This window comes from Sinohyriopsis cumingii, chromosome 3 (genome assembly GCF_028554795.1).
Source record: "Sinohyriopsis cumingii isolate HCF-2022 chromosome 3, ASM2855479v2, whole genome shotgun sequence".
Taxonomy (NCBI): Eukaryota; Metazoa; Mollusca; class Bivalvia; order Unionida; family Unionidae; genus Sinohyriopsis; species Sinohyriopsis cumingii.
Window position 1 is genome coordinate 113,451,210 of NC_142963.1, and position 127,871 is coordinate 113,579,080.

The following is a 127,871-nucleotide window of genomic DNA, read 5'->3' on the forward strand; positions in this document are numbered from 1 at the left end:
CTTTACACCATTAAATGAGGCAAAAGTAAAGTAAATATATATACTTTAAAAAAATACAAAATAGATATTTAAAAAAGCCATATTTTCATACTTTAAATCTGACACCCCGCTCCCTTCTAAACTGCCTGCCTAATGGGACCTCCGCCACTGGCCTAACTGACTGATATATACTACTTGTGTTGTAGAACATATACCTTACACACCCAATAACGCTGACCAATGTCAATAAATTTGGTTCATTACTAGAATCCCCGAGTGGCCGAGTGGTCTAAAGCGCTCTCCGTTACGGATCACTGCCATCTCACCTCTGTCTGCGTGGGCTCGAGTCTCCGATTTGGCCAATGTGGGTATGTGAGAAAGCTTGCCAGTAGCTTATCGTGGGTCGGTGGTTCTTTCCGGGATTTCCCCGGGTTCGTTCTCCACCATTAATACTGGCCGCCATGTATAGCCTATCGTGTGCTGAAAAATGGCGTTAAAACCCAACAACAAACAAACAAGAATATTTCTGATTTAATCTGAATTTCTCAACTGTTTACATTACTAAAAGTACACACACTCTGTCTTAAAGTTGTACCCACTACCTGCAAACTGAATGACTTCAAAAATTACTTGCATGAATTCATACACTGACATACAAAATATTATGACGACGATTAGACATTCCGACTGACACTATAACAGTACTCAGTTCGAAAAGTAATTGATCCGTTTGAAGACTTTTTACGTTTTTCTTCAGACGACCCATGGAGGTGCAATATGTTAAAATACCCGCCGAAATGTAGTGCCCACTGATATAAAACGAACTGATAAGCCTACGTGTGGTTCCACCCATCTACTTTTAAAAACCATTGACCTAATTAAAGTACTTAGTACCTTTGACTCAGTTAAAGTACTATTTACTTTCATGAAAGGAAGGGAGAAAAACAATATATACACCTTAACTTTAAAAAAAACTTTTACCTCCCACCAGTTGTGACTTTTACGGCCACCAATTAACATTCACCATGACTGACATTGCAGTTAAACCTGTAAAACACGGTCACATATGAATAGTGAGAACAGTTATCTTTGAGTAATTGAGGTCCATCTCAACATTGTTATGGCGGTGAAACTTGAAAGAAATGGTTGTCAGACAGGAAGCATAGTATACGAATAATCGGTAAGGATGGCTGGACTTCATTTGAAAACAACATACTGTTTGTAAAATTTGAACAGCATTTTCAAGCAATAATGAAGAAAATATGTCCTTCATTTCTGATGAATGGAATATTTATCTTTAGATAAAAGTGACATTTATATACAGAAACCGTTCTACACTAGGGGTTAACGAAAAGAAATAAAAAACATCATCGACAACAGAAACAATGTCCACACAGATAACCTCATTTCTGGTACAATCGAATATTTTTCTTTTGCTTGTATATTGTGATATCTATTGTATTACGACTCTGTAGTCTTAAACGAAGCAATAGAAAAGAGCGAAAACCATCAAATTTTGTCAAATTCAAGAAATAATTCATTTCCCTAGAATACAAAGTAAACACTAATATTGTGAGTATTGGGAAAGGATCACGAAGGTGTAATGGGTACTGTGACTGGTTCACAAGAGTATCGTGAGTACGGACCATGCTCACTAGGGTTTCATGATCACTGTACCATGCTCACAAGAATATCATGAGCACAGGGCCAGACTCACATAAGTATTTCCATTACAGGGCTTAGTTAAAAGAATATCAAAAGCACGGGGACTGGTTCACAAGGGAATTGTAGGTACGGGAAAGACTCACAACAGCATAGTGAGTACAGCGCCAGGCTTACAAGTTGAGACTCACAAGAGTATCATTATTATGGAGTCAAATTCGAAAGAGTTCGGGCATACAAGAGTATCTTGAGTGCAACTTAAGACTCACTAGAGTACAGTGAGTACAGGGTCAGGCACACAAGGGTATCGTGAGTATGGTGTCAAACTTACAATAGTATTGTGAGGACAGGGAGTGGCTCTCAAAAAGAGCGACTCGACTACGGTGCCTGGCTCACATGAGTATCATGAATAAAGGACCTGGCTCATAAGAGCGTCGCGATTACGGGGCCTGGCTCACAAGAGTATCGAGAATACAGGGTGTGGATCACAAGAGTATACAGAGTGCGAGTTCAGACACACAAGAGTATCGTGAGATTGGTGTCAGGCTTGCAAGAGTAACGCGACTACAGGGTTTGGTTAACAAGAGTATCGCAACTACGGGGCCTGGCTCACACGGAATCGCGACTGTGTGGATTGGCTCACAAACTTATGATGACAATGGGGGCATGGCAGAAAACTTATTGGTCTTGGTTTACAAGAATATCGCGAGTACAGGGTCTAGCTCACAATAGTATCGTGACTGCATGGATTGACTCAAAAGAATATGGTGACTACGGGGCATGGCTCAAAAGGTTATTGGTCCTGGTTCTCAAGAGTATCGCGACTATGGGGTCTGGCTCACACGAGTATCGTCACCGAGGGGACTGGCTCAAAATATTATAGTGTCTACGGAGCCTGGATACAAAATATTAGTCATGGTTCACAAGAGTATCGCGATTAGGAGACATGTCTCAAAAGAGTTTCGCGATTAGGAGACATGTCTCAAAAGAGTTTCGCGATTAGGAGACATGTCTCAAAAGAGTTTCGCGACTGCGGGGACTGGCACAACAAATTATGGTGACTACGGGGTCTGTCCAATAGAGTATCGTGACTACAGGGACTGGCTTTCACGAGTGTCGCGACTACGGGGACTGGATTAAAAGATTGAAGGTTCTGGTTGACAAGATAGTTCCAACTACTGAACTTGGTGTAAAAGATTATGGTGACTATGGCGCACGGCTCACACAACACTCATAACTCAGTGGAATATAGACCAAGTGTCGGGCTGTCATTGTAATCTTAAACCACAAAGGTGGGCTGACAATGTATTTGTTTCAGGATAAGGGTACGAGTCATTAAATAGGCATTATTTACACATTACGACATGCACTTTCATATTCACTGGCGTTTAGAGACACCATTGTAACGATATCTAAACTGACAGTTTTATCAGATTGAAATATTCAACAAAGTAACACATTTTACGTATCAACAGCTTGTTTGCAGACCACAAGTTAAAAGTTCAAAATACCTGATTGATTTGTATGAACTGTGGTCCATGTTTTAAATTACTTCTTTTATTTTGTAACTGTTATGTATAATCATAGCTAACAGATAACACTTAATCTGCCTAATTCGTCCCTGCAATATAAAAGACTGGTTAGCCTGTGTTTATAGATTTTATTTCAAGATAAGTCTAATATGAAATATGGTATGTGACTCGTCTTTGCCGACAGATACTCCTTATATTATTGCTTTCGTAACTGCACCTATTTTAATGTTTATGAAGTGGAGGAAATTAAATGATATTGTCTTTTCATATATATTAAAAACAATTTATACTAGATAAGCGAGTATTTGCTGTAGGACGGATAAGGCCCATAATTACAAACAGTGTTATGACTGAGTTCCAGCACATTAAAAGGGTTGTCCCACAGCACAGACATTCATAAAACGATAACGTTACAGCGTTGCATTTTTATGGCTTGTTTAGCGATACAGGTTTACGATGTATAATGATTTTGTTGGTCAGGATCATGTGATCGATTATGGAATATCCTGTATATGTTGCCGTTTGAAAATACTACACGATTTTGCTTTAGTCAGTGAGTGAAATACCATGTCTTTAAACAGTTCACGGGCGAAAAATCGTCTGAGAAAATCCATGCTTTAGCGATTTACTTTAACGAAGGGCCTTAGTATTTTGCAAAGGTCATATTTCATCCCTTTTAAAACAACTTTTTCGATCACTGTCTTTTGTTATCTAGAAATTTCATTAGTTTCGTTTAATCACTTATTCAGTTGCTTACTGCACATACATTCTGAACTTTAAACAAATTCAAAATTGTATATGAATAGCTTATGCAAATGTTCAAAAGTACTAACCATATATCTTTGAAGACATAACCCCCAACCTTGTGGTCCTTGAGGTACAAAAATCTGGTTTTTCATTTGAAACTTCGGAGGTCAACGAACCAGAGAATAACGACAATGCCAATTCTACTGGAAGGCGAAACAATTTAAGCTCTAATAACACATCTTTTTTTTAATTATTTTTCTTTTCTTTTCACAAACCAAATGTTCTACAGAGTACAGTCAAGAAAAAGTCGATCATCTCTGAGTAGCCAAGGCAGAAAGGTCTTCTGTCTATACAAAAAAGTTGGAAGCAAAGAGACGTGACTGCAGGGTACACCATAATAAGAGATGTGCAGCAGTAACTATTTGGTTGCACTGACAAATTAATTAGAAAATAAGTTACCAAGTGAAGCCAGGGATAAAACCGTTGATTCAAATAACCTTATGCGTATTTCAACATACCGCTAACGACTTCAGGAATCAAGTACTAATTTAATTCTCTTAATAAACATGTGCAAACACCATGATATAAAATTTTAATAACTTAAAATTTCTTAATACTCATGATCACGCACACACACACTCTCTCTCTCTCTCTCTCTCTCTCTCTCTCTCTCTCTCTCTCTCTCTCTATATATATATATATATATATATATATATATATATATATATATATATATATATATATATATATCAATCAGTATAGACAGATCCTGAATGACAGCTTCTGTGTAGAGAAAGCCATGTGAGCCGCAGCATTTTATGGTGGAGCTACGTGTGTTTGAAACATGTGCTTTCAGTTCCGCATCAAAGAGTAAAGTGCTAATTTCAGTAAGGAATGTTCCAAACTTCAGTCTGTGAAAGGACAGAAATTCTATCAATAAAACGATATCTTTATTTTTTCAGTTTCAACTAGAATAAAGTCTCAAAAGATTGTTTAATATAAAATCCAACTTTCATTATCACCCAGTGCTAGCCAGCCAAACCCATATATACTCTATTTTAATGTCATTCTGGACTGGTTCCCATGTTTCTATATCGTTAGTACCGCGGGTCTTTAAGTATCATCCTCCTACCACTTTCATAGTGAATAGGCCTTGCCTATGGCTATATTTAGTCGATATATTCGATTGTCAATACTTGTACAAATGTTGTTCGCGTTCCAGTCTAATCCCCGCGTAAAAAAGAAAAAACAAATTAATTCAAGTCGCACCATGCTGTTATCAGCATATACTAAAAAGTGTTGACAATGACACTGCATAACTTTGTTCTGCTACACAATCCGAGGTCGTAATCGGACGATCTAAATATCTGATGCCACAAGGAGATAACAAATCTGATATAACACTGCGATATCAAAATTATCTAAACTGCATTGTGTAGTAAATGTTTATTAAACTATGCTGCAAAATCTTATTATGTGACATATTGTTATTACTAGTTAAAACTGAGCTCGAACCTGCTATAAACTGTAACAGTATGACAGGCACATAATAAGGTACCCAAAAGGAGTCGTCTTACCCCCCACCCCAAATAAACAACAACAAAAATAAAATAAAATAAAATAAAATAAAAAAACCCAAACAAATCTTGTACGATATGCATCGGATTCAGTCGTTACTTTTGACGTGAATATGAATACAACTTTTGAATGATCAACTTTAACATTCTGGCTGGAAACCATATCATAGCTTGTCAAACTATTTAGAATCGCATATCACAGAAAAAAATTTGATAAAAAAACTCTTCGAACAACTAATACCAGGATAGTCATTTGCGTTTGACAGTCTTGAAGAACTTGACACTTGGTAAACTCTAGAGCGAAATGACTTCAATTGCCGAAGCTTTAAGAACATTGTCAAACTAACATTCTTCTTGCTAAATGAGTTTTTCAACAACGTCCTGACGAAGTGAGTTGGGAAATGCGAACATGAGTCTCTGATTTCATACTGCCTTGAAAGGGTCGGATTGAAATATCGCCATGATCAAGCATCTGATTGATATCTTCTTTCAGCCTCTATGCACATTAATAGAGCTGTTGGTTCTCTTTTGGGGAGAGAGAATAACAGTATCTTCTATTCCATCTCAATTATGTTATATACAGCGGTGAGTATGTCTTGCCCATAGATAAAGGACTCGTAAATTATTTCCCTGCCAAGACTTAGGGTCAATGAAAAAGAGACCTCATTTTAAAACTTTAAGTTGAAAGTGAAAAGGCGTCAATTGCTATAAACAGCGATGCCAGATAAGGAGTCTCAACATGGAAAGTAGTGGTAATGTTCTGTTTGTAGTGTCTGCTTACTAATTACGAGTGTTTAAGATATTGTTTGACTGGCGTGCTCTTTCAAGAAAGGACGGCAACCAACCATCCATTCTAAAGATAGTCATCAAAAAACCAGAACAGAAACAATGTGTTCTCTTAGGCTTGATAATCACAGCGACCTCATCTTTACGACACGGGGCTGCGCGCGCAGTGTCAACAACTGTAGAATGATTGCAGATATCACACACCTAGAGTCGGCATTCTAACTTTTACATCACCAGCGGAAGACATCTGAACACTATTAATGTATCATGAGCTAATTAGTTCATCCAAGCATTGAAAGATACCATAGAAAACTGACAAGCCCTTTTATTGATATTACCATTCTGGCTAATTTGATAAAGTAAATACGATCAGTTGTTCAATACCCTGCGTTTGAAGCTTAGCTGGCAAAGAGCTGACGTCAGCGTGTCTGAGTGCAAACTCGTCAGTTCAGACAGGGCATATTGATAAGTGATAGCGACTAAAGGTAGCAGTTTACACAATCCTTATCAAGCCATCTCTGATATTTGTGAGATTTAAAGATGTTCTTCGTAAGTTAAGCAATATGAAAGATATATAGTCCGCGTGTCCGGTAGCTGTCAATAAAAATACGATGAACAACTTGACTTGTCGGTAATTTTTTACTGACCTATTATCCATTTCTCTAAATAATATTGATTTCGAAGACGAACATCAGACATACGATTTGTTTACGTGTTCTATTTTGAGTTTCTATGAAAGATAATACAAGACTCGAGCCTGTGTTCGTATTCTTTTTTGCTTGTTCTTTCTTTCTTGGCCAAAACTAAAATTAAAATAAGTTTCCCAGAAAACTACGTTTCGTGCGAAAGACCGACGTATATGTTCCATTTTATAAACGGTATCTCCATCCAAATAATCGGGGCATCCACGCATCCACGAGCATTCTTAAGATGTATAAAACCCTAAACACGCACACACACACACACATTATATATATATATATATATATATATATATATATATATATATATATATATATATATATATATATATATATATATATATATATATATATATGTATGTATGTATGTATGTATGTATGCCAGTCAAAGACTGTTTGGCATTCAGGTACCTGTTGATGTTAAATTGCTCTTAGTAATGTGGTTTTTTTTTACAACAGTTGAGATACTTGGAGGTTATGAGGACTGAAACTAATTTCAAAGTTGCCAAATGATCTCATTTCAATACCATCTTATTAGTACCTGTCTTTATTAGCCACCTCTTGTAGCTGAAAAAAAAACCCCGCTGTTGCCTTGTTATTTCTAAAAGGTTGAGGTTTAAAACATCTTGGAAACAATACCTGTACCAAAAAGGTTAGAGGTTAATATATGTGTAATATATACAGAACCATCAAACAGTCTTAAAGCAGTACATTTGAGCACTTGGTTTCGAAACATGGACTCAAAATATAAAAGAGCAGTTAATTCTCAGTCTTGTCTAAATGCTTTTGTGAACATGTGGACTCATTTCAACTGAATACGAGGCAATATCATTGCATTGCCGTATTGCATTCATTTTTAGCAAAGTGACATTCGCCCATTTTGCTTCTGTCACATCTCTTAAATAATGATAATCTCTTTTGTTCAGCGGCAGACCTGAGATCCCCATATCACTTACCTCTAAATTATGCAATATGTTGATCCTGGCAATACAAAACAAATTCGCCTCCGTTACAACAATGTTTAGCGAGAGATTAAATTGTTTATGTGTGTGTGTGTGTGTGTGTGTGTGTGTGAAAATAGTCCATATAGGCCATGCACAACTTCGACCGTTTCCGTGACTCGAGTCCATGTGACGTCATTGGAGAAGCCCCGCATTGCGAGTCGCCATTGTTCTACCGTTGTCGAATTGAAATGCATCTGGTTTGTGTTCTGGTCGCGTGCATTATTCAGCATGGAATGTATCCGTGTTTTACAAGAAAGAAAGGGTATGTCCTCACCGTTTTACCATCCCCAGAACTACGTAAACGATACAGTATTTTAGATGAGTTTTAATATTCAGCTTAAATTTGAATGATCAAATTCTCTTAATAAAACACGATTCTGCTCATACGTATGCCTTGGTAGACATGGTTCTCTTTACAAGCATGTCTGTCTGAAGCAGACGCAACCATATTAAAGTAGCATTGTTGGTTAAGATGGTTTTAATTACACATACAACACTTTACACTTATATTTAATAAACCGTATACTGAAGTTAAAACATGGAGAGAGAGAGAGAGAGAGAGAGAGAGAGAGAGAGAGAGAGAGAGAGAGAGTAGATTGTTAGCGGTTGCTGAAAAATGATACGAAGGATACATTGTTAAGGTGAAAGTAAATTTCACTTTGCTCTGTTCTTCCACTGATGTCACAAGCTCGCGTGCTGTTTCAGTGGCGGTAGCATTTCAGTAGTAATTAAACAGCCGTATCAACTGCACAGTGAACGAAGGTGCGTCAAGTCTTCGCAGTGCAAATGACACGTCTAACAAATAAAGATTCCCGTTTGTAGTATACAGCATACCGGTCTACACTTAAGGGGGTGGAGGGAGGAACAGAATATTACATGTAATCATGTGTGCGATAGCACACATATACTTTTCTGTTCGTGTTTCTGAGTGGGAATAACGGTTTGCTTCTTAGATGTAATGGTTTGCAACATGACCATTTCCAGTCCCAAGTCGGAACTTCTTTAAAGGCACTAATTTAAAGCACAGAGCAAAGGCCACCAATGAACTCTTTCACATTGGCTTTGGATTTTAACAGATGAATCACTGTTCGAAGGCTTTGTAAAACTTGTGGCGTCTATAGTATTCTCACACCATCCCGATTGTTTGTAACCCCACCCCATACAAGATTTTAAAAACAGAAGGCATTAAGGATATGAAAATGCACAAAACCTACGTCAATTCATTCATTCATTCATTCATTTATATGTCCTAACCTGTTTGTCACCAGGGGGTCCCAAATACTGTCAACTTGTTAGTGTTTCGAATCAAACGGGAGTTTCTTTAGCATCACGGTCGCCATATCTGCTTTGGCCAGTATATTTTTCAAGCCAAAAATGTGACGTGATTGGAAGTCTCAATAATTCGGTAAAGCTGGAATTTACATCTCTTTGAACATGGATACAAAAGTTTATCCTATTTCTATGTTCGATTTGTCTTAAAAATAGTAAAACTTGACATTAAAAATACTGGACGCAGACGACACAGTTTTTACTGAAATAGAGTATTCTAAAAAGGGAAATGGACAGCGAACAGTATGCTTCTTTACATCGGAAGGTTCCATTTGCGTTGAACGACAATAATTGAATAATATTAGAGACACCTTAGCGCCAACCAGGTTCGAAATTACAAATCAATGAATGAAATGACTTTGTTTCGTGCATTTTATAAAAAAAAAGTCCTGGTTGCTTTTCGCTTTAAATCGGGAGGTGGGTGGGTTTACAAGCAAACGAGAGGGTTTGAAAATACTATAACAGCAACGAAATCAGCGTAAATTGGTTCCCCACGAAGTTAATTCATAGTAGTATTCTTTTTAGTGCCTTCTTTTAAGGTTTACATTACAGAAGAAAATTCAACATTCTTAGTAAATATATCAGACATACGATGAGATACAGAAATGGAAGAAAAAAATTATAGTTGATACAGTTGAGGAGTGTGTTTCTTATGAACACTGATATATACGTGAAAATGAAAACTCCCGAAAGTTCGACAATTTGAAGCACTATAGTTTGTTTCGTAACATCCAGTTGCAGGCTATGTGTAGTAACTGTTAAATGCATTCGTCAGTAAAACTGGCAATAGTAACCTACGTTGTAATGCATATAAACACTACCATTTCAACGATCTAAATGATATCAATTTGACGAGTCCCTTGTGGGTCTGATATTGCTCATTTGGCTTAAATACCAGTTGACCATTTCACAAACAAGACTTACGTATAACGGGAAGAACATAAATCTTGTCAACTAGCTTCTAAACTTTACAACATGTTGATTTTACCTACTTTATTTGATACAAATGTGTTCAAAGGATATAATTAATATGCATTCATCTGCTCATTCTCTCTGTCTCCCTATATATATATATATATATATATATATATATATATATATATATATACACACACACGCGAAATTAAAACAAACACAGGTAGAAATTTTGGCGTAAAGAAGGGCAACAGTTTCAGCTAATTAGATGCAAGATCACCTAAATTAATTAGTCAGTTGTGTACACCTTCGAATTTATCCAAGGTCTTGATATAAGCCTTTAGTTTTTTTTATCAAGCTGGATTGTAATCACGTCTTTTAGAGTCGTAGTAGCCCATTCAATCAAATGCAAGATCATTTCATCAATATACTTGACTCTAGCTCATTGTGAAAACTATTAAAGATCTTGATAATATAATCATACATTCCAAGTTTGATCATAATCGGAAGATAAATATGACCTTCAGACCAGTCACAAACTCTGTTAAGCAGATATATAATCACCTTATTAGTATGCGTAAATATCGTTTATTATAAACGCATCCAGGATCTGGAGGACACAAGCCCATATTTCAAATTTGATCAAAACAAGACCAGAAATGTTTCTTCGTGAGTGACACAGATTCCGGCAATTAGATTCAATAGTATATGATTGGTATGCGTAGGTCTCGCTCATTATCGTACTCATGCGAGATCTTAACGATATAAGCAATATTCTGAGTCTAATTAAATTCAGAACATGAATCTCGCTCATTATGGAACTCGTCTGAGATTCTGATGATATAATCCAATGTTCCAAATTTGCTCAACACTGGTCAGAAATATCGACTTAAGTAACAAGCAATTCTTGATGGACGACACAAGATACACGAGGGTCATACAATAATCTCAACTGGCTTCACCTCCAGGTTAGATAAAAATTGTATTGCAATTATGTTATATTCTGATGAAAGAATATTTGCCACGAAAGTACCGTTATGGGGTATGCTTTTTGACTGGTTTAGTTATCGGTACGTGGAAAATGTATAAAAAAAACCAATGCCAAATTAGACTATATTCGAGATACTATATTTGATATGTTTAAATACCACCGACTTTAAAAAAGGAATCATTGTCATATGGAGGGAAAGATGTCAAATTTAACCACAAATTGATACACCATCTCCATTTTGCGTTTAGTATTAATATTTCGTAAGACAACTTGAGAAAAAGGTATAAACACGTCAAGAAGAAATGAATTAAGATTCGATACGTCATGCTCCTGTCAATATAATTGTCTGTCATAAAGGACAAAATTATATCTCAATTCTTTCTATTTAAAAACAAAACCAAAAAAAAACAAAAAACAAAACAAACAAAAAAGAGTTTCTTGAAGGGATTGCCCATCTACTAGCAGAAAAGGTCTTCCAGGAATTCAAGATAACACGATTTCTTCCGTTTGAGTGCTGAGTGTTGAAACCATCCCTGCTATTCTTCAGCAATAACAAGCTTGTCAAATTAGCTGCTGTGGCCTACTTATTGTATGTCGTATCAGTGCCAGTTTCTTTTAGGACCAAAAGACGTCACAAGAAGTTGTCTTATGGCAACTCCATTTTGATATTATTGTTTTGGAGAAATATAACATTTTGAAGATGGCTGAAATGGTGATCACGTTGGATATATGATTAGAACCATTTCTTTTAGTACTGACCAGACATCGTAAGAAGTCTTTTAGTAAGAGCACAATGTCCATCTGACCAGCCATCTAGGAGAAACAGTAATAACAATATTGTCAAGATGGCCAATGTGGCGGCCATATTAGAACTCAGACCAGAACCATTTTCATTCACGACCGACTTAAGATCATAAGAAGTCTTTCTGTGACAACCCCATGCGGGTATGGATATTTATTCAGAAGAAATAGCTATTATAAATTCAAGATGTCCAACGTGTCAAGCATACTGCAAATCTGAACCGCATTTTCTTCGTAAAATACCAATTAAACACCATAACAAGTCGTTTAGTAAAACCCCATCTTGACACGGCCATCCATTCAGGAGGATTCGCAATAGATCATGTTGGATTTCAGGTCAGCACTGTTTTCATGTAGACCAACTAGACAAGATAAGAGGCTGATATGACCGTCTCTTCAGGAGTAACGATACAAATATTTTCAAGATGGTCGCTGTGGGTGTCGTACTTGACATCAGATCGGCCCCATCTTCATTATTACCAACTAGTCATCATGTTAGAGAAAACCTCATTCTGATGTAGCCATTCGTTCAATAGTAGTCATAACAATATTTTCAAGATGGTCGCTCTGGCGACCATATTGGAAATCCGATCGGCGCCATTTATAATTAGGACCAACTAGACATCAAAAGAAGTCTTCTTGTGAAAAGCTCATGTCAATATGACTTTCCGTTCAGAAGAAGTGGCGATACAAATTTTTTGCAAGATGGCTACTTAACAAATCAAACTATTAATCTACGGCGTGAGAGTGGATGTTGATGCTTTAACAATAATTTATGTGATAACGAAACACAATGTACTGTTGTCGCATACGGGAAGAAATAGCTTTAATACATAGTAGCGTGCTTTCCATTAAGAAAAGCAGTTTAAATATACAGTTTTAGAGCGGTGGATAAAACAAGTAGTTTGTTGTGTAATGAAATCGTGGGATTATCGTACTCTTATGTCACTTGTTTAGGGTCGAATAAACAGTAGCACAAGAGTGAAAACAACAAGCTTTTAAATATACAATAATTTATTTCCCTGGAAAAATGAAGAAGAAAAAAAGATATGAACTTACAGTTTTATAGAATCAAATATAATAATGATCCAAATATAATCCGAGAATAAAATTTTATTAGTCCTAATAACAAAATGTTCTACTGATCCTGACGAAGAATCCAAGATGGAAGACGATGACGTAATCTATAGTGTTGAAGTCTACAGTTTCTTGTTGAAATAAGAATTATCGATCAGGTTTCTGATAGCTGAATAAATTTTTATATAAAAAACTGTCCTTGTTCTACAATATTACATGAGCAAACGTATTTTCCAGGAAAATAACAGAATTAATCCTTTTGAATCCAAGTAATTTGAAATAACTCCAAACCAAGTAATTTGAAATAACTCCAAACAGCACAACAAACAACTTACAATTTAACAGCCCAACTTCTACTGAGATTAATTCTCCAAAACATGGATTATATGGGCTTTCTAAAACGAAAACAAGGGTCACATGAACATCTTCTGGAAGTTTATAGAAGCAAGTACTTGTTACAGATCACGTTTACCCAGAGTGACCCTGACGAAAACCAATATCTTTTACTCTAAGAAAAAAGAAATTGTTTACATCTTAAAGACAAAGTCCCATCATGACCTTGGAAACAACCAATCATTTTAAAATAAAATAGAACTGGTTTATGGTTTACGAAGGTTGATACAAATTCTGAAACAATGTCAGGATTTAGATCAACACCTGGTGTTTATAAACTAACAGTCAAGGTCAAACTATTTTCTAAAAAATTTTATCATCTCTAGTGAATAAATTTAAATTACTATATCATGTAATGAAAAATAAAATAAATTAAAACTGACAAACAATTAAATTGAAATAAATATATATTAAATCAGATATAATTAAATCAAATATATAAGAGTACAATGTTACGGTTTGCAAGTATATGTAGTAATATCTCTCTCTTTCCCTCGATCGATCGATCGAAAGGATGAGTCTTCTATATGTTAATTTATATAATAAATTAATATACTCATTCCAAATTCACACATAATGCATGTTTAAAGGAGCACTACTGCATAATAATCAAATCTATAAAATTCCATGTAACTCACAAGGAGTGCTGTCTTTGTAAAATAACAACTCTCTGCCACAGAAAGTAAATGTCAAACATTTTGACTGGCATGGGAAATCTAAGTCAAACTTCCATATTTCAAAAGTGGCGGCGTCGGTTTTGAGATGTGTAAATAGTGCACAAGAATAATGTTACATATTCGAAAAAACTACGGCTGTTACCGTAGAAGCTCGTGACTCCATGTAAACATTAAGATTACTTAAATGTACATCCCTGAAGTTGCTTTACTCAGCACTTCTTTATTGCGAATTGTGTGAATCTTGGTCTCCATGACATCTGGGTGAGAAGCATAGTGTTCACATGTTCAAAACCACTTCATTTTAATATTGTCACACTTTCAAGAAATGTTGAAGAATGACATGTTTTAGCTAATGTTGCTTCGCATGCCTCCATAATATCCAAGCATCTTTGACATCAGCAAGGTATAAACTTGTTTTAATAGTTTTATAATATAATATAATTGCAATTAAAGTCAAACTTTAGAAATAAAGAAATGTCCTTTACATTTTCTATAAATGTTTTCTGTATGGGGAACAAAGCACTGTCAACCAAGCATACAAATCAATTATTTTTTCTGAGAGGAGGGTGACACTGAATTTATTTCAAAGCAGAAATATTTTTTTAATTACCTCAAGATAGTTAATTATGTTCAATTAATATAACTAGATACAAAGTTTTTCCATAAATCAGAGCGATGTTTTTAAAGGCCTTCTGAAGACTTGAAACTTTTGGTGTTAAAATATTCCCCACCCAACCCTTGAAAGCTAAATTGTCAGTCCTCGAGTTTAATGCGCAAAACGAGAAAAACTCTCTAAACCAATTTGAACATGCATATTACTATTTGATTTATTTTACTGTAATTTCAGTGGAGCCTACCGACCCCTACTTGGTTCTTATAAAGTATATTTTGTTGGCCCATTTACAATTTTCTTTATTCTTTTGGAAAGGAGTCAAGAGTTAGACCGATTCAAAGTATTTCTGTTTACAATAGCATGCCATTATTTTGTCGTTCGTTCTGTAGACGGTGTGTCGTTTAGCATATCTGTCCAGCGATTTCGTTTTGTTTAATCTTAAAACTATGAAGGATGTTTAATAACCATTTCAGTCTTGTAGTTAACATTCCAGCCCAGTTGATCTATATTTTGGTGCTCCACAAGGTTCTGTTCTCAGGCCAGTTCTCGTCATTCTGTATACTCAACCGCTATCAAGTGTCATAGAACAACATTCGGTTTCTCACCAATTGTACCCTGATGACACTCGGTTATATAAATCTAACTACCCAAATGAAGCTGAGGCTACAATCCAAGGCGTACAGAGGTGCATTTCCGATGTGAAGTCATGGATGACGTGTAAGAAGCCTCGATTGAATGATGATATAACTGAAGCCATCCTGACAGATGTGCACTAAACAATGTAACTCTACAAGTTCATAAACCCGGAAAGAATGCCAGGGTTAAGCATAGTTAGGCAAATTCAAAATGACATTTTCGTTGCAGGAAGAAAGATACTTTTATCAGAGATTGGGAATTTTTTTTTTTTGGAGAGAGAGAGAGAGAGAGAGAGAGAGAGAGAGGGAGAAGGAAAGCAAAAGTTTTTCAGTTTGTCTGATTTGCAGAGCACTATGCTGTCATATACCCTGTGCGTCAGATACAGTTGAAAGATATCACGTTTTACCTTTTATCTATTATTGTATGTACCTTTTAATATAATTCTAATATCTTTTATTTTTATATTCTATGCTGTTATCCTTAATGTCTGCAATTATTTTGCAAGGTTTGTCTTCTTAAGAGCGTCACTTTCAATTGGTATCATACAACCATTTTTGTGCTGATGTGTCGTTTAATTCTAATACATGCAAACATACAGACTTCAAATACAGGTTGTCGAATGGATGAACGCCAACGCACAACCTGTCCATTTTAATGCACAATATATTTTACAGTCACCTTCATACTGGTTAATGCAGTTCTCTTGCATGATGATACGCAGTGTGACTGATGTGCAGTTAGACACGTTTTATTTTGACATAGTGGAAACTGCTTGTCCCATTGGGCTTATTTCGAGAATTTAAAATATGGAACCAATTTTCAGGTCTAGACAAGGATATATAACAACCACATGTTACTGCCTCAAAATTTATTCCCTTTTGTTGCCAAATATAATGTGCATCGGCCTTGTATTGATAAGAAACGACGTAACTTTATCATGCCACTTGCAACAATGTCAATGTGAACTCAGGTCGCACACAACTAAACGAAATCACCTTTGGAGAAGCCAACCGCTATGGCTGTTTCATCTTCTCAGTGAAATATGTGCGCAAAATCTGGTAATTGTTTGAACAGTTTATCAACATTTTACCCCGAATGCTAAAAACAGTGACCATGACTTTTGTGTTAATATCTCAAGGGCGCTGTTAAAGCTTTTTTTCTTCTTTCTTTTCTGTTTTGGTAATGGCAGCAAACTATCTGCAGCTCGGAATTTCTTATAAAGGCTCAAAATTTCATAATGACAATGATGTGTGTCAAAATTAAGTTAAAACTGATCTATGTTTCTGGTAAGTTGTTGTAGTTGTTGTAGTATTGTTTAACGCCATTTTTCAGCACACGATAGGCTATACATGGCGGCCAGTATTAATGGTGGAGGAAGAACCCGGGAAAATGCCGGAAAGAACCACCGACCCACGAGAAGCTACTGGCAAGCTTTCTAACATACCCACATTGGCTGAATTAGAGACTCGAACCCACGTAGACAGAGGTGAGATGGCAGTGATCCGTAACGGAGAGCGCGTTAGACCACTCAGGGCCCCTTTTCTGGTAAGTAGAATGGATCAAATATTGACGAACAGTGAACATTAAAAGGACGATGGAAGACACGAAATATGCAGCTCCAAACCATGTAAGATAAACATGGAGTGTCATGATGTGTCAAGTATACTGCGCCCCTCCCCCGACAAATACAGCTTTACAGCTTTAGCAACTAATAAGTTATCTGTGTTGTCCGATCTGTTAACAAGATAATCATTTCACAACCTAGATCATAGCATTTACGCACACAAATGTGGGCTAAAGCTACATGTACACAAGCATGTACGCACAATGATATGCAAAATCTCGTGCCAGAGTTGTAATCATTGGACTAGACTGTCTAGAGCACGCACACACAAAAACACAAATTTTTAACTGCATATGTTTTGACAGATACAAGAGATGCTCATATGCAACTGCAATCAATAAGCTAATGATCAGTCAACGAATACAATACTATCAACCGTTCTTAATAAGATCCTCGTTATATGCATGCATTACAAAAAACGAGGATAGGCAGTTCCGCATTACGAAAACGAGGCTAGACAATTATGCATTATAAAAACGAGGCTAGGCAGGTCCGCATTACGAAAACGAGGCTAAGCGGTTATGCATTACGAAAACGAGGCTAGGTTGTTCCGCACAAACCATAAAATTCACTACAATTAAAATCGGACTGTCATGATACCAGTACTCACGCTAACACGAGAAAGGGAGAAGTATAAAGAGACAATGAACACAGTGCTGAACCAGCTAACGTAACGATTACTTATTCCGAGCTTTATAGTCTAATGTATATGCTTATTTGTCCTCATACTCAAATCATTTACATGTTCTTATCTGTGAATTCGCATATAATCTCTAACTGCGTTTTCTTAAATGTTATTTATTATTATTATTATTATTATTATTATTATTATCAGGTAACCTGGTAAGGAAGTGACACCAACGTCAGTAAACAACCAGTACGAAAAGGAGCAAGCTGATCAATATAAATTCATAATATTACATTAATTTTTCACTTATCGCCTAAATTACACAATACTGTTCACTGTTGTGATCCAGGCGTGTTCCGCTGTAATAATCGACGATGTACTTGCTCGGCCCTCGCTTAGCCTCGTTATCGATATAATGATCTGGGGTAATGTAAATACATGAAAATAAAACAGAATGGTCTTAACGTAACAAATAAAACGAAAAAAAAAAAATAGCAACAACAATAAAAACAGAAGTGCACAGATTTTATTATTATTATTTTCAACTAAATAAACAATGCTTTCCTAAAATCTCAGCTACATATTCAACATCTCCTTGGTCCGACTTTGTCATATGATGGTCAATTTCCTGTTCAAGTCTCTGTCGCACGCTCCAGCCAGCTATGCTTTTCTGCAATAAACGAAGTGTTTTGATCAATTTAAAAAGACAAGAATTATCTAAAAAAGACAAGCGTTATCTGGCAGGCTCGCACACTGGTAAATTTGTGATGCTGGAGATAACATACAGACATAAAAAAATAGCATAAGAAATATAAATAATGTAAATCCTCCCTCAGCATATCTACACAATAATACAAGGAACAAGGAACATTCTGACAAAGTTCCATGTAGATATGATTTCTATAACTTCATATCTGACTAGAGGACACACTCTGTATACTGGGTTAACCTGTAACTCACAATTAGTGTAAGAAAAGCAGGTCACAATGACGTAAGTTTCACCTGCCGTGGTTTATCATAAGTTCCGGAAACACAACATACATACTGATGGAGATCTGCATATAAAACGACCGCTCCAGTGGCCTAAATGGTTAGAGAAACAGCCTCGGATGTGTGAGATCGCCAAGTCATACCAGAGGCTTATAAAAATGGTACTAACAGCTGCCTCGCTTGGCGCTCAGCATTAAGAAGCAAAGAGTTCGGAAAATAATGGCGGAAAAGGATTTTCCGTGTTCTCCAGGGCTAACACCAAAATCCCCAATCCCCCCCCCATACCCCAAACCCCACAACAAAACAAAACACTCCCCACAAACCAACAACCCAAGATTTCGGAGAATTCGCATGACGTCACTGGCGTGACAGTCGTTTCAAACCTTTTTGTCTATCAAATCTCATCGAAAATTTTAAATCTGACTAAAATGATGTACCTTGATAACATCTGAATTGCAACATTTGCTTAAAAGAACTAAGTTTCGGTTAATTTTAAATTTCCAGCGTACTTCCTTGCTATTTTTTTATAAGCCGTTTTGTTACATTAGCATTCCTATTGCATATATGAACGCTGAACTTGAAAGTTTTCGCAATCAGTTGCGAATGATAACATTAAAGTGAGAAGCATAGTAGCTAAGAATCCCAATTTTTTACTCACTCGTTTTGGGGGAAAATAAATGTTTTATTGTTGACGATGAGTCATATTTATTCCACGATTATTACTATCAATGCTAACAGATTCTGATGTTTAAGTTGAGCAATTTCAAGTAGAGCGGTAGCGTTACTTTTCAAAATAGTTTGGGAACAACTGACCATATATACATCAACTAGCTGATTGCATAAGGCAAAGAAGTCAGAGATGGTGGGATATCGAAAAATGTTAATCGCTTGTCTCGTTCCTTTGCCAAGTTGCTCACAGACAAGACAAATCCAATGTAACTTGTTCAAAATGCTCTGCAAGTTAATGATATTCTAAAGATAATATTGGAAAAAAGTATACTAGTCGGCATCTTCGCTGGCCAGGGGGTCTTCGACCGACTCAGTTCTACATTTACCCGTGGCAAATACAGCTAGCGGAAATTGTGTTCAATAACCCTCCTGCAAATGAAAGAGTTACAGAGCTAATTGGTCAATAACTAGTTACGTCACCTATCAGATATTCATTGAGGCAATTTCCATTATGTTCACATGTACTGACTCGAATTAACACTTGTGTGAAATGTTTAAATTGCAGAAACTGATACGGACATATGTCATCATCTACTGCGGCCCCCTGTCATTAATTCTATCTCCCTGAGTACATGTAACAAAAGAGATCTGACTGGATCAGTTTCTTTCAGGTATATCAAATTTCTTTTTCAGCTATATCAAATCTGATGGCGGAGCAGTCGATACCGCTTCAGCAGGCTACATATGCCAAGGGCTGATGTGGAACTAAGTGCACGGACCGCCTTAGCTAGCGAACATGGTCAGTATCATTTTTGTCTTTGTTTTCATGGTTTTAATGGCACTTGTAATAATGAAAAATTGTGTAAATTCTCTCGCAGCACATTTTGTCGCGGTCAGCATGACACGTAACAATCAACTTTGACGTATGGGCTAGGCTCGCAATAAACTGCTGCCTAAGAAGAATGGGGTATGCTCTATTTGAGGGCACGATTGAATTTGAATTAGAACCGGCTAGAATAACGGTCCGACATATGTTAGGGTAGAGCCAAGAAGTGGAAACGACAAAGTAGAGACAACTCAGAGGCAACTTTGGCCATTTGAAGTGTCATAAACCATATTTTCCAGACAAACCTAATAATATAGTGGGAACATAAATAATTATTGTAACTTCTATGGGCATACTACATTTTTGGCAGTTAGAGAAACCAATAATGACTGGCTAAGAGACTCGAGGGGTGTGGGGTTTCCCAAACGAAATTCAAGGTTTTAAGTAATCTTACTCGCGAAATCAGTCTTTCTAAGTTTATGTAGAAAGCCAGAATTTAGCTCAAACTGTCCAGGTGATGAAGGCTTGGAAGGTTGAGGGACATGGAAGAAGAGATTCGGCTGCACAGAAAGAGCGAGTCTCAAAAGGGCACAACAATATTGTCTCAATCACATGTAATATACCCATTAATGTAAGTTTGTATTTATTTGTTGAATTTATTTATTTTAAATTCATAAATCAATTTTCCGTGAATTCGGAAGTTAATGGTGTGCAAACATTTGTCTCGAATGTTATATTGCTCATGTATTCCACGAATTTGTTCAAACTGATATGAACTGGTTTAAACTGATATGAACTTGTTCGAATTACTTTGTTCAGATCTAATAGGACTCATGTATCCTACGAATTTCAGGTATTACTCTGATACGAATTGTGAGAATTAATTTGTTTCAAAATTATATGTATCACGTGTGAAAGAACTGATTTTTTTATGCCTATGTTGATTAATCTCTAATTAGCAAGTAATGTAGTTAAGATAAAACGTGAAGTCCATTAATTAATTTGTGTAATTAAGCTGCGAATTCTCTTAACAGAGGAAAATTGGCGTGTGTCTATTGACAATGTTAAGCTAGTAATTTACATCCCACAGTGGAAAGTAAATAGTCTATCTAAGAGGTCTAGTTATGTCATGATTCCAGTCAGGAATGAGAACAACCACTACATACATTAATTTGATGATAATATTTTGTATATCAGTATCAGGTTGCGAACTGGCCACATTAGTTTAGTTCTGTTGAATTACGTGAAGATGATATCTGACGTAAAAAGAGTGGGAATACTTTTCGATGCCTGGAGAAGAAAAATCTAACAGATATTTAAGTTATGTATTACGATTATTTTAAGGAAACCCTAGCTCCATACTTGTGCTACCCTGTGAAAAGGAGTGCAGACTAGAACCATGTTATGACCCGAAGAGGTTTGGAGAGAGAGAGAGAGAGAGAGAGAGAGAGAGGAAATATGACAACGTTAACGTTCAACAGCAGTGATTTGGAAAGGACAGGAAGCAACCATGTTATGCTGACATGCAGGTAATTTATGTTCGATCATTCACTCGGTTCTATGATGAAATTTGTTTAATCGGTATAACATACATTGCATAGACTTTGTAAGTCTATTTCTAAGAGAAAAATGTATCATTCAGATGTCATGTTCAATTTCATTTTGTTAATGTAACTGATTAAACTGTTATATTTTACATACGGGGGATCATTTTTTTTTTCCTACTCTGTATCTCTAGTCAGATCTGTGTTATTCCATGCATTAATTTCACATTTTATTTAATTGTTTGCTCGATCCGGGCAATAACACCGTGGTCGATCATCTAATAGATAATGATAACCAAATGATCATCACACATCCCGCACCTCTGACAAATTTAAATTCAATCATGTAGATGATTAGAGGACACACTTTCGCGTCAAACCATCCTAGATCAAGATATACAAAGCACCATAACAGGTGGGGGATTATCATATCTCTTTCACCATCACAGTACTTTTATCACGTTATTGTACCTTTCCCAGTGGCACACCGAGGCAGCAGACCTGGGCTGACTTAGGCTATTATCGAACCCGCGACAACTGGATTAGGGGTCCAACGCTTTACCAAATGTGAAAGTGTGTGTGTGTGTGTGATTAGGATTTTTAACGTAGCTTTAACAATTTTTCAGTCATATCGCTACGATGTCTGCAGTGTGGCAGTTTATAGTGATGTCTAGCATGATGTCCCACCCAGTCACATTATCCTGACACCAGGCTGACCAGTCCTAACACTAACCTCTTAATGCTGAGCGCCCACGACCTCCCGCTTCCGAGGCGAACGCTCTAACCACTAGGCCACCGGAGCGGTTTTGGAAAGTATTTTACAAAGGCAGAATTTAATCGTTATTAAGTGTAGCATGGAATCAATATTGATGAGATAAAACAACGCTAATCGTGATGCTGGACATCGTACGAGTACTTCCAATGTTCAGTTGTAAGCTTTCATTCCGTATTAGGCTAAAATCTGTTTTGACCATGAGTGACAGCTGCCAGTAATACCATTGCCTGTGAAAAAGTACTCCGGTCTATCAATGTTTTGTAATGCCAGGTGCTAGTCTGGATCAAGCATCAAACGTGACCTTGCATCCAAGATTCGGCTCACTTCAACAAACAATGGGTAGTCAGAGGGAAACGCCTGATGGAGGCATTGCCCAATAGCTTATTAATTCTCTGTAAGTAGGTCTAACTTGTTTGTATCAACATGACAAACCTAATCATATACATAGGTTGATAATCTCATTCCTAAATCTTTGTAGGAATATGTACCTCTAAAAGAGTCAATCATCAAGTGTGAAACTGTCTTGTTCTACGCAGTTAAGATTACACTTAAGTCGGCACCACGATTCTGCAAATTTTACAAAGTAGCCAGAACAAATCCCGAATTTCTATGTTATGACCAGATCGTTAAACTTTCAAATGTCTAAATAGAAATAGATATAATATGTATTATCACTTATACTGATAGCCAAGTGGTCTAAAGCGCTCTCCGTTACGGATCACTGCCATCTCACCTCTGTCTGCGTGGGTTCGAGTCTAGGATTCAGCCAATGTGGGTATGTGAGAAAGCTTGCCAGTAGCTTCTCGTGGGTCGGTGGTTCTTTCTGGGGTTTTCCCGGGTTCCTCCTCCACCATTAATACTGGCCGCCATGTATAGCCTATCGTGTGCTGAAAAATGGCGTTAAACCCTACAACAACAACAACAACAACAACTTACACTGATATATACTGTAATATCTATCCACATAGTCTTTCTGAATCAATATCACGCTCCTGATGTGCTAAAGTTAGGCCTTTTCAAGCAACAGGCATCTATGAATTCAAATGTCAATAGCAAAGTTCTAAAAAATATACACACACATCAATTAAAGAGTACCACATACAAATGTCCTCGTATAACAAGAATCACAATGCATGGGAAGGAAAACTGATATTAACTTAGTACAATTTTATATAAAAATCTTATGTTAATATTTTATACACAAAATTAATGTATTTTACATTTTAAAGATATGTGAAATAACCACTTTATGTCAATGTTGTTAAATAGACTTCAATAATCAGGTTTTATTTTGCACAGTTTGATTTCTTTCTGTAAATAACTTGAAAAAAATAAAAACGCCCCCCCACCCCCAACAAGGTAAGAGCATGCATTTCGAGCATCAAAGCACTACTGTGAAACGTTTGACTTTGACTTCAAGGTCAAAAGACAGAGAAAGCAGAAGCAGAAGCGAAATGAATTGTCTTATCTTCATAATTGTTCATTCTAAGCAAGGAAATAATCATTCAAGGGGCTTAAGAAATATGAGTTAAAACCTTAAGCAAGTTTTATATGAATGACCTCGAATTTTGATCAAGTGGGCAAGCGAACCTGTCGCAGGATAAATTGTTTTCATTTCATAATAATTCATCCTAGATATAAGGAAAATCTATCAAATGGTTTGGGAAATATAGGCAAATGAGAAGAAAAAAAGTTTTGTTAAAATCACAACGTAGTAAATTGTACAACATTCACAGTATGGTCAAAAGAAGAGCAAACGCATCACATAACGAATTGTCTTAACTTTATAATGATGCATACCAAGTGTGAAGAAAATCCATCAAGGGGTTGGGGAAATAAATACAAAAACGTTAATGAAAACCTTAATAAAATCTTGACGCCACCACTGCCGCCAGAACAAAAGATTGCTATATGTCTGGCTTTCCGCTAAAGTGGGCTCGACACAAATACATATTAATCTGACATTACTAGATCATACGAGTATGAGAGTAAATAGCAGACACTGTCAAATCAACTCTAAACTGGAAATGAGAGTCGTTGCAAATATCTGCACATTATTAACAGGGAATAACAGGCTTGTATTTGATAATTTGAGGATATTAATGGTAGTCGCATATTACATTTTACTGACGACGCGTCAGCTGACAGTAAAGCGGATGCATGAAACAATGAACTACCTTGATGTCCCCGTTTCTCAAATACAAGACTAATATCCCCCTTCTAACACAATTTCAAACAATGTCGAAAAAATAGCTGAAAATAGAAATCTCCGATGCACTGCATCATAGCAGAGTCACGACGTCGCAATGACATCAACATTTCCCCCCGTAAACTGCATATTTTACTGCCACAAATTTTGATTTTCGACCGTTCAAATGCAGGTTACATTTGCGGGTGTTTTAATAAACTTTCAAACACTACTCTGGGCACTGTTTCTCAGCTGACCCGATTTATTACAGCTACCCATCCTTGCAAGGGATCAGAACAAAAACACTCAACTTCTCGTAAACGGTACAGAGTTTTGGTTAACAGAACCGACTGAAAGACAACCTGACCCCCCCCCCCAAAAAAAAAACCAAAACAACAACAACAAAGGAGCATACATTTGCACCGACATAAAATACCAAGAACAATATATTTAATAAAGGGCTGATATAATATATTATCCACAATATTGACAGCAGCAAAAAGTAGTTACACTATCTTGTCATCGACCTGATTTATCCTCCCCCCCCCCGAGCTATTTTTGTTAAAGCTTCAGAATAAGAATTTACTCCAAACTTAGAGATACAGTGTGTATAAAAACTACTAGCGATGCCTATTAATTGTCTCCCCTACAATATTTCTGCCAAATTTTAAAGCTTTCACTTTCACTGAACCATGTTTTCTAAACTGACTTTGGGGTTAAAGTCTGTGACTTTTATGTGAAAGGTTTTGTTAATTCAAAGCCTGAACTCATTAGGCTGCATTGACCCCATCTAATTGCCGCATTGTCCTCCTCTTTAGTCTTCCAAATGACAGTAATTTCTTCTGAGGACAGTGCTTCAAAGTCGGCAATGATGGGTTTCACCTAAACAGCTATTATCTGTGCAGGGGATCAGTTTTTCGAATCAATTTAAAGGAATACAATTATCAAAATTTAAAGTAGTGGGCAATTTGATCCTCTTCACACTTTGAAATAAAATCCCAATTATTGTGATACAACCCACTCACACCTGGGTCCTTCGTAATGTTTACTGTAGACACCCTGATGAAAGTAGACCAACAAATATATAAATATGCGTTGGACCTCGGTCAACTAAACAAATTTTGAGAACAGCAGTGTTTTAGTAAAATAAATCGATTATCTTGCTTTTGTGATAAGAATTTGATTAAAAAGTTATTGTTTCTGAAGTTTAGAGCTTTAAAATGACTTATGTACATAATACTTAAACAGTACCGTATTGATAATTTCGACATGACATCATCCCTGGCATTCAACCAATCAAACACCACTATCTGACTCATTCGAGTAGGTGACTGACCAAGTTTATATCATTTTAGACCTTGACTTTAAGAGCGAATAAATTCCTTCAGGCCAGCTATTTAAAAAAACCTAAACTAAATATTTATAACCAATAACACGCTTAAATGTTTTAATAAGATTTTTCAAGATATTTTTAGAAATTCTATGATGACGAAATTAGACACTTGTACGGCAATGTGAAGGATAAGACCTGAGTAAACCAAATTCTTTCCCCTACCGGAACATGCGTCAAGCCTGTTGTAGCTCGTTAATCGAAATTATCAACTGGGGAAAATTCTGTGCGATATGGCATAGTTCCAATAATTTGACCGGCACTGAAACATTGATAAGAATAATCGTTTACAGCCTAGTCCATTTAACAAGTCAATAAAGATGTTAGTTTTTTCTTCTTCGCATGCAATATATGGTATGCCTTGGTATCAAGTTCAGTATATTAACAAGTGTTCATAACACTGGAGTTTATGAAAGCAGCGTTCATAAAGTGTTCACGCAATTCATAGCAGTGTCCATAATTGTTCTTCACAAACGCAATTCAGAGCAGTGTTCACGAGTGTTCATCCCATACAAAACCATAGCAGTGTTCATCATATATGCAATTCATGAAATTATATTACATGCAACAAGCCACTTTCTGCGAGCGTCATATAGTATTAATGAACGAGTTTCCAAAATGTAATGCTTGAAGAATGCTTGTTTATTACTACGTTTATCATATCCTTCAAATTCGTTATTTCTCATTCGTGGCTTAATGAAAAACGGCACCTTCGTTGGTGCTTAATACGTAGAAGGTGGTGTAGGTGGGTTCTATTGTTTCCACAGAAGAAGCACTGTTCACTGAATCATTAAATTCGTGGTTTCTAACAACCGTGAAATCCACGAAAATGTGTACACTTTGAAAAAATTCACAGTAACTGTAAGAGTTTGCATAAATCGAATAAATTTATTCATCTGAGTCATGTCAAAGTGCGATTCAAATTACATCATGTCAGGGATTCATATTACATCATGTCACCACGCTAATAAATAGGAATGCTACTGGATAAACGAGAATTTATCCAAGATATTCACGCATATCATTTCCTCATGTCCTTATCATTTGCATCCCTATCCTAACTGAGACGGTTAGAGCGTCCGTCTCGGATGCGGGATGTCACAGGTTAAACCCCGACCAAGTCAAACCAAAACTTACAGAAATAGTTCCAGCAGGTGCCTCGCTAGGCGTTCAGCATTAAGAGGTCAGTGTTAAGATTGGTCGGCCTGGTGTAAGGATAATGTGACTGGGTGGGACATGACCCTACGTGTCTGCGGCATAATCTCAAATCTTTTTCCTTAAACTGAGACCAGTATCTTTTTGACCTCTTCATTTGCAACAATGGATTCAGCACTGAACATTTTGACTTAACATTTAGCAGGCGTCATCAATCAAAATTCAGCCCCAACATCTTAAGTTATTTAGAAAGGAGTCTCGCTTTATCTCTGATGAAGATTTATGACCTTGCATTAATGTGAGGAATTTCTAGACTCTTTATTTAAAGAATAACAATATTTCAAGGCATACAATTTCAAAACTGTAAATTTATTTTGCATCGTTTGTAGTTCTGTTAGATCTGACTAAAGTTTAAAAATAGTATCAGAATTGTCATAAACAAAATAATATCAAATCTCAATTTGAAGATAATTTTGTTTAGAAATTTAGTGAATACCGCTAAGCTTATAAACTATTTGTTTCGCCTGTATATGCATGGTAAAAAATAGGTATCATTTTTGCGGCGGTGACAACGGTGGCTTAGACAACATTGCTAAAATACTGATTTAAAATTTTGTGTTGCGATGTTTTTGCTAGTTATATACGGTACTATCAACGGAGGAAGTGAAAAATATCGTACCTTACGTAATGTCATATGTTACAATTCGTATTCTAATTCTATCATAACTGGTCTAAAGCGACTGAATAGAAAGAAATGCCATTGGCTTGAAGTTTTTATTTATTTATCCAGACTGGAACTAAATTACATGGGAAAAAGAAAAGTGAATCCCAATTAGGAATTGGGGTTTCTGTTATCACACACAGTACGTAAGCGTCTTTATACGAGTATATAGATCAATTAAGAAACAATACAAAATTTCATTACCGATCACATACATGTAGCTCACCTGTGTGGTAATGAATTTACGGCAGCTACTGTAAAACATTAATTATCGTACAAACAATAAATCCCAACTACAGATTCATCGCCATAAAACAATATTACAATACATTCTTTTTTTTAAAACATCGAAGCACAATCTCGATACAAATGAATGTTTAAAAACAATCATTATTAATACATGGTTTCAGAAGCTACAATCATTATCCAACCTCCGATAAACCAGTGCTGAGTACTGGTATGACCAACAGTATGGGCACATTTATAAGCACGATTCGCTCACAAATCACCTTAATGAGCCCTAACCTGAAATGCGTCCCAGTCCACTGCTGTTCTTTTGCTGTCATTTATGTTCTTATGTCACGTGTTTAGGCTCGAATAAACAGTAACACAAGAAATTGAAAACAACAAGCTTTGAAAAAATACATTAATTTATTTCCCTGGAAAAAAGTCTGTAAAAATGAAAAAATATGAACTTACGGTTTTATAGAATCAAAAATAATCCAATAATAATCCACGAATAAAATTTTAGTAGTCCTAATAACAAAATGTTCAACTGATTTCAAGTTTGAATCCAGATGAAGAATCCAAGATGGAAGACGATGACGTATGGTGAAATATGTAGTGTTTAATTCTATAGTTCCTTGTAGAAACAAGAATTATCACTCGGGTGTTTCTTTGATAAATGAATAAATTTCTTATAAGAACTGTCTTCGATTAAGAATCTCACATGAGCACATGTATGTTCCAGAAAAATAACAAAATTAATCCTTTTGAATCCAAGTAATTTGAAATAACTCCAAACAGCACAGCATACAACTTTTAGTGTAAGAAAAAGCCCAGATACAACTGAGAATAATTCTCCAAAACACAGGTTATATCGTATGCTAAACGTAAACAAAGTGTCACGTGATCATCTTCTAGAAGCTTATAGAAACTACATACTTGTTTAAGGTCAGGTACACCCAGTAAGACTCTGACAAAAACCAATCATTTTACTCTAAGAAATAAAAAAATATTGTTTACATCTTAAGCACGAAGTCCCATCATGACCTCGACAACTACCAATCATTTTAAAATAAAGATATAACTTGTTTACGTGGTTGCCACAAATTCTGAAACAAGGTCAGGATCAACACCTGGTGTTTATAAACTAACAGTCAAGGTCAAATTATTTTCTGCAAAAAAGTATCATCACCGTTGAGTAAATTTACATTACAATATCATGTAATGAATTTTTTAAATTAAAACTGACAAAAAATTAAAATGAAATAAATATATCTTAAATCAGATACAAGTAAATCAAATATACATAACAATGTGTACAAGAAACTGCAAACCTTCGGGGAGTATACTATCACAATAAATTGCGTATCATTCTTAATGATAACAATTTACAGTGAATATCTTTTTTTTTAGCCAGGTCCGCCAAAAAGTACGAACCCATGTTGTCTTTATTTCAAGTGAAATGGGTGGGTCCATTTTCAGGTTTTCTGGGCCCATATAATCATGCAAATGAGCAATTTTTGTTTTCGTTCAGCAAGCTAGAAGTCTCATTTTTACATTCAGTATACTAAGTCCAGTTTTTGGCTGAGGCAGACTAGGAATCTCCCGAAGCGAGAGACCACCACCAGCGCTATTTATCTTTCGTAGCACTATGGGATTGATCTTTAATTCGCATGCAATTTACTGTCTCTTTCTCTAAATCAGCTAATCAAACTTCAAACGAAAGAAAACTCATTCGCCGCAGAGCCTATGATCGCATCTTTTATCAAGCGTTTACAAAAATTGATTTGTTTTCATTTTTCTTCATGAGGGGCCCCGAGTGGCCGAGTGGTCTAAAGCGCTCTCCGTTACGGATCACTGCCATCTCACCTCTGTCTGCGCCGGTTCGAGTCTCGGATTCAGCCAATGTGGGTATGTGAGAAAGCTTGCCAGTAGCTTCTCGTGGGTCGGTGATTCTTTTCGGGTTCTTCCTCCACCATTAATACTGGCCGCCATGTATAGCCTATCGTGTGCTGAAAATGGCGTTAAACCCACAACAACAATTTCTCTTCACGAGCTGCAAAAGAGGAAATACATCAAGCGCGGCGAACCAGCTTGATCGCAGGAAAAGATCAGCACAGAAAACTATCGAATTTATAACTGACATTGTCCGCTAAAATTCAAATGCCGACTGAACCCAGTCGAACAGCTTACGTATTAGACAAATTATTATCGAGGTTTCACCGTACGTACATTATCAGTAGAACCCCCTCCATACGCAAGCGTATGCATTTGGGTTAGCCCCCCTCCCCCTTCCATGCGTACGTACTAAATGGACGGTCATAAAAGAATGCATTTCAAGTGTCTGAGATGTGATCGCACTTGATGTCATTCATGCGGCCTTCTATGTAGACAAGTATACAAATCTGTGGTAATCAGTTGATCAAAAATATTTAACCTCAATCAGTATAAAATAGAAGTCGTTAGCGATCTTTGGTTGTGTGCGTGTGATTTGGAGTTTTTAACGTAGCTTTAGCAATTTTTCAGTCATATCGCAAGCACTGGGGCATCATGCCGCAGACATGTAGCATCACGTCCCACCCAGTCACATTATCCTGACACCAGGCCGACCAGTCCTAACATTGGCTTCTTAATGCTGAGCGCCAAGCGAGGCAGCTGCTACTACCATTTGTGTTAAGTCTTTGCTATTTGACACGGATAGGGTTTAAACCCGCCACCTCCAGCATCCGAGGCGGACGTTCCAACAATTAGGTCACCGGAACGGTGGATCTTTGGTTGAAAAGATGAAGTACTAACTTACATTATTAAGTTTCATAACTCCACAACGTACTTTTTACTACAGCACAAATTCAACTTGTAGGTCACAGACACCTGTTTTCTGGGTGCTAGTGAAGTGAATTAAAGTTAATTATCTCTAAGTTTCATGATAAAGTACGATAGCGTTATTACCCAGAAACAATCTGTGGTTATGAGTAAATGCAAAATTTAGTAAATACCAGTAAAACAAAACAAAAAGCCACAAAGACCTTTGCAAGTCTGGAATACTAGCTCAGAGGCATCCAATATTCAAGTTCTGTCCGAACTAAAAGACAGTGCCTAAATAATGAACTAAAACACAATATTTTTCTACCAAGACACAGGACTGTGAAATACAGACCACATGGACCTCTTTCGGTAACACGGCTACAGTAGCAGTAAAAGAAGGCACTATAGGCAGTGGCCCAAATTGTGCAAAATTCGGAGTGGTAGCACTGCCTATGGTGGCCTACAAAAAAAGCGGGGAAGAGAAAAAAGGCCCATAATGACCCAGAGATGGATTGGAACATACAACAAGCTAAAAACATACATGGTCAATGCAATGTCTAAGTGTCTGAACGTGCTGAAAGGAACCATTAAATTGTGGAAGACAATGAAACTACGGTTTAAATCTTATCGTGATGTCCATCGAAAATTAGTATAAACTGAAAGAAGAAAAAAGAAGAAAGACAATTGCAGCGACCCTAAAGAAAGAAGTGCACATCCAAAGAAAAGGGTTTCTTCCGATGCTTTTGAAAAAAGGAGCCACTCCTATTTTTTGAAGTCTTCAAACTCCTTTTGAACAAAAAGAAAAGTTCATTTACGAATTACGTCAATGATATAACCTTCAACCCAATGGAAAGCCAAAAATAACTTTGGTGCTGTACAAAACTGTATGGAGCTCGACCGATGGGACAAGCTACGGATACAGCACTTGTAACCTAGTCATAATGTCTATGACACAGCTAACTTGCAACAAGCAGCTTTTGACGGATTGATCAGACTTGTCTGAAGATACCGTAAATGGTTTCGAGCAGTCTGCAATAATTCACCTAGGAGAATGGAGAAGATATGGAGGATTCCAAATTTTAAAAATCTGGCAAGACATGAAAGCTTTGTTCAAAACGATTATGTTGGCGCCATCCTCATGAATACGGAAGAAGTTAAGAAATAAGTTTAAAAAAAGGAATGGGCCATCGTTCACTATTATAGCTCGTCGTACACGCAGAGCATCGACAACAAGAAAAGAGCATAGAAAATGACTAACTTAATGAGAATTGACAAACTATGACATGCATTTACTAAAACCCCCCCCCCCATACGCTGCTAGATACAAAGGAATTAAAACCAACCGCATCGTTTTGTGAAAGCAAAACTCGAAATTCGTCACAAAATCGGAAGATATGAATGCAGAAGCCTTTAAAGGAATGTTTTAATCACCCAAGTTACAACAAAAGATTTTTCAGTACTGAGAGCATCATGACCAAAGAACACATTAAGTGGGACAAATGTCTCATCAAAGAGGTAAAAGTTGGTAAGACTCATCCACCCAGTTTAAAAGAAATTGAAAATGTCGTTAGACCATGTGGCACCATGATCAGTTTCATCACTAATACATCTGCAAAAATAAAAGCAACAATAAAAGTGGATGTGATGCCGAGAAAATGTCCAAAACAGGAGGCCAAGTGGGCCTGAGACCTTTCACCTCGCTGCTTTAGGCCAATATTCAAATGCAAGAGGGGTTGGTCAGGAAATCGAAGCCAACTGGATGCTTTCTAAAGACATGTATTATGATGCTGCTGATTTCATATGCTATGAAAATAATTGCTCAAGCTTCTCCAGTATCTGTATACTCATCTGTAGTTAATGTAGCACATTATCATCGTTTGTCCAATACTGCAAGGTCTCTATGACAGAACGCTTTCTGTCATAGATGGCCAAATTTTGTTGGGCGTTTTTATTATAGATAAAACTGTGTAAATTTGGATAAATTCTGTTTAGCACTGTTTCAGAAGTCTTCGCTTTCCATTTCTTAGTAATGCTAGCTCGTGGTTCGAATAGCCACGGTGATTTTTTTCCCCCACAAAAATGTACCCCATTTTATTTATTTATTTACTCACTAATTTTTCAAAGCTTTCTCACGGTTGTAAAATGGTCCCATATTTGACAGCGGAGTGCGTCACCTGTAAAAATCTGAAAGTCGTCTATGCTAGGATGCTTTCTGTCAAATTGGATCAAATTCTACTGAGTGGTTTTTGAGAAGTCATTTCAATAACTTTCTAATCAAAGCCAGTATTCCTGTGCGATAACATTATCAAATTAACAGCCATATTGGATGCAAGATCGGCACTTATTTAATTCAGGACCAACCATACATCATTAGAAGACTTCCGATGAAAATCCTATGTTAATACGACCATCCATTAGGAGGGTGTAACGACAAGATTTTCTAAATGGCCATTATGGCAGTCATATTGGATGTAAGACTGGCAACATTTTCATACTCAACCAATAGGATTTAAAAAAGAAATGTTTTGGTAAAATAACCCTATGACGATATGATCATCAATTCAAGTTGAGTAGTTATTACAAGATTTTAAAGATGTCCGCAATGGTGGTCATACTGAATGTCAGATCGATACCATTATCATTTCGGACCAACCAGACATCATAAAAAGTCTTTTGATGAAAACACATTGTCGACATGATCGTCATCTAAGCGAAGTAGCGATACAAATATGTTCAAAATGGCTGCCATATTGGAGGTCAGAATTGCTCAATTTGTGTTTAATACCAATTAGATATCATAAAAGGTCTTCTGTCAATATCAATTTCCGTTTAATAATGGTAGCAATATAAAGATCTGCAATGGAATCAGCGAGGTGGTCATAATGGATGTCCATGCAGCGTCATTTACATTTAGGACCAACTACACCAAGAGATGAATATGTATAACGTGCCATGGTAATCCTACCAGTAGTCTAGGAGTTGAGATAACAAACTTGTGCTAAAGGAAGGACGACAGACAACAAGCCATTGCGTAAGTTCTTTCGATCTATGAGTATAGATACTAAACTTATTCCAATGGACAAATGGATGCGAGACGAACGACGCTGGATATCGGATGAGGGAGGGACAAAAGGTTATCACAGCTTTTCTATGACGTGAAGTACTAATATGGTTGCAAAATGAGATCACCATGACAAAATGTTTTGCCATAAACACTCTGCCATGAGAATCATTGTACCGATAATAAAATGGTTCAGCTCAGTCAAGTACAACAAGATCAGCATTTCATAATGAGCCAAAAGAAAATGCAGGTGTATTTTCTGGAGGCAGCTTGGACTCTAATACTAGAGAAGAAAATTATGAACAAAGGGTATAAAGACTTGCTACACATATCCTAAACCACATCTGATTCACGACGAGATGGAATGCATGGAACTTTGCTTGCACCAAGGAATGATTCCTTCTCCCTACCATAATTACCAGGTTGTTAAAAAAGGAAAGTTTGAGATCACTACATGTTATTACCTGTGAACTCGGTTGTCTGTACCTCCATTACCTACTCACACAAGTTCATGCCTGGTAACATGAAACTTAGTCGTCTGAACCAAAGATGAAAACCCAAAGATTTATAAGCCTTTGTGATTAACATGGACAACAACCATCAACTAGGAAAATATTGGGTAGCTCTTTACTCTATGAACGAAGACAATAGCCACATTGTGGAATATTCTTATTCATATGCACTACCTCCAATCAAAGAAGAAGAAATACATTTCAATAATGTAAGATTACAAAGATCATATTCGATGGTTCCTTTTTTTATCAATGAAGCATTCCCTCTAGCACACTTACTGACAATTTGGATGCAATTATGCCAGACGAGATGGAAGAATAGAGTTGTCGCTTTTGTCATGGGAACCGGAATCCATATATGTCCAACCAACATTGTCAAAATTAGCAATGCCCATTATTAAAACTTCTAATGTACTTGCACCTCTATTCATTCCCATTCAGGTCTTACCCCCATTTACTCCCATTAAAGTATTATCTCTATTCTTTCTCACTGAGGTCTTATTTCTATTCATTCTCATTCAGGTCTTATTTCTATTAATTCCCATTCAAAATTCCCATTCAGGTCTTATCTTAATTCATTCCTATTCAGGTCTTACCTCATTCATTCCCAATCAGGTCTTACCACCATTTATTCCCATTCAGGTCTTATCTCTATTCATTCTCATTCAGGTCTTATCTCTATTCATTCACACTCAGGCCTTACCTCTATTCATTCCCATTCAGGTCCTACCTCCATTTATTCCCATTTAGGTCTGACCTTTATTCATTTGCATTCAGGTGTAATCTCTATTCAATCCCATTCAGGTTTCACCTCCATTTATTCCCATTCATATCTTACCTCTATTCATTCCCATTCAGGTCTTACCTCTATTCAGTCCCATTCAGGTCTTATCTCTATTCATTCCGATTCAGGTCTAACCTCTATTTTTTCCCATTCATGTCTAACCTTACTCATTCCCATTTAGGTCTTACCTCCATTTATTCCCATTTAGGTCTTACATCTATTCATTCCTATTCAGGTCTTATATCTATTCATTTCCACTCAGGTCTTACTTCCATTCATTTCCATTCAGGTCTTACCTTTAGTCATTTCCATTCAGGTCTTACCTCTGTTCATCCCCATTAAGATTCTACCTATATGCATTCCCATTCAGGTATTACCTCTATTCATTCCCACTCAGGTCTTACCTACATTCATTCCCATTAAGGTCTTACCTCTAATAATTTCCATTCAGGTCTTACCTCTATTCATTCCCATTCAGGTCTTACCTCTGTTCATCACCATTCAGGTCATACCTCCATTCATTCCGATTAAGATCTTACCTCTATTCATTCCCATTCAGGTCTTACCTCCTTTAATTCCCACTCAGGTCTTACCTACATTCATTCCTATTAAGGTCTTACCTCTAATCATTTCCATTCAGGTCTTACCTCCATTCTCATTCAGGTCTTACCTCTATTCATTACCATTCAGGTCTTACCTACATTCATTCACATTCAGGTCTTACCTCCGGTTATTCCCATTCAGGTCTTAGCTAGATTCATTCCTATTCGGGTTTTACCTATATTTATTCCCACTCACGAATTACCTTTATATATTTCCATTTCAGTCTTACCTATATTCATTCACATTCAGGTCTTCCATCCATTCAGTCCCATTCAGATCTTATATCTATTCATCCCCATTCAAGTCTTATCTCTATTCATTCCCATTAAGGTCTTATCTCCATGCATTTCCACTCAGGTCTTACCTCTATACATTTCCATTCAGGACTTGCCTACATTCAGTCCCATTTAGGTCTTTTCTCTATTCATTCACACAGAGCTTACCTATATTCATTCAAATTGAGGTCTTACCTCCATTCATTTCCACTAAGGTCTTGCCTCTATTCATCCTAATTCAGGTCTTATCTCTATTCATTCCCATTCAGGTCTTAACTCCATTTATTCTCATGCATGTCTTACCTCCATTCATGCCCACTCAGATCTTATCTCTATTCATCCCCATTCAAGTCTTATCTCTATTCATTCCCATTAAGGTCTTATCTCCATGCATTCCCACTCAGGTCTTACCTCTATACATTTCCATTCAGAACTTGCCTACATTCAGTCCCATTGAGGTCTTTTCTCTATTCATTCACACAGAGCGTACCTATATTCATTCCAACTGAGATCTTACCTCCATTCATTTCCACTAAGGTCTTGCCTCTATTCATTCTCATTCAGGTCTTATCTCTATTCATTCCCATTCAGGTCTTAACTCCATTTATTCCCATGCATGTCTTACCTCCATTCATGCCCACTCAGGTCTTATCTCTATTCATTTCCATTTAGGTCATACCTATATTCATTACCAATCAGGTTTTACCTCTATTAATTCCCATTCAGGTCTTACTTCTATTCATTCCCATTCAGGCCATACCTCCGTTCATTCCCATTCTGGGAATATCAAATCAGAATAAAAGAAATGGAGCTGGCAAGTGAAAAGCACATTCCAACTTTGGATACAAATTCAAGTTTTGATGTTACTAAGAATATTAGGTTAGTGTTCCCTTTCAGAGAAAAAGTAGACAAATATTTTCCTCGTTTTGAAACAACTGCGGAAAATTTGAAATGGTAAAGCGAGCATTGGACTATATTTTATTACAAAGTGTACTTACTGGTAAAGCTAGTGATATTTACCATTCAATGTCACTAAAGCAAAGTGCTGACTTTGATGTAGTTAAGAAATGCATCTTAATGGGTTATGAGTTAGTCCCTGATGCTTATCAGCAAAAATTCAGAAACTATAAAAAAAGAAGCTGGACAAACTGATGTCAAATTCTCAAGAGAAAAAGAGCAGTCATTTGATAGATGGCGCTTAGCCAAGAAAGTTGATTAAGATTATGAAAGTGTCAAACAACTTGTATGACTTTAAGAGTTTAAGAACTGTATCCATAGTGACATTAAGACTTATCTTGATGAGCATAAGGTTGAAACCTTGGAAAATGCTGCTCGTGCCGCTGACGAGTATTCCATAGCTCATAACGTTCCTTCTGTAGGCAAGTCTTCCACTCAGCAGTCTTCTGGCAGAAAAGTATTTCAGCCTAATACAAGCCCTTCCAAATCTCAATCTAGCACAACTTTTAAAAATCAAGCTTCTGATAAGCTTGGTCAAAAATCCTTGTCTCTTCTTACATGTACCTATTGCAAGAAGAAAAGGCACGTCATTTCTGATTGCTACAAATTAAAAAATAAGCATCAAAATCAAGACAGACCTATTCCAAATGCTCTTATTTCTGAGAGGTCAAGGTCACGATCATATATTGAAAGCAATATATTTGTTGGATCTAATAAACTTAAGTCTGATATTATTATGGAGAAATGACCCATTCACGTCGAAGGGTTCTATAGCACTCTTGGGTGGTTCGGTCAATCCTATCCCTATTAAAATTTTAAGGGACATAGGAGCTTCTCAGAGTCTTTTATTATCAGATAATTTGCCTTTTTCTGAGAAGTCTTCTTCTAATGAGAGTGTTCTTATTCAGGAAGTCGAGTGCGGCTTTGTTAATGTTCCTCTCCATTGCGTAAATTTGTCAGACTTAGTCTCAGGACCTGTGAGAATCCGAACAGTGTCTATTTTACCGGTTGAGGGCATTCATTTATTACTAGGCAACGATCTAGCTGGACTTACACTTGTAACTGACAAGCCTTGTTTGGATCAGAAAGTCGATTCTATTGAGAGAAAAAAAGAATTCCCTGATTTATACCCAGATTGTGCAGTTACTAGAGATATGGCAAAGAAAGCTCATGAGAATGATGTTGATCAGGAAAGCATTCCTTTAGCTGACCCATGTAGTAGTCAGGCTTTTGATGAGGTCACTTTCACTCATTGTTTGGATCAATCAAAAGGTATTGATTACAGTGATCCTCTTTTAACTACTCATTCTCTCTATTCTAATCAGGATGACAAATGCCAATCACTTTTTGTCAAAGTGGAAAAAGATCCTGAGAGCTCCTGTTTGTTTCAAAGGGCCATTAGTGAAACAGAAGCCACTGAAGTACCTGTTATTTCATTAAAAATGGAATTCTTATGAGAAAATGGAGACCTCCCGAGGTACCTGCTGGTGTCGAGTGGTCAGTGAACTATCAAATTGTAGTTCCAAAATCTTATACACAGGAAATACTTAGTCTGGCCCATGAAACTCCTTTAGCTGGTCATTTAGGGATTAATAAAAATTATCACAAGATCCTGACTCATTTCTATGGGCCAAAAATTAAAAGGGATGTTTGTAAATACTGTAGTTCTGGTCATACTTGTCAAATGGTAGGAAAACCCAATCAGAAGATATCTACGGCTCATCTGCAACCTATTCCTGCATTTGACGAACCATTTAGCAGAATTATGGCAGATTGTGTTGGTCCCTTACCTAAGACCAAGTCAGGTAACCAATACTTGTTGACCATAATGTGTGCGTCAACAAGGTTTTCAAGTACTTTTCAACGTCTAATGGATATGATTACCTCTGGTCTAGATAACTGTGATGCTTACATCGATAATGACATCATCTACAAGGACACCTGGAAAGAATATTTAGCGACAATTCGGAAATTCTTTGACAGACTCACTGATGCAAGTTTGACAATTAATTTATCCAAAAGTGAGTTCTGCCGTGCTATTCTAACTTTTGTAGGACACATCGTGGGATATGGACAAGTTAAACCTATAGATGCTAAGGTCAAGGCTATCTCTGAATTCCCTGTGCCTGTAAGTAAAAAGCAACTGATGTGATTTTTAGGTATGGTTGGATACTATCGGAAATTTTGATCCAATTTTTCCATACTTGCTGCACTTCTGACAAATTTATTGAGCAAAAAAACACAACAAAAAAACAAGTTTCTTTGGACTGAAAAATGTCAGGAGAATTTAAAAGTGCGTCATTGTGTACAGCTCCAAATTTCAGCCAATGATTTAACTGTTTGTTGATGCAAGTGATGCTGGGGTTGGAGCAGTATTGATTCAATAAGACGAAAATGGTGTTGATCATCCAGTGTGCTATTTTTCTAAGAAATTAAATAAGCACCAAAGAAATTATTCAACAACTGAGAAGGAATGTTTGGCTTTGATACTGGCATTTTGAAGTTTACATTAGTTCATGCTCCTTCTTCGATTATTGTCTTTAATACTTTCAGTGGCAAGATGAAAAATGAAAATCAAAGACTGCTAAGGTGGAGTTTGTTGCTATAGGAATATAACTGACATCAGGCACATCAAAGGAAAGGATAATAGCAGATGCATTTTCCCATTGTATAGAAATGTAATTTTTTGTGTATACTTTGTATAATTCATGAGTTCTTCTTGTTTTTTTTTTAATAAAAAAGACAACCTCATATCTAATTAATCAATGGCAAAAAAAGTTTTTAAAAAAATATAAATCTTTCTTTATCTTTATAGGGGGAAGTGTAATGTATATTTGATTTAATTTATATTTGATTTGATTTAATTGTTTGTTTGTTAGTTGTTTTATATATATATATATATATATATATATATATATATATATATATATATATATATATATATATATATATATATATATATATATATATATATATATATATATTCCATTACATGATACTGCAATGTAACTTTATTTACTGGATTTGATATTTCCCAGAAATTCAGTTCAGTTCTATGTGACCTGTTTTTTTTTTTTTTGTAAACAACTAATAATATAAACTTTGTATCTAATGCTGACCTAGTTCCTGACCTTGATTCAAAATCAGTAGGAGTTGAATTAAACAACTGGTTTTTATTATTTTTTAAAAATTCTTTCTCAGAGTAAGATTCATGAAGTGAAATCAAGGCCATACTTGGAGTACATGGCAAATAACATGTATCAGTTAGGTTTTTGCAGATTATTGACCCACATTTGTGCCATAGCTAGATGTATATTGATGTTTTGAGAAAGAATAGTCATTACTTGCCTTAACGATGGAGACGTCCAGGTGTCTTATGTTGTGACCAGTTTTTTTGTTAATTATTTTGTTTTCTTCAAATTATTTGGATTCCAAGAGATTATTTTTCCCTGGAAATTTTTGTGCTCTAAATTAAATTTTGGACAAGGACAGTTATCAAAATTTACACAGAATTCAAACAATGGAATATTATTTTCTGTGATTCAACAAAGAACTGTTAACACATCAGTATGGGACTGACCAGAGCATATGTCATTGCCTTCCATTTTGGATTTCATCAGGATTCGAACTCAGTTTCATTAGGACATTTTATTACTAGGACGTCTATTTTTTTAATTCTTGGATTATTCTTTGATTATTTTTGGATTTGATTTGTAAAACTATAAGTTCTTTGTCGCATTTTTACCTTGTTTTTCTAGGGAAATAAATTATTTGTTACATTTTACAAAGCTTGTTGTCACCACTCTTTTCTTGTTGCTGTTTAAAAGAGCTTAAACATGTAACACATAATGATCATCGATTCAGGGGGAGTAGTGACAACAAGACTTTAATGACAAATGGCAGCCACTGTGGCCATATTGGATGTCAGATCAGTACTATTTTCATTTAGGACCAACTAAACATGAAATCTTTTATTGAAAACCACAATGCTGATATTACCATCCATTTAGAATAAGTAGCATGTATAAGGTTAGTTATCATGGTAGCCATACTGGAGGTAGGATCAGCACCATTTTATCATAAGGATTTTTCTGGCTGAGACCCCATGCTGAAAACAAATGTTTCAATATAGCAGCCCAGGTGTCCGTATCAGATCAGCATAATTTTCATTTAGCACAACTAGATATCATAAGAAATCCTAAGGTAAAAATTTGGAACTCAGATCAGCACCATTTTCCTTCTGACCATACATACATCATACCAGTCTTATTGTGAAAATCCAACGTTGATATGATGTTTATTCATGAAGGCATGGTGATGACAAGATTTTCAAGATGGCTGCTGTTGTTGTTGTAGGGTTTAACGCCATTTTTCAGCACATGATAGGCTATACATGGCGGCCAGTATTAATGGTGGAGGAAGAACCCGGAAAAACCCGGAAAGAACCACCGACCCACGAGAAGCTACCGGCAAGCTTTCTCACATATTCACATTAGCCGAATCCGAGACTCGAACTCACGCAGACAGAGGTGAGATGGCAGTGATCCGTAACGGAGAGCGCTTTAGACCACTCGGCCACTCGGGGCCCCTCAAGATGGCTGCAATGGTGGCAATATTAGTTGTCAGATCAGCACTAATTTTACTTTGGACCAACTAAACATCATAAAAAGTCTTCTGGTGAAAACCTCATGTTAATATGACTTTTCATTCAGGAGGAGATTTTCAAGATGTCTGCACTGGTGGAAATACTGGATGTAAGAACAGCATCATTTTCATTTTTAGGACCAACTAGACATCATAAAAAGCTTTTTCATGAAAACTCCATGTTGATATGACCATTAATTTAGAAGCAGCAATAACAAGTTTTCAAGATGTCTACTGTGTCGTCCATATTGAATGTCCATCCAAGTGGCACATTTTTCATTTAGGACCAACAATACATCCTAAGAAGTCTGTGCTGATATGACTGTTCATTACATTTTGTTACAAAGATTTTAGTTTCTTTGAATGTATCAATACATATCATGCCAAGCAATAGACAAAATAATCTATAAAATAATCTGTAGCTGCCTGTTTAGCATGCTGGACACCTGCAGATATGTGTGTGGAATGTCACATAGGTAGATAACAGTGACATAAAAATGTTGGAGAAGGAAACAATTCCGCTATTGTACAATAGACATACTGTGAAATCTAGGAGCTCTCAGAGGACTTTTTAACTGATATGAAGATAGGCTTGGACCAAGTCTGCAGATGTAATTCTGTCATAATACAATTCTGAAATGGTTTCATCATTTTATGATGGCCAGGAATCCATGGAGGATGTACCATGTTCTATTACACCAGTGTCTGTGCTTGATGAGTGAGATGTGGCTGCAGTAAAGTGAGCAACTGATGAAGATGTTTGATACACAGTGGAAGATGTTTCTATTATCACAATCATTAATTCATCAGCTGTTCTTAATACAATGAGGAATAATTAACAGCTGATCAAAAACACATTTGGGCAGAAATTGACAAACAGTTACTAAACAAATGTGAAAGAATAACCAGAGTCATTTGAAGGATGAAACATGGATTTACTTTTAGAACCTGACTCAACAGAAGTTCTGAACTGAAGAAAAGGAGCAAAAATCATAGACTGCTCAACACAGACTTTCAAAATAGTTTTATACACATTATACATGTATTCCTATGCAAAAGGCAGTCCAGGTACCAGTTCCTGAATCTGCTTGTATTATGTTTTAAGGCTCCAAAGTGTTGCCAAACGTTGTGGAATGCTACTGAACCACAATCCATGCTTCGGCACCTAAGGTATCCATCTGCTCTGTGACAATGCACCAGTGCATAAATCCATTGTTGTGCCAGACTTCCTGTCAGAGAACATGATCCAAATTTTGTCACATCCTCCATACAGCCCTGATTTAGCACAAAGTAATTTTTTGCTTAATCCTGTTATCAAATAATTGCCAAGAGGCAGACAATTTGAATGCTGCCATGCAATTGGAAGAACAGTTTTCCAGTGTATGAACATATCAAAAAGAGATGACAAACTGGCATTTAATAATTAGGTGATCAGACAGAAAAAGTGTGCAGAGGTGCGGGGGGTGGTATTCTGAGGAAATGCACTGTTTACTGATCACAAACTCTGTCCCACAGCACACAAATATTCAAAATGTTTTAAACACCCTTCATACACTTACATCTATGTAAGTTAAAACAAATCAATTTATCAAAAAATGTTTGAAAGACTTTTAAATTTTTCCTAAATATATAGTACTTACTTGTACATGTAAAAGAGGTTGTTAGCTCCAATACTGCTTGTATATTGCAGCTGGAGAGGATTCCTTTGAAGTATATTTGAAACAGACCAAGGAAACTTGCGTAGATACCAACTGAGTAAACAACAGGTCATTCCATTTCAAAAACTTGTGACACTCTTTGGGTTGTCTGAATTGCAAACAACCTTCCCACAGTGACTCCATGTGGGTGAGCAGTCAAATGTACTCAAATTTACAGATCACTGACATCTCACCTCTCCCCCCATGGGTTCAAGTCTCAGAGCTCAGCCAATGTGGTTCTGTGAGAAAGCTTGCCAGTAGTATCCTGTGGGTCAGTGGTTGTTCTCAGACTCTTCTTCCACCAGACATACTGGCCACCATGTATTGCCTGTCATATCCTGATAAATGTCATTATACCCACAAAATCACAACAACCCCTTCCCACCATTACTTGCTACATGTTTTATGTAACAGGTACGCACCAGTCTTCATCCTCACCTATGTTTTCCCAAATTTGGATATATTGCTACTTGAAATTTGAATCCCCAACTGGAATAGTGTATAATGGTCCATTATTTGTTCTTAGATGAAAACATCTTGCTTAAGGATTAAATGTCTGTAGACACCAATCACATCTCAAATAAACTGGATATTGATGAAGTGCTGTTGCTTGCCAAACAGACATTATAGAATGGTTGTGCTAGGCAACTTTCATGATTTTCCAAATGGGAAAGTGGACATTTTTTTTGCTTGGCATTGAATGCTTGAGCAACCATTGTGAAATAGCAAGGTTTACAGTTGACAGCAGGCTAATGCAGTTTTCTAACAATACATTGTATGTACACTATCTCCACAACCTTATATAATGTTGATTTTGGTTATTTTTCTTTTATATTCTGAAAAAAAATCCACAAATAAATAAATAATCTTCATTTGTTCATAATCAAATTCATCCATGATCGTGATGACAGTCGACCGCTCCGGTGGCCTTGTGGTTAGAGCATCCACCTTGGAAGCGTGAAGTCATGGGTTCGAACTCCAGTACTGCTTGCATATTGCTCCGGTGGTCTAGTGGTTAGAGCATCTGACTTGGAAGTGTAAGGTCATGGGTTCGAACCCTGATTGAGTCATACCAAAGACTTACAAAAATGGTACTAACAGCTGCCTCACCTGGTGCTCACCATTAAGAGGTTAGTGTTAGGACTGGTTGGCCTGGTGTCAGGATAATGTGACTGGGTGGGACATCATGCTACGTGTCTGTGGCATGATGCCCCAGTGTTAGACATCACTATAAACTGCCACACTGCAGACATTGTAGCAATATGACTGAATTTTTGTTTAAAAGCTACGTTAAAAATCCTAATCACACACACTTGATGACAGTAAACCCATACGATTAAAAATATGGCTTCAACAGTGATAACAAGCTCAGCCAACTGGACACAAGATTACCTCTTTAATACATACAGATCCCAGCTACTTTCCAAACTGAAAGCTTATATTTCAAGTTTGATCAAAATTGGATCGGAAATATGGCTTCTTGAGGGGTAACCAGCTCAGCCAACCAGATGCATGATCACCTCATTAGTAAGCACAGATCTCTCTAATTATTGAACCTGTAAGATATCTTAATGATATAATCACATATTCCTAGTTTGATTAAAATCCTATCAAAAGTATGGCCCCAAGAGTGGCAAAAAACCAATCAGCTGCAAGATTAAATCATCATGCATGAATCTTGCTCACTACTGAGCTGATCAAAATCTTGACACTTCAAGTTTGATCAAAATCAGAAAAGAAATCTGGCTTCCGGACTTTCATATAAGTGCCACCAATTGGTTGCAAGGTCACCTTGTATGTGTACAGGGATCTCAATCACTTAACTTGTCCAAAATTGTAATGATATAAGGATATAATATCAAGTTTGATCAAAATCATATAAAAAATGGTCTCCAGAGTGGTAACAAGATTAGCCAATCAGGTGCATGATTACCTCATTAATATGCATGGTTCTTTCTCATTATAGAACCTGTCCAATATTTTGATATGCCCCCCTCCCCAAATGTGTGTGTTTCGCATTACACTGGGTTTAAAATTATGGTATGTATCTATGTATGTTTTTTTCCCTTTAAACATCATATATATTTTTTATTTTTACAGTAAATTCAATGAAATCAGAGTCTCCTACTGTGGCTGTATGTCCCTGTATGCAGATGGTTCAAATGAAGGAGACAAGGCAGGAGCTGCTCTTACAACACCCCACAGCATCATAAAACCTCCATTTTACTGCAGAAATTACAGCCATATAAAACTTTGAACTACACCGAACACTCTCAAAAAACAAATGTCATCATTTTCTCTGACTGCCTTTCTGCAATGAAAGCTTTGCAAAATCCTAAATATGACAACCTGTTATTACCCCAAATCTTACCGAAAAATGTATTGCTCATGTACTGAGGAAAAGTATTCTGTACTGTTGGCTGCCAGACAAAGAGGTATTAAAAGATCAGAAAAGGGCTGATAAATCTGTCAGAGTTGGCAGCAGTCACCCATTTCCAAAATGGAAGATTCCATATATTGACTTATATTTTTGAACTCATAACATTCTATGTACTTAACACAATATTTGAAATGAAAATACAATGACAAATTTCATAGCATCAAAATCGTCAAGTGTATCCTTTCATACATAAGAATTAGAGATGAAGTGGTATTGTGCGGATCATGTATATGTTGTTGTTGTTGTTGTTGTTGTTGTTGTTTTAGGGTTTAATGCCATTTTTCAGCACAAGATAGGCTATACATGGCGGCCAGTATAACTGGTGGAGGAAGAACCCTGGAAAACCCAGGGAAGAACCACCGACCCATGAGAAGCTACTGACAGGCTTTCCCACGTACCCATGCTATCTGAGCCTTGGACTCGAACCTATGCAGACAGAGGTGAGATGGCAGTGATCCGGAACGGTGAGCGCTTTAGACCTCTCGGCCACTCGGGGCTCCCTCATGTATATGTCTCCTAAAGAGTCAACCTTGACAAGTGTCAGTATCCTCTAACAGTGGTGAACAGGCATCCACCCTCTGACACTGAAGATTTCTGCTGTGAACTTAATTACGGAACTTTATGATGTCCACTTGAGATAATCTTTAACTTCTCCAAGGATTTCAATTTACAGAAAATAATATGATCCCATATTTCTTAGAAATTACATTTTTAATGATACTTTTATTTTATATACATTTTACAGAATTTTGACATCTTTATCCTTCTCTTTTGTTTTGAGGTATTTCAAAATTTACATTTATATATCTTCCTAAAGTATTTTTAAATGCAATTATTTATATTTACACTTTTAACACTTTACCTGTAATTGGCACCATATTATCCCTTACCCCAACACAAAGTTGTCCTTGTTAAAAGTATGTTTACATTCATTCATGAATAGCATTTAATTGTTTCAGTAAACTTCAATCTGTTTATGCTTGCAGACAATAAAAATACTTCTATTCTCATGGCCATGTGACTCAAGCATGGCGACAATTGAGGCTCCTCAGGGTTAATCATATCAATGACTTTTAGACAACTAAAAGAAACCTGTTTGGACTATAATACCAAACAATTAACTGAAGATTATACTGAACAATAGGAGATGCTTTTAAATAGGTACATGTAGTTAGTTAAGTAGTTAGGTAGGTAGGAAGGTATGCATCTAATGGTACCTCAGCATAATGCTACTATGTGCAAATTGAAAGTAATGTCCTAAAAATGAAGAACTGCAAAAAGTAGCCTTTAAAAAAACAGAACTGATGCTCTACTCACTGAAAAGAATTATCAGAAATTTAAGTTATGACTGTCTCTTCCTTTCAACTGCTGAGTGTTAATATCATCTTTGATACTCTTTAGCAATAAAAAAGGGTTTTAAAACAGCTGTTGTAGTGGACATATCAGATGTCAGATTGGCCCCATTTTCATTAAAAGACCTACTAGACATTATTTTCAGCTTTCTGGTGAAAACTCCTTTTCAATATGACCAGCAAGAGATTTTCAAGAGAGCCATTGTGGCAGATATAAGTCATACTGGATGTATGATTGGCACCATTTTCATACAGGACAAACTAGGTGTTGTAAGATGATGTCTGTCTGTAAAAATCCATAGCAATATTGACATCCATTTGGGTGAAGTAGACATAACAATATTTTCAAGATGACATCATGGAGGCCATGTTGGGGGTCAATTTACATCATTTTCTTCTGGACTAACTAGACATCACAAGAACCTGCTGATGAAATCCTCTTGCCAAAATGACTTACCATTTATAAGTAGACATAACAATATTTTCAAGATGCCATCATGGAGGCCATGTTGGGGGTCAATTTACATCATTTTCTTCTGGACCAACTAGACACCACAAGAACCTGCTGATGAAATCCTCTTGCCAAAATGACTTACCATTTATGAGTAGCAATAACAAGATTTTCAAGATGCCATCATGGAGGCCATGTTGGGGGTCAATTTACATCATTTTCTTCTGGACTAACTAGACACCACAAGAACCTGCTGATGAAATCCTCTTGCCAATATGACTTACCATTTATGAGTAGACATAACAATATTTTCAAGATGCCATCATGGAGGCCATGTTGGAGGTCAATTTACATCATTTTCTTCTGGACCAACTAGACACCACAAGAACCTGCTGATGAAATCCTCTTGCCAAAATGACTTACCATTTATGAGTAGACATAACAATATTTTCAAGATGCCATCATGGAGGCCATGTTAGGGGTCAATTTACATCATTTTCTTCTGGACTAACTAGACACCACAAGAACCTGCTGATGAAATCCTCTTGCCAAAATGACTTACCATTTATGAGTAGACATAACAATATTTTCAAGATGCCATCATGGAGGCCATGTTGGGGGTCAATTTACATCATTTTCTTCTGGACTAACTAGACACCACAAGAACCTGCTGATGAAATCCTCTTGCCAAAATGACTTACCATTTATGAGTAGCAATAACAAGATTTTCAAGATGCCATCATGGAGGCCATGTTGAGGGTCAATTTACATCATTTTCTTCTGGACTAACTAGACACCACAAGAACCTGCTGATGAAATCCTCTTGCCAAAATGACTTACCATTTATGAGTAGACATAACAATATTTTCAAGATGCCATCATGGAGGCCATGTTGGGGGTCGATTTACATCATTTTCCTCTGGACTAACTAGACACCACAAGAACCTGCTGATGAAATCCTCTTGCCAAAATGACTTACCATTTATGAGTAGCAATAACAAGATTTTCAAGATGCCATCATGGAGGCCATGTTGGGAGTCAATTTACATCATTTTCTTCTAGACTAACTAGACTCCACAAGAACCTGCTGATGAAATCCTCTTGCCAAAATGACTTACCATTTATGAGTAGACATAACAATATTTTCAAGATGCCATCATGGAGGCCATGTTGAGGGTCAATTTACATCATTTTCTTCTGGACTAACTAGACACCACAAGAACCTGCTGATGAAATCCTCTTGCCAAAATGACTTACCATTTATGAGTAGACATAACAATATTTTCAAGATGCCATCATGGAGGCAACGTTGGGGGTCAATTACATCATTTTCTTCTGGACCAACTAGACATCACAAGAACCTGCTGATGAAATCCTCTTGCCAAAATGAATTACCATTTATGAGTAGACATAACAATATTTTCAAGATGCCATCATGGAGGCCATGTTGGGGGTCAATTTACATCATTTTCTTCTGGACTAACTAGACACCACAAGAACCTGCTGATGAAATCCTCTTGCCAAAATGACTTACCATTTATGAGTAGACATAACAATATTTTCAAGATGCCATCATGGAGGCCATGTTGGGGGTCAATTTACATCATTTTCTTCTGGACCAACTAGACACCACAAGAACCTGCTGATGAAATCCTCTTGCCAAAATGACTTACCATTTATGAATAGCAATAACAAGATTTTCAAGAAGCTACCATGGTGGCCATGTTGGGGGTCAAATCAAGACCATTTTAATTCATGACCATCAAGACATTATACAAAGTTTTGTGGTGAAAACTCCATGCTGATATGAATTTCCTAACAATAACAAGATTTTCAACAAGGATGCCATAGCGGCCATATTGGATACCAGATGTGCACCATTTCCATTAAGGACAAACTAGATATCGGTAGAAATCTACTGGTGAAAGCACAATATTGATCAGACCAACCACCTAGCAGAAGTATCAATACAGTAGGACCTTTCTTGAAAGACCACCCCTTCTGCCAAAAAATAATCGTCTCTCAAGACAGGTGGTTTCTCATAACAGGTCATAACATTATATAATCAATAAACCTGTGCAAGGAGATTCTGGTCTCTCAAAACAGGTGGTCGCTCACAGCAGTAGTCTCTCAAGACAGGTTTTGCTGTAACAGGGTTTTTAAGACTGCAACTGTGGCAGCCATATTGGATGTCTGAGCAGTGCCATTTTCATTTAGGACCAACTAGATTATGGGATGAATATATGTGCAAAGTTTCACAGCAATCATCCAAATAGATTAGGAGGATAGTAATGAAAAAATTGTGCTAACAGACACACTGATGAAAGACCATCCCATAAGCTCTTCTGGTCTATGACCAGTGTTAGTAAATAGATATATAACCCTTTTAAAACAAACAGGCTATTTGAAATAAATAATTATCATTTGGAATGAATATTATTTTCACACAGCAAACTGTACTGTATTATACATGTATTTATATTCTGTTTATATTCTGCCTACATGATGACAACTGTCATGTCCAGTCTGTATTTCTCCTAAACATACCTTATTCCCAAGCTTTCTTTGGCTGTGGATACCGTTGGAGCATTTTGTTTACAAGCCTGCTTGGTAAATGTTTCCTTTTGGTGGAGTCCGAAGTATCTGCAAAGTCGGACTCGAGCTGTTTTTGTAATGCTTCTGCTTTTTCCTGGAAAGAATTGGAAAGCATCAAGACTGCATAAACTAAACCTACTTAGATAAACAGACATCAACATTTAGACTACAAATTTGGTAGGCTTAATCCTGTGATATAGAAATAATGTTATTGTGTAGAAACCTTATTTCTTCTTTCAGTCAAATGACCTTGACCGTTATCACTTCAATAGGCTTCTTTCATACCAAAAGTGCAAGCAATCCATAGAGTCTATTTACTGCAAATGGTGGAAAACCTGATTTTGTTTGTTGAGTTATAGTGATTTTGGCCTTTGACTCCAAATCAAACTTTTTTTTTTCCTTATCTCAAGTATGACATATCTACAAAGTTTGGTAATCAAAGAGGAAGGAGAGGTTGAGTTATCATGCAGGGACCTTCAGATCCTGAAATCAATAGTTTTTCAACACCCCAAATGCATGTAATCTAGAAAATTTAGTAACTGTTGATATGGAAAATTCAAGTTACCGTGCAGAAACAATTTTTCTTCTTTCAGTGTCCTTGACCTTTCAACTGATAAGGTTCAACCTTACACTAAGTGCAAGCTATTCACAAAACTAGTTCATACTCTAGAAATTATCATGCAGAATATGAAAATTTAACAGACATATGGACAATGTCAGACAGAAAGGATCATAGCATAACAAACTGCACTAAAAAGATGATGTATGAAAACATAAAAAGACAATGATATGAACATCACATGTTCAAAAGAAGTTGATGTATCAATTTTTTCCCCAATTATCTCTGTGATAGCTATTTTAAGAGTTGCTTTGTCAACATTTTAATATTTGATAAACTATAAAGTGTTTGTGAGAAGTTTTTGAGTGAAAATCCAACTTTCATATCATCATTCCACAAGAGGAATACATTTAGCAATAATGATTTTCAAGAGGACTACCAGGAGGAGTAGCATTCAGATTTTCAAGATGGTCATTGTGGACACATTTTATCATTAAGACTGGAGCCATCTTCATTTAAGCCCAAGAAGACATTATAGAAAGTATTCCAATGAAAATCCTAAAATTGATACTGTTCAGGAGTACAGCAGCAATACTATTTTCATGATGACTGCAATGGCAGAAATTTCTGATGTCAGGTAAATACCGTTTTAATTTAGGATCAACTAGACACCCAAAAAAGTCGTTCAGTGAAAACTCCATTTCGATATAACTGCATATTTCAGGAGGGCAGCATTAATAAGATTTTCAATATGCCTTGATAGCAATATAAGATGTCTAAGGGTTACCATTTTTATTCAGTATCAACTAGACCTAGTGAGGAATGTGAGTGGAAAATTTCATGGCAATCCTCAAAGTAGTTTAGGAGAAGTTAAGTGACAACAAACTTGTGCTAGTTAGTGTATATATATATAGACAGGCCACTGCACAAGTTATTCTAGATTATGACCTGTTGAGCTAAAATGTGTGTATTAGAAAATATGTGAGTACTATCTCGCAGACTGAATTTATACTTTTAACAACCTTATCCATGGGCCTGATAGTTGTTCTAAATACCAGGCATAAAAGGCAATAAGGACTATAGCAGCTTCACACCTAATTCAGTTATAATGTCACCTCATTTACATACAGCCCAACCCCATCAACTTGGAGTTGTCATCCTTCTACTTCTATTTATAACTATTACAATTCTCAATTATTGTTTTAGAAAAAAATATTTAAAACTTTAAATTCAAAGATCGTTCATACACACCTCAGAGATGCATCTATTTTGGATAACAAGAATCTATTGTTTAGAATTGAAAGCATTGTTTTGTCAGAAGAAATTACTACCAGAATAAATTCCAATATCTGACAGGGACTTTATGAGACAGTCAATGGTTTATGTGGGTTTTTAAATCTATTTTACATAATCACTATCATCAATCAAATGTTTGGCAGCAAAAGTGGGCGACGGCTAAAGCAGGATCAACAGTACGAAGTTAATCATTCCATTTTGAGATTAATAGGGAAGATTAAAAACTGAGTTGCATCATTATGTTTCACACAAATACTACCGTATATGTAACATTTTCCACATTTTTAACGTTTGCAGACTTACTATAGGAAAAACATTCTGAATGTTGAATGGTAAAAATTGTGACATATAGTGACCCAAACAGTTTTACCTCCTAAGTTTCTTTGTGGCTCAAGTGTCAAGATTTTTGACTGCACTATGAAAATTATGAAAATAAGACCATGGAGAAATGTTCCCTTTTACGGTAACAGAAAAATGGATAGGGAAAATGAATCATGTTGACGGCAAGAAAGACACCTATGATTTCAATTCAACTTCTCCTGTAATTAGGATGCAAATATGGAATGACTCTTGATTTATAATAGAAATGACTGATAAAGGCTGTTTTACCATATATTTTCCATTAAATCTTTGCAGGTGAGAAAGAACAAAACTGTGATAAACTATTAATTTTTTGTATCTATTAGTCATAAATTACCATATTTAAAAAGTTAAAACCAGAGTGATAAATAACTGCAAGTTTGTGCAAAAACAACCCTCCCCAAAAACAAACCAGTGTGTCAAAGACATCATCACCTACAAGCCCTGCTTGTCCCAAACCTGACCTCTTGGTTACAGGCCCTTCCAACTCTATGCCCTTAGAGTCAAACCATAATAGGTAAGAACAGATCCAATGACCAGTTTTAGATATATATATAAATCTCTGTATATCATTATAGGATGGGATCTCAATTCTTTTTCAAATTACAACCTGTTGGGGCTAAATCCTTGGAAGCTAGGGGTAGAACCTGAGGTTAATGCAAGTTGAAAGCATAACTTTCTCTCTTTTGGGCCAGTAAGTGTATATATAGTTATAGGGTGGGATTTCAACAGTTTTTATGTCATGGCCCAATGGTCAAATCTCTGTGGGTGGGGTCAGTTATTAGCTATATTGGCATTACACTGTAGATATAACCAAAAATGCCCAAGGTAATTAAAACTTTTAGATGGAGATTCATTTAAATAAAACCAACATATCTAGTGATGGAAAATTTAAGGATCTGTGCAAATGTCTCCAGATTTTTGCCTTTGAAGTTGCCATGGTTTATACAGCCCTTGAGAATTATAGTTTCAAGGTCAGTTTTCTAGGACTTCAAAAGTTGCCAGGAAAATATTGTTTTACAGAAACTGAACCTTTTTCATGTTACTTTGTTAACTATCTGTGATGTGCACCATTTGATCCACCAAATGTTATCCCATTCTGTTTATTTATTAATTATTTTTGGACAATAATAGAAAACCCACACTGTTATTAATTATAAGTGATATACTTTATTCAGATAAATTTAAGAATTTTTGGGGCAATATTCAAACATGTTTTCAACAAATTCATTGACTTTCCAAGGATAAAACCAACTTAAAAAAAATTCAACAGGTTCTCCAGGCAACACCTGAAATTCAAAGTTTCTTGAAGGCTGTATGACCCATGGCTGCTGACATCTGCCAGTACACTGTATACTGCAGTTGCATAAATGATGTAAGAACATTCTTCAGTGAGCCATGATTGCTTACTTGGCTGAGGATTGGACTCCTAATCCAAGGGACAAGGGTTCAATATCAACAAAGGAAAACCCAAGTCACCTGCCTCCATCTTTGGAACAGGCACCTAGCTTCCATTTCCTTGTCATGATATGACCAGATAAGGTACTGAGAAATACTATTAAAAACTGAGCAACCAACTATAGTTTTTTCAAAGGAATATACATAAATGAAAAATTTAGCAATATTAAAAAGAAACTTAAGTTAGTAAAGACAGATTTCACAGAACGAGGCAGATTACAAAGGAAAATGGTAGTAATACCAGCCAATGACTAAGTTACATATAAAGACCAGATCCAGAACAGATAATTACATAGTTCAGCCTTTTTCTGTAACACTAGATGATTGACTATGTCATTCTTATTCATGATTAATTGGAAAATTCAAGTGCATGCCCAAATTATGAAAAGACCCCAATACCTGATCCAGGGGTTCCCATCATAAATGTGTGAAAACTTGGCTCATCATTCACACATGCCAATTTTCAGATATGTTGTTGTTGTTGTTGTTGCTGTAGTGTTTAATGCCATTTTCAGCACAAGATAGGCTATACATAGCAGCCAGTATTAATGGTGGAGGATGAACTCAGGAAAGCCCGGAAAGAACCACCGACCCACGAGAAGCTACCAGCAAGCTTTCTCACATACCCACATTGTTTCAGATATGTGAGACAAGTAACTCAGGAGTTATTTTAAAAAAATGTATGCAAAATCATCCCATTCACCTGGATCCCTTTTGTAGGCAGAGATAAAAATTTACTAAATGAAACTTAGTATGCACTACAAAATTATCCCTAATTAACATTAAGTAAGTGTCCACATTAAATAGTTTCATTTTATACAATATGCCAGACTATTAAGTATGGTGTGGTTATCTCTGATCTGGTAATAGGTCATAAATCATTCAAACTGGTGTGTATAACTTTGTATTTCATACAAAATCAATATGATATTCACAACCACTTTTTGAAAACACAAATTTATATATTCAACATTTTCAGACAAAAATAATGATACATACAACTTTACAGGTGGAAAAAATTAATTGTATATTAAATACTCAGCAACCTGACCTGACCAACAGCAAAAAGAAAAAAAACTGCCCAAGAAAAGGGACAAAGGAAGTTAAAATATTGTAATATATACCCAATGTAAATACTATTGTTTGGGGGCATCATTTCTAACATCATTCATACATACAACTCATTTCTCCACATTTTCCTTGCTTTTCTTCCTATGACTGTGTTGAAATACAAGACTTTTTTTTCATTGAATATTTACTGTAAAGCTGTCATTTAAATTCTTCCTCCTATAGAAGCACAAATTTAAAATAGCAGTACCTCACATGAATTATTATCTGTGAGCCATTTCTTCTGACACCCAATGGCTTAGATGATTGATTTACTGATTTCCATTCCATAATTGGTTATTGACAACTTGCTATATATTATCTCTATTCAGAGAAGGCTGGCTCATGAATCAGTTGTTATCACATTATACCTGTCATAAATACAACCAACAGCTACTGTGTCCCAATCAATGGCCAAAATATGTTACGAGTCAAATCCTTGCGTTTGACCAACCTCTTCACTTTTGATGAATTGTTTGGCAAATTCATTGCCAACTTTAAGCCCCCTTCTGCTCTACCAACCAAAATAATGTTACTGCAAGTGATATTCAATACGCACTGCAAACTGTGATGAACGTGTATATGGATGAATATAGCCAACTCTATCTCAGTTTTGGATGAGCTTGGCAGTTTAAGATTTATTGCCAGCTGATATGACCATGCATCATATCACAACGGCCAATCATTTCATGTGGTTTATGATCTGGACTGTTGTGAAGTCCAGACACTGCATCAACTTTACAGTCTTGACACTGCTACATTTTACACAAAACTGGAAATCACACTGGTCCTGGGAATAGGAATGATTAAATTTACAGAGAAAAATGAAGTGCAAATTGCGAACTTTTAACATATGAAAAAGTTTGAATCTAGATTCAGCCTCATGATGCCACTGACCCATTCAAATTATATAACATTGGCCACCCAAAAATTCACAAGGGTCACTACTTTTTATGCATGTTTTGGCTACTGGTAAAATGAAGATTAGATAATAAATGTTTTCCAAAAATTATGCTTAAAACTTTAATTATTCCTCAAAAACTGCTAAATACAGCACTGTTCTGACTATAAAGAACAAATACAAATTATCTAATATTCCAAAACTGTTAGGTAACTTAAAGCTGAGTCTGCCAAAATTTGACTGCTTTTATCATTTCAAATGAAGTGAACTGGATGTTCATGGACTTCCAAACAACAGTCCAAGGTTTACTGCAAAAAATAATCCAAGTTCAACAAATTAAAAATTCATAAATTCCGAAAAGATTTATCAATTTTGAAAGTCTTGTTTTAAAAAAAAAAGAATTTCAGCATGTTTTGCATTACAAATGCTATAAGATTAAAAAATGTTTTAAAGAATAAAGAAATGTTGTTGTTGTTGTTCTAGGGTTTAATGCCATTTTCAGCACAAGATAGGCTATACATGGCGGCCAGTATAAATGGTGGAGGAAGAACCCTGGAAAATGCAGGGAAGAACCACTGACCCACGAGAGGCTACTGGCAGGCTTTCCCACATAACCACGCTAGCCGAGCCTTGGACTCGAACCCACACAGAGGCGAGATGGCAGTGATCCAGAACGGTGAGCGCTTTAGACCACTCGGCCACTCGGGGCTCCAATAAAGAAATGTGTGTGTATGTTTGTCAATTATGAAAAGGGGGCACAAGTGAAAATACACAACTGGACATTAAAGTTGCACTTTGAAACAGGGATGTACTTCCCTGACCTACCATGAAGGATAGTTGAAACATGATCCAATGACAACTTTACCATATATTTTATTTCCTGACCTGTTCTGATCTTGTTTTCATTATTAATTTGACAAATTGTGTAATAAAATATTTATTCTTTAGCACAGCAGCTGCAGAGTATGTACATGATTTTCCAAAATCAATGTGGGATATAAATAGTTTACAAATGAATTAGTTCTTTAAAATGTTTTGTACATACACTGCAACATCTCATCGATTCTTTTTCCTCTGAAGCTTTTGCAAATAGACACTCAGAACAAAAATAATTCCAGTTAAGTCAGTTAAATTTAGATAACATGCATAGTGCTCTAACGTAAGGTTGGTACACAGTAATTGTTTTTAAACATACATTTTGATATCCACATACATGTATTCCGATAATATGACATTCTGAACCCTTTTGCTTCTTGGACTTGACATAACAAAGCTTTGTTGATAACAATTCATCTTATGACTCAATATGAAAACTTAAAAGACACCTTCATGTTCTATAGAAGAAATTAAGACTGGCAGAAAAATAAAGTGATAGTAAAAGTTTACTAAAGAATTTTTGAAGTTCTCGCAAAAAAGATAATCAAACCACTTCAAAAAACTTTTTTTTTTCTTTCAACATTTTCTGCATTCTAATAATGTGCTTCATGCAATCCATTTGTAATTAACTTCCTTAATATTTTATAACTTTAACCAATAAACATGTGATTGAAATATGAAAATATAAAATAATCCTATGTAATTTTCAGCAGAGAAAAACATTTGATCAATGTATGTTAATTGGTGTACCAGACATGATGATCACCATTTCTGCCGGAGTATATGCATAGGGTCTTGTTACAAATGAAATTGATACTACCCGTTATCAGTAAATGGAAACAGGAAGGGTGAGGTTAAATCAAGACGATCACAATATAAAAGTCTTTGGTACCCCCAACACACCTGCTCCTCCAATCCACATCTCCAGTTTCCAATATGTTTGAAGAATGATTTTATTGACAAATATTTTTATATTTATCATTTGTTTGCTTTATTTCAACAAAAATATTTATATTGAGCAAGCTGTCTCTAATGTGGTGCATTACGACATTATGATCTTAAACTAAGTATAACAGAAAGAGGCAAAACCAACAAGTTTAGAAAAATTAACAAACAATTTATTTCTCTAAGTTACAAACTGAAAATTTAAGAGGAACTTACAGTATTCTGAATTAAATCCCAAATAATCATAGGTAAATGTTTTATGCCAAGTCCAAATGTTTAGAATATTCTGAATTTCAGTACTGAATGCGCTAATAATAATAATAATAATGAGGACTTTGTATAGCGCCTAATCTTTAGAAGCTCTAAGCGCTTTACAACATTAGACAACACCTATAAGATAAAAAACATATAATGATTACATTATATGATTACAAAAACAAACACCATGAAATTAGAAAACATTAAAAAAAAACATGCCGTGAATATTTAAGGTAGGAAACATTATTAGGTCTTTAAGTTTGTTCTTGCAGTCGAAATAAGTGAGTTTTGCGAGCCCTCTTGTTGCTGGGCCCTGGTATGCAAAAGAATGCTGTCCATATGACTTTGTTTTCATAGTGGGAATAATGAGTATACGATTGTCAGAAGAGGAGTGTGTGTAAGTATCTTGCTGGTGTGTACACATGGGTGAGGTCAGATAGGTATGTTGGACTAGACTCCGACAGTGAAACGTAGCACAGAGAACAAATTTTGTGTTTGATTCTGGATCGAATGGATAGCCAGTGTAGGGTACAGAGCAGCGGGGAGGTGTGCTCTGATCGTGGTACTCTAAGTATGATCCGTGCAGCTGTGTTTTGAACTTTTTGAAGTTTCTGGAGCAGATATTGACATGAACCAGACAGAATTGAGTTACAATAGTCCAGTCTTGAAAGTACTAATGAACACACAAGTGTTTTAGTAGCATGAACTGAAAGATATTTGCAAATACACCAATAGCCTTGAATCTGCTGATGCATCAATAGTCTTGATGTATCACAATGATATAATCCAGAATGTCTTTGAATGAATTAACAATAATCCTAAAGAAGTGTTTACACCAAATAGTCAATTGGCACTTTGTAATTGCAATGAATATTTTCAATTAATGATTCCTCTCAAATTATATCTGAACACAACAGTAAATGAATCCACAGATTGAATTTAAAAGATGAATAATTTTGTTAACCTCATTCTATATATAATAATTTCAGCTGACCTAAGACACAATACAAGTTTAAAAACCAAACTTATTTGTGTTTGCAAATTATGTGCAGCAAAGATCTTAAAGAATTTGTTTTTACAGATTACTGACAGCTGGGTTCTGAAGCAAATGGATAGCAAAGGATAAAAGTGACTGCACCCACTGCCTATGCATAATATTTACTACTGGGTGCATGCACAGTATTTGTAAATTGACATACCATATTTACCGCATGTGTTGGGACATGAAAAAATATTTTTTTTTCATGTCCCAGAACTTATGGTGAATTTTTTAAAAACCTACATCCTGCGGCCCAAGACTTGGGAAATGAAACAAATTGTGTTCAATTTGCACCCCACCCCCATGTAACCAGCCACACCACATGTTAAAATAAAATAGATAAATAAAATGCTTATTTGATAATAAAATGAAAGAAACTAACCTTGTACTGTTATCATTTTTTTCACTTTTTTGATCTGCATTAGCATTTTATTAAAGGTAAAATATATCCACAAACTCTGTATAAGTAGACAATGCATCCATAGTGTTATCACTTTCGTCAGACAACACAACACATTGGTCATTGACGTGAATATTGAGAAATGAATCATGTTTGGTTGTCCTGAAAGGTTTGAATGTCATGAGAATGAAAACTGGATCCTGCAAAATCACATACGAATGAGAGAGAGAGACAGCAAGTGAGAATTATCAACCCCATTGCTTGAAAGCACCTGCCATTCATGTATGACAGGGTATAAGGTACAAAATAACCAAGAGTGTCTTACATCCAGGGTAACAATATGAAAGTATCTCGCAAACTAAAATCATTATTAGAAATAAATTCACTGTGAGTACAAATGACAATCTTTTTGATTCCATGGGTTACAAAAAGTATTATTAAGGCAAGTTAATGCTGTGTATACTATTTACACTGAAGAACTTGAAACCTGTTTGTTTCAATTAGACTACAGATGGCATATAAATGAAAGCCCAGGTGTTGAATAAACACACCTTGTAACAGCCATAAACTCATTGTTTGAACTTACCAGTAGGATATCAAAGGCCTGTAGGTCGACCAAAAAAAGCGTGCTAGAGAGGAGGAGTGTGATGTAAAAGAAAATGAACCAGCTGCAAAAAGACAAGAAACTGGAGACCCCAGTCAACAGAGAGATGATGCCTATGAAAATGATGATGTCATGTGAGGGCATTACAAGCGTTTTACATTAAAGCAAAAAGAGGAAGTTGTAAATTTCTCAAAACTGCATGGAATTCAAGTAACAGCAAGACATTTCAATATCCCCAAATCAATCATTGCAAATTTGTCAAAAATAGATTTTTCTCAGCAGCTGAATGAATGGGGATATTTAGCAAGGAGTGGGAGACCAGTATCATATGGAATGAGTTAGATGGAAAAATCGCAAAATTGTTCTCGTCCAGCACGATCTGCAGATCCCTGTTAGTGTGGACACTATATGCGCTTATGCCAAGGAATTTGTGTCAAGTGAACCTCCAGAAATTGAGTTTTAAGTCAGTAGGAACTGGGTAACAGGTTTTTAAAGCTACACAAGCTCGAGTTTCGTTCACGGACAATGATGGCCCAGCGTCTCACAGAAGATTTTATGGGAGAAATTTAAAATTATTCCATGAATTCATAAGGGCAAGAAGAGAAGAAGACGATTTCAAAAATCATTTAGAGTTTGTGGTATTAACAATAACTTGAATGGCCCTGAGGACAATATGATAAAAGATACTGAATGTGATGACAGCGACAGTGAAGAGGATGAATTTGATGGATGTGAGCCTGAGGAGGTTGAGTGGGCAATTAAGAATGTGGACAGATTGAAGGATTTAAATTAAATATATTAACGGCATTCAAGTTTGTTTAGCAGTACTTGGATTATGTCAGATATCACTGCTGTGTAAATAAAAGATGTTCGGTTTAGGAATTAGAATGTTTATCAATCACTCTGTACCATCACTATCTACCAGTATCTCTCTCTCTCTCTTTCTTTCTCTCTCTCTCTGAATATATTTTTAAGTAAATTACAGTGAATAATTTATACTGTGTTCATCAATAGTTATTTTGCCAAAATAAGTTATGTAATGAGCACGAACGGCAAATAAACCTCGATATTTAATTTAAAGAAATTTTTGTTGAAGCAAAAATTAGAACAGAAAAAGCTGAACTTGTTCTCATATACACAAACGATTCATTCTTACCTGAGCTCTTGTTCTTAGCAAATCTGCATCAAGGAAGAAAAGTGTAAACAAATGACACTCACAGCATGTCCTTTTTTAAAGTTTTCTTTATTAAAATTTTTGTTTGAGTGCATTTTCTGACATGTAATTTTTGAATGATTTAAAAGGTGTCCCACAACTTACAACTCGAAAAAAAACCAATGTGTCCCAGAACATACAGTGCACACAAAAATTACTTAATGGTGTTCCAACAAATACAGTAAATACAGTATATTGATTTGAATCCTTACTTGTTCTACTTATACACAAGTTGTAATGTCTCTGTTACCCCACGTCCAAAAGTTTTGATTGTTTGGATCTGATTAAAACCTATGTTGTGCCGAGATGTGACAGGCACTGCTGATGCTGGGGGTGGGGGTGGTCCCCAGATGTGCACAATGGTTTTCAAATTTTGATCTGTTCCCTGGGAGTGGGGCTGGGGGTTGCAGTTGAGGGCTGCTTTTGTATAAATTGCAATTACTCCATAACCAGCACATGCATGCTATTATGGTCCATTTCATAATCACTGAAATTAACCCTGCCTCTGGGTGTCCTAAAAGTCATAGTTTTGTGCCTAGTGTGTAGAATACTGGAAATCCAACCATTTTTAAAGAAAAAACTACTTGAAAACAAAGTATTATATAAACACAGGTGTTCTGTAAAATCCTGGCATTCCTATAGTCTGCTCTTTCAAACTACTTGTCAGTTACATGTATATTTCCTGTCATTTGTTTTAAGGTATCAGAATTGTTCCATTTATTCAGCCCACTAAACAAACTACACACCCTTATACAATACAAAAGCTGCAGGTTAAAACTGCAGGCTGTAAGTACAGACTAGTTTACAAAATTGCGTTTAGGAAGCAGTCAACTGATTAACAGGTGGACAGACTCATGCATGGATACAATGCCAATAAAAGTGCAGGGTTAACAAGGCAGTGCATTATACTTAACAAGGTAGTGCACTAAAATGTGTAACTAATGGACTCACTGAAGTAGAAATTTGTGGTGAGTGAATATTAAAAATACTTTACAAGTATAGAGCATTTCAAAAAATCGATATGTAATGCTGATAACGATGATGATTAGTAAATAAATTATTATCTATCCCTCTAAATCACCTCTCTGTCATATAATACTATCATATCATATTATAAATAAAATAATTGTAATTTAAAGGATGGAAGGGAAGGTAGGATCCAAACATTTTGGGAATCGAGTCAAGCATGCTGGCCACAGAGCCACCGTGACATTCACTTAACTGGATGGATGAATGGATGATGGATGGATGGATAAATATATAAATGAACTGAAAGAGGAATTGTTATGCAAAATGTCTGCAGAATAACTTAAAATATTCAGAATTTACCCAACATATTAACTTGAAGGCATTATTGATCTTTATTTTTGTGTGTGTCTAACTACACATTGGCTAGTTACAGTTCTAAGTATGCAAAGCTCACCCAAGTAAGACCATTTCTTAGCGACGTCAATACGTTACAATTACTCACGTGATACTATTACTACCAATAATAATAACAACAACAACAGACCTTATTTATTCTTAATGGAAAGTAGAGAGCTGAAGGTGCATCTAATGCAGGTCTTGAGATATTAAAATGGACAGTTTTCACATCATGCATAATAAAATACATGGACCACATAAGTATTATCATTGGCTGGGGACAATAAAATACATGGACTATGTATGTATTATCACTGACTGGGGACAATAAAATACATGGGGTATGAAAGTATTATCACTGACTGGGGATAATAAAATACATGGCCTACTTAAGTATTATCAATGATTGGGGACAATAAAATACACAGACCACATAAGTATTATCATTAGCTGGAGACAATAAAATACATGAACTACATAAGTATTATCATTGGCTGGGGACAATAAAATACATGGACTATGTATGTATTATCACTGACTGGGGACAATAAAATACATGGGGTATCACTGACTGGGGATAATAAAATACATGGCCTACTTAAGTATTATCAATGATTGGGGACAATAAAATACATGGATCATGTAAGTATTATCATTAGCTGGAGACAATAAAATACATGAACCACATCAGTGTTATTATTAACTGGGGACAATAAAATACAAGGACTACTTAAGTATTATCACTGACTGGGGACAATAAAATACATGAATTATGTATGTATTATCATTGGGGATGATAAAATACATGGATCATGTAAGTATTATCATTGACTTGGTACAATAAAATACATGGACCACTTAAGTATTATCATTGACTCGGGACAATAAAATATGTGGACTATGTAAGTATTATCATTGGGGACAATAAAATACATGGACTATATAAATATTATCATTGGGGACAACAATAATGGAATGCATAAGTATTAATAATGATTAATGTTTGAACAAAATAATTCTACAGAAATTCTGTTACATAGAGTTGTTTTGTTTATTCCATGAGTGTCATCAACTGTCACTCCTGAAAGTTTCCTTAATTCAAGCTTGTTATCTCCATGGTGTACAGAAAGCTCCTTTTGCATTCTCCTTTTCTGTTCAGTAGGTCCAATTAGTATCAGAGTCCCTCTTAAGCAAGTGATGATCAACTGGGTGAAAAGAATTTTAAAGATAAAACCATTTCTTCCTTTTAACTGCAGAGTGTTGAAACCATATCTGATATTCTTCAGCAATAACAAAAATATCTAATTACCAGCACATGAAAAACTGCTGTGATACACATACTGGATGTCATCACTTGGCACATTTTCATTTCTGACAGAGAAGACATCATTGGAAGTATTTTGATGAAATCATTCATGATGATCATCCAGCAATGACAAGATGTTTAAGGCAGTCATTATGGCAGCCATATTGGATATATGACTGGCATCATTTTCATTTAGGACCAACTAGGTATCATAGGAAGTCTATTGGTGAAAGCCCATGTTGATATAGCCATCCATTTGGGAAGGAATAGAGATAACAATATCTTTCAAGAAATGACTTTCCATTCAGGAGGAGCAGCAAAAACAAGGTTTTCAAAAACGTTTGCTGTGGTAGCCATATTGGACATCAGATTGGCACCATTTTCATTTAAGACCATCCAGACATTATAAGAAGTCTTTTGATAAAAACTCCATGTCAAAATGACTTTCTGTTCAAACAGAGTTATGATAATAAAAAATATTAAGACTCTGCCATGGTGGCCATACTGAAAGTCAGATCAACACCATCTTTATTTTAGAACAGCTAGACCGTATAATAATTCTTTCAGTGAAAACCCCCATGTTGATAGGATCATAAAGTCTATTGTGGTGACCATATTGGATATCTGATGGGCATTGTTTTGATTTAGGACCAACCACACATCATAAAAAGTCTTTCACAGAAACCCCATACTGATATGACCAACCAAACAGGAGGAGTAGCGACAAAGTTTCAAGATGGCTGCTATGCTGGACATCAGATTGGCACTATTTTCATTTAGGACCAACTAGACATCATAAGAAGTCTTTGAGTGAAAACCCCATACTGATATGACCATCCATTTAGATGAAGTACCGGTAGTGGTAAGATTTTCAAGATAGCCACTGTAGTAGCCATACTGGATGTCCAACCAGCAACATTATCATTTAGGACAAACTAGACCATAGGATGAATGTGTGTGTACAGTTTCAATGCAATCCTCCAAACAGTTTTGGAGGAGTGTTGATAACAAACTTGTGGTAACAGACAGATGACAGAAAACAGACCATCCCATAAGCTCTGCTGGTCTAATGAGCAGAATTAAAAATGCTGGGTTTTGTTTTTTTGAGAATTTATGCACATGGCATTGTTGGTACATCAAACTGAAAGTTTCATGTCAGAATTTAGCTTACTCTCAATTTAATAAATATTTGGTTGAACAGCTATCTTATTCACACTTATAACATATATGTATAATCAGATATCATTGCAAGATAAATTTAAACAGTAAAAAGAAATGTCCTAAAATTGTCCCTTGAGGAACTCCTGAAGTGACCTGGAATGAAGTTTTTAAAACACATTAAAACAATGATGTTAGATCTGCTGCTTAAATATAAACTAAATATAAACTTGTCTCCCATTTCTCTGTATAATGGTGTTAAACCCTACAACAACAACAACAACAACATTTTCTTTTTATGGTTGGTTCAAAAATGAAAATGTAACTTCCTAAAATTTTAAAACATTTGTAAAAGCTACTTCTCAGAATGGATAGCCATACTGACATTTTTTTGTCGTTGTTAAACTATTTCTTTCTTGCAATGTAGTTGTTGTTGTTGTGGGGTTTAACGCAATTTTTCAGCACAAGATAGGCTATACATGGCAGCCAGTATAAATGGTGGAGGAAGAACCTTGGAAAACCCAGGGAAGAACCACTGACCCACGAGAAGCTACTGGCAGGCTTTCCCATGTACCCATGCTAGCCGAGCCTTGGACTGGAACCCACACAGACAGAGGTGAGATGGCAGTGATCCGGAATGGTGAGCACTTTAGACCACTCGGCCACTCAGGGCCCCAAATAAAAGATAGTTTTAAACTTTAATACCCATCAATTATAATTTCTGAAATAGACAAATTGTGATTGAACAGGCCAATGTTTTTCCAAAATCGAAAAGCAACACACAATAAAATTTCCTTTATCTATTTATTCATTCAAAAAATATTTGGTATTTTATCATTTGATAAGAGTGGCATTTTCTAACCCTAATTAATTTTTTTGAAATAATAAATTATCTATTCATAAACTGGAACAAAATGGGTATAGACTTGTGTTATGTATATATTGTGTTTTCACTTTTGGTGCAGAACTGTAGATTGCCAATGAGCTATAAATAGGTGTTGACAATGTAGAATATTTATCATAATAATGAACATGTTGACAAGTTTGGGGTAATTTCCCATTGGCTGGGACAGTCACCTGATTCCTGTTGTTACAAAGGGTATTGTTTTACTTAGTTTAAAACTATAGAGTCATAAAATATGTGATTCACATAGTTTTGATAGTATAGGAAAAACAGAAATCAGCCAACAATTATGTTTACCATCTCTTGTGCCTTGTTTTTGAAGACAGGCATAACTTGGGAAGATTTTCATTGGTTTAGGAGATAAATTGTTTTGATAACTGAGTTCATAATGGCAGTAATGCTTTGATGGATATGGTCAGTACCAATTTTTACTGAATGCTCACTGATTCAATCTAGGCCAGTTGATTTTTTTTATGACAAAGGATTTTAGAAATTTGCAAACATGTGGTGTTTTAACAGGTGCTGCATCAAACATGGTACCTTCCAACAACTGATAGATACAAACTCTCTGAATTTCTTTGTTATAATATCACTTGGATTGTTATATACAGTGTACTTTAATGTATTCTGTTGCAAAATTGGTACAAATTTCATTAAAAATATTACCTATTTCTTTGTTACCCTGTAATTTCTAAAACATTTGCTGTTAAAAGGTCAAAGACACTATTAAATTCCAGTTTAAGCATGCCACTTCTTTCATGCTTTATCACTGTCCTCACTTTTAATTAGTCCTCTACAGGTGTGCACATGTATTTCAGCTGTTGTCTGTCAAAGCAACTGCACACTGGATTTAAACTGCAAACACCTACTGGTATATTAAACTAGATTACCAAGTTGTCCCTTATGTCCATTGGTTCATCATGCCAAAAACACAACCAGCTGAGATTCTACAAGTCATAATTTTAAACAGTATATCTCAAATAAAGCAAAACAGAACTGACACATAGCCCAAAATTATTATAAATAAATCATATGACAAAGAGATTCAAAGAATAAAAACACATTTATAATCAATATTTAAGTAATGAAAGTATTGATTCACTTTTTAGTTTCAATTAGAAGTCTCAACATTTTTACAATAAGTTGTAATTAAAAAGCATGTTCCTCAATAACTTTATATGATTTTTTATGAAAATAATATGAATGAATTAATAAGCAAAAGGAAAGAATTTAATGCATAATTTTCAACTTATAACACTCATAAATCATATACAAAAGAAATCGAATACATTATTTAAATGAGCATTACTACTTTTCTCCTTTATGCAAGACTGATAAATTCAATAATTGAGAGGCAGTTCGAAACGCAGCTATCTTGACAAGTTTCCCACAAAGGCTATTACCTGTATAATTGACTGGTTTGCTGTCACTTTTGGCAAGTACCGGTAATTAATTACCATATACAAAATTTCATCTTGATTTTGACTGCAAGAGTCCCCAATGTACAACCAACACCCCAAATAGGATTAGGATATCAACAGTTGCCATGTTAGGTATAATAAGATAGTGGACTTTTCAGTTTGTATTGCCATATAAAAAACTTTTTTAATGTACATGGTGTAAACTCAAGTTGTATGGTTGCCTTCATTTGCCATCTGTACAGTTTCAAAAGTGGTGAAAACAACAAAGAATGTTATTATTTACAAATATCACAAAGTCATGATATAATCTCTTTAAAATAATACATGAACAAACCTGCCGATAAAAAGAAATTAAACCAAAATTGGAGATATTACTTCTTCAGATGTCTTCGTAGCTGTTTTTTCTTATAGGAAGTTTCCAACATTTAAATATTAATGATGCTTGATAGTCACAAACATTGCTCCTTATCAACTGCATTTCATGGAGCAATCTTACTACATATGGAAATACCATTTATCATAATATCAGAATCTAGTCAACCTGTCCCCATGACCTCCATTGCTCTCTGCATAAAATCTTACACCAACAGTTTCTGAACACTGAAGAGCTGCTGAAAACTATTTATCAGGGAAGGTACAGAGTGCATGCTAAGAAATGCATGCAAAAATATTGAAATGTTTTTTTTCCCCCTGCTAATGTCCCTAATTTGACCTACACCACTGTTGTGACTACTCAGAAATAGTGTGCACAAACTTAGAATTCTACAACTATTAACCCACAGGTCTTTGTGGTCTTTTATACTAGTTAAAAAGTTAAAATGTACTGTACATACTTGCTTATAAGTCAAGTCCAACTTCAAACTGCAGAGACCCAGATACGCCATCGCATAATGCACCGACAGATCTGGGTCTGTACAGCTTCTTATAAGCAATCAGTAGAACAAACAATATAGAATAGACCCTGATCTGCAGATGCATTACATGGTTTGACTCAACTTATAAGTGAGTATATATGGCATTATCATTTTTAATGAGTCATATCAAAGTAAAGAGAATTCCATATGTTTCTCTAAAATATCTTAAGATAGATTTTAAACCACTCTGCAGCACAAAACTTCAAACTCTGATGGACTTTGGGTATCAAACCTAAAATAAAGCAAGGTGTGTGTGTTGTTGTTGTGGGTTTAATGCTATTTCTCAGGACTCACCATTTACTTGCTAATAAGTCAAGTCAAACTGTAAACAACAAACATCCTGTTCGAACATAGTATAATCAGGGTATGTTTTGTTTGTTTCACTGATTACTGATAACAAACTGAACAGACCCAGATCTGCCAGTGCATTATGTGATGGCCAATCTGTGTTTGTGCAGTCTGCAGTTGGACTCATCTTATAAGCGATTACATAGGGTAATTGGTGGAAAAAAGAACTAGGTATAGCCCTGATAATAACCACTGACCCATGGGAACCTACTGGCAAGCTTTTTGACATACCCACAAGTTGGTTGAGCCAGAGACTTGAACCCATGTGGAAAGAAAGTGATGGTAGTGATCGGTGCATATGTGTGAACTGTAAAATGGGGACATGAGTGAGAATACAAACCTACACATTGGGGTCACATCTTGAAATGGACTTTTCAGCTTTAAGCAATACATTTTCTTTCTCTACAATTTCATTTAAAACAATAGTATCTCTCATTAAGCATTAATTCATGTATATTTCAATGATATACTAGAAAATAATTTATTGCTGGCTTCCTAATTGTGGTTTTATTTTGTTCACTCAACATTCTTTAAAGAATCATACAGCATACATATATATAATTGGTTCACATTATGCCAATTGATTGTTACAAATTCTTTATTTACAAGCTGAACTGGAATGACCATCAGATTCTGAGAGAAAACCATGCTGACACCTGTTAGAACCTGATTTCAGTGTGTGTGTGTGATTTAGATTTTTATTGTATCTTTAACAATTTTCCAGTCATATCGCTATGATATCTGCAGCATGGCAGTTTAAAGTGATGCCTAGCACTGTGGCATCATGTTGCAGACATGTAGCATGTCCCATCTAGTCTATTATCCTGACAGTAGGCCGACCAGTCCTAACATTAATCTCTTAATGCTGAGCATCTAGCGAGGCAGCTGTTAGTACCATTTTTTTAAGAAGTCTTTGGTATGACTCAGCCAGGGTTTGAACCCATGATCTCCTACATCAGGGGTGGACACTCTAACCACTAGGCCACCAGACCGGTCCCTGATTTCGGATTCATTTAACTGGCCTATTTGATGATGGGGAATGTTGTCAAAGATGTATGTTTGAAAGAAAAATTGAATGTATCTATTACGCGGTAAATCAATTATGTTTATGGTATCGCCTTTTATTTCAGTTAAAAATCTGATAAGGAGCAAGCTGTTTTGAAAGTGGTGCAAAGCAGAAAGCTAAAGTGTTGGGATCATTAAACTAACTGTCATAAGAATGGATGCATCACAACATATTGTTCACCTCTTACATTTTTTCCTTTTTTTTGAATGGATGACATGTATTTGTAGACACAATGTCATGTCAAGCTGGAGTCACTTATATCACATGTAAGTGACTAGCAACTGAATGACTTGCAATTCACTCATAAGTATAGTATACATGTACTTCATTTATAAGTGATGAATATGTATCATCCTTTCAGTGGGAGTAGGACAGTCATTGTGGTAGCCATACTCGATGTATGACTCGCACCTGGATTAACAATAAGATTTTCAATATGACAGTTTTAATGGCCATATTGGATGTCAGATCAGCACTGTTTTTACTTAAAATCCACTAGACATCATAGTCTTTTAGTGAAAATCTCATGTTGATATGACTATCCATTCACGAGAAGTACTGACAAAAACATTTTCAAGATGGCTACTGAGTGGTGGCCATATTAGATGTTAGACAGGCATCAATTTCATGTAATGTCTGCTGAACATCATAAAAGGTCTTCTGGTGAAAATCCACATCAATATGACTCTCTGCTCAAATAGAGTAGCAATAAAAAGTTTTTCAAGATGGCCTTAGTGTTGATCATATGGACCTGAGATTGACACCATTTTCATATAATACCAACTAGACATAATAATAAGCCTTTTATTTAAAACCCCATGTTGATATGACCATCCATTCAGAAGGAGACTAGCAATAACCAGATATTCATGAAGGCTGCCATATTGGACATCAGATCAGCACCAGTTTTATTTAAGTCCCATCAGACAGGAAAAGATGTCTTTTAGTCCCATTTGATATAATCATCCAATTAGGAGCTGTGATTAGAAGATTTTCAAGATGGCTGTGCTATGGTAGCTATACTGGACATCAACAACATTTTCATTAAGGAATAACATAACAAATCTTTCAGTGAAAACACCATCCATGTAGGAAGTGATAACAAAATTTTCAAGATAACAACTGTGGTTGCGATATTAGATGTCAGATCAGCACCATTTTCATTCAGGACAAACGAAACATTATGTGCATGTGTATGTGTGTCTGTCTGTGTAAGTGTGTAAGGTCTGATGGCAATCCTCCAAGAAGTTTAGGAGGAGTAACAATAACAAATGGACAGAAGGACATTGGACAACAAACCATTTCATAAGCACTTGTGGCCAATGACCAGTAGAGCTTAAAATTCAAGAATATCACTGCAACAGCACAATATTACCATTAGCATCAACAGATATGGTTTTGATTACAAAATAGAAAAGATTAAAAAATTACTACTGCATACAATAATACATGTAGTTTCAATTCTTTAACACCAAAAAAAGTAGAATACACAAGAAAATGAATAAGGGAGATAAATCTTGTAATATGATGTTGTGCTTGTAAGAGTTGCTTACCATGACAGCTGTAGGATTTGTATTCGGGTTTCTAGAGCAGCCAACCCCTAAATTCTTTTCAGATTTAACAAACTCACACAAATCACGAAGCAAATTTAAAAAAAGTTAAACTTTGTTCACTGATACCTAAGAAGGGATTTAACTGAATCAACTTTGGTAAAAAAATATAAAACAAAGAGCTTGTATGCTTTTAAAGATATGAAATTTAAATAAGCCATAAGCCATTGAAAATTTAATGATGGCAAGAAGAGTATATAGGCAAGTACAAGCTATAGACAGTTGTGGGAATGCAGACCGGCCTGGTGCATTGGCTACTGTTGGACTGCAGGGCTCTTTGCCAAACAGAGTACAAGGCCTAACCTTATCTGCATCAGGACCTCACAAGGTAATAATAATAATAATAATGACCTTATTTAAAGAGGGTAACACAATTAGCTAAAAACTAATCTACCTTGAGGCCCTCATACAAAGGAATTTATTTATTTAAGCTGCATCTCTGAAGCCACTGGATATATTGGGTTTGGAAGAAGGAAATTGAGTGGGCATTTCTAATCTCAACTGGAATACTATTCCAGAGCAGAGTTCCAGAGTATTGGAAACTTTTTTTTAAATAACTCCTTATTTGGTTTGGGAATTTTATACTGTTTGGTAGACATGGATCGCAGGTGGGGAGTATTACCAGGTAGCCTATACTGGAATAGTGATTGTAAATATTCAGGAGCACTATTCTGAGATATCCTGTACATTAATTTGGCTTTTCTCAAACAGATTCGGTCTTTAATAGGTAATATTTTTAACCTACCAGCTAAACTTTCCTTGCTTTCTTTCTGGATTGATATTAGCCCAAATGATCTTTTTTGAAGATGTGCCAGTTTTGCTATGTTTTTATCATTTGAATTACCCCATACTGTACTACAGTAGTCAAAATAGGGTTGTATGTAACTGTTATAAAATAGTTTTCTGTGCCTTTCTGGGAGAAAATGTCTTATCCTACTGAGAAGCCATAAACTTGAATTGACTTTTTTACTGGTATGTTTGATATGTTCAGTCCATGATAGGTTATTATCTACCAGAACACCAAGTAGCCTATCATGACAGACTATTTGCAGATTTGTATCCTTCCATGTCAGGCATAGTTCATCACTATCAAGATTTGTCCTTCTTTGCCATGTTGAGATAAGTAATATTTTAGTTTTACCAGTATTTACCACCATGCCATTACATGTGCACCAGTTTTCCAGTTTGTTTAGTGCATTCTGTAAAGAAATTTTGAGCTCATGCTTTGTGTTTTGGATGTCTGACAATGTTGTGTCATCTGCATAGAGATCTGTAGATGATATTGAGAATCTTAGTAAAAGTGGTAGGTCATTAATAAATAAAATGAATAGTTGTGGACCTAGAATTGAGCCTTGTGGTACTCCATATCTAATTGTTTCAGGTTCAGACAGAACATTATTTATGTAAACATGTTGTGTTCTCTCATTTAAGTACGAAGTAAACCATCTAATTGTTCTTTCATCACACTGGTAGATTTTCAGTTTCTTCAAAAGAATTTCATGATCCACCATGTCAAAAGCTTTCCTGAAATCTACAAATACAGTTCCTATTATTCTACCTTGGTCAAGTGCTTGAAGCCATTTATCAGTTAGGGAGATCAAGGCAGTCTCACAGGAATGGTTCTGTCTAAAGCCTGGTTGATTAGGGTGTAACAGCAAGTGTTTGGTTAAATATGACATGAATGAGTCATGGACATGTTTTTCAATCAATTTTGACAAGGTTGGTAGTATTGAGATTGGTCGGTAGTTATCAGCATCATCCTTAGAACCAGATTTGTGAATAGGAGTTACTTTTGCAGTTTTCCATATTTTGGGGACAGATGAGGTTGCAATACTTAAATTAATTATGAATGTTATGCTATCTACAATAGCAAAGGCAGAAGATTTAATGAGTCGTGGACCAATCTGATCAAGTCCTGTAGCTTTCTTGGTATCAAGTTCACTGAGACTTTGTTAACAAAGTTTTTTGACACTGGTGGGATAGAGAAACATACCTCTTTTGAGATTTTACTGCTGCAGAACTTTTTCAGTTCATTAAAGTTGTTTTCTATCACTGGCTCTTTTAACTTTGTGGTAATGTTGATGAAAAAATCATTGAAAACATTTGCAATGTCAGTTTCATTAGTGACTATGGTGTCATTTACCAGAAGTGAGTGAATTTTATTTGTCTGTTTTTTGTGCATTCCTCCAGTGAGTTCATTGAAGACTTTCCAAATGGAGTTTGTGTTGCTCTTTTTGTTTTCAAGCAATGATTGATAATAAGTTTTTTAGCTTTTTTAATCATACTTGTTATTTTATTTCTCCATACTTTATATTGTGCATGGTTTTCCATAGCCTTGAATTTGTCTCGTGTTTTCATAGCATCTAGGATTTCAGTAGTAAGCCAATTAGGTTGAATTTCAGTCTTTACTCGATGTACTTTCAGTGGTGCATGCTTAGATACTACATCCATGAATAAGTCAGTCCACACCCTCATGGCTTCATCTATGTCATCCAAATTTTGGATCATACTCCATGGAACTTTATATAGGTCATTGAGAAATTGTTCTTCATTAAAAGTTTTGAACGATCTGTAAGTGATCGTTTTGTGTGTATTTTTCTTATTTCTCTTGCATTTAACCTTTCTTGTCATAAAAGTAGGATAGTGGTCACTAAGACCAACATTCAGTACATTAACACAAGCCACATTGTCTGGTAGGTTGGTATAAATGTAATCAATAAGAGTGCTTGATTCTTCTGTTACCCTTGTAGGCTCATTTACCAGCTGGTCTAGGCCTAATGATTCAATACATTCCATCCAGTTGTTTCTTATTTGAGTATTGAGAAGGTCCTTATTTATATCTCCGAGTATATATGTTTCTTTCTCCTGTGCTAGAACATTTTCTATTTGTTTCAAAAAGTTATCATTCCAAAATGCATTGGAGGAAGGTGGTCTATAAATGAAACCAGCTAGGAAAGATTTTGCATTATTTTGAAAAATTTCCACCCAGATACTCTCAATTTCATGTGACTCCAAGTCAAGTCGCCTTTTTACATTTACATCTTCCCTAATGTATACAACAAGACCCCCCCCCTGCTGTCTCTCTGTCCCTACGAAATGGTTTATTGTAGCCTTGACAGTGAAATAGATCATCATTGTGGTCAGCATTTAATTTGGTTTCAGTGAGTCCTAAAACATGTATATTATTTTCCTTGGAAGACAACATTAACTTAATCTGGTCTATCTTTCCCACTATACCTTGTACATTTAAGTGACCTATGTTAAAACCTTTTGTATTTAGTTTCATATCAATTACATGTATGTCATCATGCAATGGGGTACTCACTGAGATTGTCTCCATACTACTTTTATCATTCTGATATCCTATTTCTATATTTAAATGTTCATATATATTAGCATCTTCAAAGTCACATACAAACCCTGAAAATCCATTTACATTTGCATCTACAATAGTGTCCATTGAATAGTTAGAGTCAAGAGTCCCACTGGGTACATTTAGTTTTTTTGTACATGAAGCGTTGGCATTCTCCTCTTTGCCAGCTTCCTAATATGTATACATTGATGGACAAAGTCTTTGTTTGTGTCCATATTTATGGCACCTAAAACACTCAATCTGTTTGCCATGATGGCATACCTGTGTCATGTGCCCAGTTTCTCCACAGTTGAGACAGCATTCTTCATTAAAGTGCTTGAAAATGGGGGCATACATGTTAATATTTCTCAGTAGCTGAGAGGTTCCTTTTCTGCTTAGATGAATTTTGTCTCTGTGGTAGAGACTAAGGTTGACATCCTGATTCTGAATAAAGAAAGATTTGTATTGTGGAATGTACTGTAGGTTGAAATGAACCTAGTGACTGGGTATGAGTTTGTTAGAGTTGCGGAAGTAAAAGCATGGAGGAGGAGAGTTGTTTCCTAAAGTGATGTGTGTGTGTGTGATTTAGATTATTAACATAGCTTTAACAATTTTTCAGTCCTATCACTATGATGTCTGCAGTGTGGCAGTTTATAGTGATGTCTAGCACTGGGGCATCATTCCAGAGACATGCAGTATGATGTCCCACTCAGTCACATTATTCTGACACCAGGTTGTCCAGCCCTAACAAACCTCTTAATGCTGAGTGCCAAGCGAGGCAGCTGTTAGTACCATTTTCATAAATCATAAGCTGGGATTTGAACCCATGACCTCCCACATTTGAGATGGATGCTCCAACCACTAAGCCACAGGAGCGGTCCCTTAGGTGATGAGAAAGTAAAATAATCACCAGAGTCAGACATCTGTAACTAGGTCTGGTGGACATTTGTCAAAAAATTATGACAAAAGTGATATCTAGTTATGTTACCATTATCAAAGTTCAAGAACATATCAAATTATAAAATAGGTGTATTAATATTACAATGTAAACCATCTCGCTCAGCTACTGCCAGTTAAAAATCCATCAATTCTGTAATTTCATTCATTGCTGAACTGTGATAGTTACCTAATGAGATATTCACCAAATGACAAATCCACAGAAACTTGAGACACATAGCCAAAACAACCTTTCTCACTGAGTGATGTTGCATATGATGGGTCCCTCAGTATTGATGGAGCTGCTGATTATCCACCAATGTAGTCCAGTAATTTGAAACCATAACAGAAGGTTCAGTTATTTGATTCCATGAAGATATACAAGTTAAGCTGTAAGACATTAGATTTGTTACAGAAATAGGCTGTACAAATTGCCAAAACCCAAGAGCAGTGAGAAATACTGGTGTCTAAAAATGGTCATCATATACATGTGTATGTTGTGCACAAATCTGTCTGCAATAATTGCAATGTTTTATTAATTAGTGAGATCATACCCCAACTCAACAACATATAAATACAGCAATTCAATGAGATACATAAGGGTCACATTCTTGGGACCTCATCCTAAGTCAGTTTTTACATAAGTTGGGTTTTACTATCGTTCTTACGCTTTGACATCATGGTTAAGGGTAACTTCAACAAAACGATAAAAATCTTTCAAATTAGGGGGAAAATGTAACAGAAGTGATTTACACATGTACATGAGAGGAGAAGCAGAACTATATACTGTAGGTCCATTCAGTTTGAAGATAAAAAAACAGGAAGCATAGATCTGGTGGTTCATTTATGTATCAATGAGTTTACTTATCTCGGGGAGTTAATGTGCAGGTCTGGGGACTAATTTATTGGAATAATTCATGGGCAATCAAACTGTGTTGGTTTGGGGATTTTATGTTTACAAGCACAGCAACAGAAGTGAGTTATAGTATTGAGACAAATGGAGTAAAGAGCCTTGTTCAAGGCACATCAATGTAGCTGTACCAGGCTTATGCAACAGTAGGATTTGAACCCATATCAGTTTGGTTGCAAGTCCACCACATTAACCACTGACACCTGGAAAGATGTGCAAGTTCTTGCAAGGTATGCTGCCATGACAAAGATGTTACAAATCAGAGAACATGAAAGACCGACATCACAAACATGATCAAGAAAGACAGTGAGATGTACATGTTATGTTAAGTGTGAATCTTATGGAAATGCACAAGGATAAAGTGGACAATGGTCTGTACATGTCTGAAAGTCTAAAGATGTTTTAAACTTCTTTCCATACAGCACAAAATGTACAACTTCAGCACCAGTATTTTGTGCATTCTCTGCATCTGATATTAAGTTTCTCAAGTTATCATTCATAATAACTTGATAAATAATATTTGAAATAATCTTTTTGTAATGAAGGCCAAATTTGCTGGGAGACTAATTAACATAATTAACAGCTTAGGCTTTTATAAAATCATCCCTTGTCTTGCATCCTTTTTCAATATGAGAAGATGATCTAATGAGACAGTTTAATTTTGTTTCAATTTTCACTAACTCTAATTATTTTGTACCAAAAGACAAGCTATTGAAAAACAAACAAAAATAGCCAGACATGTGCATAGTTGTTTGTTGGGCAACAAACCCAAGAATTCCAAACAGAACACCTTTAGTCTTTATTAGAAAAAACAGTGTGATCAAGTTCTGAAACAATACATATTAAGAAACAAGCTAGCAAGTAAATAAAGTAAAAAATGAGATAAATAAATTTTAATACTTTGGTAAACCTCTTACGAAAATGTCACCTTTTAAAATTTTAATAGTATGTGTAAATACTGTATATTGCTGGGAATACTTCAGTGTTTCACCAGCATCAAATAGCACATTATAATAGGTCTGTATAAGATTGTATTGCACCAGCAGATCACAGTCGATGTTGTTTGTCCCTCTAATCACTCCTAACAAACTGCAAGATCTGTTGCACATTATTCAATTAGCTCTGACCTATATGTGAGTATATACTGTAAGTGTGCAGCACTAGAGTCTTTAGTTTCAAAACATAAGTAGAACATTCTGCTGTAGATATGCAGAAACATGCTTTTACTGTCCACAGTAAAAACATTATTGATATTTCAATTCATTTGTTTTATATTATATACTTGCAAATGCAAATTATATTTACAATATTTCTCCCAAAGATTCTCTCACTTCTCTCTTTTTTTTCTGCAGAGGAAAGTCGCGTCTACTGGTTTTCTGTGCAAAGTTAGAGCCATGAAAAGCCCTTCATACAGGGTCCTATCTGCTACATTCAGTGGAAATTTGTCAATTGATTTGTGACAAGTTCAAAATAGCAAATGTTGAGGGATGCATGATGCATGGTAGATGAGGGTCAACACACAAGAGATGCAGGGCCATACCATATTTTAACCCGACCATATCATCCAGTGACCTAAAAACTCAGACAATAGCTTCTTATAATATTTTGGTACTAACTGAGAATTTCATGACTCTTGTACAGGTGACAGCATTAGTGTTATGACTGATCACATGGGACCCAAATGGGTCATAGGTGATCCACTAGATTACCAATATTCATAGTATACCCTTAAATTAGAGATATGAACAACTGATGACTTATGAACTGAATATCAATTGAAACAGTATCAATGATGGTTAAAGATATCCACAAAACATTCAAAATCCAAAACTACGATATTAATGATGGGTATTATTACAAAGGGACTTGTCCACTACACTTTGTCCAAAACTACGATATTAATGATGGGTATATTAGAAAGGGACCTGTCCACTACACTTTGCTTGGCATGGCCTTAAATTAGGAAGATATGTTGGAAATTTAACTCGGAAGAATGGGCAATCAGGGGCCATAACTCCTCTAAAAAATGACACAATGCTGGAAATACAGTTCATTCAAGGTCTCATCAATATAAAAATGTATGACAAATTTGGTTGAAATAAAGAATACGTTGTCAAATGAAGATGTGGAAATGAAAAGTTAGGAGGACAGTCTATCAGGGACCATAACTCCTCCAACTGATAACAAAGATGTCTGGAAATCAAATTCTTTTGCGGTCTTACCAAGATAAAGCTGAATATCGAACCTATTTTAAATCCAATAAATCAAAGTAAAGTTATCTTGCAGACTCCAAATGATGGACATGATTACTAATAGATCCTGTGGACTTTACTGAGTGAGATTCTAAGGATGGGTACATCAATCATTGTACAGTGCTACCCAACTTCTTAAGGCCACCCTTTTTATAAACCGCCACCATGTCTGACACCAAAAAACAGTATATTTTAATTATTATCTATCCCTCCTCCACCAATTGAGAAGCCACTCTGTTTATACGGCCACTTTATTATTGCAGAAATGGTGTCATTATAGGATGCAGGCTACTGTATATGTCAACAAAAGTCCCTTTAAACTCTACAGTTCAAAATGAATTTCCAAGAATCCAAATTAAGACCATTTCTTCTTTTTTGCTGTTGAGCATTGAAAACATGTCTAACAGTCTTGGACAATAACAAGATTTTCAAACTGATCACATTTGCATGTCAGATTGGCACCATTGACTAGATACCATTAGAAGTCTTCTGGTGAAAACCCCATGCCAAATGACCATCATGGCAGCTATAGTGGCTGTAAGATTGGCATAGTTTCAATTTAGGACGAACTAGATATCCTATCAAGTCATTTGGTATAAACCCCCTGTTAATTTGACCCTCCATCTAGGAGGTGAAGCAACAACAAGGTTTTCAAAATGTCCACCATGGTGGCCATATTGGAAGTTAGATTGCCACCATTTTCACCTAAGACTAACTAGACATCTCAAGAAGTCCTCTAGTAAAAACCGTATACTGATATGGCTTTCTATTCACCAGGCATAGCAATAACAAGATTTTCAAAACAGCCACTTTCGTGACCATACTGGATGACCGAACAGAATGTTTATAAATGACCAGTTAGACCTTGCGACGAATGTATTTATAAAGTTCCATGGCAATCCTCCAAGTAGTTTAGGAGGGGTAGTTCTAATAAACTTGTGATAACAGACTGATGGACAACAGACAACAACCCATCCTATAAGCTCTTCTGGTCTATGACCAGTTGAGATAAAACTACACATTTGATAAGCAATTTGAAAACAATAAATAACTTGTTACTGCTTAATTCATCATAATGAATCAAACAACAGAAATAAAATATATGTCAGCTGTTGAAAGATTGAGAGAGAAAGGTAAATCGAAATCATGAAACTTGGTATCATTTGGCATCCTATATAATGTTCCTTTCTTGTAGTAAGTTAAAATTTGTTTCAGATTATTGATTAATAATTATTTCAGAAATAGTACATAATACAACCATCCTGTGTTTAACAGCTGTAAATGTAAGCACTACCTGGTCAGAGCTGACTATGGACAGCAATGACCAAAAACAAGACGTGTCTTTATTTGGGTCATTGCAACCTTTATTTTCAAACTGTCAAGCACAACATCTATAGCTTTTTCAATCCCATATCAGCAGGCAATCCATACAGTTTTGTGCCAGTATGTAGTATTTAAATACAGTTAATTTACAGAAATGTTCTCCCAAGTTGTTATTACACTGATGATGACTTTTGACACTGACCTCTAATCAAAAGGTTTCTTATTGTCCCTAGTCCATTCATAAAGTTTGGTCAGGTAAGTGGTTGAGAAGAAAACTTTACTGGCAAAAAATAATTTCAGTTTTTATCTGACTCACCAAGATATTGACCGAGATATTGACCTTTAACCTAATGACCCCAAAATCAATAGGTGTCTTCCTACTCCAAAAGCAAGCTATCCACAAAGTTATAGTGAATTTATGTAGTCTAAAAATCGAGTTACCATGCTGAAAAAAGTATTCTTCTTTAAGGAACCATGTCCTTGATTGTAACCTCTTGACTTCCAATGGTAAAGATACTCTCTATATATAAGTTATTGAACATTTCTTCTTTGATCCACAGTGACCTTGACCCTTCAATTAAAATATCAGTTGCTTTCATTATTACAATGTGTGCAAGCCATTAACAAAGTTTGTTAATGGTGCAGGATTTACAAATGAAGTTATTGTGGGAACCAATTTCTCCCAGCATCTGAAATAGAAATTTCTGCTTTGGTGCACCTTAGATAAATTTCACATTAAATTTCTCACTCAACACATGCTTGCTGATAAGCTAACAAGTACTGTAATTTCATATGTTTAACCTGAATGAAAACTTTTAAAAAATAATCTGTAGTTATAGTATCTTTTTTATTGAGTTGTCATTTTAAGTTTGTGTCATGATGTTGACAAGTGTGTCCAATCCATTTTAGAAACCTCACTTCCACCATCAGATGTTGTTGTTGTTGTTGTTGTAGGGTTTAACGCCATTTTTCAGCACACGATAGGCTATACATGGTGGCCAGTATTAATGGTGGAGGAAGAACCCGGGAAATCCCTGGAAAGAACCACCAACCCTTGAGAAGCTACTGGCAAGCTTTCTCACATACCCACATTGGCTGAATCTGAGACTCGAACCTACGCAGACAGAGGTGAGATGGCAGTGATCTGTAACGGAAAGCGCTTTAGACCACTTGGCCACTCGGGGCCCCTCCACCATCAGACTTGTTCTTTTAAAGTTATCTCAACAAGTTTATAAATACTGTCCACATGTTTATAAATACTGTCCACATTGACAGAATTGGAAGGATTCATGAAAAACAAAGGTAAAACTGTGTGCTACATTTGAATCCTCATCTGTGCTACTTTTGAATCATCACCTGTAAGTCAGTGATGGTGGGCTTCGTTCAGTTTCATGTCATAGAGTGCAATTCTGTGCTTTTGTTGCACACGGGAAAAGGCGTTACTGCACTATTCTGGAACATAATCTGATGCTAAGACAAAGCATCATTGTAACTTAAACGCATAAACACATATAGTGTTGAGTTGGCATCCACAATTTTCAATGTAAGCCTGTGTAACACTAGCCTGATATATTACTTATTTTAGGTGTTTAAAATCAACAATATTCAATTCTTTTCTGAATCTGTGATTTGTCCTATATTCATAAACTGCATCAATGTTCAGTATATGTACACATAATGTGTACTGACCATTTTCAGCATTTTAAGTTCCAGCAAAACAATAATGATTGTCTGCTTTGAAATGTCACAATACAAAGCAAATTAGCTCTGTTGTTGTAGGGTTTAGCGCCATTTTTCAGCACAAGATAGACTATACATGGTGGCCAGTATAAATGGTGGAAGAAGAACCCACAAAAACCCTGGAAAGAACCACCGACCCACGAGAAGCTACTGGCAACCTTTCTCACATACTCACATTGGCCGAACCTGAGACTTGAACCCACACAGACAGAGATGAGATGGCAATGATCTGTAACAGTGAGCACTTTAGACTACTTAGCCACTTGGGGCCCCCCAAATCAGCTCTGTCAAGATATGTCAAATTTTAAAACCTCTACAAACCCTACTTTTTCTATCTTTTGTATCTAAGTGCTATTAACTTTACTTTAACATTAGTGTTTGTCATAATAATACCACTGATAGAAGAAAATAATAGGTCTTGTTAGCAAACTTAGAAATGTTCCTGAATACAATTCCATGTAGCCTTCCTAGCAACTTGGAAATATTCCTGAATACAATTCCATGTAGCTTTCCTAGCAACTTGGACATGTTACTGAATACAATTCCATGTAGGCTTCTTAGCAACTTGGACATGTCACTGAATACAATTCCATGTAGCTTTCCTAGCAACTTGGACATGTTACTGAATACAATTCCATGTAGCCTTCCTTGCAACTTGGACATGTCACTGAATACAATTCCATGTAGGCTTCTTAGCAACTTGGACATGTTCCTGAATACAATTCCATGTAGCCATCTTAGCAACATGGAAATGTTCCTGAGTTTGATTTCATGTAGCCATCCCAGCAACTTGCAAATAGTCTTGAATACAATTCCATGTAAGCTTCTTAACAACTTCAAAATGTTCCTGAATACAGATGCAGTAAATAATGACAACGTACCACAAATTCCAAGTGAAATGATGCTGAAATTTTTATTGAGCCTGCAGTATACAAGCAAATATGTTAAAGATACCAATAAGAGGAAAGTACAAGCAATGGGAGATAACTGACAAAATAAAAATTGTTGAGGAGGCAAAATGGATGACAATGCAGCTCCACTGGAAAGCCTTTCTAGGTGCAGTACAAAAAATGACGAATGGTTTGAAGGCTTGAGCTGAGAGATTTGTAGAACTCACAAACATTCAGAATTTTTCAATAATTAATTTTATTGCATTTTTTGTTTGTTCATTACAAGTTAGATCACGAATTATAAGCTTGTAAAGAACAACATTCTGTGCATATATATTCACATACACATTTTCATTGTTCTTCCCCATTCTCTCTCCGCTATTAAATTTGTTTCCATTTATATCCTTTTTTTTCACTGTCTACAGTCCTTAATAGCCTAAACCATAAACCATATATATATTTTTTGTAATGTTATAAATGTTGTCTAATGTTGTAAAGCGCTCAGAGCCTCTAAAGATTAGGCGCTATACAAAGTCCTCATTATTATTATTATGATTATTATTATTATTAATGATGCATATCATATATCAATAGGTTGAGGCAGTACTGTTCTTGAGCGAATAGGCTGGTTAGAAACATTTTCAGAACTATCGGTAGCCTCATTTCCATATAAAGAGCCTCACTAATTTGATCTCTTGATGCAAGTCTGGTCTTCAATCCAGTATTTACTGGATTTGACCAAGCTAAAGGTCAAAACATATTTAATTAGCATGTATATTACGTCTGCATAGCCATGTGGTTCTTGTGACAATGGATATCATAATTACAGCAAGAAGGATTTATTTATTAAGGCTTTAATTGGCCAAGGAATATAATAGTGCCCTTGTACGTTTGTACATAAGGAAGAACACAATCGTGCAGACCACATAAACCTTGTTTAGGTTCAACTTTGTTTTTCGTACAGTCAGTACTGCAACCTAATAATACTTTTTTAACATATAATTTTGTGTACTCTGAAAACCATAATTATTTTTTCATGTATAAAAAAATAAGAAATACAGTACTGTATTTCAAATGCAGCACAGTGATGTTGTCCTTTTGACCTTTTGACCACAGGTCAGCTAAATATCAAGTCCAAGACATTAAATCCAATCACAATATGTTCTGTTGCATCAACACTCAGAAATGATCTGTTTTGTTGTAAGCTACAGAGTATAGTCTGTGCTTAAAACTCACCTCAGCACAGAAATAGATAATTGGTTGCTTTCTGAAATCTGTATAATTGATAACTGGCTGACAAAAGAACTCTGAATTAAACATCAATTTATTAATACGGCAATAGATGTAAAGCTACAATACAACATCTCAGATTCATTAACCCATGTAAATGTTTCCCACAGAATGTTACATGCAAACAAAAACATACCTTGGCTGCTTTGAGACAATTCTGAAATTCTAGGATCCTCTTGGCACACTTGCTTTCGTCAAAGTCATGTTCCTTAAAGCAGCTTAACATCAGAGACATTTTGTCCAAGCAGGGATCAGCTGTAGATAGAAAATTTAAATAATGTTCTCTGTATGTACTTTCCTTGCATCCTATGACTCATAAATGAACTCATTTCAGATCTTGCTGAAACAGGCTTACAAAACAAATCTGATTCAAATCTGTTTATATATGCAATCACTTTAGTGTTCACAATTTCAGAAAATCAGATAAAAAACCACTCGAGGGTTCACAATTTCAGCCAATCAGATGCAAAACTACTTGAGTGTTCACAATTTCAGCCAATCAGATGCAAAGCTATTTGAGTGTTCACAATTTCAGCCAATCAGATGCAAAACCATGACAATAATAAGCAAGGATACTGCTCCTAATTTAACTCGTTCTAGATCTTGATGATACATGTCTACATATCAAGTCTGATCGAAATCTAATCAGAAATACGGTGTCTAGAGTGTTCACAGGCTCGACTAATAAGATGATAATATGCATGAATGTCACTCATAACCAGAATCATCTTAATGATATAAGTGTCCCTATTAAATCAGATTAAACTCTGATTACAAATGAAGCCACAAGCAATTGTTAATGACGACAAAGAGAACAATGCTGGGCCATACCAAATATTTTAAAAAAATTAAACAAAAATTAAATAAATAAAAATTCAGCTTGTACTTTCATTTAAAAAAAGAATTAATTCTCTATTTTTATTAGAGTAAATCTTTCAGATGCTTGCCTATTTAATCCATGAACAAAATAAATGGCTGAAAAAGTGTTATGACACCAGGCACTGCATAATTCTAAGTTGTAAAATTGTGACTAGAGTGCAATGATTATACTTGTACCTTATTTAACACCTTGTGAAAGACATTGTGTAGATATTAGAGTGCTTGCTGATAAAAACAGAAAGTGTTTGACCCTGAAGTATACAATTTACTAACTGCATGACTGATATAATAGGCTGGGAAACTTTGAGTGGGATGCCAACACTCAAAGATATTAGTCATAAAACCTCAGTAATCACAAAACACTTTTTCAACAATGAGAAAACAATTAGTGAACTTGAGAAATTATATAAAATTCAACCAACAAGCAACTTCTCTCCTGAAAATCCTGTGATGATTTGCAGTCTTACAAAGGAACATAACATACACTAATAAATAATAAAAAAATGGCATTTTTTAAAATCAGAAAATTTAAAAGTTGGATTTGGCAGGATTATCTTTCACAACACCCCTCACACTGGCATACCTGACACATGTCAAACATGATATTAAAGGATTATAAACATAATTATATTTTCAAGATTCAAAATAATTTTGTGACAAATACAACTGTTTCTTAACCAAAAAATCAATTATAATCATGAAAAATTAAAACATTATGTTAATATTAAATTCAAAAAAGTGTACATGTTTGGAAATTTTTATTGTAGCTTTAACAATTTTAGTCATATCTGTAGCAATGTCTGCAGTGTGGCAGATTACAGTCATGTCTTAAGCACAGTGGCATCATGTTGCAGACATGTAGCATGATGTCCCACCCAGTCACATTATCCTGACACCAGGCCAACCAGTCCTAACACTAACCTCTTAATGCTGAGCAATGTGAGGCAGCTGTTGGTACCATTTTTGTAAGTCTTTGGTATGACTTGGCCAGGGTTCAAACCCATGACCTCCCACATCTGATGCTGATGCACTAATCACTTAGGCCATTGGATTGGTCCAAATTCATAACAAAATTATTTGAGAATTTCTGTACATTCCTTACTAAGAGAAATTCTAGAACATTGAGAAGATACAGTGGTTTAGGAGGTATACAGGTAATACTGTGCACCTCTACATTGCAAGAGGGGCCCAAAGTGGCCAAGTGGTCTAAAGTGCGCTCCATTACAGATCACTGCCATCTCACCTCTGTCTGCGTGTGTTCAAGTCTCGGATTTGGCCAATGTGGGTATACGAGAAAGCTTGCCAGTAGCTTTTCATGGGTCAGTGGTTCTTTCCAGGGTTTTCCTGGTTTCTTCCTGCACCATTAATACTGGCTGCCATGTATAGCCTATCTTGTGCTGAAAAATGGCATTAAACCCTACAACAACAACAACAACAACTACACTATAAGAAAGAAATAGTTTAACAACTACAAAAAAATGTCAGTATGGCTATCCATTCTGAGAAGTAGCTTTTACAAATGTTTTAAAATTTTAGGAAGTTACATTAGCATCTTTTTCATTTTTGAACCAACCATAAAAAGAAAATGTTGTTGTTGTTGTTGTTGTAGGGTTTAACACCATTATACAGAGAAATGGGAGCCATGTGCCTTTCCCAAGGATATACCAAAACAGCTGACCTGGACTGGACTGGGTGGGTAGGACTGGGTGGGTATCAAACACATGACCCCTGGATTATGACTCCAATGTTCTATCAACTGAGCTACCACGTATTTGTGGTATTCAGCATGAAGAAAATTAGTTCTAAGATGAAATTCTATATACAATCCAAAACTTCTCCAGTCTTTGTTTATAGATCCAAAAGCTGCCACTCATTATTCTCTGACATTTCTGACTGTAGGGACAAATTCAAAGGTGGACAGTCTTCATGCATACATTTGTACATGTATTTCACATGTATATGATGAGTTCAACAGTTGCTGGACAGGTACGAGTTTGGTTCTGAAAGAAATTTCTAATAAACAGTGCATGTTCAGAAATAAAATAGATTCAATGAATCAAAAGAAGAGGAACTCCACATGCTGACTGGGTCCACATTAATTAAATTCATTCACTGAAAGCCACCAGAAATCCAGAATTTGTATAGGTCAGATCATTCTTCCTTAAATCGTCAATAGTTGTTCTCCATCCCACCAGTAATGTTAGAAGATAAGAAGGCCTGGGCCTGCATGCTGAGCCCACTATCAAAGCCTTGTTGAAAAAACGTTTTCCAAAAACATAACAAACAGCAGACAACATAAAATGATTGACATGTCAAGCTTTTCTGGTGAACCAGGTATTCAAACATGTAATGTCTTTATTGATTACAAGTGCACTCAATAAAACTTTTGTTTTTCCAATAATGTAAATAAATATTCAAGGAGAGATGACAGTACATGCAGATGACAGATGACAAAGTTAGGAATAAAATTACAGTAAGTGCAGATGACAAAGTAAGGAAAAGATGACAGTGCAGATGACAAAGTAAGGAGTGTGTGAGTGTGTGATTTTGATTTTTAACGTAACTTTTAAAAAATTCCAGTCATATCACTATGTCTGCAGTGTGGCAGTTTATAGTGATGTCTAGCACTGGGGCATCATGCCACAGACATGTAGCATGATGTCCCACTCAGTTACATTATCCTGACATGAGACCGACCAATCCTAACACTAATCTCTGAGTGCCTAGTGAGGCAGATGTTAGTACCATTTTTGTAAGTCTTTGGTGTGACTCGGCCGGGGTTCAAACCCCTGACCTACCGCTTCCGAGGCATAAGCTCTAACCACTAGGCCACTGGAGCGGTGACAAAGTAAGGAAGAGATGACAGTAAATGCAGATGACAAAGTAAGGAAAAGATGACAGTAAGTGCAGATGACACAGTAAGGAAAAGATGACAATACATGCAGATGACAAAGTAAGGGTTGCAAAACTGTCAAATAAAATTTAAAATTATCATGTTTTTTTTTAAACTACAAGTGCATTAATTATCTAGTATATTTCTTTGTCCCATTGAAATATAGAACTATATATACATATATATATATATATATATATATATATATATATATATATATATATATATATATATATACACATACATACATATACCACCATGTCGGCCAATTCTGTGCAACGATATGTCATTTCTGTAAACACTGGATCAGGTGTTATTTTGGGTCAAATATCCATTTTGTATCGAGAAAGAACATTCATACTTTAATTAAGAAAAGTGATATTCATATAGTGTACAAAAATATCCCCCATTTCGACTTGAAGTGCATATGAAAATGTGATTTCTAAATGTCAACATGAAGACCCACTCCATGACCTTCTTGAACATGTAACCTAGAAAATCCTATTTATAGTGCATTGTTTAGAATCATACAAATAAACACATTACCACAGGTACAAAATCATTTGCTACCCAACATATCAACTTGCCACCAGAACGGGATTCTCAAGAAATTCCCGTGTATAGTCTGTTTCTAAATTCTTTAATAATTTTTCCCCATAATCAAGACGTCAACACATTACATCCTATTCATTGTTGTTTCTCTTCTACATAATCCGTTGTTTTCACGTGACGTCACAAAACGTGTGTACTTCCTTATCCGCCATTTTGAGCCCCTAGCCTCTCTAATCGGCACCTAATAACATTGTTCTTCCCGCATAATTACGAAGGCAAGTCTCATTTTGTGCGTAAGAATATAATAATATAACATAATAATACATCACATTCTGTTGTGCACGTCAACTGCACGAGATCAAATGCTTGACTTTTCCACTTGTTTTATTCAAGTCAAACATTAAATTTCAACCTTCTTTGTTATTCTTTCATAAACAAATAGATCGATCAATAAACAAACGCATACACAAATGTATACACAAACAAGTATAAACATTTAATGATTTTCAATTTTCATGGGCTGAAATCAATCATTTGGTTCTCTTTCAAGTTAAAAAGCCAATTGTTAATATATAATTTCATATTTCTAAAAGCATTTCAGGAATACTTCGTTCCGACATTCGACACAAAGTCATGTTTCATTTTTGCACGTGTTTCGTTTAAATACACTGAAGATGAAACGTCTTTTTGAACGGTTATCGCTTTCATTCAGTATCATCCTATGTCCATCATCTCCACAACAAATACAATATTTGACCATACTAATTAAACTGGTTTGTCAACTATCTTTGGCACAAACACCTGTTGTCACGAAAAGTATCTGTACATAAAAGTTCTGGCATAAAACACATGCTATGAAATTTTAATTCGTAACTGATATTGTATCCCGAAAATCATTGTCTGGAAATACTCTTTCAAGATGACAAGCTTAGGGATATAATACGACACGCTTTTAAAAAATGTCAATATTGCCTGTTTGTAAAATAAGAATGCATTACTATTTGATAGCAATATGCATGATTATGGTTCAGATTCACTATTCTGTCTTTTGATAAAAGCAAGGAAACTTCCAGCCTTATTTTTATTTTCATTCTATAGGGCACTTAATTTCAAGTTTAATCTATGTATTGTTTCAACGAATTAAATGTCCTTATCGACAGTTAAATCAGATTATTATCTTGAATATACATGATGACCAATGTTGACAAAGGTTTGTTAGGGACTCAAAATGGCGGCACAAGGTGCGCGCGCACTGCATTGTGGGCATTTGCATACTCAATCGTGACGTCTGTGAAAACAACCCATAGCTTATTTTTTATAAAACACTGAACTTTACAATTTTTGTAACAAGATCAGTTTAGTCTGCTTTATATCTCTTGCCATTTATTGGCATTATTATGTTGAATTTTGCAAGCACAGCTATAAACCTGACAATTACTCAAATGAACTCTTGACAGAAACAGTCCAAAGTAATGTATTTCATTTCTATAGCCCTATGGATAAACATTATATCTTTTCAAAGCTGTGCGCAGAATAAGCCGACATATCGGGAGTCATGAAAACATGGGATTGGTATCCCGTGCCTTCAAAATTAATATTAATTTGAACGGAATATTCTCATGACAATTGCCTGTTTTCAAATGGTAAGCATTGCAGTATTTTATTTTTGTCAATCGGTCGAATTTGGCATGCTTTTTGCTTCAATATTGGAGACGGAAACTTTAGGTGCGCAGAAATGCCCGACAGCATTGTGTGTGTGTGTGTATGTATATATATATATATATATATATATATATATATATATATATAGTGCATGTATGTATGAGAGAGAGAGAGACTGACGGTAGGAGGACCACGTCTTGCATTGTTTGACTACTGTACTGCATTATGCATAGACAACATACTCATTGTCGGAAATAGGCAAACAATTATATATAAGTATATAGATAAGTATACATGGTCAGTCTCTGACATATCTCACCTGTGATTTTATCCGATCTTCCTACAACCTCATCCTTAACTTCCAACGGGATCATAACCTTGTAGTAATATTTTCTGGGTGCATAGTTCGTAAATTTTTTGAAGAAATTTTTAGCTAATAAGATTTCCGTTGCATGAGGCATTGTGCAAATGTCATTGAGAGAACTTTGTAAAAGTTAACAAATTTTAATATATGAGAAAAAATTGCACCAAATGCGGAAAGGGTATGTTGCTATACAGAATCCGAAAACAGTTACCCTTTCAACTTATAAGTTAAACGTTTGTCTTGTATAATATGCACACTATACAGTTTGTTCTCTTTCGCAGAGCTTCCGTTTAGGCAAGTCGGACGACAATTTGGAATTAGATCCTTTCAGAGAAGTTGCGCGTAAAAGGATAGAATTCCAAATTGCTGCGTTCTTTCTCCAGAATATACATTTTAAGGTGTTTGTTTTTAAGTGAAATCCGACCAGTACAGATGTATGCATGAAGAATTACATTCTTAACATGGAATTGTTGTTGTTGTTGTAGGGTTTAACACCATTTTCTGCACACGATAGGTTATACATGTCGGCCAGTATTAATGGTGGAGGAAGAACCCGGGAAAACCCCAGAAAGAACCACCGACCCACGAGAAGCTACTGGCAAGCTATCTCACATACCCACATTGGCCAAATCCGAGACTCGAACCCACGCAGACAGAGATAAGATGGCAGTGATCCGTAACGGAGAGCGCTTTAAACCACTCGGGGCCCCCATTAACAAGGAATAATATATGCCTTCCACGTTATGAATGTAAAATCTTTGATAATTATTATGGTTGTTATTATTGTTGTTTACAATATATATCTTGAATTTGAGCATTTTTGTTTTGAATAATAAAGTACTAAAAATATACTGGCATTAACGTCCAAAAAGAATGTAAATTGAAACAGCGACCTATGTAACACGCATATTTGTAATTAGTTTCAAACAGTGTGTTTATTTAGTAACCTTTCTGGGTTACACAATATTATATTTAAGAAATCTTCAAACTAAATTAGTGATCTGCAGAAATATTTTGTTTAACAAGGATTATTTTAAATATACCATCGCAGTTTCCTTTATTATCTTTAGAACCGCTTTCAACTTGGAAAGAAATTGAGTAGTGGTTTTACTTTGACGAACTTTACTCTGGATTTGTCTCAACATGTATTTAATAAGAAAAATAAAGTTTCCATCTATTTATTTGCACCGTATCATGATTCAGTAATGGGAATCATATTATCATTGTTACATAAAATTTAGTCACTTTTAGAAAAAGTGTTTGGGAAATGTCAAGAATATTTTCGAAAAGATCATCTTTATATATTTTCTTCACAGTGAGTGATATCTTTTGAATGTACGGTTGCCATCGTTATCTAGTAGTGAAATAATCAGAAGAGTTAAATAACCAAATCTGATAAATCACACTAAACACTTTTTTCTCGCGACGATGTGGATGTAGATTATTGGAGTGTATAAGTCACTTTTACCTAGATATTAGCATTTATATAATGAAGAGGAACAGATAAGTTGGAGAACTTTTTAACAATAGGTCTGATTGTATAAGTTTACCTCTTAAGTCATTAAGATGTTAATTTGAAAACTCCAGATACTCAGCATGTTCTATTTTTAGCCCACCAGGCTCCAAGACCAAGGGTGTTTGTTGTAAGGCCTTGCATCCATCGTGCGTCAAGTGTCAATTCATCAACGATTACTTGTTACTGCTCTGAGTCCATATTGGAATGTGGGTGTATATAATAAAATCTTGGACGAGTTTGCTAATAAATAAGAGCCATGTATATTAATGAGGAAATCTTGCACCGGACTGGCTAACCTTGCTGCTACTGTGGAGGCCATATTTCTGATCCGATTTTAATCAAACTTGGAATATATGCTTATTTCATTAAGATCTCAGTGGAGTTTGATAATGAGTGATCTAAGTGATGCAATATATGATTGGCCAAACTTGCATAGTTTTAGCTGTTGTATTTCAGATTCGATTTTGATACAATGCGGAATTTGTACTAATATCATTATAATCTTGGACATATTCGTCAATGAGCGAAATACGTGCATACTAATGAAGTAATATTGCATCAGATTGGCTGAGTTTGCCAAGCACCTGGAAGCCATCTTTGTCACCTGATTTTGATCAGACTGGCAATGTAAGTTTCAATCACGATACTGAATGGATTCGATAATAAGCAAGACTCTAATGTTAATGAGTTAATCTTGCATCCCACTGACTCGGCTTGCTATCCCTCTGACAGCCGTAAATCATTTAGATACTTAAACAAGTTAAAGTTTATGAATGAGTAAGAATCCATGCACACTAATGGGTAATCTTGCATCTGATTGGCTGATTATTTTACCTTTCTGTGGGTCAGATTTGTCTTGGTTTTTTTTTTTTAAATCACACATTAAATATATATGTTTACATCGTCAAAATCTCACTTCGGTTCGATAATGACTGAAATCCATGCATATTAATGAGATAAAAGTTTGTTGACCTAATTCATGATATATGTCATAAAAGGGTAACGCCAAGCCTTTTTAAGATAGGGTAATAAATTTAGTTACTTTTGATGTCCGTCTAGTGACTTTGCGGCTGTCTTAAAGGTCAGTATCAGATTACATGAATGTAAACTTGATGGCCCCATGAATGTAGGTAAGGGACTAAACGTCACTGAATGTACCTGTTTATTGTTGTTTTCGACGGTATTAATAGCAGGCATCATCATCATTAGCTGCACTGACTGATTCGCACAACGTTGGATATAATGCACTCCATTTTCACTTTTATCTGTTATTTATACCTCTACCCATATCCCATTCCTTACAACGTTTGATAATTTAAAAGTTCCATTAGTTCAAGACATTCTTTTAGAGAAGTCAAATTGTACTTCGATGAATTGCTATTATAGTTGATCTCAACACAGTCCTAGCATCACATGACCGCCATTTAATGCCATATCTGTTTTATAAAGATTGCAACAATTAGATAGCACATCAGCATATAATAGGCTATGTCTTTAATGAAACAATGGGATTAAATTGCCCTGCCAAGATACTGACTACAGCAACCAATCCAGGATGGGATGGACATATTGTATGACCTACAATATCTGGTTCATAAATGAAAATGGCACTGCTCAGACATCCAGTTTTATTGCTACGGTCACCATCTTACAAATCGTGTCACATCCAATCCTGAATGAGATGGGATAGCCATATCAACATGGAGTTTTCACACTAAAAGACGTCTAATGATGCCTAATTAGTCCCAAAAATACATGGAGCTGATCTAACCTTCAGTCTGGCAGCAATCTTACAATCTTGTTATAGATACTCTTCCTGAACAGAAAGTCATATTGGCGTAGTGGAAGACTTCTTGTGACGTCTAGTTGGCTTGTATAAAATGGTGCCAATTTGATGTTCAAGATGGCTACCATGGCAGTCATCTTGAAAATCGTGTTCCCACTACTTCTCTTGAGTAGAAAGTCGTATGAACATGGGTTTTTACTGGAAGACTTTTTACGATGTCTTTATGATCCCAAATAATAATAAAAACTGCCACAGTAGCCATCGTAGAAATCTTTCTGCTGACACTCTATTCATGGGTATATTGACATGGGATTTCACCAAAAGACTTCTTGTGATGGTCATAAATGAAAATGGTGTCAATTTTACTTTCAGTATTGCCAGCATGACTGCGTTTTGAAAATCTTATTATATCTTTTTTCACTATAACATAAAGTCATGGTGACTTGTATTTTTATATATATACCAAACTACTTATCTAGTTCCATGCCATCCCTATGTCCGTACATATTAACCGTGTCAGTCCAACCATCCCAAGAAACAAATGAGATTTTTGCAAATAATATTTGAGTCTTACGAAATTTATATTTTTGGACTCTGTGTGTGTGTATGTGTGTGTGTGTGTGTGTGTGTGTGTGTGTGTGTGTGTGTGTGTGTGTGTAAAGACCTTGCTAGAAAAATGAGATTATGAAGCCTAGCTGCCATTGTCCTAGAAAGTGTTTTCATGCTTCAAGGAGAGTCAGTTCACCTAACCCCAAAATCACGACATCGTGAAAACATTGTTATCGTTAATATGAACCTATATATAATGATTGAAATTCAAATTTGAATAAACTTAAACATCATCCGTTTTCTTTGGAGCATGTAAAATACACTTAATACAAGATAAAAATAGGTGGCAGATTTAGTAATGTCAAATATCATCAGCACATACATACACACACGTATTCGCACATACACAATCCCATCCACACAGAATATTAAATAACAAGAATACACAAAGTTTCTATCATCAACATGCATTTCACCGTGGAATAAAGCTTAAATTCGAGGCAGTCTTTGGTCTTTTGAGTACTTCAGAAGGGGTTTCGAACGCAATACAAGTGTCATTTGTGTTCATCTCATTATAGACTGCTGTTCAAAGTCCCCGAAAATCTTATGAATTTTTCTCATCACAGAAAAGTGTCTCTCTGCATCACCATCGCTTTGAGGGAGGGTCAAACATTCCGTGTCCAACTAGTTAGAATATCAGACCTTGGTTTTCCTGGAGGTAGAAGACAAGCGTTGTTCGCTGCATTTTTCATATACGTGGATCAACATAGGAACGGTAATGTAATCAAACTGGAGCAAGAATTTGTTGTTTTGTTATAACTCTGCTTACTTGTTAGTTAAGTATTATTTATCATAGTCACAATTTTTGTCATTGTACAACTGATTTTTTTTATAGCAATATCGCTTTCTAGGAACATTTACATAAACAGGTCTGAAAAATTATCTTCAGCTAAAAACGGCAGATTGCGCTCCGCAAGGAATTTGCAGTAAAGAACTTAAGCTCTTGTTACATGTTCTGCTGATGATTGCGTAAACCTGTAAGTTATCTTTGGGACTGAGCTGTTCATTTCTGCATTGTCCTGGTGCTAGGTAGTGTTGCTGTGTGGTCTGACGTTGTACATTTCAGAATGACTGATGTAGATATGGTGTTTGGTTAATCTTGATATGGTGTTAGCAGTATGTGCAAAGAATAAAATGCTCTCCCTTGCAAGTACGCCTAACAGTTAAACTCTGTCAACCAAGAGTTTTGAAATTAAGTTTTGCTGAGCTTTGTTTTCTTTGTAGATGGCGTATCCTTCCCTGAATCACAGATTATTTTGACATTTTGCCTTCAGCAATGAATCATACTTGTATACTATTCTGACTACCGAAATAATCATGTTTTGCATTTTATATATGGAGTGAAATCCGACTTAACGAAACATTGCCGCTGTTCACGAACTTGCCAAAATTCTGTAACAAAGATGGTTTAAACCTTCTTATTAAATGCAATTATGTGCAATGACTTTTGTTTGTTCTTCAACAGGCATGTCTTTAATTTACTTAACTTTAAAGGAATTGGATTGTTCCATTTAGTGTACTGTTTATTAGCAAATTAGTCGAATGAGCTCTCGAACAGCAGTAGTCCAAAGTCTTAATATATCATTACCCTAGCGACCAGTAAGTTAATAAATGTTTTCTTTTAAGAAATGTTTTCTGTTTATCTCTGCCCGTCTTACCTTTTTAGTTCTCTCTATGACAATTAACGGAGGATGGTTTTACGTGAGCTCTAAGCAGAATTGTTTACTGTTTATGCATGCAGTATTGTTTATGCATTACAGGCATATATAGTAATTGTAAAGATATGCCCCTCCCTCTCTGGAGCCTGGGTGGCCGAGTGCTCTAAAGAGTTCGCCTTTACAGATCACTCTTACATTTGACCCTGGTTCGTGTGAATCTCGGCTTGACCAATGTGGGAACGAGAGAAAACGTGCCAGTCCTTCTTTTTAAATTCTAAAGCAGTATTTTCAAAATATATTTTTTATATAATTTTAAATCATTATTGCAGACCTTTCATTTAATAAAGATGAAGTTTTAAGAACAAGTAACCCGATCATATTATTTTCTGATTCACGTTAGTCAGTATGATATTTAATGGCAATGACTACTATTGCTGTCGCATAGGCATCAACAGTCAAGTTATGACCTGGTCTATGGCAGAGAGTCTGTAATTGTATAATAGTGTTCTCCTTATCTCATCCTTTATCCTTCAACTCAAGCAGTTCTCAATGCAATATTGCTGTACTTGTATCTTTTTTCCAGCCATATGAGCAGTGCCTCGGATCCTTCATAGATTTCTAATTTTCCGTATTTAAAAGTATTTAGATGATTCTGATGTTGTTGCAGCAACTGTCATTCCTTTGAGGAATTACCATCGCTGCAAGAGCGATGTGTGCATTTTGTTTGGGTGCTTATCGATTATAGCCATACAATAATATCTCTATTATTATAGCTATTAGGATAGGTATTTGAAGGTTTATACATATATATGGTTGATTTAAACTCATATAATTGTATGCACATCAACCGAGAGGGAACCTATGACTATATACTTTTGCGTGGTAATAAGCTTCCTCGCTGTATGGAGAATGGTGAATGTTGCTTTTAGGATTGAGATTGATGATGCAAAACTTGTATTTTGTTACTGGAATTAATCTGTTCATTTAAGCACTAACCTTACCTGATATACTTATTTATGTATGAGAGATTACGCAGCTTAAATGAACACTATTCACGACTAAGCAAAAGGACACATACATGTAAGTATGATGCATTATTGGATATTAATAAGGGTTAAGACTAAACTGAAAAGCATAGGTCCTATTATTGGATTCTTCAGCTTCTCTTTGGGGACGAATTATTGCTTCAGTTGAAGCAGACATAATTGTACAATGACATAAATAGCTCCATCCAGGTTTTTGACGGCCAATTCCATTTCATGAATGAACAAATGAACTGCTATACGTTTTGACTACCTCACTTGTTAACGCCTGTTTTCCTCATTAAAATTGCATCCTTGTCCATTGACGTTTCTGTAAAGTAGATACGATAATGATCATTGACCTAGAATAAAAGGGACAACAAGTGCAGGTAGACATGCAGAGGGAACAGTAATTAACAATAGGTCTAATCCAACACTTTCTCTTTCAGTGACTGAAGTAGTTATTCTGGTTTGTAATTGACGGACAAAATAAAAAATTCAAAACACATTATATTGAATCAATTCAGTTGTTTTAATGGCGTCAAGAATCAAGCCTAAAGTTTATAACCCCAGACAAGATAAGAGATACAAATATCTGGGATCGTTGGCGTTATGTACATTTATTTTGTGGGCTTAAGTTTGGCATCCACTAGGTTTTGTGTGGAATTTCACATGTGCATTTACATGCTACTTCTTCCTGAGCCATGCGATACCAAACTCACACTTTGAAAATAATTATAAAATAAATACTCCATTGTTCCATTTATTGTAGCCAGATAATAATCGGTTTCGAATATTGTTCTTAAGGTCGTTAGAAAGGATTCGAAAATCTTAAATTTTGATTACTAAATTTACTTTTAAATATAAAATTTTGCAATAACTATTAGGAGATTAATAATAAAAATATTAATCACAGCTTCTGTAACAATTTTCTGTAAATATAATTAAATTTGAATGTTAAGATTGATCTGAAGTTAACGATATAACTCATCCCAAAACGTCTTCACTCTGGTAAATTCAAACACTTGATGAATTACGGTCTTTACTTGCCTACTTATCGGAATCAGTTTAAACTATTTTTGAAACTAAACTGTTTGTAACCAAGATACGCTGAAAAATCTTGAACTTACACTTCTGACCATAGAACGTTATTATGGTTGAAAAATTCATCATCCTAGTCAAGTGCAAACTTGGCCAATGTTTGATGATGAATCTAAAGAAAAGTTGAAAGAGTAACTGGAATAAGCATGGACACTGATACAAGAAGATACAATCTTGAAAGAGTGGAATAAAAACTAGAGTGACCATTGCCTACCTCCACTGACTTCTTAGGAGACGAAACCCATCGAAGCTCACTTGCAACAGGGTACCTAGACTTCCCGTTGATGAACTTACTTGACACATCTTATTAAAGAAAAACATGAAGTGCGAACTCATTGCCTATCATTATTTGTTAAGACGAATGCCAAGAAACATTACCTTTTTACATACTGTTAGCACACAGCTTGTTAGAATCCAGTGGTGTGTCCTAAAGATGAACTTCCTAATCGAAAACCTAAAGACGTTCGAACTTATGTCATCAACACGGACGACAGTCATCGCTCAGGGACCCATAAATATATATTTACTTCCCAATGAACACAGTGTGGAATAGTTTGATTTCTATAGATTGCCTATTCTGGAACATTATATCTTAGACTTTATGAGAAGAAATGCAGTATCGACTCAATTCAATAATGTGAGATTACAAGCATCAGATTCGATAGTGCGAAGACAATATTGGGTGCATTTTCTTCATCTTAAATGAGAATATATACTGACTTGTTTGGAAATTATTCCTCTAGAAAAAAAAATGCCAAAATAGAAAATTGGTTTCGTGAACATTATGGATATCTATTTTCGATAGCTCAAAAATATTGTGTTTGTTGATGACAAAATGGCACTGTACTGGATCATTCGAAATATGATTGTATTCCACAACGTTGTCAGCCTTTTAAATATGTTCATGTTTAACATCAGTTTGTCCGTTGTACATGTAGAAGAAGAGACTAGTCCCCATCCCCCTCTTCATTTGATGTTTGAGTTATCAGGGCTTTTAAAAAATATAGCAAATGTTGATTACTAAGAAGAAGAAAAAGGAGATGGATTTTATTGTAAAACATATTCTGTTAGCATGTCATTCGCTTTCTCGTTTTCAAGTTTGAATATGTAAAATATTGTATGCTTTCTTTCACGTTCGCATCTCCCCTTTTGAGACATGTTCTTCTTCTCGTCCGCACTTGAGTATTATTACACGCAAATGGTCTCTCTAGCAAATCAACCAATACTCGCATGAGTTTAGAGTGAGACCCATTGTTTACCCTATTTTCAGAGACCTCAAGTCAACGGTCGTGGTCTTAAATGCGTTCATATTACAAATGAACACACATTACGTCAAAATAAAATCAACGCTTGCAAAGTTTTTGTTGCGCCTTTGTATGGCTCACCATTAAGCCATTCAAAGAAGAAATGTGGTTCTTTATGTCATTACGATTAAACTGAATACCTAGACACAAAATACACAAAAATATTCCTACTCGTAGAATATTCAGAGAATTCCTTATGTTAAGAAATTAAACTGGGTTCATTTTACGAAACTAATCCAAACTATCAAAAGGTCTCGTTAATACTGCACATTACGAACCATGATGCGAGAAGCTGACTAATTACTCGGTTTTGAGAAATATTGTCTCAGCATCTAACAAGGCTATAGACGGAGACATAATTACAAACAACACACACTCCATGTTTATTACATTATATAAAGCAGTGCGTTCATCAAATTTGCTATCCGTCTTTGACCAGATAACCCACAAGAAAATGAGCTAGCCAGTGCAACAAGGGAAACTGAAAGAAGCCTTGTCCTATTTAGAAAGAGTTTGGCACATTTTGGGCAGAGTAAAAGAGTATTAACCCCACTCCATGCATATAGATACTGGACGATCTCCTTCGGGGTAGGGAAAGAGCATAATATAAATGATTGAAGATAAAGTGGAAAAGATCAAGAGAGTATGGGAGGAGGAGAAGAGGGTGCGTGATGAACAGAACAGGGACAGGAAATTCCCGCACCTCAATAACTACTGGGAAAATCTGCAAAAACGACGGAATTAGATGGAGGAAGAAAAAAAAAAAGAGGAGAGTCGACAGCAGAAAACAAAGCTGCCTCTAGTACCGCAGTTGGAAAATTTGGGAGTTAGAAGCAGATGACCATAATTTTAAGATCTCTGTTTACGTCAGCTGATTGAGGACTTAGATCAGATTGCCCTTTCTGTAGAACAATTTCATAGATAAACATCAACAATCCAGGACAACATCCAAACGCTCAGTTCTATGACCGTTTCTTGTATATATCAGTGATATTGCTGATTATCTACTAAGTCTCACCAGACTGTTTGGTGACCACAGTTTTCTATTTACGATTCCAGAAGTATACAAGACAGATATCCAATACATCCTCAATGCTGATTTGGAAACTTTAATTTCCTGGTCAAATCAATGGGTAGTAAGCTTTAATATTGCAAAAACTAAAGTAATGTTTTCTAATTTTAAAGAAAAGTATAATCGGCGCTTTCCCAAACTGAAATTATAAAATGAACCACTTGCTTTTTGATGAAAATCATAAACATTTTGGGCTTAAAATTAGCATTGCATGCACTTTGGAGTCGGCATACTGAAAATATTCATTAAAATTAATCTAAATTGCTAAATATTAAAGATTTCTCAAATAGGAGCAGAGTAGCAAAGACTTAGTTATAGTTTCTTATCATGTATCAAACCTCTATTAGAGTATGCATATGTCGTTTGGGAGGATGTTCAAATGCAGACAGACAGATTATGAGATGGATGTTCAAATGCAGACAGATCGATTGTTGAATGGATGTTCAAATGCAGAGAGATAGATTGTGGGATGGATGTTCAAATGCAGACAGATATATTGTGGGATGGATGTTCAAATGCAGACAGATAGATTGTGGGATGGATGTTCAAATGCAGACAGATATATTGTGGGATGGATGTTCAAATGCAGAGAGACAGATTATGAGATGGATGTTCAAATGCAGACAGACAGATTATGAGATGGATGTTCAAATGCAGACAGACAGATTATGAGATGGATGTTCAAATGCAGACAGACAGATTATGAGATGGATGTTCAAATGCAGACAGACAGATTATGAGATGGATGTTCAAATGCAGACAGACAGATTATGAGATGGATGTTCAAATGCAGACAGACAGATTATGAGATGGATGTTCAAATGCAGACAGACAGATTATGAGATGGATGTTCAAATGCAGACAGACAGATTATGAGATGGATGTTCAAATGCAGACAGACAGATTATGAGATGGATGTTCAAATGCAGACAGACAGATTATGAGATGGATGTTCAAATGCAGACAGACAGATTATGAGATGGATGTTCAAATGCAGACAGACAGATTATGAGATGGATGTTCAAATGCAGACAGACAGATTATGAGATGGATGTTCAAATGCAGACAGACAGATTATGAGATGGATGTTCAAATGCAGACAGACAGATTATGAGATGGATGTTCAAATGCAGACAGACAGATTATGAGATGGATGTTCAAATGCAGACAGATCGGTTAAAGTTATAAAGTGTTAGAATAATCACAGGTCAAACCGGAATTGCCCACGACCGCATTAGTATTAAGTAATTTGGCTGACTCCCTTTCTCAGGAAGAAGAAAATTCAAAAAGTCTCTACTTTTTAAACAATTATTTATAAATTTAACGAAATGCTTTCTCCATTGGTGGTAGAAATTACAATATAAAATTTGCATCATCTGCAATTTAACGAACTGCTTTCTCCTTTGGTGGTAGAAATTACAATATAAAATTTGCATCATCTGCAAACTTTTTCTTGATTAAATGCCAGGCATGAGTTAACAAGAAAATCGTTCCTTGCATTTTCTCATGGAATAGCCTACCTGAAAATATCAAAACAAAAACCGATTTGCCAAATGTAATAAAGGTATATTTCCACTAAAAAAAATCTTTTGGTCATTACACATTAAATGATATGCATGGGAATCACCTGGAAGATAATCTCTTTTATGACTATGGGATAGAAGAAGAAAATGCATATAAGGATAGTTTCATTTGAACTAGATACAAAGTTCGAAGCCAAAATCTAATATTAATCTTAAACGAAATCTAAGTTCCCATCTTTATGGACAGTCGTCTATTTTGACTCCCGCTAAATCGCAAAAGAACAAAATTGATATCTGCAATTTTTATTTTATTTTTAAAAATAAATACACTAAGGATACAATGTGTTTAAACTAATACTTCTTTAGATTCAAATTATGAAGGGAATATTGTCATATAATGCAATGATCAATCCATATTTGGTGTTGCTGCATTACATATTAATTTCTATTCTTTCTGAAGCTTGGTAACATCAGTCTTTTTCTTTCTTTGGATATCTTCAAAATATGCACAATGATATTTTCATAGATACCCTTATTTGATTTACTTCTTCACGTGTGCAATTTAAAAAAAACACAGCATATTTAGTAAGTTCAATTATATTTCACAGATGATAACAAGAACTTTACATATCAAGCAGTTTTTCTAACATTTGTAATAAATTCTTTATAATAATTTTATAAGCCTACCATAAGGAGGACCGACTTATGTTATTATTTTGTCCTTTCTTCCGTCTGTACGCCCTTCCCTTTGTCCACTATTTTGTTTATGCATAATAATTTGAGTTCTCCACCATCTATTATTACCAAATGTTTTAAGAAGGCTGCGTTTGGGGTAAAGGAGAAATCTATCATTGCATGCTCAAAGGACCAACTCTCAACTTAGAGCGACTGAAAGAAGGAAAACTGTTTCCACTTACAAAACTATGAAGCGAGATACCGTCAATAAACATTGTAGCTGAACTGCATTTAAAATACGAAATACCTAGCGTGTTTGGGTTCAGAAGGTCAAAGGTCAAGATCGCAGTGACTATAAGAAGTAAAATAGGGTCGGCATGATATGTCGAGTCTTTATCACCAACTTCGACCAACTGTGTGGATTATTTACGTTATGTATCACATCTCCAGCTTGGTCTATGTAGATGGCTTGCATCTGAGACAAGAAAGGTACGTGTTGATATGGGATTCAATATGGCAAATGCCAACGTCATATAAGGTGCAGGAAGAATTTTTCCGAAGATAAGTGTTGGGTTCCGTACCTTTCACCAAGACCAACTGTTTGTGGAAGGCATGCATTTAAGACGAAAAAGACATGTATTAATTTTGGATTCGAAGTGTCAGGCGTCCGGCCAAAGAATTTTACATAAAAGAAATACATTTAAACTATTTATCAAATGGCGGTTATGTAATGTCCCATTTACGTTACACTTGTTGCATTTGTGAAACAATTTGTTACGTATGTGAAATAAGAAAACGAAGTCTGTATATGCAAAAGACACGTTTGTATATGAATATGAAATGAAAAAAAAGAAATGTACTTTAGTATGTTGATGATCGATTCCTGCTACTTTCGTTTGATTTCTGGAAAATTTTCTTTGAATCGATTTGTGCAACGTATACGCGGATTGTTATAGTTACCATTATCGTACATCTTAGCTTGGTGGCCCGAAAATGGAAGTCAATCCGTAGACCTCATTCTGCTATCATAAACATTAGTCCGTCGTTTTATTTTACTTACAAGCGTTTAAAATTACAAATGTTGTTTAGAACTGCTGAAGAAAATACTTTCAGATTGCGCTTGTTTTTTTTATATATTTTTTGGTCTCGTTTTTTTTTACGAAATACCCACGCCTTCTTCTTCGTCTCTGCAAAACATTTCCTCTTGCGTTTCAGTAATAAAGGAGTTTACGTCATAAACCTTATGACATAATTGTGTCGTGTGCAGTATATTGGCGTGATGCATTCTGCAAATTCTTTTTGGATCTGCAAGTTAGTATTTCAAAAATACTTTGGCTTTAACATTGAAAATTGTCTTTCTACCTTATGCCTGCTTTTGATATCCACATATTTTCTTCAGAAATATTAGCTTGAAAACCTTAAACTTGGTACATAATGTGTAATATTAAATTTACACTAGAGAATACTATACGCGTCGGGAAAATATTGGGTAATACAAATGGGTGATACTGACATTTATTTTTCTCTTACGAATGCCGTAAGAAAAGTTACATTAAATGCTTCTGAGACTATAAATAGTAAACTAAAATTATGGAGATTTTCAGCAATTTTTGTGTAGGAGAGTGAGATTCTGAAGTAAATATGAAGTACGGGACCAAAAATACGGTGAAGCTCTGAGATCCTCTCAGTGCAGTGGGATAACCACAGAGTTTGTTGACTTTCATTAATCAGCTGGTCAAGAGGAAAAATGAACCTAATGAACCTGAAGCTATGTAGAAAGAATAAAGCACCATACATGATCACCTTATAACCACATAGGACGAAAATGTTATGCTTACCACATTTCGTTAACATACTGTCCACATATAGAAACATTCTAATATATGATTCTTATGAATGAAAGAGTGAAAACAACAAGCTTTGGAAACAATTTAACAAATAATTTATTTCCCTGGAAAAACAATGTAAAAAGGAAAAATTAAGAACTTACGGTTTAAGAAATCAAATCCAGAAGTAATCCAAGAATAATCCACGAATTAAATTTTAGAAGTCCTAGTAATGAAATATTCTAATGAATTCAAGTTCGAGTCCCGACGAAAATTCCAAAATGGAAAGTGATGATGTATACTGTAGACTTTAAAGTACAGGTGTGTCTACAGTTATTTGTTGATCCATAAACAATTTTCCGGTGTTTGAATTTCCGAATAACAATTTAAATAAATGACTTCGTCCAAGAATTCTATATGAGCTCTCAAATATTTCCAGGAAAAAGAATTAATCTTTTAGGATCCAAATAATTTGAATAAAAATTAAAATGTTGCTCCAAACTGGTCACAAACAAACACTTTCCAGTGTAAAGGTAAAAGCCCAAACTGAGAAATATCTCTCTAAACATCACATACAAAATCTAACTACTGCGATATTTCGGAAAATCCAATATTGCGAAATAGAGGCTGTTTACATCTAAAAATCACGTACTCCCAGTATGACCTTGATAAAAGCCAATCATTTTACTCTGAGAATAAAATGAAAAGAAAAAGTTGTTTACTTGTTTCAGTGATTTTTGAATCACGGTAGGGAACTAAGTCAAAAATAAAAACAGTGTTTCTATTGTTAGATATTTATGAAAAGATTCAGGTCAAACTGAATTTCTGGAAAATATCAAATTCCCAGTAAACAAACTTACATTACATTCACATGTAATGAAATTAAAAGTGAAAAAAATTTTAAACTTACAAACAGACAATTAAGTTAAATCAAATATAAATTAAATCAAATATACATAACACTTCCCCCATAAAGAAAAAGAAAGATTTACATAATAAAACTTTCTTTTTACCATAGATTAATTATACATGAGATTGAAAAGAACTCTTATTAATTATGTGAAGTGTACATGAAATAATACATTTCTATACACGGGAAAGTGCATCTGCTATTAAATTATCGTTCCCCTTGATGTGCCTGATGTCAAAATCATATTCCTGTAATAACAAATTGAACCTTAATAGTCTTTGATTTTTATTTTTCATCTTTCCGATGAAAGTAAGGAGGATGTGGTCACTAAACACAATAATCGAAGAAGGAGCTGAACTGATGTAAACTTCAAAATGTTGGAATGCCAATGTCAATGCCAAACATTCCTTCTCGATTGTCGAATAACTTCTTTGGTGCTTATTTAATTTCTTAGAAAAATAGCGCACTGGATGATCAATACCATTTTCATTTTCTTGAACCAAAACTGCACCAACCCCAACATTACTTGCATCAACAGACATTTTAAATGATTAGCTGAAATATGCAGCTGTAAGAACTGGCGCGCTTTTAAGTATGGCTTTTAACTTGTCAAAAGCGTCCTGGCATTTTTCAGTCCAAAGGAACTTGTTTTTCTTACTCAATATATTTGTCAGGTGTTTAGGAATTATAGAAATATTGGAACGAAATTTCCGATAGTATCCGGCCATACCTAAAAACTGCATCAGTTGCTATTTATTAACAGGCACAGGAAATTCAGAGATAGCCTTGACCTTAGCATCTATAAGTTTAACTTGCTCATGTCCCAAGATGTGTCCTAGAAAAGTTACACTAGCACGGCAGAACTCACTTTTGGATAAATTAATTGTCAAATTTGCATCTGTGAGTCTGTCAAAGAATTTTTGAATTGTTGCTAAATGTTCTTTCCAGGTGTCGTTGTAGATGATGACACCATCGATGTAAGCATCACAATTGTCTAGACCAGAGGTAATCCTATTCATGACACGTTGAAAAGTACTTGGCGACTCTTTCATTCCAAACGGCTTTACTTTATGTTGATAAAGTCCATCTGGAGTCACGAATGCCGAAATTTGCTTTGCTCTTTCCGTTAGTGGAATTTGCCAAAATCCTTTTCAGAAGGTCATATTTGGTGACATACTTGACATTTTCGATCCTATCAATACATTCATCGATTCTTGGTAATGGAAATCAATCTGTCTTGTCCCACTATTCACCTTCTTATAATCAGTACATATACGGAAAGTCTGATCTGTTTTTGGAACAAGTATGCATGGTGAACTCTAATCACTTTTATTGGGCTCTATAAAATCATTCTCCAACAGATATTGAATTTCTTTTTTCATGTATTCCTGTTTGAGAAGGTTCATCCTGTACGGGTGTTGTTTCACAGCTTTGGAAATTAAAATTTCAACGTCATGCGATATTGTGTTTGTTCTTGTAGGAACATCTGTCACATTACATATTATTTCATGAACAAAGTTCTGTATATGATGGGTTTTTATCAGCGCATATAGCGAAACTACCATCACATATAATGCTGAATTAATTATAAAATACACCGAAACCATTATACGGTATGAGCCCGAGCCAGTGCAATAACGACAAGTCAGTATTAGACAATTCTATACAGATATATTGTACGGGAAGTAACTCCTTCATGAATGCATTCCGCTTGGTGTGCGTGGGCAATCATTAAATTGCTTCCCTCACAAACTTGTATCGAAAATTACACCTTAGTTGTATATTTCTCATTCTAATTTATTTCTGTACATTTTTCTTACCTGTAATGAGTAATAGAATTTAGTTTTACACTCTATTCAACAGATGCAATTAGTGGGATATTTTTCTAACTTTAGCATAAGTGTTCGAGACAAGTTTTGACATGACATAAGAACACTCTTTCATGCTAATTTCACATACCTGTTATCAAAGAAAACGCATACGGGTCACTTTATAATAGATATGTTCTGTTTCTTAGGTGTTATCGGGCCAAAGATGATAGTTATTCCATTAAGTTCTTTACACTATCATCGCAGTTTGATCAATGCCACTATCTTCATACGTACAAACTACTTTCTAGTTTCATTTACCATTCAGGACAGCTGAATAAATTTTTTTCAATTCCACATTTTATTGCTACAAAAACTAACATATTTTGCAAAACGAAAGATATTACAATACTGCTTTAAGGAAGGCATAATATTTAGCAATGAGAAATTTATTATTGGAAATTGTTATTAGAAATTGAACCACTAACCCCAACACCGTGAAACCGAATGCCATACCTCAACATTAGATCTATATTTGTATACTAACTTTACTTTGGCATAAATATTTACCCAGCAAATTCTCAGTCTCAACAATATCTGCCCCGCATTAGAAAGTGTGTGTGTGTGATTTGGATTTTTACAATTTTGCAATGATATCGCTTCGATGTCTGCAGTGTGACTGTTTATAGTGATGTCTAGCACAGGGGCATCATGCCGCAGACATGTATCATGATGTCCCACCCTGTTACATTATCCTGACACTAGGCCGACAAGTCCTAAAACTAAACTCTTATTGCTGAGTGCCAAGCGAGGGACCTGTTCGTACCATTTTTTTAAACATACATTCATTTTCTTTCACTAACCTGGAAGAATGATGTAGAGATAAAAAGAAAGAAAATATGACAAAACATAAGAAGGATATAGAGAATATACAGGACAATATATTTTTTGAAGGAGAACCGCATTATTTAATTTGGCAGTGGATATAACTCAAGGCAAAGGACGCACCAGTCCAATACTGATTTGTCGTGTCCTTAGGAAAGGCATTCGGCTCTCATATCCTCCCTGGACTGTAGCTAAATAAAGTGCTGGCAGTACCTTTAGAAACCAACCATATAATTAACCAACCAACCAGCCTTTATTTTTGGCAAAAAGCTCCCTACAAACTCATTGGTAATGTCATACTTACCTTCATTAGCTTATTTATTATTCATTTTGTTCTTGCATGATGAAACCTTGGATGACCTTGGCTGAGACAGGAGTACAAGGTTTTTGACCATAGTACAGTGTTCTTGTGGTTCTTTTCGTCCTAACGCCATGAACTTTGTTTGAGAACCATCTAGTAGCTGGTTCTCGGGTTGAGAACATAGACCGTCTCTGAGGCGGGAGTAAACAAGTTTATTCTTATTGATGAAATAATAGTCCTTTTGTTTCTTCAAATTAACTATCACTGCACACGTGTCGCCCGTGCCTTTTGTTTGATTGTCAGATTTTTTTGATTCAGTCATTATTAATAAAAGTCGGGCATACATGTATAAGACAGACCTCAAAGTTAGCTTATGTTTAACGAAAAGTGGATAAAATACCACCACTGTGGCTGGACCTTCATCACACTGATTGCCCTACTAATTCGTGAAGTGAATAAACAAATCGTACATTATCAAAAGCTGAAGCAAATATTTAATTTGATATAAAATTTTACATTCCATATTATATGTTCTATACATATGATAAATCTTATTGGATTGAATTCTTTAAAGATACCTTTCTGTGAAACAATTTAATAGCCTGAACGTTTGCTCTGTTTAAAATACAATGTGTGGAACAAACTATGAGGATGGAAAAATATATTTTAAACTATCAAAGGACAATTCCTACTGTATCGAACTAGAAATAAACCAAAACAAACACAACAATGAAAGAAACGAAATAAAAACAATAAAGAAATAACAAAATAACAACAAAAAAACTAAACAAATCAAAATAATGAATTAAGTATGAATGTTTGCAATCTACTGCCGTATGCCAACTATTTATAAGCATGAAAGACATTTTAATGTGAGTTATAAGCCTCCAAGTACTATTTCAGATATTGATGCTACACAAGTATCAGCTTGTTACCTTACGAAAAAAAATGGGTCGTTATGAGAAAATGGATACCATCTGATGTACCTACTAGTGATGAGTGGTCAGTGAGCAACCATATCGTTGTTCCTAACTCGTATAGACAGGACATTCATAATCTAGCCCATAAAACTCCTTAAGCTGGTCATTTGGTGTCCGTGAGACTTATAACAAGATCTTGAATTATTTTTATTGTCCGAAAATTAAAAGTGATGTTTATAAGTACCAGAGTCGGCGTTTGGAGTACGTGGGTCCTAGGGCCGACCATGACCGCGCGGGGCCTGTATCAGCGTTTACAATTTAACGGAGAATATAGCTTGACAAACTCATAAGGACGACCTTAGCCCTGAAGCGCTGAGCCCCCTCAAGAGCAGGGCCTGGGGCGGTTGCCCCACTTGACACCAACAAATGCCGTTACTGATAAGTACCATGGATCTTGTCACATTCGTCAAATGGTAGAAAATCCTAATCAGAAGATATCTAAGACACATCTGCAACCTATTCCTGCATTTGACCATTTGACAAGCCATTTAGCAGAAAAATGGTATTCTGCCGGTTTCTTACCTAATACCAAGTCAAACAACCAATACTTGTTGACCATAATGTGTGCGTCCTCAATATTTCCATAGGTTATTCCGTTGAAGAATATTAAAGCAAATCAGTTCTAAAAGTTTCGGCAATGATTTTTGGCATGTGTTTGCCTCCCCAAATCTATCCAGAAATTTTATATTTGATTATTTCCAACAACTTATGCATGAATTAGACATCCAACAGTTTAATTTTTCTGTCAGAAAACACTCTCAACTACCCAGGATACATGTATACAATTGTATTGAATCAAACCTTAAAAAAAGACAGGAATCAGTAAAATCCTGCATGGTATACTTATCGAGTAAGATTAGGAGAGTTTTTCCCCCATGTTAGTAATTATCACCAAATAAAAGACCCCATGGCTACTCTAAAACAGCAGCAGACTGTCCCCAAACACCCTAAACTACCCAAGATACATGTATGCAATTATACAATCAAACTAAATAAAAAGAAAGTCATCAGTACAATTCTACCCTGTATAATTATCGCCTAAGATCAGTACAGTATTTTCTCTTGTTGATACTTGATGAACGAAAAAATGTTAGAATATCCTAAAACACGCTCAGCGACCCAGGATACATGTATACAATTACAATAATTTAATGAAATATGCAAACTTGGGTTGATGAAGTGAGGTGCGTCAAAATGGGTGACGCACAATACGATCATTACAACCAGGGGTCGTCTGATGAACGCTTGTTAAGAAGAGTACGAGCGAAAATATCATTATCATTTCTGGTCCTTACTTTGCTAAAATAAGTAATGTTTCCAAAGCAATGAGAGATATCACTATGAAGTAGATTTCTTAAACGGTGAAAAGAAATAGTTAAGTGCGTCAAAACTGGGGTTGAAGAAGATGGACCACCCTGATGTAGTGTATGCGTTTTTGTTTTCGTAAGGTGCTATAAATCACTTAGATCTTCGAGAAAGCACATGCTTTTAAAGAACGATTAAAACTTCGTTGTTAATGTACACCTTAACAAAACAAAAGACTGAAAGAGTTACAATGTTTATCAGCTCAAAATGAATTCCGTAAAGCTCCGTGGGGAGTATTAATTGTTTCTGGTAAAGGAAAAACTTTAGAAATTTAGAGCGCCGTCTGTTGTCATGATGCCGTGGTAGTCTCTAGTATGCTATTATGAAAACAGATGGCGACACGAGTTGGACAAGAAAGTCGATACTGATGAAACTTAGTATTTACATTGTCGCAAGGCCAAATCTGTATGAAAACAACAGTTGGAATGATGTAATTGTAATATGGCAGGTTAATAAACAGAATATACAAAACTTGTAAAAACTGACATAGCGTTTGCCATACGACAATCTACACAATCAATTCAGTAGTTGGCAAACTGCAAGATACAATGACGCAGAAGGAAAGAAGTTCTAAGCACGTGCAGTCATTTACAGTTTGCATCAATGAAGAATAGAAAATTCATGACTTGACTTATGAATGTAGCACTTGGAAACAAGCACGTACAATTTGCATCGAAGAAGAATACAATATACATGGATATAATTGTGAAAGTAACTCTTGCAAGTAGCCTTTTACAATAATACATCAAGGAAGATTAGAAAATACAGGCATATAATTATGACCGTAATCACCCTCAGTACACTGGACTGTAGCTAAATACAGTGCTGGCAGTGCTTTTAGGAACCAAGCATATCATCAACCAACCAACCAGCCATATTTTGCAAAGAGCTCCCTACAAACTCATTGGTAATGTCATACTTATCTTCATTAGCTTATTTGTTGTTTATTTTGGTTTTGCACGATGAAACCTTGGATGATCTTGGCTGAGACAGGAGAACAGGGTTTATGACCCTAGTACAGTGTTCTTGTGATTCTTTTCAGTTTGAGTACCATCTAGTAGCTAGTTCTCGGGTTGGGAACGTAGACCGCCTTCGAGGTGGGGGGGGATTAAACAAGTTTATTCTTACTGATGAAAGAATACTCCTTTTGCTTATTCAAATTTACTGTCGCTGCACACTTGTTGTTCGTGCTTTTTGTTGGTTTATTTTTAACTGGGGAAGTCACTACTAGTCAAGTTCGGACATGTATGCATAGGACGAAAAGTGGATCAACTGCAGCCACAAAAGTTGCACTTTCATAATGCTGATCGCCCTATTAATTCTTAACATGAATAAACAACAAATAAACCAAATGCAATCTAACACTACAACAACAAAAACCCCAACACCCCCACCCCCGCCAAAAAAGAAGAAAAAAAAAGAGATAATAAAAATAAGAAAGAAAGAAAAAAGGAACAACAAAAACAAATGAATTAAGTACCAATGCTTGCGATCTACTTCAGTATGCCAAAATATTCAGTCAGTCAGTCAGAGACTCTACAGACATGAAAGATGGTGACAATATCTAGACAATTTCAAAATAATAGTAATCATTTGTGTCATATGACCTACTTTTCACCAGCATTTCAAACGTTCGCTGTATCATTGTAAAATTGTCTGTTCGCGTCTCCACATGTTTGTTATCAACGGTTAGGTGCAGACTGATTTCTAAAATCGGTTCCTATATATTTTGTTCTGAATAAAGTCTTTGAAACCTTCCATTTGCTATATAATATGTCAAATATTGTTTTACAGGACAGGTCCATTTCAGCTTCTGACTGAAACACCACACGCTTCGAAAGCATATTGGGTAATGCATACCATCAGAGAAATCGTATCCAAGGATGTAAATACAATCAATATTGTTATAAAGATATGCAGATTAATTATTTCTACTTTTAATTTGGAAGAGGAGCAGGGACTAAATAGGTTGCGCGGGACCGAAAATACAGTGAAATGTGTAATCCACTTAGCGCAGTGGGTTAACCACCGAGTATGTTGACCTTATTAATGAAGAGGAGATATGAACATAACGAACATGAAGCCATATAGAAAAAAGACAGCACCGTATATGATGACTTCACGAACCACATACGACGAAAATGTTAGGCCTACCACATGTCGTTTAGAGACTGTCCACATATTAGAAACATTTTAATATTAGTGATAACTGCACAACTTGTTTCGAACAATGTACTGTATATCAGGCCCGGTCCTAGGGTGTGCAGGGCCCAAGACAGCAATGGGCCCCAAGGAAAATAATTGCATTGCGAAGTTGATTTCCTGAAAGCGCGGGGTCCAGGGCGGTTGCCTCGTTCGCCTTGCCCTAGGGCCGGGCCTGCTGTATATGATGGGGTTTTTAAGCGCATATAGTGAAACTACCATCACATATAAAACTGAGTTCAACATCAAATACATGGCCGGATCAGGTTACGTTTTCGGGTGTTGGTGTTGGGTTTGCAGAATTTCAAAAGGGTATTGACATTCCTCGAAAAGGTACTGATGCAAAAGTTTGTGTGTCTATTTACTCAGAGTGCGCATAAAACCTAGTAAACGTGTGAAAAAAACCGAGAAAAAAAAAACGATAGTCAAATGTCAAGTGACAAACAGGGCCAAATGAATATGCACGAGTCTGAGCCAGTTCAATATCACCAAGTCAGTATTGAAGAATTCGATACAGCTTAATTTTACGGGAAGTAACTCCTTCATGAATACATTCCGCTTGGTATGCGTGGGCCATCGTTAAATTATTTCCACTGCACACTTACATCGAAATTAAAACCTTATGTATATATTTCTCATTCTAATTCATTTTTTTGACATTCTCCTTACCTGGAATGAGTAATAGAATTTGGTTTTACATTTTATTCAAATGTTGCACTTAGTAGGTTGCTTTTTTCGAACTTTCACATCAGTATTCGAGACAAGTTTTGACACAAGATCACCCTTTTATGCTAATTTCACACACCTATAACGAAGAAAACGCAATACGAGTCATATTTATAATAAATATGTTAGGTACGAAAGGTATTGGCGGGCCGAAGATGGTAGTTTATCCATACACCTCTTTACACTATCATCGCCATTAGCCCGTCGCCACAATTTTTTTCTTCTTCTTCTTCATACTTTGAAATGCCTACTTTTATTTACTCTTAAGAACAGGGGCATAAATCAATCAGTTTCGTTTCCACATCATATTGCTATAAACAGTTACACGTTTTGCAAAACGATAGACTATATACAATAATGCTTCGTCTTTAAGGACCGATTTAGCAAAGAAAGTTGTTATTGCAAATGTGAAAATGATTTTGCTTTGAAATAGGACCACTACCCCAACACCATGAAACAAAATGCCATATCTGATCTTACAGTCTATATTTGTTCACTAACTTTACTTTGACCTCAATATTTACCAAGCTACTTTGCTTTTCAATCTCAAACGATTATTTCCCCGCATTTGAAAGACATTTACTATGGTAGACGTAAATACCGATTTCTTTTAAATATACTTATCCCTAATGCTGCTTTTTTTTTGCTTCGTATTTTGTTTTACTTTTGGGTAGGTAATTGTATTCATTTTTACTGTTGTGTGTTGAACATTCATAGCTCAAGAACAAAATATGTTTAGGAATTAAAAGCTACAATCATCATTCCTTAATTTCATTATCATATTTTCTCGACTCCACACTTATAAACATAAGATATTGACATTGATATTGATAGGAGGAAAATATGTTTATTGGCGGTTTTTCTTCTATTTCGTTTTCTTTTGAAGATAGTTAGCTTTGATAATAATAATAATAATAATTATAATAATAATAATATAAGTATTAATAGAGGAAGATATAATAAGAAAATGATATTTTTAAAAACTAGATCATCTTTCCAGACAAAAATGAAGGTTGTAGATTGCTTAGGGAATGAAATAATCTCTTCTTTTTTCTTCTCATTATCTTACGTATCTTTTATATCATACACCCATTTTCTTTCGTTAATCTGGAAGAATGATGTAGAGGTAAAAAGAAAGAAAATGTGACAAAACATACGATTGATTTAGAAAATATACAGGAAAATACATTTCTGAAGGAGAACCGCAGTAGTTAAGTTGTCAATGGATATAAGTCGTAAGCCAAAGGTCGCAGCAGTCCAAGATTTATTTGTTGTGTCCTTGGGAAAGTCATTTGGTTAACATATCCTGTCTATAATGTAGGTAAATAAAGTGCTGTCAGTGTCTTTCGAAACCAACCATCCAAGATCACACAACCAACCAGCCATATTTTGCAAAATGCTCCACACTAACCCCATTTGACTCTCATATCATGTCTTCACTGTAGGTAAATAAAGTGCTGGCAGTGTCTTTCGAAACCAACCATCCAAGACCACACAACCAGCCAGCCATATTTTGCAAAAAGCTTCATACTAACGCATTGGTAATGTCATACTTACCTTCATTAGCTTAATTATTCTTTATTTTGTTTTTATTGTCCGCCTCGGAAGTGGAAGATCATGGGTTCGAACCCAGGCTGTCAAACCAAAGGCTTACAAAAATGGTACTAAAGCTAAGTCAAAAATACAAATCACACACAAACACCTATACAAACTATATACTGTAGCATAGCTATATGTTACAAAAATATGAAATTATTTCAATATAAAAGAAAATAGATTTTAACAGCATGAAATTTATTTTATATATCTAAACATAAAGAACATTTCCATACAATTATGAGATGCTTTATTTCCATAGATATCAAACTGGAAACTGCATCTTTTAATTATTTAAAATCGTATTCATACATATATGAAGCGATATTTATAGTACAGATAAGATAATTGACTGAAATGTACTTTGCTGATAAAACGTCAGACTCCTTTGGTAGCAATTATAAAAACACAATATATTGATAGTAAGCAACTTTGCTACCGCTACCAGTAACCAGCTCAATTTGTTTTTATTATTGCTACTACAGTACAGCACCAAACATGCTTGATACATTTGGATACATGTACGATACGAAATTAATGTAGGAGTTAAATTAGTAAATTTTTTTGCATGTATCTTCTACAAGTGAAATTGCTTTTTGTTAGAAGAGGAAGACCCCCAAAAAAATATTTTAAAAGATTTAAAAGTTTTTAAGGCTACTAATAGCTTAGGCTGTTGTGGCATACTTCCCCCTAACCCCGCATAAACATCTTCATTTTTGTCTGTGATTTTATCATTATTTTAGCCTGTTAAAATGTAAGTTAATATTGTTATGACACAAGAAAAATATCAGGACAATACAACTATTCAATGAAGCAAAATAAATAAATAAAAACTTTAAACAGTCCTGTGTTTAACTTTTCATAGGAAATTTTAGACACAAATAAATATTTAATGTAAACTCACATTCATGAAACAATATATTGTTTGATGAAATAGCTTAAAACAAAATTTATTGTACAGGTAGGCAATTATAAGGATCAAAAACCTGGATTGTCTTGTTACATTGTTATAGATTTATTTGCAAATCCCTTTTGTTCTTCACTTTTATATGAATAAGACATGAATAAAGACAAACTTTTCACACAATCTATCTTTTGGATTGGACATAGACTCATACTTGCACATTCTGAGGAATTAAAACTGTAAATTCAGGATACCACATACATTTGTAAATTATATCTCAAGAGCAGTCACGTTATATTACCTAGTAACTGTTTCAAGAATGAGAGATATGACTATGAAGCAGATTTATTAAACGGTAAAAAGAAATACTTAAGTGCGTAAAAAGTGGGGTTGAAGAAGATGGACCACCCTGATGTAGTGTATGCATTTTTGTTTTCGTAAGGTGCTATAAATCACTTAGATCTTCGAGAAAGCACCTGATTTTAAAGAATGATTAAAACTTCGTTCTTAACGTACACCTTACAAAAAAAGACAGAAAGGATTACAATGTTTGTCAACATAAAATGAATACCGTAAAGCTCTGTTGGGAGCATTAATTGTTTCTGGTAACTTTAGAAATTTAGAGCGCCGTCTGTTGTCATAATGCCATGCTAGTCTCTAGTATGCCAAATCTGTATGAAAACAGCAGTTGGAATTATGTAATTGTAATATGGCAAGTTTATAAACAGAATATACAAAACTTGTAAAAATGGCTTAGCGTTTTCCATACGACAATCTACAGAATCAATTGAGTAGTGGGCAAACTGCAAGATACAATGACGCAGAAGGAAAATAGTTCTAAGCACTTGCAGTCATTTACAGTTTGCATCAATGAAGAATAGAAAATTCATGACTTAAATTATAAATGTAGCACTTGCAAACAGCCACGTACAATTTGCATCGGTGAAGAATACAATATACATGGATAGAATTATGAAAGTAGCACTTGCAAGTAGCCATTTACAATAATGCATCAAGGAAGATTAGAAAATACAGGCATATAATTATGACCTTAATCCCCCTCAATACTCTGGACTGTAGCTAAATATAGTGCTGGCAGTGCCTTTAGAAACCAACCATATAATCAACCAAGCAACGAGCCATATTTTGCAAAAAGCTCCCTACAAACTCATTGGTAATGTCATACTTACCTTCATTAGCATATTCGTTGTTTATTTTGGTCTTGCACGATGAAACCTTTAATAACCTCGGCTGAGACAGGAGTAACGGGATTTTTGGCCAGAGTAAAGTGTTCTTGTGATTCTTTTCAGTTTGAGAACCATCTAGTAGGTTGTTCTCGGGTTGGGAACGTAGACCGCTTTCGGGGGGGGGGGGATTAAACAAGTTTATTCTTATTTATGAAAGAATGCTCCTTTTCCTTATTGAAATTTACTGTCGCTGCACACGTGTTGCCCTTGCTTTTTGTTGGTTTGTTTTTGACTGGGGAAGTCACTACTAATCTAGTTGGAAGATGTATGCATAGGACGAAAAGTGGATCAACTGCAGCCACAGAAGCTGGACTTTCATAATGCTGATTGCCTGATTAATTCGTAAAATGAATAAACAACAAATAAACCAAATGCAATCTAACACTACAACAACAAAATCCTCAACACCCCCCTCCCGCCAAAAAAGGCAAATAAAAATAAGAAATAAATAAAAAAAAAGAACAACAAAACCAATGAATTAAGTACCAATGCTTGCGATCTACTTCAGTATGCCAAAATATTCAGTCAGTCAGTCAGAGACGCTACAGACATGAAAGATGGTGACAATATCTAGACAATTTCAAAATAATAGTAATCATTTGTGTCATATGACCTACTTTGCACCAGCATTTCAAACGTTCGCTGTATCATTGTAAAATTGTCCACGTGTTTGATATCAATGGTTAGGTGCAGCCTCATTTCTAAAATTGGTTCCTATATATTTTGTTCTGAATAACGTCTTTGAAACCTTAAAATTGCTATATAATGTGTCAAATTTTGTTTTACAGGACAGGTCCATTTCAGCTTCTGACTGAAACACCACACGCTTCGAAAGCATATTGGGTAATGCAAGGGAGTGTTTTCTTTAATGAATACCATCAGAGAAATCGTTTCCAAGGATGTAGATACAACCAATATTGTTCTAAAGATATGCAGATTAATTATTGCTACTTTTAATTTGGACGAGGAGCAGGGACTAAATAGGTTGCGCGGGACCGAAAATACAGTGAAATGTGTAATCCACTTAGCGCAGTGGGTTAACCACCGAGTATGTTGACCTTATTAATGAAGAGGAGATATGAACATAACGAACATGAAGCCATATAGAAAAAAGACAGCACCGTATATGATGACTTCACGAACCACATACGACGAAAATGTTAGGCCTACCACATGTCGTTCACAGACTGTTCACATATTAGAAACATTTTAATATTAGTGATGACTGCACAATATGTTTCGAACAATGTACTATATATTAGGCCCGGCCCTAGGATGTGCAGGGCCCAAGGCAGCAAAAGCGATGAGCAGGGCCCCAAGCAAAATAACTGCATTGCGAAGTTGATTTCCTGAAAGCGCGGGGTCCAGGGAGGTTGCCTCGTTCGCCTTGCCCTAGGGCCGGGCCTGCTGTATATGATGGGTTTTTTAAGCGCATGTAGTGAAACTACCATCACATATAATACTGAGTTCAGCATCAAATACATAGCCGGATCAGGTTACGTTTTCGGGGGTTGGTGTTGGGTTTGCAGAATTTCAAAAGAGTATTGACATTCCTCGAAAGGGTACTGATGCAAACGTTTGTGTGTCTATTTACTCAGAGTGCGCGTAATACCTAGCAAACTTGTGAAAGAAAAAAAACCGAAAAATAAAAAACGATAGTCAAATGTCAAGTGACAAACAGGGGCAAATGAATATGCACGAGTCTGAGCCAGTTCAATATCACCAAGTTAGTATCTGAGAATTAAAAATACAGATTAATTGTACGGGAAGTAAATCCTTCATGAATACATTCCGCTTGGTATGTGTGGGCAATCATTAAATTACCTCCACTGCATGCTTACATCGAAATTAACACCTTATGTATATATTTTTCATTCGAATTCATTTTTAGACATTATCCTTACCTGGAACGAGTAATAGAATTTGGTTTTACATTTTATTCAAGAAATGCATTTAGTGGATTGCTTTTTCCTAACTTTAGCATCAGTATTCGAAACAAGTTTTGACACAAGATCACCCTTTTATGCTAATTTCTCATACCTGTAACGAGGAAAACGCATAAGAGTCACTTTATAACAAATATGTTATGTCTAAGAGGTATTGGCGGGCCGAAGATGGTAGTTTATTCATAGAACTCTTTACACTATCATCGCCATTAGCCCGTCGCCACTGTTTTTTCTTCTTCATGTTTTGAAATTAATGCCTACTTTTATTTACTCTTAAGAACAGCGGTATAAATCAGTTTCGTTTCCACATCATATTGCTATAAACAGTTACACGTTTTGCAAAACGATAGATTATATACAATAATGCTTCATCTTTAAGGACCGATTTAGCAAAGAGAGTTGTCATTGCAAATGTGAAAATCATATTGCTTAGAAATAGGACCACTACCCCAACACCATGAAACAAAATGCCATACCTGATCATACGGTCTCTATTTGTTCACTAACTTTACTTTGACCTCAATATTTACCCAGCAACTTTTCAATCTCAAACGATACTTTCCCCGCGTTAGAAAGACATTTACTATGGTGTACGAAAATACCGATTTCTTTAAAATATACTTATCCCTAATGCTACTTTTTTATTTGCTTCGTATTTTGTTTTACTTTTGGGTAGGTAATTGTATTCTTTTTTTACTTTTGTGTTTTGAACATCCATAGCTCAAGAACAAAATATGTTTAGGAATTATAAGCTATAATTACCATTCCTTAATTTCATTATCATATTTTCTCGACTCCATACTTATAAACATAAGATATTGACATTGATATTGATAGGGGGAAATTATGTTTTTTGACGGTTTTTCTTCTATTTTGTTTTCTTTTGAAGATAGTTAGCTTTGATAATAATAATAATAATAATAATAGAGGAAGATATATTAAGAAAAGATTTTTTAAAAAAACTAGATCATCTTTCCAGACAAAAATGAAGGTTGTAGATTGCTTAGGGAATGAAATAATCTCTTCTGTTTTCTTTTTCTTCTCATTATCTTACGTATCTTTTATATCATGCACCCATTTTCTTTCATTAATCTGGAAAATGATGTAGAGGTAAAAAGAAAGAAAATATGACAAAACATATGATGTATATTAGAAAATATACAGGAAAATACATTTTTGAAGGAGAACCGTAGTAGTTAATATAGCAAAGGATATAACTCGTAAGCCAAAGGTCACAGCAGTCCAAGATTGCTTTGTTGTGTCCTTGGGAAAGGCATTTGGTTAACATATCCTCTCTATAATGTAGGTAAATAAAGTGCTCGCAGTGTCTTTCAAACCAACCATCCAAGACCACACAACCAACCGGCCATATTTTGCAAAAAGCTTTATACTAGCGCATTGGTAATGTCATACTTACCTTCATTAGCTTATTTATTCTTTATTTTGTTCTTAGCGTCCGCCTCGGAAGCGGAAGGTCATGGGTTCGAACCCCGGCTGAGTCATACCAAAGGCTTACAAAAATGGTACTTAAGCTAAGTTAAAAATCCAAATCACACACAGACACCCATACAAACTATATACTGTAGCATAGCTATATGTTACAAAAATATGAACATATTTCATTATATAAGAAAATAGATTCTAACAGTATGAATTTTATTTTATATATATAAACATAAAGAACATTTCCATACAATTATGAGATGCTTTATTTCCACAGATATCAAACTGGAAACTGCATCTTTTTTATTATTTAAAGTCGTATTCATCATTATATGAAGCGATATTTATAGTACAGATAAGATAATTGACTGAAAGGTACTTCGCTGATAAAACGTCAGACTCCTTTGGTAGCAATATAAAAAGACAATATATTGAAAATAAACAACTTTGCTACCGCTACCAGTAACCAGCTCAATTTGTTTTTATTATTGCTGCTACAATACAGACCAAACATGCTTGATACATTCGGATACATGTACGAAATTAATGTAGGAGTTAAATTAATAAAGTTTTTTGCATGTATCTTCTACAAGTGAGATTGCTTTTTGTTAGAAGAGGAAGACGCCCCCAAAAAATATTTTAAAAGATTTAAAATTTTTAAGGTTACTAAAAGTCCAGGCTGTTGTAGCATCCATCCCCCCAACCAAGCATAAACATTTTCATTTTTGTCTGTGATTTTATCATTATTTCAGCCTGTTAAAATGTAAGTTAATATTGTTATGACACAAGAAAAATATCAGGACAATGCAACTATTCAATGAAGCAAAATAAATAAATATAAACTTTAAACAGTCCTGTGTTTAACTTTTCATAGGAAATTTTAGACACAAATAAATATTTAATGTAAACTCACATTCATGAAACAATATATTGTTTGATGAAATAGCTTAAAACAAAATTTATCGTACAGGTAGGCAATTATAAGGATCAAATACCTGGATTGTCTTGTTACATTGTTATAGATTTATTTGCCAATCTCTTTTGTTTTTCACTTTTATATGAATAAGACACGAATAAAGACAAACTTTTCACACAATCTATCTTTTGGATTGGACATAGACTCATACTTGCACATTCTGAGGAATTAAAACTGTAAATTCAGGATACCACATACATTTGTAAATTATATCTCAAGAGCAGTCACGTTATATTACCTAGTGACTGTTTCAAGAATTAATATAAAAAACCTTCCATTACTAGATCTGTATTCAATATGTACTCTACAAAAATGCTCACTTTTTGGAGAATTTTATTGCGTGAAATAGTATAATCTGTCTGCACTTGCTATGAGGAAAAAAAAACAAAAAGAAAAACATGAAGGATTATATTTTATTTACGCAAATTTGCTATTTCTGATGCTTTGACCTTCACAAAACTATCATATTTATGAACTTGAGATGAAATTTTAAATTTGCCTGTTATCCCTAATATATGTGCCTTGTAACAATGGATAAGGTAAATTCCATAATTTAAATGACTTAATCACTTAGGAGAGAGATAGAGAAACAGAGAGAGAGAGAGAGAGAGAGAGAGAGAGAGAGAGACAGAGAGAGGGAGGGAGGGAGAGAGAAGTAAGTTAGATTCTTCACAGAATAATAGAAACCACTACCAATTTCTAATTGCAATTAGAAGATCTGTGGAGAAAGTAACAGCTAATTTATAAGCATGAAAGACATTTTAATGTGAGTTATAGGCCTCCAAGTACTATTTGAGAAACTGATGCACCACAAGTATCAGTTTGTTACCTTGTGAAAAATTAGGTCATTAAGAAAAAATGGATACCATCTGATGTACCTGCTGGCGATGAGTGATCAGTGAGCAATAAAATTTTTGTTCCTAAGTCGTATAGACAGAAAATTCATAATCTAGCCCATAAAACTCCTTAAGCTGGTCATTTTGGTGTCCGTGAGACTTATTACAAGATCCTGAATTATTTTTATTGTCCGAAAATTAAAAGTGATGTTTATAAGTACCAGACGCGGCGTTTGGAGTACGCGGGGCCTAGAGCCGACCATGACTGCGCGGGGCCTGTATCAGCGTTTGGAATTTAACGGAGAATATAGCTTGACAAACTCATAAGTACGACCTTAGCCCTGAAGCGCTGGGCCCCCTCAAGAGCAGGGCCTGGGGCGGTCGCCCCACTTGCCACCATCAAACGCCGCTACTGATAAGTACCACAGATCTTGTCACATTTGTCAAATGGTAGAAAATCCCAATCAGAAGATATCTAAGGCACATCTGCAACCTATTCCTGCATTTGACCATTTGACAAGCCATTTAGCAGAAAAATGGTAGACTGCCGGTTTCTTACCTAATACCAAGTCAAGCAGCCAATACTTGTTGACCATAATGTGTGCGTCCTCAATATTTCCATAGGTTATTCCGTTGAAGAATATTAAAGCAAATCTGTTCTAAAAGTTTAGGCAATGATTTTTGGCATGAGTTTGCCTCCCCAAATCTATCCAGAAATTTTATGTTTGATTATTTCCAACAACTTATGCATGAATTAGACATCGAACATTTTAATTTTTCTTCCTATCACCCTGAAAGTCATGGGGCTAGCACAAGACTGTCAGAAAACACTCTCAACTACCCAGGATACATGTATACAATTATATTGAATCAAACCTTAAGAAAAGACAGGGATCAGTAAAATCCTGCATGGTATACTTATCGAGTAAGATTAGGAAATTCTTTTTCCCATGTTAGTAATTTTCACCAAATGAAAGACCCCATGGCTACCCTAAAACAGCAATAGACTGTCCCCAAACACCCTAAACTACCCAAGATACATGTATGCAATTATACAATCAAACCAAATAAAAAGAAAGTGATCAGTACAATTCTACCCTGCATAATTATCGCGTAAGATCAGTAGAGTTTTTTCTCTTGTTGACAGTTGATGAACGAAAAACTCTTAGAATATCCAAAAACACGCTCATAGACCCAGAATACATGTATACAATTACAATAACTTAATGAAATGTGCAGTTTTGGGCTGATGAGGTGAAGTGCGTCAAAATGGGTGACGTACAATACGATCATTACAACCAGGGGTCGTCTGATGAAAGCTTGTTAAGAAGAGTACGAGGGAAAATATCATTGTCATTTCTGGTCCTTACTTTGCTAAAATAAGCAACGTTTGCAAAGCAATGAGAGATATCACTATGAAGTAGATTTCTTAAACGGTGAAAAGAGATACTTAAGTGCGTAAAAACTGGGGTTGAAGAAGATGGACCACCCTGATGTAGTGTATGCATTTTTGTTTTCGTAAGGTGCTATAAATCACTTAGATCTTCGAGAAAGCACCTGATTTTAAAGAATGATTAAAACTTCGTTCTTAACGTACACCTTACAAAAAAAAAGACAGAAAGGATTACAATGTTTGTCAACATAAAATGAATGCCGTAAAGCTCTGTTGGGAGCATTAATTGTTTCTGGTAACTTTAGAAATTTAGAGCGCCGTCTGTTGTCATAATGCCATGCTAGTCTCTAGTATGCCAAATCTGTATGAAAACAGCAGTTGGAATTATGTAATTGTAATATGGCAAGTTTATAAACAGAATATACAAAACTTGTAAAAACTGGCATAGCGTTTTCCATACGACAATCTACAGAATCAATTCAGTAGTGGGCAAACTGCAAGATACAATGGCGCAGAAGGAAAGTAGTTCTAAGCACTTGCAGTCATTTACAGTTTGCATCAATGAAGAATAGAAAATTCATGACTTAAATTATGAATATAGCACTTGCAAACAGCCACGTACAATTTGCATCGGTGAAGAATACAATATACATGGATAGAATTATGAAAGTAGCACTTGCAAGTAGCCATTTACAATAATGCATCAAGGAAGATTAGAAAATACAGGCATATAATTATGACCTTAATCCCCCTCAGTACTCTGGACTGTAGCTAAATATAGTGCTGGCAGTGCCTTTAGAAACCAACCATATAATCAACCAACCAACCAGCCATATTTTGCAAAAAGCTCCCTACAAACTCATTGGTAATGTCATACTTACTTTCATTAGCTTATTGGTTGTTTATTTTGGTTTTGCACGATGAAACCTTTGATGACCTCGGCTGAAACAGGAGAACAGGTTTTATGACCCTAGTACAGTGTTCTTCGGATTCTTTTCAGTTTGAGAACCATCTAGTAGCTAGTTCTCGGGTTGGGAACGTAGACCGCCTTCAAAGGGGGTGGGTGGTGGGTGGGAGTAAACAAGTTTATTCTTATTTATGAAAGAATGCTCCTTTTCCTTATTCTAATTTACTGTCGCTGCACACGTGTTGCCCTTGCTTTTTGTTGGTTTGTTTTTGACTGGGGAAGTCACTACTAATCTAGTTGGAAGATGTATGCATAGGACGAAAAGTGGATCAACTGCAGCCACAGAAGCTGGACTTTCATAATGCTGATTGCCTGATTAATTCGTAAAATGAATAAACAACAAATAAACAAAATGCAATCTAGCACTACAACAACAAAATCCTCAACACCCCCCCCCGGCCAAAAAAGGCAAATAAAAATAAGAAATAAATAAATAAAAGAACAACAAAACCAATGAATTAAGTACCAATGCTTGCGATCTACTTCAGTATGCCAAAATATTCAGTCAGTCAGTCAGAGACGCTACAGACATGAAAGATGGTGACAATATCTAGACAATTTCAAAATAATAGTAATCATTTGTGTCATATGACCTACTTTGCACCAGCATTTCAAACGTTCGCTGTATCATTGTAAAATTGTCTTTTCGCGTCTCCACGTGTTTGATATCAACTGTTAAGTGCAGCCTCATTTCCAAAATTGGTTCCTATATATTTTGTTCTGAATAACGTCTTTGAAACCTTAAAATTGCTATATAATGTGTCAAATTTTGTTTTACAGGACAGGTCCATTTCAGCTTCTGACTGAAACACCACACGCTTCGAAAGCATATTGGGTAATGCAAGGGAGTGTTTTCTTTAATGAATACCATCAGAGAAATCGTATCCAAAGATGTAGATACAATCAGTATTGTTGTAAAGATGTGCAGATTAATTATCGCTACTTTTAATTTGGACGAGGAGCAGGGACTAAATAGGTTGCGCGGGACCGAAAATACAGTGAAATGTGTAATCCACTTAGCGCAGTGAGTTAACCACCGAGTATGTTGACCTTATTAATGAAGAGGAGATATGAACATAACGAACATGAAGCCATATAGAAAAAAGACAGCACCGTATATGATGACTTCACGAACCACATACGACGAAAATGTTAGGCCTACCACATGTCGTTCACAGACTGTTCACATATTAGAAACATTTTAATATATAGCGATGACTGCACAATATGTTTCGAACAATGTACTGTATATCAGGCCCGGCCCTAGGATGTGCAGGGCCCAAGGCAGCAAAAGCGATGAGCAGGGCCCCAAGCAAAAAAATTGCATTGCGAAGTTGATTTCTTGAAAGCGCGGGGTCTAAGGCGGTTGCCTCGTTCGCCTTGCCCTAGGGCCGGACCTACTGTATAGGATGTGCTTTTTTTTAAAGCGCATGTAGTGAAACTACCATCACATATAATACTGAGTTTAACATCAAATACATGGCCGGATCAGGTTACGTTTTCGGGGGTTGGTGTTGGATTTGCAGAATTTCAAAAGGGTATTGACATTCTTCGAAAGGGTACTGATGCAAAAGTTTGTGTGTCTATTTACTCAGAGTGCGCATAATACCTAGCAAACGTGTGAAAGAAAAAAAAAAAACGAAAAAAATAAAAAAACGATGGTCAAATGTCAAGTGACAAACAGGGGCAAATGAATATGCACGAGTCTGAGCCAGTTCAATATCACCAAGTTAGTATTTGAGAACTAAAAATACAGATTAATTGTACGGGAAGTAAATCCTTCATGAATACATTCCGCTTGGTATGTGTGGGCAATCATTAAATTACCTCCACTGCATGCTTACATCGAAATTAACACCTTATGTATATATTTTTCATTCGAATTCATTTTTAGACATTATCCTTACCTGGAACGAGTAATAGAATTTGGTTTTACATTTTATTCAAGAAATGCATTTAGTGGATTGCTTTTTCCTAACTTTAGCATCAGTATTCGAAACAAGTTTTGACACAAGATCACCCTTTTATGCTAATTTCTCATACCTGTAACGAGGAAAACGCATAAGAGTCACTTTATAGCAAATATGTTATGTCTAAGAGGTATTGGCGGGCCGAAGATGGTAGTTTATCCATAGACCTCTTTACACTATCATCGCCATTAGCCCGTCGCCACTGTTTTTTCTTCTTCATGTTTTGAAATTAATGCCTACTTTTATTTACTCTTAAGAACAGCGGTATAAATCAGTTTCGTTTCCACATCATATTGCTATAAACAGTTACACGTTTTGCAAAACGATAGATTATATACAATAATGCTTCATCTTTAAGGACCGATTTAGCAAAGAGAGTTGTCATTGCAAATGTGAAAATCATATTGCTTAGAAATAGGACCACTACCCCAACACCATGAAACAAAATGCCATACCTGATCATACGGTCTCTATTTGTTCACTAACTTTACTTTGACCTCAATATTTACCCAGCAACTTTTCAATCTCAAACGATACTTTCCCCGCGTTAGAAAGACATTTACTATGGTATACGAAAATACCGATTTCTTTAAAATATACTTATCCCTAATGCTACTTTTTTATTTGCTTCGTATTTTGTTTTACTTTTGGGTAGGTAATTGTATTCTTTTTTTACTTTTGTGTTTTGAACATCCATAGCTCAAGAACAAAATATGTTTAGGAATTATAAGCTATAATTACCATTCCTTAATTTCATTATCATATTTTCTCGACTCCATACTTATAAACATAAGATATTGACATTGATATTGATAGGGGGAAATTATGTTTTTTGACGGTTT

At 35.5% G+C, this 127,871-nt stretch overlaps 1 protein-coding gene across 2 annotated transcripts; it reads right to left on the reverse strand.

Moving 5' to 3' along the window:
* Positions 1-18,182: 18,182 nt before the first annotated feature.
* LOC149803608 (small ribosomal subunit protein mS37-like) lies at positions 18,183-91,210 on the reverse strand. 2 transcript variants are annotated; one of them, XM_089953360.1, is made up of 4 exons: positions 91,099-91,210; positions 84,269-84,387; positions 50,284-50,425; positions 18,183-18,342 (listed from the first exon to the last, which is right to left on the reverse strand). In XM_089953360.1, the coding sequence occupies exons 1-3, from the start codon at positions 91,193-91,195 to the stop codon at positions 50,285-50,287; spliced, it is 357 nt and encodes a 118-aa protein (XP_089809486.1). In that variant the 5' UTR covers positions 91,196-91,210; the 3' UTR covers positions 18,183-18,342; position 50,284. The 2 variants fall into 2 exon arrangements, with proteins under 2 accessions (XP_089809486.1, XP_089809487.1); XM_089953361.1 differs by lacking the exon at positions 91,099-91,210 and adding an exon at positions 90,438-91,061.
* Between the last annotated feature and the right edge of the window lie 36,661 nt (positions 91,211-127,871).

Excerpts from the sequence above, each read along its gene's own strand:
- LOC149803608 (XM_089953361.1), bottom strand. The coding sequence starts at position 90,579 with ATGCCTCATGCAACGGAAATCTTATTAGCTAAAAATTTCTTCAAAAAA. Across the intron at positions 84,388-90,437 it reads AAGATCGGATAAAATCACAG|CTGATCCCTGCTTGGACAAA; the intron begins GTGAGATATGTC and ends TTCTATCTACAG. Across the intron at positions 50,426-84,268 it reads ATTGTCTCAAAGCAGCCAAG|GAAAAAGCAGAAGCATTACA; the intron begins GTATGTTTTTGT and ends AATTCTTTCCAG.